This window comes from Eulemur rufifrons, chromosome 24 (genome assembly GCF_041146395.1).
Source record: "Eulemur rufifrons isolate Redbay chromosome 24, OSU_ERuf_1, whole genome shotgun sequence".
In the NCBI taxonomy this organism is placed as follows: domain Eukaryota; kingdom Metazoa; phylum Chordata; class Mammalia; order Primates; family Lemuridae; genus Eulemur; species Eulemur rufifrons.
The window spans coordinates 4709038-4825625 of NC_091006.1; the positions used below are offsets into that span (position 1 = coordinate 4709038).

The 116588-nt window shown below is 54.9% G+C and overlaps 12 protein-coding genes across 33 annotated transcripts; 6 read left to right on the forward strand and 6 right to left on the reverse strand.

Moving 5' to 3' along the window:
- The first annotated feature begins 6782 nt into the window (after positions 1–6782).
- ZBTB32 (zinc finger and BTB domain containing 32) lies at positions 6783–10217 on the forward strand. Its single transcript, XM_069457769.1, has 6 exons — positions 6783–6831; positions 7896–8884; positions 9141–9214; positions 9325–9393; positions 9518–9682; positions 9847–10217. The coding sequence occupies exons 2-6, from the start codon at positions 7995–7997 to the stop codon at positions 10125–10127; spliced, it is 1479 nt and encodes a 492-aa protein (XP_069313870.1). The 5' UTR covers positions 6783–6831; positions 7896–7994; the 3' UTR covers positions 10128–10217.
- A 1180-nt stretch (positions 10218–11397) lies between these two features.
- Positions 11398–31119, forward strand: KMT2B (lysine methyltransferase 2B). The gene is made up of 37 exons (XM_069458248.1): positions 11398–11760; positions 12856–12928; positions 13174–15233; positions 15458–15571; positions 15675–15825; positions 16124–16403; positions 16580–16635; positions 16880–17158; positions 17466–17560; positions 17836–17934; positions 18058–18171; positions 18320–18466; positions 18570–18665; positions 19103–19220; positions 19750–19863; positions 20129–20313; positions 20389–20478; positions 20568–20672; positions 20801–20874; positions 21421–21536; positions 21632–21723; positions 21804–21941; positions 22674–22832; positions 23070–23190; positions 23267–23345; positions 23446–23606; positions 24738–24965; positions 25045–26338; positions 26427–26516; positions 26594–26700; positions 29026–29163; positions 29247–29321; positions 29420–29597; positions 29896–30003; positions 30124–30207; positions 30326–30455; positions 30542–31119. The coding sequence occupies exons 1-37, from the start codon at positions 11398–11400 to the stop codon at positions 30815–30817; spliced, it is 8187 nt and encodes a 2728-aa protein (XP_069314349.1). The 3' UTR covers positions 30818–31119.
- Positions 31120–31834: 715 nt separating this feature from the next.
- IGFLR1 (IGF like family receptor 1) lies at positions 31835–33847 on the reverse strand. 4 transcript variants are annotated; one of them, XM_069457284.1, is made up of 5 exons: positions 33617–33847; positions 32969–33162; positions 32450–32669; positions 32297–32365; positions 31835–32214 (listed from the first exon to the last, which is right to left on the reverse strand). In XM_069457284.1, exons 1-5 carry the CDS (start codon positions 33771–33773, stop codon positions 31889–31891), a joined length of 966 nt encoding a protein of 321 aa, XP_069313385.1. In that variant the 5' UTR covers positions 33774–33847; the 3' UTR covers positions 31835–31888. The 4 variants fall into 4 exon arrangements, with proteins under 4 accessions (XP_069313385.1, XP_069313384.1, XP_069313386.1 ...); XM_069457283.1 differs by having other exon boundaries at positions 32297–32669; XM_069457285.1 differs by lacking the exons at positions 32450–32669; positions 32969–33162.
- U2AF1L4 (U2 small nuclear RNA auxiliary factor 1 like 4) lies at positions 33794–37141 on the reverse strand. Of its 6 annotated transcripts, XM_069457287.1 has the most exons (8): positions 37061–37141; positions 36838–36925; positions 36364–36430; positions 36233–36282; positions 36067–36165; positions 35756–35889; positions 35554–35648; positions 33794–33909 (listed from the first exon to the last, which is right to left on the reverse strand). In XM_069457287.1, the coding sequence occupies exons 1-8, from the start codon at positions 37102–37104 to the stop codon at positions 33845–33847; spliced, it is 642 nt and encodes a 213-aa protein (XP_069313388.1). In that variant the 5' UTR covers positions 37105–37141; the 3' UTR covers positions 33794–33844. The 6 variants fall into 6 exon arrangements, with proteins under 6 accessions (XP_069313388.1, XP_069313392.1, XP_069313391.1 ...); XM_069457291.1 differs by lacking the exons at positions 33794–33909; positions 37061–37141 and adding exons at positions 34974–35206; positions 36603–36707 and having other exon boundaries at positions 36067–36430; positions 36838–36900; XM_069457290.1 differs by lacking the exons at positions 33794–33909; positions 37061–37141 and adding exons at positions 34974–35206; positions 36603–36707 and having other exon boundaries at positions 36067–36479; positions 36838–36900.
- A 142-nt stretch (positions 37142–37283) lies between these two features.
- PSENEN (presenilin enhancer, gamma-secretase subunit) lies at positions 37284–38681 on the forward strand. The gene is made up of 4 exons (XM_069457293.1): positions 37284–37431; positions 37558–37714; positions 38132–38236; positions 38430–38681. Exons 2-4 carry the CDS (start codon positions 37654–37656, stop codon positions 38567–38569), a joined length of 306 nt encoding a protein of 101 aa, XP_069313394.1. The 5' UTR covers positions 37284–37431; positions 37558–37653; the 3' UTR covers positions 38570–38681.
- Positions 38682–39756: 1075 nt separating this feature from the next.
- On the forward strand, positions 39757–44737 carry LIN37 (lin-37 DREAM MuvB core complex component). Of its 4 annotated transcripts, none has more exons than XM_069457222.1 (9): positions 39757–39905; positions 42422–42497; positions 42688–42738; positions 43040–43069; positions 43150–43235; positions 43322–43488; positions 44218–44358; positions 44445–44518; positions 44611–44737. In XM_069457222.1, the coding sequence occupies exons 1-9, from the start codon at positions 39872–39874 to the stop codon at positions 44690–44692; spliced, it is 741 nt and encodes a 246-aa protein (XP_069313323.1). In that variant the 5' UTR covers positions 39757–39871; the 3' UTR covers positions 44693–44737. The 4 variants fall into 4 exon arrangements, with proteins under 4 accessions (XP_069313323.1, XP_069313321.1, XP_069313322.1 ...); XM_069457220.1 differs by having other exon boundaries at positions 39858–39905; positions 41498–42497; XM_069457221.1 differs by having other exon boundaries at positions 39858–39905; positions 42328–42497.
- Positions 44738–45640: 903 nt separating this feature from the next.
- On the reverse strand, positions 45641–47873 carry HSPB6 (heat shock protein family B (small) member 6). The gene is made up of 3 exons (XM_069457224.1): positions 47068–47873; positions 46018–46140; positions 45641–45909 (listed from the first exon to the last, which is right to left on the reverse strand). Exons 1-3 carry the CDS (start codon positions 47263–47265, stop codon positions 45742–45744), a joined length of 489 nt encoding a protein of 162 aa, XP_069313325.1. The 5' UTR covers positions 47266–47873; the 3' UTR covers positions 45641–45741.
- A 577-nt stretch (positions 47874–48450) lies between these two features.
- On the forward strand, positions 48451–52073 carry PROSER3 (proline and serine rich 3). Of its 2 annotated transcripts, XM_069457743.1 has the most exons (7): positions 48451–48479; positions 49238–49313; positions 49623–49825; positions 50653–50780; positions 50886–50989; positions 51653–51735; positions 51831–52073. In XM_069457743.1, the coding sequence occupies exons 1-7, from the start codon at positions 48469–48471 to the stop codon at positions 52060–52062; spliced, it is 837 nt and encodes a 278-aa protein (XP_069313844.1). In that variant the 5' UTR covers positions 48451–48468; the 3' UTR covers positions 52063–52073. The 2 variants fall into 2 exon arrangements, with proteins under 2 accessions (XP_069313844.1, XP_069313845.1); XM_069457744.1 differs by lacking the exons at positions 48451–48479; positions 49238–49313 and having other exon boundaries at positions 50889–50989.
- A 7900-nt stretch (positions 52074–59973) lies between these two features.
- Positions 59974–72978, forward strand: ARHGAP33 (Rho GTPase activating protein 33). Of its 3 annotated transcripts, none has more exons than XM_069457263.1 (21): positions 59974–60077; positions 62165–62262; positions 62351–62435; positions 62810–62890; positions 62996–63133; positions 63562–63654; positions 64217–64339; positions 64424–64501; positions 64587–64653; positions 64736–64795; positions 64887–65039; positions 65122–65224; positions 66328–66472; positions 66553–66635; positions 66721–66828; positions 68195–68340; positions 68976–69129; positions 69215–69360; positions 69450–69524; positions 70564–71238; positions 71328–72978. In XM_069457263.1, the coding sequence occupies exons 1-21, from the start codon at positions 60072–60074 to the stop codon at positions 72584–72586; spliced, it is 3876 nt and encodes a 1291-aa protein (XP_069313364.1). In that variant the 5' UTR covers positions 59974–60071; the 3' UTR covers positions 72587–72978. The 3 variants fall into 3 exon arrangements, with proteins under 3 accessions (XP_069313364.1, XP_069313365.1, XP_069313366.1); XM_069457264.1 differs by having other exon boundaries at positions 71047–71238; XM_069457265.1 differs by lacking the exon at positions 62165–62262 and having other exon boundaries at positions 71328–71719; positions 71804–72978.
- Positions 72979–73047: 69 nt separating this feature from the next.
- On the reverse strand, positions 73048–80134 carry LOC138374300 (inactive serine/threonine-protein kinase TEX14-like). 5 transcript variants are annotated; one of them, XM_069457013.1, is made up of 16 exons: positions 79609–79934; positions 79243–79462; positions 76996–77110; positions 76514–76679; positions 76286–76434; positions 76142–76202; positions 75943–76067; positions 75756–75848; positions 74986–75321; positions 74751–74908; positions 74481–74674; positions 74323–74395; positions 74145–74233; positions 73877–74056; positions 73318–73367; positions 73048–73228 (listed from the first exon to the last, which is right to left on the reverse strand). In XM_069457013.1, the coding sequence occupies exons 2-16, from the start codon at positions 79373–79375 to the stop codon at positions 73066–73068; spliced, it is 2085 nt and encodes a 694-aa protein (XP_069313114.1). In that variant the 5' UTR covers positions 79376–79462; positions 79609–79934; the 3' UTR covers positions 73048–73065. The 5 variants fall into 5 exon arrangements, with proteins under 5 accessions (XP_069313114.1, XP_069313115.1, XP_069313113.1 ...); XM_069457014.1 differs by lacking the exon at positions 73048–73228 and adding an exon at positions 73558–73714 and having other exon boundaries at positions 73294–73367; XM_069457012.1 differs by lacking the exons at positions 73048–73228; positions 79609–79934 and adding an exon at positions 80100–80134 and having other exon boundaries at positions 73316–73714.
- Positions 80135–81595: 1461 nt separating this feature from the next.
- PRODH2 (proline dehydrogenase 2) lies at positions 81596–91462 on the reverse strand. Of its 4 annotated transcripts, XM_069456816.1 has the most exons (11): positions 91452–91462; positions 89828–90020; positions 89556–89752; positions 89328–89466; positions 89156–89242; positions 86986–87066; positions 86745–86900; positions 86508–86674; positions 83607–83717; positions 83103–83188; positions 81596–81822 (listed from the first exon to the last, which is right to left on the reverse strand). In XM_069456816.1, exons 2-11 carry the CDS (start codon positions 90002–90004, stop codon positions 81638–81640), a joined length of 1386 nt encoding a protein of 461 aa, XP_069312917.1. In that variant the 5' UTR covers positions 90005–90020; positions 91452–91462; the 3' UTR covers positions 81596–81637. The 4 variants fall into 4 exon arrangements, with proteins under 4 accessions (XP_069312917.1, XP_069312918.1, XP_069312919.1 ...); XM_069456817.1 differs by lacking the exon at positions 86745–86900; XM_069456818.1 differs by lacking the exon at positions 83103–83188.
- Positions 91463–96185: 4723 nt separating this feature from the next.
- Positions 96186–113830, reverse strand: NPHS1 (NPHS1 adhesion molecule, nephrin). Its single transcript, XM_069457876.1, has 29 exons — positions 113773–113830; positions 113449–113664; positions 113254–113376; positions 112969–113097; positions 112512–112593; positions 112028–112131; positions 111711–111838; positions 111453–111624; positions 111099–111256; positions 110696–110840; positions 110469–110593; positions 109157–109361; positions 108818–108947; positions 108474–108646; positions 107911–108051; positions 107690–107830; positions 107049–107170; positions 105943–106114; positions 105687–105843; positions 105443–105594; positions 103910–104021; positions 103644–103825; positions 101370–101429; positions 99535–99654; positions 99373–99397; positions 99192–99267; positions 98947–99040; positions 98734–98849; positions 96186–96317 (listed from the first exon to the last, which is right to left on the reverse strand). Exons 1-29 carry the CDS (start codon positions 113828–113830, stop codon positions 96186–96188), a joined length of 3750 nt encoding a protein of 1249 aa, XP_069313977.1.
- Positions 113831–116588: the final 2758 nt, after the last annotated feature.

A 116588-nucleotide genomic window follows, 5' to 3' on the forward strand; every position in this document is an offset into this window, starting at 1 on the left:
ACACCCGGTCGAGACTGATTTTTTGTAAGTATCTTTTTCTACATGCCAATTCATTTCCCCAAAAGTTTTCAGAATTGAAAGTATGCACTGAGTGCCAAAGCCTTCAGGATCAGATTCAAGTCAAAAGAAAAACAAAACACAACACCAAAACCCCTCATTTGTAGACCTGAAGTAAACCAGGACCAACGTGACTACATCAAACTTCATCCCACATCCACAAGATCAACCCTACTTAATCATAGCGTAGCTCACATATTGGACTCTCACTAGGCCAGGGTTCGAGTCCCAGCAATGCCTGCACTCACTGTGTGACCTGATATAAATGACTTCACCTCTCTGGCCCTCGGAGGTTTACCTGACATCGTAATTGTCTCCCTCACAGGTTATTTAGAAGGATTCAATGAGAGATGCACAGTGTGCGGTGCGCAGAAAAGGCTTGATGAGCGTGAGCTGCTCTTACTTCTCTAATACAGCTCCAGTCTTTCCTCCTTTTTGAGGGTTTCGCTTCCTGTCAGGCCGGGGGCTCGCCTCAGGCTGTCTCGGCCGCCACTTACAGCTCGGGCTGCTGTCCCAGGCTCTTCCGTGGTGCTCTCTTCCCACCTGCAGCTACTCAGCAAGCCGCCAGGATGGAGTACAGAACTCTAATCGCCGCCTGAAACTGTTTGGCTGGGCTCCCGCCCCCTCTGCCCTCTGATCAATCAAAAGCGAAGAAGCAAAGCCTGAGGACCAATCAGAAGCGGCAGCGGCGAGCAATGCCCGCCTCCTTAAAGCGCCCTGGAGCCTCATTGGATGAGTCCGAGAGCGAACCCTAAGCCGCTTAGAAGAGTGGGAGCCAATCAGCGGCGCAACCGCTGCGGACCCAGTGTGAGGGGGGACCAGGCCGCCCGCCGCGGGACACTGGGGAGGTGCGAGCTCGCAGCTGGTCTGCACCTAAGTCCTGCCTGGGCGGGCAGCCCGCTGGCCGCGCTCAGACGCTCGGGCCAACTAATGCTGGGGCAGCGCAGGGGACCATTCTCTCTGTGGCGTGTGTGGGGGGGGGGGATGGCACGTGACGTGCTTGGGTGTCCGTGAGAATGTGGAGTGCGAGTGTCCCCCTGCCAGTCGCAGGTCAAGGCCCTGCCTCTCTTGTGTCTTCCCTGTCCCCGTAACTTCCAGGTGTGCAGGGTGAGTTGTGCAGCCTATCAGTGGTGATTAGGGCAAAAGGCGGGAAAAGGGAGCCGCCCACAGGCACCCGAAGCCTGGCTGGCTCCTGAGTGTGTCCCGGCCCATCAGGTGTGGCGGCAGCCTACACACCTGTACACGCTTCCCCGGATCGTAAATCTCCATATACTGTAAAGGGTTGAGACAAGAGTGAAAGGGTTTGCAAACAAGAGCTACTGGGTGTGGCAAGATGGAACCAAGAAAGGCGGTGGCATCCCCGAGCACTTGTGGACGGAGCCCGCAAGGATACTCTGGTGAAGGAGGTTCCGACCCGGTCCGCGCAAAGAGAGTGGGAAAGAGCCAACGCCGCAGCCAATCAACACTGGGGACCGGAGGGCAGTCGAACCAGATCTCCTGAGAGGCCTGAAGCCTAAGTTCCCTGACCAATCAGACTCAAGGCCTTGCCCCTCCACAGCCAATCAGCAGCGAGCCTGAGGCAGAGACTAGGAAGTGGCGCCGTCGGAGGTGCCTCCCAGGCTGCTCAGCGCGCTCAGCCAGTCGAGGAGTGCGGCCAGTGATGCAGCCAATCAGTGTCCTCCTCAAGCTCTGAGCGCGAGGAGCGAGCGGTGCTCACGCGCCTGGCCTCGCGCCACTCCCCACTTTCTAACGGCCACTGGCCACTCCCGCTTGCGCTGCCCTAAGTGTATGCGAGGCTGAATGGGGAGGAACAGGGTCTGAGCTGGTGAGTGCCATGGTTTTTATTACTTTTTTTTGGGCTTGGGCCTGGCCCAGGCCAAGCTGGGGTTTTGGGGCTTGAATGGCCGCCGTTGAGGATCGGAAAGTGCGGGTTGAGGGCTTTAGGCCCTGGGGTTTGCGTCTGCCCTGGAGAGGCTGGAAATGGAGGCTCCTGGGCACCTTTGGGCCTAGGTTGGGCAGAGGCCAAGCCAGCATGCCCTGTGAGTTGGTCAATGATTCCTGAGGCCAGCCTGAGTTGGAAGCATGTTCTGGGGCAGTTGAAGGCCCTTGACTCTGCATGGGGTCATTGGCCACGAGGTATGGCCTCTGGACAGTGAGAGGTTATCTGTGGTCTCTGGACTGAATCTGGATCTGGTGACTCAGAGGAGAGGCCTGTGGCTCTCTGGAGGTTATAGGGAGTCGTTGGCCAAGAGATGAAACTAGTGTGCATTTGGGAGGTTTTCTAGGGTATCTGAACCCAGCTTGGGCTGGAAGTGAATGTTAGTAGGGTTGAAAGCCCAGTGAGAAGCTGTCAAGGACCATTGCATCCAGGCTGTGCTGGGGACGTGCAGTTGCAAGTCTTTCTGGGGTTTCTGGGCTCTGAGTTGAGATGCTCTTGGTAGATATTCCAGTACTGAATCCAGGTTGGACAATGTGACCAGGAGGTTGGCCTCTGGAAGTTCTGGACAGGAGGTCTCTGTAGCCCAGCCAAGCTGTTTGCCCTGTGTGAGGTATTATTGCCCTGTGGCTCTAGGTAGACCTAGGATTGGGTTGTGTCTGGGCCTTTTCGGTCTCCCTGTCCCCACTCTTCCCCATACCCTTTGTGGTCATTCCCAGAAGATGTTAGGCTGTAAGCATGGGGCAGTTGCATGGGGAAGGTGAATGTTGGACTGGACCACAGGAAGAGGTGTGCAAGATATTCTGCTCTTTAGGAAATCAACCCAGGTTATCTGTACTGATGATCTATTTATACCCATAGAGCAGGGTGTTAATATCTAATTTCACTTGGCTGTTCAATGCTATTAAAGCTTTCAGAGTGCTTTCATGTACACCAAGTTCTTAAACCAGGAGTGGAGGTGCAGGGAGTGGTCTATGAGTGGACTTCAAAGGCTGTGATCTCCTGGAAATCCCAAGAACAACTGTATGCATGTGTGCATTTGTGGGGGGCAGGGAGGGGTGAAAGGATAGATACAAGGATAAGCAGGAAGGAATAACCTGTCCAGGGATGGGTGTCAGAGCAATCTGTGAATCTCTTGTCATTTACTTGTATACAAAATGGTATGAGCATCTACAGTTTTCTAATGTAAATGGTTGGTCCTATGGTTTAGATTCTCACCTGGATGGTGACCCCCTAAGAGGTTAAGAACCACTGGAATAAAGTAGGCTCTTGTGTTATTTATGGGGCCTGGGCAAGACTACAAATGGAGATTCCTTCTTTTTTTTCTCACACCCGGTGTTGGCCCACCTTTCAAGGTGTCTCACATACTGGCCTGCACAACCAAGCTCAGTCTACATGCCCCCACACACAATCAGGGCCTAGGGTATGTACATCAGTCACCCAGTCCACTCTCGTGACTATCGACCTGGGGTTGGGGCCTATGTAGGCCCTGAAAGTGGGCTTAGAGTCATTTGGTCCAGGAAATCCAGGGTTCTAGATTCTCAGAGCATGGTCTAGATGTGAGATAACAGGAGAGCTCACAAGTTCGAAGTAGGCACTTCCTAGATAACCTTTGGACTCCTCCGCCCATGGGAAGGGACATGATGACCAGAGGTCTGAATAGAGCCCTCTGCCCAGGTTTAAGTCAATCCTGGTATTCAGTATTACTCTTGCAAAAGCCCCTGTGAGGAAGTTGAGGCTCTTGGAAGAGTTAGCCCCATATGAGTGCCAAAGAAAAAGGCCATGTGATGTGAGGATGCAATGGAACCTGAGTTTTCTGACTTCTAGTCTAGTTCTTTTTCCACTTAATCTGCATATCACTTGTGCTATGATAGAGTCTCAAGAACCTAGATTCAGCTCACCTGGGTATGACTATATCTGGTTCTTGGGTTATACAGAGCATTGATTTAAGGGAAAGAAGGAACTAACTCACTCTGTGGTATCTCTTTTCTGGTATGTGTTGGATATACTTAACTAGAAAGAGTGAACATCTTTAAAGTTCATGTAAGATTTGGATAATTGGTCTTCATCTATATAAAATGCTACAGGGAATTTAACCTTAATTTGTGGAAAGAGATGTGTTCCTGGGAAGAGTGGCTGGTTAATAGATTTTTTCTAAATTGAATCTTGTTTTCAACTTGGCTTGGGAAGAGCCAATATTTAAAATAAGTGAGATAAAGGGAGAACATTTTTCATAAAACAAATAATCATCCCTCTAGTTGGCCTACCCTGATGGTTTGATTTTAATTCTAATATTTAAAGAAAATCTATATTTGTATTGCTGTGTTGACATTGTTACATCAAGCTGGATTGTGCCTGAAGGACCTTGTATATAAGCATTTCTGGAAAGTTCTGATTTTGCAGTCAGGGTGTGCACTGAGCCTCTCACACATTTTCCCCTTAGTGTCTCCTTGGTCAAGCCTATCAGTGAGAATAAAAAATATCAGATTTCAAACTTTATTCAGTAATAGGAGTATTAGAAAGGGCTGAGAGGCAGAAATCATACTTCCTTTTCCCACATACTCCTCTTCCAATTATGTTCTACCTAATCTCTCCTACCCACTCTACCCTCTGCCAGGATGCAGGCTTGAGTTCTCATAACCTGTGGTTTCCTAGGTCTTCCCCAGAGGGACAACCATGAATGATTCCTTGGGAAGTGGAAGGTGGGCAAGGTTTTGAGACTAGGGAGGGGAGGCCTTTCAAGAATAGCAACAATTAGCAGTGTCCCTACCCTTCCAAGTCCAAGTGCTGTTTGCTTCCACTTCTGCTGCACTAAGTGCAGGATGGCTTGGGTTGTACAGTCAAAAATGTAGGGAGAGGCTAGACAAGCACCTAGAGTGTCGCCAGCATGAGGGATACCCTTAGGTGGGGTAGACACCAAGTGGGAGGCAAGATGGGGTTTCCCATTCTTGGGGGCTTTTGTTCAATGGGGAGTTCCCTTGACCCTTGTCCTCCCTTTTAGGTTCCCCGAAAGCCCACTGATGCTCTCTGTCAACTACATTTGGTTGACAGAGAATGCTGCCTGTTGAGCAGTCTCCAGTTCTCTTGATCATCAACTTGCAAACCACACCATTGGGGGGGCTGAGTCACAGACACATGATGTAGGGCTGGGAGGTGAGGGGATCACACTCCACTGGGCGATGATGTAATCTTCCAGACCCCTGTACCTTTCCCTCTATACCTGGGGCTTCTCCCTCCTGGTTTTCCCCAGTTATTCCTTATCTTTAGAGACTGTATTTCTGTGTTGGAGGAAGGATGTTTCCCTCTGTGAACATATATATCAGAGGGATTGATGCTTTCTGTGTCTTTTATATGGGTATCTAATGTGTCCCTGGGTGTGGTAGTGTGAGGAATTAGAAAGCTCAGAAATGGAAAATATTTAACGCTCAGAGTAGCAGATGAATACAGCTTGCACATTTGCATTTTCCCTTTCACTCTGACTCATCTTCCCCTCTCCTTACCCAATTGCCCCTCCGCCAGCCTCACCCATTAACACACCCTGTCTGATCTAGGAAGGGTTAACACCTGCCTGCAGCCAAGCTAGAATGAGAAGGAAGATAAGTTAGGTCTAGAGGGAGAGAATAAGAAGCTGGTCTGAACATTTTGGAGCCAAAGGGAGAAATGGCAGTTTAAAGACACAATATTTGGGTCTAGGAGGTGAAGACCAGGGGAAAACAGACTATCCCTTGTCACCAAAGCAGCCTACCAGTACCTGATTTGTTTATCTTCCAATTATTTGTTGTGCCTATATGATATTCCAGGCATCTATCATAAGTACTTTATCAACATTTGTTGAATGGATGAAAAATCCGCTACAGGATCAGGCATAATAGCAAGAAACAGAAAAAGAAACTTGAGTCTTTCATCCCTTCCTCAGATCAAAGAGTACTAAAGTGTGAAAAGAGGGGAAACCTCCGGGGACCTTGACTCCTTGGGCAGGAAATGAAAGAAACCCCTGAGTCCTGATTTCAGAGAAATGTCATTTGTCATCGGCCCAAGAAAAAGAGGTTTTCTCTTCGAAGACCACCGCAGGCTGTTCCTGGGGTTGCCCCCTTCAGAGCTTGATGGGAGGATCTGAGTCATTCACACACCCTGTCCCCGATGGTGGCCCAGATGACAGGGGTCATTACCACAGAGTAAATGAGGCTTCCTAGTACCAAGTAAGGGAGAGGGAGGAGGCATGCTTTTGGTCCTCTCTTACCCTGTCTTTGGAATCCACATGTTTCAGTCCTTTTTACTGCTGAGGTATTAGAAACAGCTTCCAGCTACTGGTGCTCCACTGTCACCTCTAGGAAACAAAACTAATAGCATTTGATTGGTGCTAGGTACTTACAAACCACTTTCACATTCATCTTGTCATTTCATCTCCTCCAAATGAGAGATTATTCCTATTTCATGAAAGAGGTAACTGAGGCTCAGAGAGGTGACTTGCTTGCCCAAGGTCACTCAACTGGTAAATGGCAGAGATGGAACTCAAATGCAGGTCTGATTATTCCAAAGTCCTTGTTTCGACAGATACAGTTCTTTGACTCTGGGAGTTCACAAACGAAGTAAGAGACAGGAGGTCAGGAGGCAGAATGCCTGGGTTCTGGAAGTAGAGGGGGTGGTCTCTCCTGCAGGCATAAAGCAGAGCCTGGGTTATAAAACCACACCCCTTTGGGGGACTGGGCCAGACTGATACTTGGGACATCCAATGGAGGACTGTGAGGTCATGGGCGGGGCTAGCTCTGGGGTGAGGGGGGGCCTAGAGCCCCAACAGCAGTTCAGAACATGCGGTGTCCAGGAGGAAGCTACAACGGGTGAGTGGTTGCTTCTTCCCAGCTGAAGCTTTCTTCCCACCACAGCTCTTTCTGTCCCCTCCCTGCCAACCTGTAGCCCTCTCCCTTAGGTGTCCCAGTAGTACCCCTCCCTCTCACAAGGTCCTTGCTCACAGCGAGCCTGCACCTAGGAACACGCCTGCTGAGGGCTAAAACACTTAGGTTCTGTATCTGGGTTCCCAGTTCTCTTCTTCAAAGCCAATGTGGTGGTTTTCCATGTGTGATAAACTCCTGCCATGTTGGGTTCTGTCTTCCTATGCTTCACATTTTGTCTTATGAAAAACAAAATTGAACCACCTCCTTATCCTAATCTTGAGAGGAAATAGCCTCCCTCACTACAGTTCGCATTTCCCTTTCTCCTGCTTCCTTGGGGTCAATTCTGCAAAAGCTCTCTCTGTCACTGGGTCATTAGCCTCTCTCCTGTGGCTTCTGCACCTGCCTTCTGAATTCACTGGAGGGGAATCTTTGTCTTTTCTCTGAAGATGTGTTCTAGAAGCTTCAGTTTCAGGGCAATGATTGATCAATACCTTAGAGCCTGCCCTCCTGCAGCCACGACCCGTCTTGCTGTCTTCCTGCCTTTCAGGCATGATGGGCTTGTGGAGGGAGGATCCACTAGCTTTCAAAGCTCTCCCATGAAGCTGGGTCTTGCTCCATCCCTAAATGCTAGGGCTAACTGGGTTTCATGGTGATCCCTTTGTCTGGAATGCTCAGCCTGACCTGCTCAGAAGTCTTTCCCTGCAGACGGGCTTGGAGAAGCAGAAGTATCAGTGTCTGCCATCCTTTATATCAGAGACTGCCAGTGGGCAGGCCCTGTCTATACTTGTCTTAAACGCATTACTTGATATTTTTGTTAACTGCCCGGCCCTTGCTCTTTAAGTCCTGAATTTGGTCTAATTTCCATTCTCCTACCACCATCCCCACCTCTGGCTGCTGTTACGATTCTGGATAAGCTCAAGTCCTCTGTTGGGTTAGTTTATTTGCTCACTCAGAACAGAGGTCTCTGATCTAGAACCAGCAACTCACTCTTTCTCCCCTCACCTCCACAGGTTTGAGAATATGCTGTTCCTCCCTCGTCTTTACTTCATGGACCCCACACTGTTGCCTTTCTCTTAGAGCCTCTGAGATTGGTACCCAGGCTAGGCATAATGCCCCTGCCTCCCATAAGACTGCCCAGCCCCTACGGCTCTGATCGGCTGGTACGGCTAGCAGCCAGGCTCCGGCCCGCACTATGTGATACCCTGATCACCGTGGGGAGCCAGGAGTTCCCAGTCCACAGCCTGGTGCTAGCAGGTGTAAGCCAGCAGCTGGGCCACAGGGGCCAGTGGGCTCTGGTAGAAGGCATCAGCCCTTCCACCTTTGCCCAGCTTCTACATTTTGTTTATGGAGAGAGTGTAGAGCTGCAGCCTGGGGAGCTGGGGACCCTTGAGGCGGCGGCCAGGGCCTTGGGAGTGCAGTCCCTGGAAGAGGCATGCAGAAGGGCTCGAAGGGACAGGGCTGAAGAAGAGCTGGATCCAGGGCTGAAGAAACATCAGGAGGAGCCAGAGAAACCCACAAGGGATTCTGAGAGAGGACCGGGGAGGCTTGGACAGAAGCAGGAACCAGAGAAGTTTTTTAGAACTGGTGAGAGAGAACAGGAGATGTCGCACAAGCACAAGCCACCGAGAGAGAGCCCTGAGATGGCAGGGGCGATGAGGGAGGATCAGGGGGAGCAGATGAGATCAAAGGAGGAGAAACTGAACCAATCCCCTGTTTGCCACGGGGCAGCAGACGGGAAGCAAGGAGTGGTCATGTGGGTGAGGGAGAGTCCAGGGGGCTCTGAGGAAAGTCTGCAGGAGTTCCCTGGGCCCCTTCCCCTACCAAGTTCCTTCCAAACCAGCATCATCCCCAGGCCCTGGTGGGCTGAGGCCCCTTGGTTGGGGGAGAGCCAGCCTGCCCTGTGGAGCATCCTGCTGTTGCCGCCCAGATATGGCACGCCCTTCTCCCATAGCACCCCCACCACTGGAGCCTGGCAGGAGGTCTGGCCTCAGGACCAGAGGTGAGTGAAGGGGCTAGGAAAAGGCCTCCAGGCCGGGAGGGAGTGGCTCAGGAGAGGCAACTGTGATAGGTGGAAAGGTGCCTCATCTCTCTCTCTCTCTCTACTCTACATTCCTGAGCTGGGGATGGGGCAACGATCTCCTGCCACAGGAAGCCAAAGCCTAGCCCTTGAGGTCTCAGGACACCCCCCCTCTTCAGGAAAGGGCCAGGCTCCCAGGTTTTGCCAAGGCTATAACTCTTTCCCACCCCACCTCCAGGATCCCACTGGCCCTGAACCTCCCCAAAGGGCTCTGGAGCCAGAACCAGCTGGCCTCCTCCAGCCCCACCCCAGGTAAGCCCCTCACTGTCCTGCACACACCCTGTAACATGGTCTGTCCTCTGGGGCTGGGGTTCCAGGAGTCCAGCCTGAGCAAGGCTCCTGCTTCATTCTGCTTCCTCCAGGTTCCCTCTCCCAGGGCCCCACACAGCTCAGCCCTGGGGAGATGGAAGAGTCTGATCATGGGCACACAGGTGAGCAGGGTGGGGGCACTTTTGCCTCAGCCTCCCTGTAGCCCCTGATTTCTTGTCTGGGTGTTACAATGAGTCACCTCTGGGATTCCTGGCCTTGCCCTCCTTTAACTTCTCTGTCCCACAGGAGCACTTGCAACCTGTGTGGGTCATGAGAGCACAGCAGGCCACCCATCTCACCAACACCCTCCCCCAGCCCCTTCTGCTCGGTCTCGGCCCTATGCTTGCTCTGTCTGTGGAAAGAGGTTTTCACTCAAGCATCAGATGGAGACGCACTACCGAGTCCACACAGGTATGGGCGCCGTGCCTGGTATGAACTGCCCGCTTCCTTCCCACCTCCAGTCTGCCCAACTCCATCACCAATTCCCTCACCTGGTTGCCCAGTCTACCCCTAGCTTGGGCAGCCTTTGCTCCCTTCTTCCTTCCTTCACCGACCTCCCCCTCTGCCCTCCCTAGGAGAGAAGCCCTTCTCCTGTAGCCTTTGTCCTCAGCGCTCCCGGGACTTCTCTGCCATGAGCAAGCACCTGCGGACGCATGGGGCCGCTCCATATCGCTGCCCTCTGTGCAGGGCCGGCTGCCCCAGCCTGGCCTCCATGCAGGCCCACATGCGAGGCCACTCGCCCAGCCAGCTCCCGCCCGGATGGACCATTCGCTCCACCTTCCTCTACTCCTCCTCCTCCTCAAAGCCATCCCGGGCCTCGACCTCTCCCTGTTGTCCCTCCTCCTCCACCACCTGACGAGGTGTCGGTAGCTTCTTTGGGCTCAGCCAAGATTCCAAGTAAAGAATAAGAATCGGGCCGGCTTGGCTTCTGACCCGGCACTGCTGCTGCGGCAGCTTAGCAAACTCGGCCCCAGAAGCGCTTCAGGAAGGCGGCTGAGAGCTCTCTCCCGGACGACCGTGGGTCGCTGACGCCTGGGCCAGCGATCCCCTTTAGAGTGAGGGCACTGAAGTTTACATGAGTGAAGGTTAACTGTACGGGGACGGTCGATTTCATCACCATAATAAAGAGTTTTCTGTGCTCTCCTTCCAGGACCAGAAAGCTGAGTTTAGTCTGTGCGCGGGGGTCCCCCAGCCTTGCCCCTTGTCCTGTAGCGGCCCCTTGTGGCTATGCGTCCGCTGTCCAGCGGGGTGGACACTTCCTCTGTTCCCCTGGGCGCCCCGAACTCTCCCCGGGACAGCCTTCCGCAAGGGCTCGGTGTTCAAACTTCGCAGCAGGCCCTGGGATGGTGGGGGCTGTGAGACCCCGAGTCACTCGCCCCTTCCACAGCAATCCGCGGCGCGCGAAGTCTGAGCTGGGCGGGCCCCACCAGTGGCTGGAGGGAAAGCATGCTTCCGCCCTGTTTTCGGTCACCCGCCTCCCCTCCCGAGCACAAGGGTCCCGAGATCGCGGCCTCTCCAGCATCTTCCCTTCAAGCCGAGCAGAACAGCGGCCGGGTCGCGCTTGGAACTGAGACTACCCCTTCGCCGCTGCCCCTTCCCAGCCCACGCCTCCCGCAGTCGCGAACTGCACTTCCCATGTCTCCTGCGTTCCCAGGTCCGCAGCCCGCTGCAGCCTGGGAGTGGTAGTCGATGTGGGCCACTGGCTCCGACAGAAACAATAGCAGGAGTCTGGGACGAGGACCACACGTCCCGGAGGCCCGAGAATTGGCTTTCCCGGTCCTGGTTAGGGACCCAGGGCTCGCGCCCTGCTCCCGGCGGAAGGAGCAAGGCGTCTGGACTACATTTCCCGGGGGCCCCTGCGCCTCGCCCCTCTGTGGCCGCGACGCGGGGGTCTGTGCTCTTCAGGAGCGGTGTAAGGGTGACGGCCGACCGGCCGCGGACTCCGGTTCCCGTGGTGCCCCGCGCGCGGCCGGGCCAGCCCCCGGCTCCCGCCAGCCCCGCGGCGGCGCTGCTTGTTGTCGTGCGCCGCACCGCCTCTCCCCGCCCCGCCTCTCCCTCCCCTCCCCCCGGCCCTGCGCACGGGCCGCCCCTCCCCCCGCCTCCCCGGCCCCTCTCACGGTGCCAAGATGGCGGCGGCGGCGGGCGGCGGCAGTTGCCCCGGGCCTGGCTCCGCGCGGGGCCGCTTCCCGGGCCGGCCGCGGGGCTCCGGCGGGGGCGGGGGCCGCGGCGGACGGGGCAGCGGGGCCGAAAGAGTGCGGGTAGCTCTGCGGCGCGGGAGCGGCGCGGCGGGGCCGGGCGGAGCCGAGCCCGGGGAGGACACGGCCCTGCTCCGTTTGCTGGGGCTCCGCCGGGGCCTGCGCCGGCTCCGCCGCCTGTGGGCCGGCCCGCGCGTCCAGCGGGGCCGGGGCAGGGGCCGGGGCCGGGGCTGGGGCCCAAGCCGGGGCTGTGTGCCGGAGGAGGAGAGCAGTGACGGTGAATCCGACGATGAGGTGAGGCGGTCGGAGGCGTCCCCAACGCCAGGCGGGGCGGAGGCCAGGGACTTCCAGGGGTCTGGGTTACCCCGAGGGGTGGCGTGGGTAAGTAGGGTCCTCAGAGCTCCTGCGGTGAGAAGGGACCCTAGAAATAGGCAAGGAAGGAGGTAGGTTGCATGGAGCTTGCAGTGGAAAGGGCCTCGGAAAACGGATAGAGAAGTCCCGGCTGCAGCTAGGCACTTGGGCCCGAGGCAGGTCCTGCTGAAGTGTCCTGGGCTGATCCTTTTCTGTCGTTGGCAGAGCTAGAGCTGGGGAGGTTTGGGTGAGGAGGCAATGTGGACTGCATGCCCGACCGGTGGTGGTTGACAGCAGCAGCGTGGTTTTAGTGGACCCAGACTAGAGCTGTCTAGGCTCTTACCTGTAGGCTGCTCTCCTGGGCCTGAAACCTCCCTGGTTTCACCAGTGCCCCAATTCCTCTTCTGATCTAAGGTAGAGTGGTGGAGGGCTTCCTCTTTGGGCACTGGCTGAAGAGGAATGGAAGGAAAGCTGAGACTAGGCGCTCTGGCAGGTCTGAGTTCAGCTCAGACCAGGATTTATCCCCCAGCCGTTCAGAAAAAAGGCAGAAATGTGTGGGTTGTATTACTTAGGACAGTTAGTAACCACCTGAGAGCTCAGAGTGAATCCTGATATGATAGGCCATTTGATTCCCCACCCCACTTGGGTGTCCCTATTCCCATCTTCATTCAGGAGGAAACTATGCCAAAAGGCTGTAAATGGAGGTCCCACTTTTTTCTGAGTTGGACTATGAAGGAATCTAAATGTAGGGCCTACTGCCTGCGCTGAAGAGATCCTGTTATGTTCTCTTCTGGGCCAGCGAACCACTGATGGCTGTGCTGGTGTGGTCTGGGGTTCAAAATGCTTTGTGCCTCCATCCCTAGGGAGAGACCCTGTTTTGTACCCCTCTCTGGCTTTTGAATCTTTTTAGTTCTTTGAATGGGTAGGGGTATATTAAGGGGAAAACTGGGGATATTCCTCGATATCTGAGTCACAGGTGGAACAAGGGCTTTGGCACTGACTGCTGTTTCTCCCCTCCACCCCGGTCCCCTAAATTAGGAGTTTCAGGGTTTTCATTCAGATGAAGATGTGGCCCCCAGTTCCCTGCGCTCTGCGCTCCGATCCCAGCGAGGTGAGTGTTGGGGGAACTCTGCCTCTATAGCTTCACAGGGGAACGTTATTCTCACCCTTTGTGTTGGCTCTTCCCCATCCAACTAGTGTCCATCAGTTACCGAGTGTGTTCTGTGTTTAGAGTCCAAGCTAGGCTGGGCAGTGGGGGAAACAGACGAGTAAGATTTAGTCCTTGCCCTCCTGGAGTGCCTTCCTTAGTCTGCAGAGCCAGCTTGACCCATCTCCCCACGCCTATTCTCCTTTTAGGTCGAGCCCCCCGAGGTCGGGGCCGCAAGCATAAGACGACCCCCCTTCCTCCTCCTCGCCTAGCAGATGTGGCTCCTACCCCCCCAAAGACCCCTGCCCGGAAACGGGGTGAGGAGGGCACAGAACGAATGGTGCAGGCACTGACTGAACTTCTCCGGCGGGCCCAGGCACCCCCACCCCCCCGGAGCTGGGCATGTGAGCCCTCCACCCCCCGGCGGTCTCGGGGACGGCCCCCAGGACGGCCAGCAGGCCCCTGCAGGAAGAAGCAACAAGCAGTAGTGGTGGCAGAAGCAGCTGTGACAATCCCCAAACCTGAGCCTCCACCTCCTGTGGTTCCAGTAAAACACCGAACTGGCAGCTGGAAGTGTAAGGAGGGACCTGGCCCAGGACCTGGAACCCCCAAACGTGGAGGACAGTCTGGCCGAGGAGGTCGTGGAGGCAGGGGCCGAGGCCGAGGCGGGCTTCCCCTTGTGAACAAGGTTGTTTTAAAGGCCAAAAAAGTGAAGATGGAACAATTGTCCTTGGGACTTGAATCAGGTCAGGGTCAAGGTCGACATGGGGAAAGTTGGCAGGATGCCCCCCAAAGAAGAGTTGGATCTGGACAGGGAGGGGGCCCCTACTGGAAGAAGCAGGAGGAGAAGCTGGAGGAGGAGGGAGAGGAGAAAAAAGAAGAAGACGAAGAAGAAGAAGAGGAAGAAGAAATAAAAAAAGAAGACGAGGAGGAGGGAGAAGAGAAGGAAGAGAGAGCTGTAGCCAAGGAGGAGATGCTGCTAGCCAAGGAAAAGGAAGAGGCAAAGCTGCCGTCACCACCTCTGACTTCTCCCACCCCATCACCTCCTCCACCCTTTCTACCCCCCTCAACATCTCCTCCACCTCCACTTTGCCCTCCTCCACCCCCAGTGTCCCCCCCGCCCCTACCGTCTCCTCCGCCACCTCCTGCCCCAGAGGAGCAGGAGGAATCCCCTCCTCCTGTGATCCCAGCTACGTGCTCCAGGAAGAGAGGCCGACCTCCCCTGACTCCCAGCCAGCGGGCTGAGCGGGAAGCTGCTCGGGCAGGGCCAGAGGGCACTTCTCCCACTCCAACCCCCAGCACCACCACAGGAGGCCCTCCAGAAGATAGTCCCACCGTGGCCCCCAAAAGTACCACCTTCTTGAAGAATATCCGGCAGTTTATTATGCCTGTGGTGAGTGCCCGCTCCTCCCGTGTCATCAAGACACCCCGGCGATTTATGGATGAAGACCCCCCCAAGCCCCCAAAGGTGGAGGTCTCACCTATTCTGCGACCTCCCATCGCCACCTCCCCACTTGTCCCCCAGGAACCAGCACCAGCCCCCTCTCCACCACGTGCCCCAACTCCCCCTTCTACCCCAGTCCCACTCCCTGAGAAGAGACGGTCCATCTTAAGGGAACCCACGTTTCGTTGGACCTCACTGACGCGGGAGCTGCCCCCTCCTCCCCCTGCCCCTCCACCGGTCCCATCCCCTCCCCCTGCCCCTGCCACTGCCTCCCGGAGACCCCTGCTCCTTCGGGCCCCTCAGTTTACCCCAAGCGAAGCCCACCTGAAGATCTACGAATCGGTGCTTACTACTCCTCCTCTTGGGGCTCCTGAAGCCCCCGAGCCAGAGCCTCCTCCCGCTGATGACTCTCCAGCTGAGCCTGAGCCTCGGGCAGTGGGCCGCACCAACCACCTCAGCCTGCCTCGGTTTGCCCCTGTGGTCGCCACTCCTGTTAAGGCCGAGGTGCCCCCTCCGGGGGCTCCAGCTCTGAGCAATGGGCAGCAGCCTCAGGCTCAGCTACAGCAGCCCCTACAGGCCTTGCAAACCCAGCTGCCAGCCCAGGCACTGCCACCACAGCAGCCACAGCTACAGCCACAATTACAGCTGCAGCCACCACCATCACCACAGCAGATGCCACCACTGGAAAAAGCTCGGATTGCAGGCCTGGGTTCCTTACCGCTGTCTGGGGTAGAGGAGAAAATGTTCAGCCTCCTCAAGAGAGCCAAAGTGCAGCTATTCAAGATCGACCAGCAGCAGCAGCAGAAGGTGGCGTCTTCAATGCCGGTGAGCATGGTGCTTTGGCCAGGCCCCTGCACCCAGTCCATCCAGCCTCGGTTCTCTGCAATCCCTTTATCTGCTGCCTCCCCAGACTCTTGACAGCATTGCAGGGAGCCCTCAGAACCAGTCCTTCCCTCATCCCCCAGGTTCCTGTGTTCCTTCCCTGGCTCCTTCCCTGTCCCTGTCTTTCCTCACTTTCCAGCCCCTGATCCTGTTTATTCCTCTACCAGCCGAGCCCTGGGAGGCCAGTGGAGGAGGTCGTGGGGACTGTCAAGCAGATCTCAGACAGAGGTTCTGTGAGGTCTGAAGATGAATCGATGGAAGCTAAGAGAGAGAGACCCTCGGTATGCAGTGGCAGGAGGGCCCCGTGAAGGTGGGCTGGAGGAGCAGGGCTGCGGGAGCACGGGAGCAGCTCTCCACACATATTCCTGGTTTCTCCTTCCCCAGGGCCCTGAGTCCCCTGTGCAAGGCCCCCGCATCAAACACGTCTGCCGTCATGCTGCTGTGGCCCTGGGTCAGGCCCGGGCCATGGTGCCCGAAGATGTCCCCCGTCTCAGTGCCCTCCCTCTCCGGGATCGGCAGGATCTCGCCACAGAGGGTAGGGGGGTGCTGTGTTGTGGGGAGACTTGACAGATGTGTCAGGTTTGGGGATGAGCAAGTGGACCGAGAGGCAAGGAGAGAGGGGGCCACGTCAGGTGCTCGGGGGTAGGTGGCAAGTGGTTGGAGTACTAAGTCTGAGGCAAAGCAGGTTGATTTAGGGGCACTTGAAACCTATTCCTTTGGGAAAGAGGGAGCCAAAGGGCAAGTGAGTGAGATGTGCGGGAGAACGGGGAAATGAGGGAGAGTGCTTGGCAGCTTTGTGGCTCCATCTCCTCCCCTCGTGTCTGCTGCAATAGATACGTCATCAGCGTCTGAGACTGAGAGTGTCCCCTCACGGTCCCGGCGGGGAAAGGTGGAGTCAGCAGGGCCTGGGGGAGACTCAGAGCCTGCAGGGTCTGGAGGGACCCTGGCCCATACACCTCGGCGCTCGCTGCCCTCCCACCATGGCAAGAAGATGCGAATGGCTCGGTGTGGACAGTGTCGGGGCTGCTTACGTGTGCAGGACTGTGGGTCCTGTGTCAACTGTCTGGACAAGCCAAAGTTTGGGGGCCCCAATACCAAGAAGCAATGCTGTGTGTGAGTAGCGGGGGCGTAGCCTCCATTCCCCTCACAGTTGCCAGTCACCCAGGCCTCCTGCCCAGCTCCTCTTCTGCCCAGCCAGAGCAGTGGGATTGGCATCCTTGTGGAGAGCTTCCTCTCTTCCCCTAGACCACCAGTCCCCTACCCTGGTGACGTGCTGCTCCCCTCCCCAGATACCGGAAGTGTGACAAGATAGAGGCTCGGAAGATGGAACGCCTGGCCAAAAAAGGTAACAGGGTTTAAGGAGTGTTTTTTCACCAAACCTTACTAAGATTTTTGCTGTGGAGGAAACCATGTTTCTTTGCTCTCCTTCCTTGTCTTTGCAGTGTACCACCTTTTTTTTTTCTTTTCCATCGTGTGCTTTCGTGTCTCTTGTATTCATCCTCTTCTGCCCCACTTTTTGGCTTTTCTCCATCCCGATGCCCCATGTCCCTGGCTGAGCTCAAATCCTATTAAGTCCCCTGTTCCCACAGGCCGGACGATAGTGAAGACGCTGTTGCCCTGGGATTCCGATGAATCTCCTGAGGCCTCCCCTGGTCCTCCAGGCCCACGCCGGGGGGCGGGAGCTGGGGGGCCCCGGGAGGAGGTAGTGGCCGCCCCAGGGCCCGAGGAGCAGGACTCCCTCCTACTGCAGCGCAAGTCAGCCCGGCGCTGCGTCAAACAGCGACCCTCCTATGATATCTTCGAGGACTCGGATGACTCAGAGCCCGGGGGTCCCCCTGCTCCCAGGCGTCGGACCCCCCGAGAAAATGGTGCGAACCATTTGATGCTTTACCCTGTGTCTTTTGTGTGGAAGGGACAATGCTTCCAGACCCAGAGTTCTGTCAGCCTGATAGAGAAGGTGGCTGAGCGGAGAGGAAGAGGCAGTTTAGGTGGACAAGCGGAACTGGGGTATGAGGTTCTGAGTGAGCTTAATGAGCAAGGCCGAAGAGCCATGCTAGTGGGTCTTGGTTAGTTAAAGAAGCCTTGGGAACCCCAGTAACATTTTGGGATTGTAGAAGCAGAGGGAGGGTGGGACATGGAAGGGGAGGGACCTCACTGCTCGTGTGTCCTGCCTAGAGCTACCAGTGCCAGAACCTGAGGAGCAGAGCCGGCCCCGCAAGCCCACCCTGCAGCCTGTATTGCAGCTCAAGGCCCGAAGGCGCCTGGACAAGGTTAGCACAGCCCACTTTGAGAACCTCAAGCCCTGTGGCAGGCATGGTTCCTAGCTTCCAGGAGCTACCTGGCAAGTCAGAGTGCCCGGCACACCTGAGTATAGTGGTGTGTCTGCACCAGAGGACAGCACCTGAGGGCTGAGGCAGGCCTTGTCTGTCTGGAGAACAAAGTGGGGTCTGGGTGAAAGGCAGGGTCTGCTAGGCTGGGGGAAGGGCAGTGAGGAGAGGAGTCTGGGTGGGGCTGGCAGCCTCTGACCACCACCATCCCTCCCTAGGATGCTTTGGCCCCTGGCCCCTTTGCTTCTTTTCCCAATGGCTGGACTGGAAAACAGAAGTCCCCTGATGGTGTGCACCGAGTCCGTGTGGATTTTAAGGTAAGACATTGAGCGGGGTGGGTTGGAAAAAACTTTAATTATGTCAGAGAAGCCAGGGCTCTAAGGATGGATCTGACTTGTGTTCCTGGCTGCTCCTCAATCTTGTGTCCTCTCTTCTCCCAGGAGGATTGTGACCTGGAGAACGTGTGGCTGATGGGTGGCCTGAGTGTGCTCACTTCCGTGCCAGGGGGGCCGCCGATGGTGTGCTTGCTGTGTGCCAGCAAAGGACTGCATGAGGTTGGATCTCTGCCTTTTTTCGCAGACCCCCAAGTCTTTGTTGGCCCTTACTGCCTGCTGTCTTAGGCCCCCTCGGCTGGGTCTCATCTCCTGGCCTTCTGGCCTCACGCTGTGCCCATCGTTCACTCTCCCCCACACCCACCCTCAGCTGGTGTTCTGCCAAGTCTGCTGTGACCCTTTCCACCCATTCTGCCTGGAGGAGGCCGAGCGGCCCCTGCCCCAGCATCATGACACCTGGTGCTGCCGTCGCTGCAAGTTCTGCCATGTCTGTGGACGGAAGGGCCGGGGATCTAAGGTTTGGGACCAGGGGCCAGCCTGGGGTGGGTGGAGGCAAGGCGGAGCGGGTATCCCTATGCCAGTAGGTTTTCCCATCTCTGTCTTTCTCCCACATCCAACAGCACCTCTTGGAGTGTGAGCGCTGCCGCCATGCTTACCACCCAGCCTGCCTAGGGCCTAGCTACCCAACCCGGGCCACACGCAAACGGCGCCACTGGGTGAGATGAGGCCCATGCCCCTTGCTTTGGTGTTCTAATTAATAACACCACCACCCCCAGACTTACTCTAGGCCAGGCTTTCGGGAGGAGTGGGGGTTGGGGATACTTTTGAGAATTTGATAAACAACAATTCCTCTTCAAAAACTTCACATGGATGACATTTTATATGCAGATCTGTGCATAATGGTTTCAGGAGCTCATGGATTCTATGTTCCCAGGCTCAGAGTTTCCTGCTCCAGCCTGATACCCACTCTGCGCCATTCTTCCTCATCTACCTTCTCCATCCTCCTCCTTCCTGTCTCTCCAGCACGTCTCTCCTCTTACCTGTCCTTCCTTAACCTGTCCTGCATACCTTCCCCTCCTGCTTGCCCTTCGGCCCCCTCATATTGCTCCAGCCCAGTGTCTGACTTCCCTGTAACATGGCCCTGCTCCCCCAGATCTGTTCAGCCTGCGTGCGCTGTAAGAGCTGTGGGGCAACTCCAGGCAAGAACTGGGACGTCGAGTGGTCTGGAGATTACAGCCTCTGCCCCAGGTGCACCCAGCTCTTTGAGAAAGGTGGGGACCTGGCAGGGGAACTGGGCCCTGGGGGGCCAGAGGGGCATGGGCCAGGCTCCTAGGCAGGCAGTTAGAATGGATACTTTTCTTGTGGCTCTCCACTTTCTAGCCGCAGAACTTTTTCTTCAGGGTACTCTTTCACAGGACTCTGTCCTGTATGTGAAATGGAGGGACGCAGAGGCCCTCTGAGGGGAGTGGGAATAGAGGGCCTGGGACCCCACCATCTTAGTCTCTGAGGTACCTTCTGCAACTTCAAATCTTCACTGAGCAGTTTGAAAACCTGGGCTTTCCTCATTTATTCTGGCAGCCCATTTAGTAAAGCCTCGTGTTTTGTGAGGTGTTGGGGCTGCAGAGTTTTCAGAAAAGAGGTTTGTTTCTCAACCAGCTTTTTGGGAATGGTAGGGACCCAAGATGCATAATGGAGGCAGCCCATGGAGCAGTCCAGGTACGGTTGGCCCCTGAACAGGGACGCTGAGGGGTAGGTAGTAACCCCAGCCCCTCTGACTCTTCTTCTTCCTTTTTCCTCCAGGAAACTACTGTCCAATCTGCACACGCTGCTATGAAGACAACGACTACGAAAGCAAGATGATGCAATGCGCACAGTGTGACCACTGGGTGCACGCCAAGTGTGAGGGGCTCTCAGGTGAGCAGGCAGTGTATGTGGGCTGCAGCCTTAGCCCTGTGAGGATCCTAGCCCCACCGCAGGCCAGTAGAGCAGCAGTCCCCAACCTTTTTGGAACCAGGGACCAATTTCATGGATTGGGGTGTGGGGAGGGCCGTGGCCCAGGGGTTGGGGACCACAGCTGTGGAGGACAGGTGGCCTAAATGTCCTTGGTGGCCTAGGGACTACTGGGAGCCCTCACATCCTCCCAAACCATTTTCTCCTTTCCTGCCTTGGCTGTTCCTAGATGAAGACTATGAGATCCTTTCAGGACTGCCAGACTCGGTGCTGTACACCTGTGGACCGTGTGCCGGGACAACACAGCCCCGCTGGCGCGAGGCCCTGAGTGGGGCCCTCCAGGGGGGCTTGCGCCAGGTGCTCCAGGGCCTGCTGAGCTCCAAGGCAGCAGGCCCACTGCTGCTGTGCACCCAGGTCTGGACGGCCCGGGAGGCAGGATAGGGTGGGGCCGGGCCCAGCACTAGCCCTGCTGACTTGCCCTCTTCGCAGTGTGGGCAGGATGGGAAGCAGCTGCACCCAGGACCCTGTGGCCTACAAGCTGTGAGTCAGCGCTTCGAGGAAGGCCACTACAAGTCTGTGGTGAGTGGGACGCCAGGGGGTACAGGTGGGTGCCAGGAGGAGAGGCCTAGGGCTGAAGGGGGCTCAGACCCTGACAAACCCCCTTACAGCACAGCTTCATGGAAGACATGGTTGGCACCCTAATGAGGCACTCAGAAGAAGGAGAGACCCCAGAGCGCCGGGCTGGAGGCCAGATGAAGGGGCTCCTCCTGAAGGTGAGTTCCCTCGGGGCTGCCTGTCGGGTGGCTTGAATGGTAGTGGGGGGAGTGGGTTCTTCAGACCCTCCCCCTGCTGACTCTCCTGGGGAAGCCAGTTTTTCTCATCCTGTTAACCCGCTCCCCAGCTGCTAGAGTCTGCGTTCGGCTGGTTCGACGCCCACGACCCCAAGTACTGGCGACGGAGTACCCGGCTGCCGAAGTGAGCAAGGCTGGGTAGCAGGCGGGGCGCCAGGGAGTGAGCGCAAAGGCAAGGGCACATGGGAATCCAGGGGTCAAGCTGGGCTGAGAGTAGCTGAGAGCAGAGTTAGGGTCTGGAGCTGGAGAGGAGGTAGTGGAGGCAGCAGGAGATTTCCCAGTAGTTCTGGGCTAGCAAAGCATTGCTTCTGCCTTGTTCAAGGCAATGTTGGGGACAGAGCAGTGAGCAAGTAAGATTGGAGGGGCTGGGCAAACTTTGATGTCCCAGATGGTCAGGGCCGTGATGGGGAATCCTGGGGAACTGTGGGAGCCCAAAGGAGGCACCTGGTAGGGCCTAGGGATCAGGGAAGGCTTCCCGGAAGAGGTGACACCTGAGCTGAGATGTGGAGGAAGAGTATTCCAGGCCTGAGGAACAGCATTTTGTATGTCAAAGGTGGCATAAGAGGGCCTGGCTTTTGGGGGGGACTGAGAGACTTCCATGTGGAGAGAGGACAAAGGGTTTCTAGCCACCTTTGTTAGATGTGTCAGATGTTGACCTGCCTGTCCACAGCGGAGTCCTTCCCAATGCGGTGTTGCCCCCATCCCTGGACCACGTCTATGCTCAGTGGAGACAGCAGGAACCAGAGACCCCAGAATCAGGGCAGCCTCCAGGGGATCCCTCAGCAGGTACTGGGAAGTGGGGGCTGGAAGCCAGGGCCCCTGCATGGGTGCGCCAGGCTCAGAGCCTGATTCTTGGATCTCCCTTCTCACGTCCTGCCCAGCTTTCCAGGGCAAGGATCCAGCTGCCTTCTCACACCTGGAGGACCCCCGTCAGTGTGCGCTCTGCCTCAAATACGGGGATGCCGACTCCAAGGTGAGGGCTGCTGTGTGAAGCCCTAGGTTGGGGCCTGGTCCCTAGAGCCCCCCGTCACGCCACTCCTCTTCTGCCCCCAGGAGGCAGGGCGGCTCCTGTACATCGGGCAGAATGAGTGGACACATGTCAACTGTGCCATTTGGTCAGCTGAGGTGTTTGAGGAAAACGACGGCTCCCTCAAGAACGTGCATGCTGCCGTGGCGCGAGGGAGGCAGATGGTGAGGGCGTGGTCTGGCCCCGGGCGGCCCTCGGGTCTCGTGCAGGGCCCTTGTCCCATGGAGACAACTCTTATTTCACGTTCGCTACCAGGGCATGTCCTTTCACTGCTGATGCTAGACACCTTTTTTAGTTGTCCCAGGACTCTGGTGCTGATAGCCGCTTTTTTCTCATTTGTGCCCTCTGGCCATAATCCGGGCCTGAAAGCTGGAGGACTGGAAGTTAGAAGTCCTCTTTTCAGTTGAGCCTGTGCTGGAGCTTTCCATACAGCATGGCGTTTAGCTCTTCCTGTGTCTCTGTGAAGCGAGGTGCTGCCTGGGTTAGAATTCCTATGCTCACCGGTGTGGGACCTGGGCCAGCACTGGAGAATGCCCCAGGCCCTCTGTCGGGAATTGGGGTGACAGAGAGAACTCCTGCAGGGGCAGTCGTGTGGATTGAATACAGTAATGCAGGTTTTACATTAGAACTGTGTGAGAAAGATGGCGAGTGGCGTTCAGTGAACGTTAGCTGTTACTGTCTTTCTCCCTACTCTCTGCTTCCAAGAATCTGAAAGGCTTTTGTGTGCCCCTGGCCCTGGATGCAGTTGGGAAAGAGGTTATGTTTGGGGAGTGCTTCTGTTGTGTGAGGCTCTGGGCCAGACAGGGACCTGCGCTGGCTCTCAGAGCCAGTGGTGCTCAGCATCACACCCTGCCCTGTCACCGGCGGCCCCCCTGAGCAGCCCCTCCCCCGCACAGCGCTGCGAGCTCTGCCTGAAGCCTGGAGCCACGGTGGGCTGCTGCCTCTCCTCCTGCCTCAGCAACTTCCACTTCATGTGTGCCCGGGCCAGCTACTGCATCTTCCAGGACGACAAGAAAGTTTTTTGCCAGAAACACACGGACCTCCTTGATGGCAAGGTGGGCCAGAACTGGGGGGGATAGTCCCCATTGTTTTCTCTTCCCCTTCTACTCGGGGACCCCAGGGCCCCCGAGGCCCGGCCCCTCCTGCTTTTCAGTGTCTCCTCCTCCTCTGTTCTCCCAGAGTCCTTCAGGCCAAGCCCCTGACTGTTCAGACCTTGCCTACAGACCCTTTCCCTGGCATCTCTCTTGCCACCCCGCCAATCCGGCAACCCTCATTTGTCACCCACCTCCCAGGAGATCGTGACCCCTGATGGTTTTGATGTTCTCCGCCGAGTCTATGTGGACTTTGAGGGCATCAACTTCAAGCGCAAGTTCTTGACGGGGCTTGAACCCGATGCCATCAATGTGCTCATCGGTAAGCCACTCGCTTTCTACCTCGGCTCCCCAACCTCTCCTAGCCTGCCCCTCCTGACCTCACCTTTTCACCACAGGCTCCATCCGAATCGACTCCCTGGGCACTCTGTCTGATCTCTCGGACTGCGAGGGACGGCTCTTCCCCGTTGGCTACCAGTGAGCAGTCCAGGGGTGATCAGTAGGGTTGGGGGACTCAGGGCTGGATCTCATTTCCCAAATTGTCTTAACCCTCTTGTCCCACACATCCACCTGCCAGGTGCTCCCGTCTGTACTGGAGCACAGTAGATGCTCGGAGGCGCTGCTGGTATCGGTGCCGAATTCTGGAGTATCGACCGTGGGGGCCTCGGGAAGAGCCTGTTCACCTGGAGGCAGCAGAGGAGAACCAGACCATCGTGCACAGCCCTGCCCCTTCCTCAGGTGTGGCCTTGGTGCTGCTTTGTTTTCTTCCCGCGTGCTGCCCTCCCTAAACCTCCTTGGTTACCCACCAATGCCTGTTTCCCTCTCCCCTCAAGAAACTCCAGGATGCTTGCTGTTCTGTGGTTCATGGTACCGGTAATAACAGATAACTTTCTGGCTGTACGTTACGTGCCAGGGGCCGTGCTCGGCATTTCACAGGAAGTGAGGAGGGGAGAGCACTGCTACCTGCTTGAGGGGGTTAGTGACTTGTGGACAACTGACAGGAGCAGAGTGTTTACGGCTCCCTAACTTGGAGCTCCATGCTCACGTAATGCTCCCCAGCCCTCTGATGAAGGTACAGACTCCTGGTGCTGCCCCTCGAGGGGGGACAGATGCTGTCCATGGTAATTTAGTAGTGGAACTGGGATTTGAGCCTGGGTCTGCTCAGTTCTCAAGCTGGCGCCCTTGTAGCCACGCTGGCAGTGAGGACTGTGGCTGAGAGCTGGATGGCAAAGAGGGAAGAATGGCCTGGAGATTAGTAGCGAGGGAGAGGTCATCGTGGGCAGAACATGAGGCGGAAGAGATTTGGATTATGTTTGCAGATAAGGGCTTTATTCCAGGTTGGAGCATGACAAGGAGTGGAGAGGGGAGGAGGGTGCACCCATCCTGGCTGGAAACAAGGGAGTGTTGGGAGGAGGAGGCAGAGATCAGCTCGCAAAGATTGGGTGGGGCCAGGTAATGGAGAGCCCCGAGCGCCAGGACGGGCCGGCCGCGTTTGATGTGGTAGGGATGCACGGAGCAGGTAGGAAAGTGGTAGGACTGGCTGTGCTGGGGAGAGGGCACTGCCCTCCCAGCGTGTGGGGCCTGGAGCACAGAGAGAGCAGTAGGCACCCAGGAAGGGGGCAGAGAGCAAAGGACAGACAAGGAGAATTCCTGAAGGGACCCCGACCCAGGTGTGTGTGGAGGTGTTGCAGGTGCCACGGGTGGGGTTAGGGGCCTGGGTGGTAACTGGAAACCAGTGCATGTTGTGACCGCGTCTGGGGCCTGGGAAGGCACAGTTGGCTTAAAAGAAGGGAGAACGTGTGATGAGATGCTCTGCTGAAGAGCATCTGCACCTGCCACCCGGTGCAGCTTGCTTTCTTGCCTCTTCAGAGCCCCTAGATCATGAGGACCCCCCACCAGATTCAGATGCCCTTGTCCCCGGAGCTCCTGAGCACCATTCGCCCGTTCAGAACCTGGACCCCCCACTTCGGCCAGATTCAAGCAGTGCCCCTCCTCCAGCCCCCCGCTCCTTCTCAGGGGCTCGAATCAAAGTGCCCAACTACTCGCCATCCCGGAGGCCCTTGGGGGGTGTCTCCTTTGGCCCCCTGCCCTCCCCTGGTGAGCACCCGGGAGCATCTGGGGAGGGTGGGGCAGGGGAAGCCGGAGCTGCTGGCTGACTCTGACCCTCTCCCCACAGGAAGTCCATCTTCTCTGACCCACCACATCCCTACAGTGGGAGACCCGGACTTCCCAGCTCCCCCAAGACGCTCCCGTCGTCCCAGCCCCCTGGCCCCGAGGCTGCCACCATCACGGCGGGCCTCCCCTCCTCTCAGAACTTCCCCTCAGCTCAGGGTGCCCCCTCCTACCTCAGTCATTACAGCCCTCACACCTACCTCAGGGGAGCTGGCTCCCCCCGGCCTAGCCCCGTCTCCACCGCCCCCTGAAGACCTGGGCCCAGACTTTGAGGACATGGAGGTGGTGTCAGGACTGAGTGCTGCCGACCTGGACTTTGCAGCCAGCCTGCTGGGGACTGAGCCCTTCCAGGAAGAGATTGTGGCTGCTGGGGCAGTGGGGAGCAGCCATGGGGGCCCAGGGGACAGCTCAGAGGAGGAGGCCAGCCCCACCACCCGCTACATCCACTTCCCTGTGACTGTGGTGTCTGGCCCTGCCCTGTCCCCTGGCACTCTCCCTGGAGCCCCCCGCATCGAACAGCTGGACGGAGTGGACGATGGCACAGACAGTGAGGCTGAGGCAGTCCAGCAGCCTCGGGGCCAGGGGACTCCTCCTTCAGGGCCAGGAGCAGGCCGAGCTGGGGTCCTTGGGGCTGCAGGGGACAGGGCCCGACCTCCTGAGGACCTGCCTTCGGAAATTGTAGATTTTGTGTTGAAGAACCTAGGGGGGCCTGGGGAGGGAGGTGCTGGTCCCAGAGAGGAGTCACTCCCCCCAACACCTCCCCTGGCTAATGGCAGCCAGCCCACCCAGGGCCTACCCCCTAACCCAGCTGACCCCACCCGGACATTTGCCTGGCTCCCTGGGGCCCCAGGGGTCCGGGTATTGAGCCTGGGCCCTGCCCCTGAGCCCCCCAAACCTGCCACATCCAAAATCATCCTTGTCAACAAGCTAGGGCAAGTATTTGTGAAGATGGCTGGGGAGGGTGAACCTGTCCCACCCCCAGTAAAGCAACCACCTCTGCCCCCTACCATTCCCCCCACAGCCCCCACCTCCTGGACTCTGCCCCCAGGCCCCCTGCTTGGTGTGTTGCCAGTGGTAGGGGTGGTCCGCCCCACCCCACCCCCACCCCCCCCTCCACTGACACTGGTGTTGAGCAGTGGGCCTGCCAGCCCACCCCGACAGGCCATCCGCGTCAAGAGGGTGTCCACTTTCTCTGGCCGGTCCCCACCAGCACCTCCCCCAAACAAAACCGCCCGGCTAGACGAAGATGGAGAGTCCCTGGAAGATACCCCACAAGTTCCAGGACTTGGTAGCAGCGGGTAAGCGTGGTGTAAAGGCTGGAGAAGCAGGCAAGGGAGGTGGGTGGGTGGGAGAAAGCGGCTCAACCTTGCAGTTCCTCCCCACCAGGTTTAGCCGAGTGAGGATGAAAACGCCCACAGTGCGTGGAGTTCTCGACCTGGATCATCCTGGGGAGCCCACTGAAGAGGAGAGCCCTCGGTGAGAGGCCGGGCCCCTTTCCCTGCAGGCTCTGGGACCTCCGTCCCTTCCCCCTCCTGACAGGTCTTTCCTCACAGGTCTCTCCAGGAACGGTCACCTCTGCTGCCACTGCCAGAAGGTGGTCCTCCTCGGGCCCCGGATGGTCCCCCAGACCTGCTTGAGTCCCAGTGGCACCACTATTCAGGTAGGGACCAGCCTTTCCCTCTCACTGCTTCTGCCAGTGCTCGGCTCAGCTGGGTGACCGACAGATGTAGAATTGGTCCACTTCAGAAAAGACTCGGCACTAGAGTCACAGGGATGCTGTGTCTGCCAGGGTCAGAAGGCCAGGTGTACCTGGTGCAGCCAAAGATGAAGTTCTGGGATGGTCCAGAGAAGATGGAGCCCACCTAGGACCCCGATGAGGGGCAGGAACAGTGGAAAGCTCAGAAGAGAGTGTGTCCCAGAGGCCAGGAGAAGGGAGTAGTCAGCAGTCCCAGCTGCCACAGAGAGTGGGTAGGGAGGATATTGTGGCAGAGTCCAGAATTGAAGACAGTGGTTAAGGAAGCCAAAACAACCCCAGGCACCTCACCAAAAAGTTCAGCTTAAGGATCAGGAGGAGGTGGGGCAGCAGGTTAGAGATGTTTGGTGTGAGGACTGAGACAGCAGAGCTAAAGATGAGGGGGAAGGGTGGTCGTGGGTGGCAGCGGAGGCAGGAGGAGGCATGGTGGTGGCTGGTTTTCAATAGGTGACCCTGAGACAGAGGGAAAGAGTTGAGTTAGGTGCATATGGCAGAGACCTTAATGCACAGGGTGGGGGCGCTCGGAGTAGTTTCGGCTGATGGACTCACCGAAGCTGGGAGTGAAGTTCTCTGGGGACAGTGGGAGAGCGAGTGAGCTGCGGCCAGGTGAGTTAGTAGTCGAGCAGCCTGAGGCTCAGAATTTGTTGTGGCCCGATCCTGTCCAGATGTTTGGGGTTTCTGATTACATAGAGCTTAGCAGCTGAGTGTGGAAATGGAGTGAGGTGGACCGAGACTGCTTAACTGAGAGGCTGCTCTTGGGGTCAGAGATGGAATGAGGATGTGGCAGTGACCGTGGCAGACAGGTTGCTGCCCTGAGGGACGATGCCACACTTTAGGAGGGGAAATAGACGCGTGCGTTAGCAAGCGCACGGCAGATTAGGAGGAGCTCTGTGAGAAGGCGAGCAGCGAGTGCCTGGGCAAGGCGGCTGTCGTCAGTCCTGCTGTGTTCAGGGTGGAGGTGAGGGTGGGAAGAGGGGTAAGAGAAGAGGAAGAAGTTGTTAGAGGTGAACTCTGGGGCCCTGAGGCCTGGAGATGATGTGAGTCACACAGCAAGAGTCCAATTTTGAGGATCTCTGGGGAGGGTGTGTGGACAGGTTGACTCAGAGAAGTGATGTGGGGAAAGTGTGGCCATGTGAGTCCTGTCTGTCCTAAAGCATGTTCCACTCAGACTTTTGTGCCCCTCCCCGACCAAATACAATGGCGGTCCTCAGCCTACTGAGCCAGCAGCAGCCTTTGGTGCAGCGGATCCCTCTCTCCCTCGAAGCACTTTCTTCCCTGGCTTCCAGGACTCCACATCCTCTCACCTCTCTGGTCATGCTGCCTCATTGTCCCAGCTTGTCAATTTCGATGTGTCCCAGAGCCCTGGCCTTGACTTCTCTATCTACACTCCCTTCCAGATGCTCTCTTCTAGCTTCGTGGCTCCAAATCCCACGTGTGTTCTGATAGTCTCCGCAGTGCTCTTCCCGGCCTCCCCGTCCTGCTGCCTGCTCACCCTCTCTACCAGCATGCTGCAGCGGGGGGGGGTTTCTAAGAGTCATCTCAAAGTCAGCATGTCCAAACTGAGCCCTCGCCTTCACTCCAAACTCGTTCTTCCCTTGCCCTCGCCATCTCAGTCAGTGGCAGTGTAATCCTTCCAGTTGTTCAGGCCCCAAACCTCAGAGTTGTCTCTGACCAACCCCTCGCCTTTGTCTCGCATCTACACATACACAATAGCAAATCCTGTCTGCTATGTCTTTAAAATCTATTAACCCCTGAGAAATCCCTTAAATAGCTCATAGGGTACGATGTACTTGGCTTTGTGCATATGAGTCTGTATAATACATATGTAATACCTAACAGAAATTTGCTATATATCAAAAACCATGTATAAAATATAATTCTCCAGTATTTTTAATTTTGGATGAGAAACAGAATAATGATGGGTAGATGGGCATTTATGGTAGACTGGCTTTGAGTGAGCCATAGGTGTGTCCTGCAGAGCCAGAACACCCCAAGCCTCCATGGAGTGCTCTTCCTGCCAAGAAGTCCTGCAGAAAAGGAACTGCAGGCCCCTTAGAAAAAATAACGTCCATTCTGCTGGACTCCCTGGGCAATTGGAGCAGGAGGAGGCCATTAGATCCCAGTGCCTGTGCCTGTGCCTGTGGGGAGAGTGGTGTCTGCTGGCAGGACAATGGGGAGCAGGGGCCTTTTGAGTCCAGGAAGGGTGATCTCTTACTCTGACCTTGGGACCAGGTGAGGCTTCAAGCTCTGAGGAAGAACCTCCATCCCCGGAGGATAAAGAGAACCAGGCCCCAAAACGGGCTGGCCCACATCTGCGCTTCGAGATCAGCAGTGAGGATGGGTTCAGCGTGGAGGCAGAGAGCTTGGAAGGTAAGTTGGAAGTAGTGGAGGCAGGGAGAGAAAGTGTCCATAAAACAACATCCCGACTGTGCTCTGGCCCTGCCCTCTCCCAGGGGCGTGGAGAACGCTGATTGAGAAGGTGCAGGAGGCCCGAGGGCATGCCCGGCTCAGACACCTCTCCTTCAGTGGTAAGTGATGGGTCCACAGGGATGCTGGGGGGCTGGGATGACTCCCCAAGGGCGAGATGGGCCTTCCACGTGACTTTGTCCTCGTGTTCTCTCCTCAGGAATGAGTGGCGCAAGGCTCCTGGGCATCCACCATGATGCGGTCATCTTCCTGGCAGAGCAGCTACCTGGGGCCCAGCGCTGTCAGCACTATAAGTTCCGCTACCACCAGCAGGGAGAGGGCCAGGAGGAACCACCCCTGAATCCCCATGGGGCTGCCCGCGCCGAGGTCTATCTCCGGTGAGAGGTCTGGGTGTGATGCCTAGGTCAGGAGAGCCCCATGGCAGGTCTCAAGGATGGGAATTAAGTCTGTACAGATTGGAAGCTGAGGCTTGGGAAGGAGACACTAGGCCACTCCAAGAATTATTTCTAGAGTTTACATCAGAAGAATGAACCCCACCCATTTCCCCTTTTGCTGTGTCCTCAACAGCATATTCCTCCCACCCTCCCACAGCAGGCCCAGGTCAAAGAATGGGTAGGCAGCATCTCCTTGAAGGAATGGCAGTGAACCTCCCTCCCTTCTTCCCTGCCCCCGCAGGAAATGCACCTTTGACATGTTCAACTTCCTGGCCTCTCAGCACCGGGTGCTCCCTGAGGGGGCCACCTGTGATGAGGAAGAAGATGAGGTGCAGCTCAGGTCAACCAGGTATGATGAGGCAAGCTGGGGTGCTGGGGGTGGTCTGGAAGGGTCCTAAGGAGGGTGACCAGGGGTGGGAAGGGTCATTCTTGGGGTACTAGCCTGTGTGACACTGCTGTTCCTCACCAGACGTGCCACCAGCCTGGAGCTGCCCATGGCCATGCGCTTCCGTCACCTCAAGAAGACGTCCAAAGAGGCTGTGGGTGTCTACAGGTTAGTGGGGTTGGGGGGAGGATGCCCCTTGGGTGGATGGAGAAGTACACTGGTGGGGGGCTGCCTGGTTTCTGCCCCCCTACCCCCTGAGATCCCCCTCGTTCATCTTACCCTGCAGATCAGCCATCCATGGGCGAGGCCTGTTTTGTAAGCGCAACATCGATGCTGGCGAGATGGTCATTGAATACTCTGGTATTGTTATTCGCTCTGTGCTGACTGACAAACGGGAGAAGTTCTACGATGGGAAGGTGGGCTCGCAATGGGAATGAGGTGGGTGAAGCGGGGCCAGCCTATGGGGACAGAGCGCCTGATGCCTGCCACCCTACCCCTGTAGGGTATCGGGTGCTACATGTTTCGCATGGATGACTTTGACGTGGTGGATGCCACAATGCATGGCAATGCGGCCCGCTTCATCAACCACTCATGTGAGCCCAACTGCTTCTCTCGTGTCATCCATGTGGAGGGCCAGAAACACATTGTCATCTTTGCCCTACGCCGCATCCTGCGTGGTGAGGAGCTCACCTATGACTACAAGTTTCCCATCGAGGATGCCAGCAACAAGCTGCCCTGCAACTGTGGCGCCAAGCGCTGCCGTCGATTCCTTAACTGAGGCCGTGGCCACCCACCACGACCCCTCACACCTGCTGCCATCTTGCCCCAGCCTGGGGGTTCCCTAGTCCTTCCCAAAGCATCTCACTCCCACCCTCATGTTCAGGGTGAATGTGGGCATGCAGGTGGCAAGGGCCCTGCCTCCACCCTCTCCAGCCCACCCAGCAATCGTCCCCCCCCTGCCCTGGGGGCCCAGATGTAGATATTGTACAAAGGTTTCTAAATCCCTTCTTTTCTATGCACTTTTTTATTTAAGAGGGTGGGGTCCCAGGTGGGAACCCCCCACAATAAAGTCTGTCAATGTTTGGAGAGGTTGTCTTCCCATTTGTAGGGTGCTGGGGGCAAGTAGGAACTCTCACTTCTCCATACTCCACACCCATCCTGAACCAAGGAAGTTTGTCAGTCCCATCATTCAGAATTAGAAGTTAATTGTGGGGACTGTTAAGGCTTCAAAACAATAAAGGTTCTACATTTTCCAACTTAGAACACAGCTGAGTGCCTGTGAATGTGCTCTCCCAGGGCTAGCAGGGCTGTTTCTCAAAGCAGACTCTGGTTGCTCAGAGGCATCTAGAGCCAACTCTCCCGCACGTCAGGTGTGTATGTTGGAATGGGCCCTTCTGGGAGGAAGGAGAATGAGAATGTCTTTGGGGCCCAATTAAGATTATACTTGGTGTGGTGGCTTACACCTGTAATCCTTGCACTTTGGGAGGCCAATGTTGTAGGATTGCTTGAGGCCAGGAATTGGAGACTAGCCTGGGCAACATAGCAAGACCCCATCTCTACCAAAAAATTTAAAAATTAGCTGGGTGTGGTGGCACATGCCTGTAGTCCTAGCTTCCTGGGAAGCTGAGGTGGGAGGCTCCCTTGAGCCCAGGATTTCCAGGTTATAGTGAGCTATGATGCTATGATTGTGCTGCTGCACTCCAGTCTGGGCTACAGAGCGAGACCTTGTCTCAAAAAAAAAAAAAAAAAGAAGAAAGAAGATAACTTCAAGGCCCTTTAATGAGGACCAGAGACAGGCATTTATTTCAAAAAAAAATGTTATTGAGTACTAGGCTTAGCAAACCCCAGTTCAGCCAAGCTTGGACAGCACCTGCAGCGCATCCGCCCTCCCCAGCTGGGCTAGGTGTGCGCCAAGCTGGCCGAGAGAGGCAGAAGGCTCCCTTGCCACCACCATCTCAATCAGAGCCCGCAGCGGTGAGCGACTTGGCCGTAGTGAGTAGGTGAAGGTGGACCAGGTAGCAGGCATCCCATATCTTGCGGCCAGGTGTCGAGTAGTGCCACAGGACATGCCCCCACCTGGCCCAGGCTCAGGGTCCAGCAGTACAATCAGTTCCTCCAGCACCTCCAGCTCATCCAGGAGGCGCGACAGGGGCTGTGACGCCAGGCTGGACAGCTCTGGGAAATGGAGGGATGAGTAAACGGGGGCGAAGACGGGCTTCCAGTCCACCTCCCCCTTCTGGGTGCCTCCCTGACTAACCCTTGCTCAGGAGTGGAAGCAGAGAGACCTCCTTCCCTGCTTTCCCCGTCTCCAACGCCTCCAGGGTGCCTGGGGAAGAGTGCGAGGAGGAGAGGGTGTGGGCGTTGGGGCCTCCACAAACCAAGCCAAGAGGGGGAAAGGGGACAACTTTACCCTTGGGTCGGCAGAGGTGCGTCCGCAGAGCCAGCAGGAGGATCACTGTCACTGCCCAGCTCAGGAGCAGGACCAGGACCAAGGGCAGGACAAAACTCGGCAAGGCCTCCTGAGAGACGTCGCGGTCAGATGTCTGCGAGGAACTGGAACTCGCTGGGGAGCTAGGGGCGCTCGGTTTTCCAGGTGTCAGCGGGCAGTACCCCTTGGTAGGGACCGGCCTCTGGGAATACGAGGTCGGAGTAAGACGGGAGGCCACGCTCCACTCCTTCCCCCTCAGCGCAAACCTCTCATCCCTTATATACTTCGATGGGACCACGTCCCAGGCCTGATCCAGGCCCCCAGCCCCAACTCCTTAAGGTTCGCCACCTGATATTGCTATGGCCCACCCCTATCCTCTTAAGTGGGGTACACCCTATCCCTAGATCCAGACCCCGCCCCTCCGATCTCAAACCACGCCCTCCCATCCCCGCCCCACCTCCGGCTAACCCTCTCCCCCGCCCTTCGGAGTCCGACCGGCACCTCTCTGCAGCGCGACCGGCTTCCACCCCGGCTCAAGGCGGGAGTGGCTGGAGTGGAGGCCGTGGTTCCGCCGCCGCAGGGGCCACATAGTTCCGCGCCGTCGGGGTTGCACCGCCCAGGAGAACACTCTTGGAACGGGTGCGTTATGAGATCGCCGTAGTCACTGAACCCGCAGTTTTCCGCAAACTCGTAATCTAGTGGGAGACCTGGGCTCCAGTGTGGCCTCTGCCTATCCCAGCGGGCCCCGCCCCTCCGTGCTCGCCCCGCCTGTCAGCGTACGCCCCGCCCCTCTCCGCACAGGCCCCGCCCTTGCCACCACACTTTCCTGGTTCGCCCTTTTTATTCCCCTCGCGTTCTGCGCCACGCTCCGCCCGCGCCCGGATTTATCCACATAAAGCTCACTCTTTCCTTGCGGCCCCTACCCCGCCTCTCAGGCCACGTCCTTTCGTTATTGCCCTATCGTAACCCACGCTGTGCCCTTCCGGACAGGCTCAGCCGCCATCTGCGTCTTACCTGCATAAGGCCCACCGACCCCACCCCTGCGCCAGCCTCACTGGCGCGTCCCCCACACACCTCGCCGTTCCCTAGCTCCCTGTCACCCACTCGCTCCTCCCCGACTTAAGCGTACACCCAGTCCCGGCTTCTCACCCGGGCAGGGGGGCGGCCCGAAGCGCTGCAGGCAGCTGCTGCAGCACTTGTTATCTGGGTTCCAGTATTCAAGGCGGCCGCAGTACTCAGAGGCTTCCGGCGGCGCCTCCTGGGCGAGTAGCAGCACGGCTGTCAGGAGGAGGCGCCCGGGCCCCATGTGGCTGGGAATTGAAGCCTAGCGGACCTTGGTGGCGGGACTTCCAACCACAGCGCCTCTGTAGCACTTTTCTAGGGAGCCTGGGCAGAAGGACGCAGTGTATGTGGGGTAACAGGATTCCCAGGCCCCTCTGGCACTGTGGAGAATTAGAACCGTTATTAGAAGTTACCAGGCACAGTAGCTGGTGCCTGTAATCCTAGCTACTGAAGAGGCTGAGATGGGAAGATCGCTTGAGCCCAGGAGTTGGAGGCTGCAGTGAGCTATGATTATGCCACTACAGTCTAACCTGGGTGACATAACCAGACTCTGTCTCTAAAAAACAAAACAAAAAAAATAGTAAAGCACTTTGCTGGATGCGGTGGTGAGGATGAGACGGGAGGATGGCTTTAGCCCAGGAGTTCAAGGCCAGCCTAAGCAACATAGCGGACCTCGCATCAAAAAAAACTAAAACAGGCCAGGGGCGGTGGCTCACGCCTGTAATCCTAGCACTCTGGGAGGCAGAGGTGGCTGGATCGTTTGAGCTCAGGAGTTTGAGACCAGCCTGAGCAAGAGCGAGACCCTGTCTCTACTAAAAATAGAAAGAAATTAGCCAAACAACTAAAAATAGAAAAAAAAAATTAGCCGGGCATGGTGGCGCCTGCCTGTAGTCCCAGCTACCTGGGAGGCTGAGACAGGAGGATCGCTTGAGCCCAGGAGTTTGAGGTTGCTGTGAGCAAGGCTGACGCCATGGCACTCTAGCCCAGGTAAGAGAGTGAGACTCTATCTCAAAAAAAAAAAAGTAAAACGCTTAGTACAGTACCTGACATAAGGTAAACTCAATTTAAGTGTTCGGTACTATTATACTCACTCCCATCTCAGGGCAATGGGCATCGAAAACCTAGCCCCTTACTCCCTGGAGATTCCCTCCCAACTTCCCAGCCACCTCCCTTAGCTCGTAACCCTAATCTCTGGGCTAGGACTCCTCCAACCTGCCACAACCAGGCATCTTCCCCTTTAAGAAGCCTCAGGAAAGTACTGAGGTTTCCAGCACAAATATGTCCCGACCCAAGCGGCATTAGGGCCCGGGCCGAGGTTCCGACCCCTTCTCCCACCTGTTCGAAGTTCCTCATCGGAAGTTATGGCTGAAAGTCAGCCCACTTCCCCTTTCGTCATTGTGGGTGGAAGGAAACTCCAGCAAGTTAAAAACAAAGCTCTAAACCACCAATACAGAACTTTATTAGGGCAGGGTGGTAGGAGGTCTCTGTTCAACAGACTACATTATGGAGCCCCGGAACCTGGGGATGGTAGAGCTGGAGAGTGAAGGGGACTTTGAGGAAGGGTCCTGGCCAGAACATCTGTGCCTGTCAGGAGTGAAGGGAAAGGGGCCAGAGTATCAGAAGTGATCTGGGGAATGCCGTTGGTTCCTTTCTTGGGGTCGGTGGCCAGTACAGGACCTTGGGGGTGACTTGGCAATGGGAGTGGAAAGAGTTGGGTTAGAGCTGTGAGGAGTGGTACAAAGGGCCCCAGGCCTGCTTCTGTGCTCTGGGATGGGGCAGGATAGGTGCTTAAATCACCAGAGTTCTAGGAGGTGGTCTCAGGTAGGTACGCAGCAGCTAATATCAGGGGTTGGAGACCCAGGCTGGTTTTGGGGTTGGGACTCAGGTGATCTCCAGATGGGGCTCAGGACCATTCTTAGGGTATAAGAGTCTTGGGACACTGTTACTGTGGCTTAGGGTAGGCTCATCTCAGAGTATAGGGACCTTAGGGTATGAGGAGTCCCGGCAGGCTGGTCCTGAGGTACCTGCGGCTGGGTTCCCGCCATACAGCTGTTGCCGGAGGTTCTGGGAAATGGGTCGCAGGTGCATGAAGTTGCAGAAGGCACCGTGGGTACATTCCCTGGGTAGAGGGCAGACAGATGGAGGAGGTAATTGTCATTGGCAGCCCCCACCACCACTCAAGAGTCTGGGGCTTAAAGTGCCCATCCCATCCTTGTCCCACCATACCCCATCTCATACTGCCGACAGCATGACTCCCGGAAGTCAGTGACAGGAGACAGCCCGGCATGCACAGCCTGCCCCTTGAACCAGCGATTATTGAGTTCAGCCACTGCCCGCTCTGCATCCTCTTCCCGTTGGAACTGAAGAGAAAGTCTGTCAGGGTCAGCAGCAGAACTCGGAGATCTTCAGGGAACTAGTTTGCAGCTCTGGGGATGGACTGGATTTAGTGATGAACCTCTCAAGCTGTGAGGCTTCACCGGTGGCCATGAGGCATTAAAAGCCTCCACCTCTGGCCTCTAGGGAGGGACAGCAAGCACCTTGACATAGACATTGCCCATGAGGTGGTCCCCCAGGTTGTCGCACACATTCATGTCTTCAATCTCCCCATACTTCTCCTGCAGTTCCGTGAACACCTCCTGTGAAAGACGGGGAGGAACTCAGCTGAGCCCATAAGAAGTCCAACCGACCCCTGCCAACTCTCACCTTGAAGAAGTTATCATAGTGTTCCTGCACCTCCACGTCGCTCACGTGACCTGGAGGAGGAGAGGAGAGTGGAATGGCGGGTGGCCTGCTGGGGCTGTCTGCCCTGGCCCTAGGCCTAGTTCCTTACTCACAGTGTGATCCGTCTGCAGTTTGGTCTGTGTTCTGTGGATTCCGGTACAGGTTGGGCAGCAATATGGTCTGAACAGAATTTAAATGCAAAGGGCGGGCCTGAGCTCAGAGAGCTGGGCTGCATGCAAAAAAAGCCGGGCATGAGGCTGGGCGTGGGACCTTGCACCGGAGAAGGAGACCAGGCATCGTGAGTGCACTAGCGATGCCTGCCCCTAAGAAACCGGAAGGGGCTGGGGGATACCTCGCCATGATGTGCAGCCCAGGAGTGTCGTCAGTACAAACGGGGGCGTGGCCAAGCGCCTGGGAGAAGGGCCTGAAGGCTGGGGAGGAACCGGCAGAGAGAGGCCTGACCGGAAAAAAGCCGGGTGGTAAGGAGGGCTTTAAGAACCCGGAAAAGGCGGGACCTCGTGACGACGGACAGCAGAAGGGGAGAGCTGGCGGGGCGTTAACCCTCAGGGCTCCGTGCCGGGTCTCACCTGGCTGAAGGTCGGTTTGTTGTGAAGCCGGGGGCATCGGTCCCCGTGCCGGCAGGCCCCGATCTTAAAGTAAAAAGAGCAGTTAACCCTGGAAGAGATGCAAAGACAGAAGTGAACTGAAGGCCGGACACCCCAGAAAAACCGCCTCGAGCCGCCCACCCACGAGGGATCCAAGTGTCTCGGCCCCAGCCCCCGAGAGGACATTCCCTGCGCCCGTTCTCACTTGTCCTTCTCAGTCTCGAATATCGAAGCAAAATTTTCAGCCATTTTTACCCGAACCCTCCAAGTCTGTCTGCTTTTTACGTCACTTCCGTTGCGTAGGAGCTGTGGGAAGTGTACTTCGTTGCTGCTCTAGTCGCCCATCACGCGCTCAGACGCTCTCTAGTGCGCCTGCGTGTTGGAGGACCGCGCCCTCCCTGCAAAATTACCAACGGGCGTTCTCGAAGGCGCATGCGTGCAGCGTTGCTTCATTTAAAAAAAAAAAAAAAAAAAAACAACAAACTACAAACTCCAGAGAAACCTTGGGCATCTCGAGCAAACGTCCGTAGTTGAGAGTAGCCAAGGCATCCCAGCCGGAGGAAGTAAGCTCCACTGGTGAGTTGGGGGTCGTTTCGCGCACCCCAATAAACATAAAAAGCTTAACCCATCCAGCCGATGGGGGCGGGGGTGCCCTTGTTTCAGCAAACCCACCCTTAAATTTGTCTCGATTTGTCGTAATAGGGGCGTGGTTGTTCGTGATCCTCGCATCTGTCACTTAGTGTCAAGGCTTGGGTCTCTCCACTCAGACCCTTGGGACGACCCAGCTGCGGCGCAGCTATGAACTTGGAGCGGGTGTCCAATGAGGAGAAGTTGAACCTGTGCCGGAAATACTACCTGGGTAAAGGCCAATCCTTTAGGGTCCCTGAAGAAGAAAGGAACCTGGACTAGAGCGCCCGAGGGAAGAGGCGTAGAGTCTGGATTCTTGGGTCTACGAGATGAGGCAGCTGGGAACACTGATTCCTGGGTCTGAGCAAATGGAGGGCCCAGGTCCTGAGGAAGGAGGAAGCTGTGGCCTTAACTTCTGGGTCCCAAGAGAGGAGCAAGGTTGGGGGACGGACTCCTGGATCCTGAGAAAAAGTGGTTGAGGAAGCAGATTCCTGGATCCCAGGGAAGAGCCAGAATTCCGGAGCCCCTGACAGCAGAGATCTCCATTTTAACTTGGGTGTGGGAGAGTTTTCTCCAAATAGATCTTCTAAGTGGGAGTCGGGGAAGATCCTCATTGCCTTAGGACCCAGTGTGTTTTTTTTCTCCCTAGGTGGGTTTGCTTTCCTGCCTTTTCTCTGGTTGGTTAACATCTTTTGGTTCTTCCGAGAGGCCTTCCTTGTCCCAGCCTACACAGAGCAGAGCCAAATCAAAGGCTGTGAGTCTAGGGTGCAGATTAAGGGTGGCCAGTGGGTGGGGAGAGGGGGAAGCAGGGACCCTTGGAAGGGAGGGGTGGGGATGATGGTGGTTCCAGAATTCTGGGGCTCTATGGGAGAGAAGAGAGGGCCAGTCTGGGGGAGTCCAGAGAGCAGCTGGAGGCCACCCCTACTCACTCCTGTTCCCCATTACAGATGTCTGGCGCTCAGCTGTGGGCTTCCTCTTCTGGGTCATTGTGCTCACCACCTGGATCACCATCTTCCAGATCTACAGGCCACGCTGGGGTGCCCTAGGGGACTACCTCTCCTTCACCATACCACTGGGCGTCCCCTGACAACTTCTACACAGACTGGAGATCTTCCCATTCTCCCAGAATAGGCACCTTTGCCCTAAGACTTGTTCCCATGTTTTCTGCTGACATCCCCCAATAAAGGACCCTAACTTTCCATATTGACTTCCTGGGATCTTTTGGAGGTTGAAGCATAAAATGATTAACATTCAGAAATATTTATTGAGTGCTTACTTTGTGTTACACATTTTGTGCATTTTTTCCATTGAATGCTACTCATAATCCTCTGAAATAGAAGCTTTCCTGCTCAGGAACCCTATTTTATAAATGAGGACCCAAGCAAGGAGTAGTGCTTCCATTTCTAGGGGCTGTTGTCCTGCACTGGTAGTTGTGAATCCGGAAACATGACTTCCTACCTGGGCCTCAGTACTCTCATCAGAGATACAGATCATGATGCCACCTCCTAGGATTTATCTGGCCAGGACATATGTGGTAAATGGAAGTTTCTCCATTCTCTGAAGAAAGCATTTTCTGCAGAAATAAAAGTACTCGAGAGCTTGCTCAGAGAATCCTTCCTTGGCCATCCTATTTAAAATTCAGACCCCATCTTGACATTCCTTATGTCTCTTTCAGGCTATATTCTTTTCCTATCACATTTCACTTAAAATGTTTACTATTTATCTTTCCTTCCTCTAAAAGATAAGCTCCATTAGAGCAAAGATTTTTGTCCGTTCTGCTCCTGGCAGTGTCCCCAGTGCCTGGAAGAGTGCCTGGCACACTAATAAATATTCACTAAATGAAGGAGATTGTGCCTTAAAAGAGATTAACAGGTAGATGGCACCTAGAGAGTGCTCAGTAAGAGGAGACCCAGTCTAACTCCCGACTGGTCTCCATAGCTAAATTGGGGTTATTCAAACATCCTAACATTGCAAGTCCCGAGAAGCCTCTCGATTCCCGATTCTTCGCCGCCCACCGTCCCCCGCGCGGCGCAGGCGCCGTTGCTCCGGGTGGGTCTCGGGACACAGAACTACACCTCCCAGGAAGCGGGACGATTGTCGGTTTGTTTCCGGAAACGGAGCCCCAGGAAGGTGGGAGGTAAAGCCGAGAGCCGCCTGCGGCAGCTGTCAGTTGGTCAGAGTTTGAGATTGACGGCTGCAGTGACTAATGGGGACAAGCTACTGCCCTGGGGGCCTGTCCGCAGAAGTAGAAGGGAGGTGGCGGTGGCGGTCGCGGCCGCGGCTGGACGCTGCTCAAGGCGGAGCATCGGCCTCACGCGACAATTACCCTTGATCTCTACCCGCCCGCCTTCGGCCTTGATTGGAGCTGGCTAGACCCCGGACCCACACCATGTTCCCGGTGAAGGTGAAAGTGGAGAAATCAGGTGAGGACCCCGAGGTCGGGGACCTGTAGGGGAACACCCGGGTGTTCAGGGTTTGGGAGTCCCGAGGAACAGGATTATCGCGAAAAGGGGACTCCGGGACTGCTCCCTGCAGCCCACTGACTTCGCTGCATCAGGCACCTGGAGTTTGCTGCCACCTTCGTACGCTCCCGGTCTGTGCTCGAAGTAGCTTTGAGGTTGGACGGTGGGGGCGCGGGCAGTGTGGCACGGTAAGACGCGGGGATCCCGAGCCGGTAACTCCGAGAAGGGCTCTTGTCTTGGCTCCACGTCGGTTTCCCCATTTCCAGCAGTGGTCATGGTCAGGCGTTGTGCCGTGAGCCTGAAGTACAGGGACTCCTCTGATCTTCGTAGTCACTGTGTTTCAGTAATCTTGGCAAGTGGGAATTGTAGTAGATGGGGAACCTGAACTCAGAAGGAGGAGGTCATCTTGGGCTGGGGCAGAGCTGATGGGATGCCATGCCTGGCATGGGAAGGGCAGTGGGAAGGGCACAGAACCCAGACAGAAAAGATAATAGTAAAGCGATGTAGAATGTTTGATGGCATAGGTGTTATTAAAATAAAACAAAACAGAAGCTATGGCTATCAGGAAGGTGACAGGTGAGGGAGAGCCATGCGGATAGGTGAGGGAACAGCTTTGAAAAGTCCCCGAGGGTGGGAGCCTTGTCTGGCATGTTCAGGGAACAGCAGGGAGGCCGGTGTGGTTGGAGCAGAGTGACTGAGGTGGGGAGTGTGAGAAGACCGAGGCAAAGATGTGATACGGGTAGGGGACAGATCTTGTGGGCCCAGGTGAGGACTCTGCCAAGGGAGGGTTTTGAACTGAGGAGTGAGTTAATAAAGGTGCCCCCCCCCAAATGCCAAAAGAAATTGTGGGTAGAAAAGTGACCTGGAAAGGCCCTGATCACAATCGATGGTGGGGGGGAGAGCTAGGCCTGTGAACACCAGGCTGGGGAGTGCAGACGCTGCCCCTGGGCACTGCGGACTCACGAAGCGTTCTAGCAGGGAAAGATCAGGGTCAGATCTGGTTTTATTAGGAAGAGTCCCCTGGCCACCTGGGGAGGGTGGATCAGAAGGGGAGACTGAGGCAGGGAGCCCAGGGAGAGGAAAGGTCAGGACCAGAGTGGGCAAGGTAGGAAGGGAGTGTGTGGGAGAGGGACTCAGGAGGCCGAGGGGACAGGCCATGGGGTTGGTGGGCTGGGGTATGGGAAGGAGAGTGGTATCTATGGCAGGGTGCAGGGAGGGACTGGGGGACAGTGGAGCCACCCTGGAGAGGTGGTTAAGGAAGAGGGTTAAGTTTAGAGAGACACTGAGGCCAGCGTGGGACCCAGTGAGTAGAAAGAACCTGGGGGATGTCCAAGGAGAAGTTTCTAAGGAGCGGTGTCCAGGAGGCCATGGGATCCCCAAGTCTGGGCTTCAGGAGAGAAGCTGGGCCTGAGGACAGAACTATGGACATTATCCATACCCTTGGCACCTGCCCAAGGCTCCTTGCTACCATCTCAGTGGCCCCTATCCTCCACCTTCACCCTGTCTCTCCTCTGAGCCATGTTGGGAATCCCTGTGTCTCCTGGTCACCTCAGGAAGTCCCAGGACTGGCAAGGCATGTCCCCAAGTACCCCCCCAGGCTCTGAGCAGTGGGGCCAGAGCTCCTGCCGGTCGGAAGGAGTGAGCAAAGGTGAGAGGACAACATCCGCAACATCACCGCTTCCTTAAGTTCTGTGTTGAAGGGAGGCAAACCCACAGGCTGACAGGGCCAGTTAGAGTCTGTGACATGCAGGAAGGTGAGCCTAGACCTCATTTCTGAGAAAGAAAAATCCAAAAAAGGATATTTTAGGGAAATCTCCCAATTTCTAAATGCCGTCAGCTCATTCAGATTTAAAATAACACCACTGCCTCAGCCCAACAAAGCAGGCCCTTGGAGGGCAGATTCTGTCCCCATTTGGAGCCTCTGCCTTATAACTTCAGCTTTGGAGCCAGACAGCCAGGGTTCAAATCCTCAGCTCAGCAATTTCTTCACCCTGTCACTTTGGGCAAATAGCCTAACATCTCTGTGCGTCAGTTTCATCATCTGTAAAATGGGAATAAAAATCGTCATCTACTTCCAAGGGTTATTGTGAGACTTCAGTGGGTTAATACGTGTGGTGTGCTTAGAACAATGCCTGGCACATAGTAAGCACTTTGTACACATTACTTACTATTTCTCCATCCTGTTAAGAGGTTCATATACAACATGAGCTTATTTAAACCTTGCAGCAGTCCTAGCAGGTAGGTATCATTGGGTAGACCCATTTTCAAGATGAGGAAACAGGCTTGGTAAGGTAAGATATTTGCTTTGGTGGTCACGTGGGACAGCCCTGGAACTCAGCTTGTGCTCATCACTTCGGTGTCTCTGCCTGCTATACCCTTTCAGCGTGCCTGATCCTGGCAGTAGGATTGGCCAGGGCGGAGGATATGCATGCCCTGGGACCTGGGAACTAACTCCTGTTGGTACCCTCCTCACCTAGAGCTGGAGATGGCCAAGGCCCGGAACCAGCTGGATGCCGTTCTACAGTGTCTGCTGGAGAAGAGTCACTTGGACAGGTTGGGACCTGGTCCAGCGCCGGGTCATGGGGCTGGGGGCCCTGCAGGTTGGATTCTCTGATCCTGAGAGGATCTGGGTGGGACCTCAGAGGCTGCCCTGGGGAGGAAGGTGCCCACTGGGGAGGCCACACGATGCCTTCCCACTTTGGGCCCTGGGAGCCCTGAGCCAACAGTTCTCTTTTGCTACCAGAGAGCGTCTGGATGAAGAAGCCGGGAAAACCCCCTCAGACACCCACAATAAGTAAGTCTTTGTGATTGGATCTGGATCGGAGAGTTTGCGGGGGGAACTGCTTCCCACATCCAAGCCCTGACCCCTCTGTCCTGTGCTTCCTCTGTCACGGTCCTTACCACTCTACATATGCAAAGACCCTGTGGCAGAAGCAGCTTAGGTCTCCTCATGGTTGACACCTAGAGCCCTAGGGGTGTAGGTGGATCCATGTGAACATCTGAGGCTTGATGCCAGGATCCCCTGGGTGCCCTTTGGGGGGTTTGAGCAGGGGTTTCCGAGGGTCAGCCTGCTTACGCCCTGTCTCTGCCCACAGGGATTGCTCCATCGCAGCCACTGGCAAAAGGTAAGGCAGCAGGGGCCCTGGCCAGCGGACCAGAGGTTCCCACCCCCACCCTGGTGCTGACACTCCTCCTCCCCACACAGGCCATCTGCCCGCTTCCCCCACCAGCGGAGGAAGAAGAGAAGGGAAATGGATGATGGGCTGGCCGAGGGAGGGCCACAGAGATCCAGTGAGTAGACAGTGGCCCCAGAGGGTGAGCAAGAGCCAGGGGGTTACATGAAGATACTCACATACCTCCCACCCCCACCACCCCAGACACATATGTGATCAAGCTGTTTGACCGGAGCGTGGACTTGGCCCAGTTCAGCGAGAACACACCACTGTATCCGATCTGCCGCGCCTGGATGCGCAACAGCCCCACAGTGCGCGAGCGTGAATGCTCACCCAGCTCACCGCTGCCCCCATTGCCTGAGGATGAGGAGGTGGGATGAGTGCTGGGCCCCAGCCCAGCAGCCAGAGGGGGCAATGGGACAGGCTCAAGGGACCCTCCCCTAAGTTAGTGGGGTAGCGTAGACAGGCACAGGTCTCTGTGTCCCTCAGATGAATCCCGGATCAGAGGAAGCACACAGATGTGCACTCTTAGGCTGAGGATATGGATGGAGGTACCCAGGGCAGACATACATGGCTACCTAGCCTTGGGGGAGAGGGAGCAGGGTTGCCCTGGGCAGACAGGCTGACTTCCAAGATCAGGGGTTCTTGGTGCAGACAATTATGGCCACCTGGTTGGGGGAGCAGATGGAGACCCCCCTGGGTTGGGCAGGGGATGTGTAAGCCATCTGGCCTGAGAGGGTAGACAAGGGTCCCCAGGACAGACATATATGATTCTTTGAACTATGAAGAGTGGACAGGGGTCCCTAGGGGACACAGATGGGACCTCCTAGACAGGATTCCCTGAGACAAGCAGACATGACTCCCTGGGCAGGTGTAGATGAGGAAGCCTGGGCTGGACAGGAGAAGACAGGCTTACCAGACCTTCCCCCCGGGCTGGTTAAGGTGTCTGCCCTTTAGACTTGACTCCTCTAAACACAGGTTCCTTGGCAAGACCCTCAAGTCTTTTGTTGCTGGGAAAGGCAGGGGGGATGAAATTTGTACTATTCCCAGCCCTCTGCTCTAACTCTTTTGGGCCTGGTGTGGGGCCCTTGTGTCCCTAGGGTTCAGAGGTCACCAACAGCAAGAGTCGTGATGTGTACAAGCTGCCTCCACCCACAGCTCCCGGGCCACCTGGAGATGCCTGCAGATCCCGAATTCCATCCCCACTACAGCCTGAGACCCACGGCACCCCCGATGATGAGGTGGGTATGCAAGGCTGGCCTGGGGTTGTGGCATATGTCGTGGGGCTTGGGTGTGGGCACTCAGCCTGGCCTCTCTGTCCACGCAGCCCTCCGAGCCCGAGCCTTCACCCTCCACACTCATCTATCGAAACATGCAGCGTTGGAAACGCATCCGCCAGAGGTGAGCGTCCCCCAACCTGCTTACCGTGCACCACCCCCCTACCCCGCCCCGTGGACTCTTGAAATTGCTGATTCTTCCCTCTACCTCCCCAGGTGGAAGGAGGCATCTCATCGGAACCAGCTTCGTTACTCAGAAAGCATGAAAATTCTACGGGAGATGTACGAGCGACAGTGATGCTCCCAGGTCCCCCCATCCCAATAAACATCCCCTGACTCCACACTGGCCTCTGCTCCGGCCTCATACTTCCGGCCCAGACATAAAGCAGTTGGCACAGCTCTAGCACATTTATTGGGGGAGTGAGCCTAGGTAAGAGTGGGGGGATGTGGCGGCAGGGAATTCAGAGAGGGAGACAGGTTGTGGGGAACCAAAGAGTGGTTGCTAGGTTGGGTCTTGGAGGGTAAGAGGAGTGTGGAAGGTGGGTTGCCAAGGATGTCTGATTGGAGACTTGGTTAGGACAAAGGGACTGGGGGATTCTGCTTAGAGTTGGGGAGGGGGCCTAGGACATCTATGCAGAGTTGGGGGGTAATAGGAGGGTATCTGTACACTCTGAGGCTGGGGGTTCTGGTTGGCCTGGGATAGGTGTCCAAGGGTAGGGGGTCAGAAAAGGGTTCAAGAGTCTGGGGTGGCCAGATAGGGTTTCAAGTTGGAAAATGGGCTGGGGGAAGTGGAGTGTTTGGTTGCAGGGGAAGGACCCAGAGTCTTGGGAACCAGGCATGGATGGTCTGGAGTGGGCGGTCTGTATAGTCCAGGACATTTGGGTGTGGGGGGATTATGCCCGATTGGCCTAGGGTTGGGGCAGGGCTGTCTGCACCATAATCTGGTGTCAAAGTGGGGAAGGGATGGAAATGGTGTGTGGGGATGTCCTCATACAGAAGTCAGAAGGAAGTAGAGGAGGTAATTCTCGGGTGGGGACATATGCCAAGAAAGTAGGGTCTGCGGCGATGAGAGACTGTAGGCTGAGGGTTAGGGTAGTGCTTGTAGGGTCTGGAAGCTTGGGAGAGGTCGGGGTGGGGTCTGAAGACTGGAAGGGGTGTGCAAGAGAGGGGTGTCTGTGGAAGGGTAGGTTATCAAGGCAGGGTCTAGGGTGGAGGGGTCAGGGCACTATCCGGGATTGGGTGGGAGGAAGGCGTTGGCGCGCTCGGGAAGTCTGGCTGGGTGGAGTCAGATCGGCTCTAAAAGAGGGAGCCCAGGGCGGCTCCCAGGATTCAGGAGCTCCCAACCCCCTACTTGGCGGCAGCCGGTGGCGGCTGTGGGGCCTGGGCGGACGCTGGTGCGGCCTGGATGGACAGGACGCCTTCGGGGGACAGCGCGGACGTTACGGCAGCCGGATCCACGCCGGGCGGCAGGCGGTAGCGACGGTGGAACTCTCGCGCTATGAATCCGTGCTCATCCTGGAGGCGAGAGGCGTGAGCGGCCCCGCCCCTTTCCGTGGCGCCCCGCCCCTCCGGCCTGCCCGTCGCACGGGCCCGACCCGGCCCCGCCCCCATCTGCTGGCTCACCGGGCGCTCCTCGTGGCGCGCATGCACTTCTACGTGTTCGCCAACCACCTTGACAGCTATTTCCTCTGGGGAGAAGTGCTTCACGTCCAGCAGCACCGAGAAATGCCCGGGGTCCGTCGGCACCTGCGCACAGCCCGTGCGGGGCGGGACTGTCATCTGGCGGGTTAAGGCTCCTGGGACCCAGGAAGACCCCACCCCTGTCGGTTCCGGTACTGAGTCCTCTTTCCTACTCGATGTCACCGAAGACCTCTTCAAAATAACTGGGATCCTCCTCTCACCCAGAGTGATGAGGCTCCCTTCCCCTGCAAGGTCAGGGACCTCCGCCCCACAGGGTGAAGAGGCCTGTCCACTCCCTCCCCCAGTGTCAAGGACTCCACAGTCACTGTGCCCCTAGGACACTGAGGCATTCCCCAGCTCCATTCCCCTCTGAGCCCCTGGGGCCCTTATCCCCAGCCCCCGCCAGAAATCGCCAAGTTGCTCATCCCCCCTGTCTATAGAATCAATCCTCCTTTTGCCCTCCCACTCGTGTCCCGGGACTTCCTGCGCTCTCAGCAGTTGCCAGTACCCTGCCTCCATTTTAGAGTAGCCAGGCCGCCTTCCTCAAGTCGCAGGACCCTTCCCCCCTCTCTACCACTCCGGGAGGTTCACCACGAGTAGGCTCCTATCTCTCCTCCAAGACAAACAACGTTGCAACCTCACCACCTTTTTCAAAATTCCCTGGGTCACCAGCCTCCTTCAGAGTCACCAAGACTTACCCTTAGAGTGACCACCCCCACCCTATCAATGACTCAGCCCTTCTACCCACCCCTCCCCCAGCTAATAAGACACCCACCCAACCCAACCCACCCCCCGCCCCCGTGACAGGGACTTCCCACCCGCTTCAGTGACCCAGCCTCTGAGATTCCAAACTCAGGAATTCTGCAAGCCCCTCTACGTGGCCGAACTGTCCACCCTGCTGAAAGTCAACGGACATTCCCTCACCCCCCTCAGGCGACCCCAACCCCCAGCACTGGAAGCAGTCGAGTTAGCCCCTCCCCCCAGGCCTGGCACCTGGGCGACCGGCAGCGCCACGCTGGGTGCGCGCAGGTAGTAGGGGGCGAGAGAGGTGGGGCAGAGCGCAGCCAGCTCGGCCTCGAGCAGCCCCTCGCCGAAGCGCTGGTCAAAGAGGCGTCCGGGCGCCGAAACTCCAGGCACCGGGGCGGAGGCTCGGCGCAGCCAGGACGGCTGTACAGGCACCGGGATCTCCATCGCTCCGCCGCTGCGGTCCTGGGCGCTGCAGTGCCCCTGCCTGCGCAGACGCCGATTTATAGTGCACCCTGTGCTGGCCCCTGGGGGGGCCGCCCGGGGACACTGGGACGGTGGCCAGACCCGGCCATTAATAGAGCCTTATATAGAAACCCCAACAATGACTTGGCCATTTATTAAGCGCCTGCTGGATGCGTGGCAAAGTCTGCCAGGAAGGTGTCGTTAAGATTTCCCAGTTTCCTGAAGGGGAAACGAAGGTTGAGGGAGCAGAGTCTTGCGGGTGTGGGGAGCACAGCGCGGCAGCTGGGCCCCAGGGCCTGAGCGGCCCACTGAAGAATTTCCAGGCCCTTTAATCCACGCCCGCCCCTCTGGCAGCTCTGAGGATGACGCAGATGGAGGGCTTAGGAGCAGATTCCTGGAAAATGCAGTGGCCAGGCCAGGCTGTCAGAAGGACACAAAACAGACCCTATGCTCGTCCTCGGCCAGGCCTTGGGCCCAGGCCCCCGGCAGCCGGGCCTAATTCTGTGCCTCTGACTCAGCCTCGGGCGCGCAGCGGCCAGGGGGCGCGAGCACGAACAGTCCAGGCTGGCCCCCGTGGGCCGCACTGGAGCCCGAAATAGCTTATTTTGATCCCGCTACCTGGGCCAGGAGCCCAGGCTTGGCAACCGACGCAACCAGCTGCTCTGCAGCAAGAGGGAAGGGGCTGTTAGATGACCGTCGGGACGGCTGACTGGCCCGGCCGATGGCGGAATGGCGGCTACGGAGGGGATGGACTCCCCCGTCGTCCGCACACCAGAAAGGATGGTAGTTCGATGGAGTCGGGAAGAAACCACCGCGGCAAGAAGGAGAGTCGTTGGAAAGCGAGACTGAAGCAAAGCGACGGTGCTTCAGTCACCTCCAGACCGCGTGCCCAGCCTCGGATCCTTCCCATTGGTCCACGGTCTTGCCAATCATGGCTGCAGGTTCTCCAGTCAACACGCTCTGTCCGGCAGGCAGGCGTTACCGCCAGTCGTGAGACACCTCCTTTTGGTCACTTTCCAGTTACTTTTATTTTCCCTTCTGTCATTGGTCACCTTGGCCCGCGCCCTCTTTCGCGGGCACGCCCAGATGGGGGCGGGCCGACAGGGCATTGCTAGGCGACAAGGATGCGCGCGGGGCCTGTCCGGTGAAAGAGCGGAGAAGGCGGAAGTGCCCGGGCAGCTGCGGATGGACCCAAGGTGAGGCCGCTCCCGCTTTCAGGGACCACCGGAGGCCCGGGGAGGACCAAGGGTGAGAGCAGCACAGCCTAGGGACCAGTTTGCTCCGGTCCGGAGTCTCTCGGGCTCAACTGCTCTGGAACTACAACTCCCAAGATGCCCCACGGGCTTTGGCCGTTCCAGTCTCAAAATTCACCATCCCAGGGTACCCTGAGCGTCTTAAGTTCCTCTCTGAGTGGCTCCAAGGGATTCTTTCCTCTAAAGATGTTCAAGGGCAAGTTGGGAATTTTCCCCAGACACCCATGGGTGTTGTCTGAACTTTCTTGCTTAGGCGGAGTCCAGGGAATCATGTGGATTGTAATCCATCTGCACTTCTAGTGTCCCCAAGGGTGTATGGGAAGCGTACGGTAATAGAGTCTAGTTGCGGTTCTTGAGCTCCACTTCCGAATCACCTGGGACGCTAGGAAAGATACGGAGGTCTAGCCCCGCTTCCAGATATTCTGATTCTGTTGGTCTGCAGTGGGAGCCACGCACCTGTAACTTTAAAATGCCCCTCCTAGACTGGATTCAGGGTTGAGAACCACCGGCTACCAGTTCCTGGGTTCTCCACTGCTCCAAGAGCTCACGGGAATCACATTTCCACCATCATTGTCTTGAATGTGCAGCGGGGGCTTCATGGGGAACCACGGGAATTGTCTGATTCTGCCCTCCTTTCCTGTCCCCTTCCCCAGGGTTGTAGTGATCATGCTCTGCCTGCCCGCCCCATTTTCCCCTTGCAGCCTGCCAGTTTTCTCCATCCCAGACAGTCCCTTTGGAGATGCTCCCCTGGGTGGAAGCCACAGCTGGTGCTCCAAGGTGAGGACATCCCACAGAGAGTGCTAAGCATCAGCCGATAGCAAGGGAGTGGCCACTAAAGGGTAAGAAAACATGTGATCTGAGAGATAGGGATGAGAGATTGAGAGACAGTCCCTCCTCCCCTCTCACGGCCTTGCCCTTGTCGGATCTCTACCACCTGGCTCCCCGTCACGGCTCCACTCACTCTAGATTGTTGCCATTGTGGAATGTGTTTACGCTTCTCTGGACTGAGGCTTCACATGTGTCTTCGTTCCCCAACAGGGATGACCCTTCAGACCTCACTTTTTCTTGTGCTCTCCCCTGTCCTAGACCCTGAGCCCATCTAGGTCCCAGAGATCCAGGCTCCCACAAGCTCCCAAGGCTCTAGCTGCAGATCCTAACTCCCCTGAGCTGTTTGAGGAGTCCTGGCCATCCAGTTCAGGGACCCCTTCCCCACCCAGTACCACTGAAGAACACATGGGGGCCTCCCCACAACCCACTCTGATTGACAGCGGGGACTCCGTGGTGGCCAAGTGAGTACCAGTAGCTCTGGGGGGAAAGGAGAGTTTGGGTTAGAGGGAAGGAGAAGGCATGTCGTAATAATTATCCCAGGCAGAGCTGTTTGTGCAGCGCTCTTTTAGGACCAGGCACTTCATGTGTGTTATTAAGAGCTCTGGAGCTACACTGCCTGAGTTCAAATCCCAGCTCTGCTACCTACTCTCTGTATGCTCTTGGCCTCAGTTTCTTTATCTCTAAGTTGAGGATATTAATAGCACATATCCCCTAGGGCTGTTTTGAACTTTCACTGAATTACTATATGTAATGATCTCTAACAATGCCTCTCACATAGTGAGCCCTTGGATTTATAGGATACAGGCTCAGCTGCTGTAACCAAGAGTCCCATATTAATTACGGTTTAAACAAGATAGCATTTATTTCTCCCTCACCTATAGTCCAGGCAGAAGCAACCAGGGCTCATATGGGAGCCTCTAGTTGAGGTGTCAGGGGCACAGGTTCCTTCTGTCTTGTTGCAGTCCCATCCTTAGGTGTTGTCCTTTCCTTCATGGACCAAAATGGCTCCCAACCATGTCAGTTTTCCAGAATCACATCTCCTCACACCCTGTTTGTCAAGAACCTAGTCACATGGCCACAAGCCCCCGGGGCACCTGGTAAATATAGTCTATAGAAGAGTGGCTATGTGCCCAGCTAAAATTTACATTACTGTATAAGAAAGGAAAACAGCTTGAAGGACAGCTACAAGCTCTGCTGTGGTGCTTGATAAACATTGCGTATTGTGATTATTATTGTTATTATTTGTGTCTTCTCACTCCACTGACCTCCCATCCCCTGATGTTCACAGGTACATAAACAGGTTCCGCCAGGCTCAGCCTGCAAGCCGAGAGGAACGTCAGCCTGCAGGCCCAACTCTAGCTGACTTCTGGTGGCTGCGGCCTGAGTCTCCAGACCCCAGCAGTCAACTTGCAGCAGGTACCTCCTTCAGTCCTCACCCCACCTCCTTCCAGCCTAAAACCTTTCCTGATCAATGCCCCCAGCAGCCACTCCTGGCCCTCATAACTCAATTGGGCTTCTCAGCAGAAGCCAAGGAACCAGAAGGAAGACACCATACAGCAGTCCCAAATCCTGCCAAGATGGCCAGTGTATCTGAGGCTGTAGCTCCCCTTCAGGAAATAAAGCAGGTGACATCCCCAAAACACTCCCTCCCTTGTGGGCCTGAACTCACAGCACTAGCTCTGCAATAGAATTAGAACTGATCCCAATTCAAGGAAGCTTAAATAGAAAAGGAGTATTTGTTAGCTAATGTAACTGAGAAATCCAGAAGTGGATGCTTTCAGGCATGGCTAGATCCAGGTGTTTGAACATTGTTGAGAGAAACCCAACTCTCTCGGCTCTGTGTTCCTCTTTGCTGGGCTCAATCCAGGCAGGCTTTCCCCTCACAGTAGCCAAGATGGTCCCCAGTGGCTCTAGGCTCCCATCATACTAACTCAGCTACTCCAGAGGAAAGTGGGGGCTTTTCCAATAGCTCCATCCAAAGTCCCAGGGCTCACTCTCATTCACTCATCCTTGAGCCAGTCATTGTGAACCAGAGGATAGAACTTTTGATTAGTCAACTCTGGTCAGGAAGGTGGGATCTATCCTTCTCCAACACCAGTGAATTGCACATAAAATGTGCTCCTGAAGAGGAAAACTAGGTCTCTTCTCTGAGGAGGAGGAGCAGATTCTAAGCTGGCATGTGAGGGTACCAGGTAGGGTACAGACCTGCACTCCAGGCCCTCTGTCCAAAGCCCCGTTCCCAGCAGTCTTTGCGGTGGGGGCTGGCCTCTGACCCTCTCACCCTGCAGAAGCTCAACACGTGGAACTCATCTCTGCTGGACCTGGAGACACTGAGCCTACAGAGCAGAGCTGCCAGGCTGCTGAAACGCAGGTGCCTCCACTCCGTCATCCTGCCTGCTCCTATAGCTCTGGGTGGCCCACTGCCTCTGAGACCTCCACTGCCTCACTTCTGCCTTCTCCCTGCAGCAAGGCCTCCACCTCCTCCTCCTCCCTCAGACCCAGCGATGCCAGCACCTCCTCATTCCCAGTCAGCTCAGATGGCCTCTCTCCCTTCTCCATGAGCTTCACCCCTGACTCCGGCAAGGGCTCTGGCTCCACGGCACCTGGTAAGTGCTGGGAGGCAAGTGTTGAGGACAGCTCTGTCACCTACCAGCTGAGTGACTTTGGGCCTCTCTGGGCTTTGCTTCCCCAACTGTAATACAGAGTTAATAATTGTATTCCTCTCCTGTGGGTGTTGTGAGGATTAAATGAGTCAGTGACTACATGGACAGCACCTAGCACAGGTCTATTAACAGTAGCTGTCATGACTATGACGAGTCTCCCATCCTCTCTGCAATTCTGAACACAAAGCTTTAGACTCAAGAGGTTTTTGCAAGTTTGGCATCACCCCGATTTGACAGCAAAATCTCACCTAAAGAACATGCGGCTATTTGTAATATACACTGATCTCATTTAGGGTGAACATTCATACTTTTTGCCGTATATATATTCTGTTGAACCATATGAAATTTTTGGTTCTGTAAGTGAAAAATGGTCCAGTTTTGAAAGTTTCATATGGTTCAACTAAACATCAATATGTTTGAGTCTGGTGTGCTGCCCAGACCCATGTGGATGCTGTACATACCATGTGACTTTGCTAAAACATACAAACTATTGAATTCTCAAGATTTCAGAGACAGGGGTAAGGACCTGGGTTATTGTTACTGCTGTTGTTACTATTACTCTGTGCCCAGGTCCTGGGCTGCAGTGGCACACAAGACAGATGCTATCCAGCATCACGGGGCGCCCATGAGTGAGGACAGGCAAGCACAAGTAAACAGAGAAGTGTACATGCACATTGTGTGATCTGCCCGAGGACTCTCCTGTCTGATTCTTCACTCTTTCCAAGCTTCATCTTTATTCACCTCTTCCTCCTGAGCCTCAGTTTTCCAGTTGGTAAAGTGGTGATAAAACTAGTTCATGGGTTGTTTTGCAGTTAAATTTTGTCTTTCTTTCCCTTCTTTCTTTCTTTCTTCCTTCCCTCCTTCCTTCTCTTCCTCTCTTCCTCCCTCCTTCCCTCTCCCTTCCCCTCTTTCTTTCTTTCTTTATTTTCTTTCCTTTTTAAAATAGTGATAGTGTCTCACTCTGTCACCCAGGCTGGAGTACAGTGGCCCAATCATAGATCACTATAGCCCAAAACTCCTGGGCTCAAGTGATCCTCCAATCTCAGCCTTCTGAGTAGCTAGGACTATAGGCACTCACCACCATGCCTGGCTAATGTTTTTTTATTTTTTGTAGAAAGAGGGTCTTGCTATGTTGCCCAGACTGTTCTTGAACTCCTGGCCTCAAGCAATCCTCCTGCCTCAGCCTCCCAAAGTGCTGGGATTACAAGCATGAGCCACCACACCCAGATTTAAATTTTTTTCATTCAGGCCGGGCGCAGTGGCTCATGTCTATAATCCTAGCACTCTGGAAGGCCAAGGCGGGTGGATTGTTTGAGCCCAGGAGTTCAAGACCAGCCTGAGCAAAAACAAGACCCTGTCTCTACTAAAAATAGAAGGAAATTATATGGACAATTAAAAATATACAGAAAAAATTAGCTGGGCATGGTGGCACATGCCTGTAGTCCCAGCTACTTGGGAGGCTGAGGCAAGAGGATTGCTTGAGCCCAGGAGTTTGAGGTTGCTATGAGCTAGGCTGACACCACGGCACTCTAGCCTGGGCAACAGTGAGACTCTGTTTCAAAAAAAAAAAAAAAAAGTTTCATTCATTCATTTACCAACATTGAGTCCTACGGTTTATGAGGCCCTGTGAGCAGGACTGGGGATTCCACAGCATACCAAGCCACTCCCACTGCTTCACTTGACCAGCCTTTAAAAAAAAGAAAGAAAGAGGTAATTGCTAAGAGAAGAAGGAAACAAACAGGGAATAGTAGGACTGGGGACTGTTGCCATTTTGAGTAGGGTAGCCAGGGAAGGCCTCACTAACCAGGTGACATTTGGGCAAGTGTGAAGGATGTGAGAGAATGCACCTTGTGATACACGAGGGAAGAGCGTTCCAGGCAGAGGGGACTGCAAGTGCCTTTTGCCAAGAGGGAGGTGCAGCCAGGGAGGGACTCTCACCCCGAGGGCCCTGATCTGACTCAGTTCCCTCTGGCTGAGAGTAGGGAACAGATTGGGAGGACAGGAGAACAGGGAGACCAGGAAGGAGGCTCCGGTGGGGTGAGTGGGGCTGGAGCAGGGTGAGGGCTGTGGGGGCAGGAGTGGGCAGATTCTTGAGCCTCCATCTTGTTCATTGCTGTAAACCCAATGTCCAGAACAGTGTCTGGCACCTAGTAAGAGCTCCATAAATGTTTGTTCAGCGAATGAAGAATGGAATGACAACAGGTCGAGAAGCCCAGGAGTGCCTTCTCCTCTGACTTTGCTCCCTTCCCCACTTCCCACTCCAGACAGGAGTTGGCATGTTGTCTGAAGAGCCTGTCTGGGAAACCCTCTGGTACAGTGCAGGGGGGGTGTGTGCAGGCTGATCACCCCGCCCCTGCCTCACCCTCTCCCCTCAACTTCCCCCACAGCAGCCCCAGCCCCAGCCCCGGGCCCCACCCCTGCTCCAGCCCCAGCCTCCTCCCGGGCACCCCTTCGGCCAGAGGATGACATCCTGTACCAGTGGCGGCAGCGGCGGAAGCTTGAACAGGCTCGAGCAGGCGAGGGTGACGGAAGCTGGGTGCCGTCCCGGACCCCTGCCCCCACCACTCGGGTGAGTCAGGAGAGAGGAGCCCGGGGGGGAGTTGGAGGAAGCGGGTGTCTGAGGTGGACTGAGGACCCTCTACCCACTTTCTCTCCCTCTCAGATCTCTCCTCCTATCTGTCCACAGACTTCCTATGCCCCTGTGGAGACCCTTGGTTCTCTGGGAACTCAGCCGAACTGCGTCCCACCGTGGGGCGGTGTAGCCCGGCCTGGTCCCCCAGAGGCCTTCTACGTGGAGAGGCCTCCTTTCCCCCCAGTGTCTTCTCCATACTTCTTCTGGGCTCCCAGCCCCCACGGATTCTTCTGGACCCCACAGTCCAGTCCCTGGGTATCTCTTGGGGCTGTTCCTCCCACACAGCCAGCCTCCACCCCGGCTCCCTCGGCCTCCGCCCCGGCGCCTCCGGCCTCTACTCTGGCGCCCCCGGCCTCCACCCCGGCGCCCCCAGCCTCCACCCCGGCGCCCCCCGCCTCTGCCTCGGCTCCCTTGGCCTCTATCCTCACACCCCCTGCCGCCCTCCAGGGCCCACCCACCCCTGAGCCAAGCAGCTCTGCCCAACCCAAGAGACTGGCCCCTAAGCCTCGGAGGGCCTGGCGAGAGGCTGCTGAGCAAGTCGCCACAGCTGGCGAGAGGCCTGGCCCGAAGCTCAGGGGCGCTCTGGGCCAGGTAGTGACAGCTAGGCTGTTCCCTGACAGCCTGGAAGACATGCCCCCTCGCCTGGAGGGCCCTCTTCTACCTAAGGCTAAACCTCAGAAAGCCAAGGCCATACACCCCCAAACCAGTGTTATGCCTCCTCGATCAGAGGTCATGCCCCCTCTATCTGAATCACAGTGTCAATCTAAAGCCAAGGCTGTGTCACCCCCAGCGGTGTCAGTGCTTTGGAAGAGCAAAGGCACTCCTTCCCCTGAAGCCGGGTATCTGCAGCCCAAGGTCCCACCCCATCAAGCTGAGGAGGCGTCCACAGTGACTAAGGCCACGCCCCCTCAAGCTGAGGAGGCGTCCACGGTGGCTAAGGCCACGCCCTTGCCTGCTGCTGACCACGCCCCCTCGGAGGATTTGCTGTCCCAGGCCACCCGACTTCTGGAGGCTGCTGAAGGTGAGCCACATGCTCCAGCCTTTCCCAATCTCGGTAGCGGTCCCACTTCCAAGAGTTCGGCCCCCTTAAGCTCGTTCATTTCTCCCTAGACTCTGATGGCAGTGAGTTCCAGGACGACCCTGTGCTGCAGGTGCTAAGGGCCCAGAGGGCAGAGCTGCGTCAGGAGAAAAGGTGACCCTTCATCATGAGGATCTACCATACTGGGCCCCTGAATCCTCTGAGACACTGGTTAGGTGCCCACCCCTCCTGAGCCCCTTCCCCAGAACCCTGTCCACAGCTCTAGACCCCAATTCTGAGCACATACCTCAGCCTCTGCTCTCCGACTTTTCTCCAGGAAAGTGGATGCCCGATTATCCTTCCTGTTGAACCCTGTGGAAGACCCGGGATCTCGGTCCCCTTCAGCCAGGTCGCCCCCTAGGTTCCCAAGGAGGCTGCTGCAAAGGGAAGGAGCCTCCCTCGAGGCCAGACGACTTTCAGTTGTATAAACTCTCTTTTATCCGATGAAACATTTTTTTCAGGTTACAGGTTATCTCTGAGAAAAGGGCTGTTCTGGAAAGGCCAAGGGTCGTGCCAATTTAAGGAATTCCTCCCCTCCCCCCTATGGCTCTTTCCTGACCACTGAAGAAAAATTTCTTTTCTGATCTCATCCTCCTTGGGGGCGGGGAGAGTTAAGGGTTCCAGGCAAGACTTCAAGCAAGACTAGGACTCACCTTCTCTGACTCTGAACTCAGGAATCCTGTCTCAGATGGGACCAAAGGAACTGTCCTCTGGGCCTGAAGCTACTAGAGTCATCAGAGTGTGGGACAATGGTCAGTCCACATCCTACTTGTGCCAGCAGTAGCATTTGGTGCAGCTGATCTGTCTCTCTTTGAAGCACTTTCTTCTGCTTCCAGAACACCTCTCCCTACCTCTTTTGTGATTGCCCCAGCATGTCAACTGTCACCTGTGCCAAGGCCCTGGCTTTGACTTCTCTATCTACACACACGCCCAGGTGCTCTTGTCTGTCTTAATGACTCTGAATCTCATCTCTCTTCTGATAGAGCCCAAATTTCTATCTCTAGCCTAGTCCTGGCCATTAAACCTTGGGCTCCTACATCATCACCATCTCCACCCAAAAGTCTAAGAGATGTCCCAAATTCTATAGGTCCTAAACTGAGCTTCCCGATCTTCCCCACTAAACTTTCTCCTCCCCACTTTCTTCAGCTCCATCCTTTGGGAGGCCAAAAGGCCTTAGGGTTGTCTTTGACTTCTGTCTTCTCTCTCACCCACAGTCAGTTGACCAGCGAATCCTGCCATCTCAACCTTTACATCTGTCCAGAATTCAACCCTTTCTCCCACCTCCACTGCCCTCACCTCGGTCTAGGCTATCACCACCTCCCATCTGGAGTATTGAAAAATTTACTGTTTCTATAAATGTATCTGCATACTCTTTAATACCATCAAAAGGAAGAAGCTATGTCCTTTCCTCTCGAAACTGGGCCCCTCAGCAAACAGAATGCAGAGGAAGTGGTACAATGTAACTTCTGAAGTTCAATTAGAAAAGATGATACAGTCTACCTGGTTTCCTCTCTCTCTCTCTGACACTTGCTTTAGAGTCTATGCAAAAAAAAGAAAAGCAGTTGCCATGCTGGGGAGGGGTTTAGGTTACAAAGGTATATTCATTTATCAAACTCAGTGAAATTTGTATGTAAGGTTTACCTCAAAAGAGAAATAAATATTGAATTCTAATTAAAGATATGTACACTGAAATATTTAGAGGACAGCATATTAATAGCTGCATTTTATGTTGAAATGCACCCAAGATTAGTTGGGCTGATGGATGAATAGAGTAATAGGTATGGGTGAGATAAAGCTAATATAGTAACATGTTAATAGTAGGATCTAAGTGGTGTCTATTGTAAAATTTTTTAACTTTTCTGTAGTTAGAAACTTTTCATAATAAATGATGGCAAATATATGATCAGGATTGTTTTGATATCTGTATTTATAAAAAAGAGGGGTTAGGATAGGTTTTTAGCTTCTGTATGGTACAAATATGGTAAATATTTATTTTCAGCCTTTTTAAACAAACCATACATTTAAATGAAATGCACAAGAAGGAAATAGCTGTTTAGATATAAGGAGAAATGAAAGATGTTTGTAATAACAAAACCTGATCTAGTTGGGGCATGGGTGGGGTCTAGAAGGATTCCTGAGGACGTTACACTTAAGCTGGGACAGGAGAAATTATCTAGTTGACAAGGGGCCATCCTAATTACTATTACTGGTTAACAAACCACCTCCAAAACTTAGTGCCATAAAACAATCATTTTATTATGCTTATGAATTCTGTGAGTCAGAAATTTGGACAGGGCATAGTTGGGGACAGTTTATCTCTGCTCCATGATGTCTGGGGGTTCAAGTGGAAGACTCAAAGGTGACAACAGCTGTGAGGTAGAATCCTCTGGAACTTCTTCGCTCACATTCTGGCACCAGGGCTGAGGTGACTCAAAGGCTGGGCTTGGCAAGAACTGTGGACTATAATGCCTATACATACCTCCATTGGCTTGGGCTTCCTGGAAGCATGGGTGCCTCAACATAGTCACAGCACAGTTCTCACTTGATGCCTCATGGCTCTATAGCTAGTCATTCCAGTGGGCAAGAAGAACTTTGGATAAGAAGCTACATTGCCTTTTATCACCTGGCCTTGGAAATCGCATATTGTCAATTCTACTATTCTCTATTGATTGAATCCTGCCCAGATTCATGGGAAGCAGGCATAGACTCCACCTCTTGATGAGAGGAGTGTCAAAAAATTTGCAGCCACGTTTTAATACCACCGCAGGGGGTGACGAGGGAAATACTCCAGGCAGAGGGAGCATCCAGTGGGAAATCCCTGCGATGGGACTGGGGTCAGCAGGTTCAATAAGCTGACATAAGTAACTACATTTACCACTCCCCCAGCACTCCCTTTCCCCAATCCCTGCTTAATTTTTCTCCATAGAGCTGATCACTTTCCAATATTTTATATTTTTAAATATGCATTTTGTTCATTGTCTGTCTTCTCCCCATAGATTTTGAGCTCCATTGAAAGTGGGGCATATTTTTCCCTGTTTTGGTTATTGATGTATCCACAAATTAAGTGACCAGAGTTTTTGAATGAATGAATGAACCAAGGGCATAGGTACCCTCTGAGGTGAGGGCCTTGTTGAGGATATGACCAATGAAGAGAGTCTTTTTGGAAAGGGCGTTGTTACGGTATTTTCTGGGCATGCTCAGTCAGTGCCAGGACGATTTTTGGATTGGCTTTATGCGAAACATGGCAATGTTCTGGCATTGTGGGCTAAACCTTTCCCTAGGAAAAAAGAGTCAAGACTGGAATGGTGGGTGGCTCACGCCTGTAATCCTAGCACTCTGAGAGGCCAAGGTGAGTGGATCGTTTGAGCTCAGGAGTTCGAGACCAGCCTGAGCAAGAGCGAGACCCCGTCTCTACTAAAAATAAGAAGAAATTATATGGACAACTAAAAATATACATAGAAAAAATTAGCTGGGCATGGTGGCGCGTGCCTGTAGTCCCAGCTACTTGGGAGGCTGAGGCAGGAGGATCGCTTGTACCCAGGAGTTGGAGGTTGCAGTGAGCTATAGTGACACCACCGCACTCTAGTCAGGGCACCAGAATGAAACCCCGTCTCAAAAAAAAAAAAAAAAAGAAAGAAAGAAAAAAGAAAAGGTCCAATGGGTAGGGCCAGGCCGAGTTGCAGAGTCTAGGGCTATGTCCCAGGCAGGGTGTCTGAGGCAATGAACAAACGTCCATGGGCGGAGCGTCCTCCGGATTCTGTAGGTAGGGACAGGATCAGAAATAAGGTGAGACTAGAAGACAGGGACTTTGAAAAGCTGCTTGAGGAATAGAGCAAAGCCCCAAGGCCGTGGGAGAAACCAATTAAGAATGTCAGAGGAGCGGTCACTGAGAGTGAACTAAGGGAATGGTCCATTGCTCAGTGTTAGGAGTGTTGGAGGCAAAGCATAAAGAACCCGGGGGTGTGTCTCAGGAAGGGAATGACAGCCAATGAAAAGCAGGCATGGGCGTGGCGCTGTCAAACTTCAGGGGGCGGGACCGAAGAGACAGCCAGGGATGGGGCCCAAGGAGAAGCCAATAAAAAGCCGCCAGGTGGGCGGGGCGTCCTCCTACGGCCAAGGGTGGAGCCAATGAGAAGCGGCGCCGCGTCCCCGATACTCTCCACCCCCGTGGGGCGCGCGCCGGAGCCGCGGGCAGCCGTTAGGGGCGGGGCCTGCAGCCGCCCGCGCGCGGCTCGCGCCCTCCCCTTTGTGTCGCCATGGCGGCGGCGGCGGCGACGACGAGGATGTTGAGCGAGGGTTCGAACGCGGCCGGGGCCTGAGGAGGCTACGCGACCATGGTGGTGAGGGACCCATGCGGCCGTCAGTCCGTCTGTCCGCGTGTCAGTCTGTCCGCGCGCGGCCCCGCCCCGCGCGCCCCGCCCCCGGCCCCGCCCGAGCTCAAGGCCTGTGCAGCCCCCTCACCCTTCGTCGCGGTCCTTGTACCCTGGCCGGGTCCTGGGTCGGAGCCCATACGTCGACCCCGCCCCCTCAGCGTGCATCCCCTTCCACGCCCTGAATGGGGATGACAGTGGCCGAGGACCCGGGCTTGGGAGAAGGCGGGGCTGGTCCAGGGAAAGACCCGCGCCACCCGAGTGGCCCCCCAGGGGCCTGCTGGGGCTCCCTGAGTCCTTCACCAGCCCGCATCCCAGCGCCTTCCTCGGCATCCTTATCTCAGCCCTCACCCCTCCCTGGTCTAGCCCCCTCCTCCTCTCAACAGCCCCTTTCTTATTCCTGAGCCCCACCCCCACCTGGCTCCATCCTCAGCCTGACCCTTTTCTTCTCCTGCTCCCTCGTTTTCACCCCATCCTAGTCCCTCTCAATCCCCCCGCCCCTGAGTCAGTCTGAACCTTTACCTCAATCTCTCCAGCCACTCCCCTCCTTACTCTACCCCAACAAATCAGCACTGTATCCCGCTTGATCCTTGGGTCCTCTCCATCTTCTTGTCCTCATCCCCCTCCCCCGCCATCTCCCTCTCCCACCATACTGCTCCCGCTCATTCATCCATTCATTCCCTCATTCCCTTACTTAATAGACATTCACTGAGACCGCCTCTGTGCAGGCTCCATGCTCCAGGCACAGAGAGAGTCAGATCCCATCCTGCCTTGGGGAGCTTCATGGGCTGGAGGGGAACAGACCCTGAGGGTGAGACCTAAGAGTGAACTTGGACTTGCAGGGATATAGAGGAGGGAGAAGCTAGAGCCCAGTCTGGTGAATCCTTGTCTGGCAGCTGGTTAATTTAATCATCAGATTTTACCCAGCCCCTGCTGTGTGACGAGGCTGGCCCCGGGAATTGGGGACCCAGAGAGGAATCAGGCACAATCCTATTTAGGAAGCTCACAGACTATGTACCCAGCTCTGTGCTGGACATGCTGGGGGTCTCAGCCTGGGGCCCTGCTTATGGGGAGATCACAGTTTCATGGGGGAAATGAACTTGTCACCAGACAGTGGCATCTCAGAGTGCTCAGGCCTGTGAACGGGGAAGCTCAGGCAGAGATGAGGAGCCTGAGACTGGGGAGCCTCAGGGGGATGGAGAGAGTCCAGAAGAGATACCTGGCACAGCCTGAAGGGTCAGGGAGAACTTCCTGGAGGGGGGCGCAAGTGAGCTGAGACCCGAGAGGTGAGGATGAATGAACATAGTGAAAGGGTGGGGACGCGTGCTTCAGGCCAAGGAAGGAGCCTTTGCAAAGGCCTAGAAGGAAATGAAAAGATGGTGTTTTCTTGGACTCTTAGAAGTTCAAGAGCTCTATGTTCTGATTATCAGCTAGAAAGAAAAGGAAAAAAGAAAAAAAAAAAAGTTCAAGAGCTCTGAGAGCGGGTGTTAGGGGGAGAGATGGGACCAGGGAGGTAAACAGAAACCAGCTCAGGGAAGCCTTGATCATCAGACCAGAGAATTCAGACTTCATCTTGTAGACAACAGGGAGCCATTGAAGGTCCAGGCTCTATGGAGAAACAAGGCCAAATTTGTGTTTTGTGAAAATGATTCTGCCTCTTGTGAAGAAGCTAGTTGGTGAGAAGGGAGAGGTTGGAAGCAGGAAGCTGATGAGATGGGAGCTGTGATTGTCCAGACAGCGGCAGGAGGTAGCTGTACTCTTCAGGGGCTACAGAATGGTTTTAAACAGGGAGAGATGGCACCAGAATGCTCTCTTTCTTGTCGCCTGCCTCGCCCTTGGCCCCTGCTCTTCCAGTCTCCCACCCCAGACCACACATGAAGAAGCAGGCCTATCCTCAGCCCAGCCCTCACCTCTCCCTGACCTACTCTCCTACTCCGTGCTCAGGGCCATGTGTGGAGCAACCGGGGCCTCTAGGCCCAGGCTGGCAGATAACAATGCTCTCGTTGTCTCTTTGCTCCCATCTCTGGGGGCCTCTGATTCTTTTCTCTGCTCCACAGGCTCGAAGCACTGACAGCCTGGATGGCCCCGGAGAGGGCTCAGTGCAGCCCTTGCCCCCCACTGGGGGGCCCAATGTGAAGGGGAAGCCTGGGAAGAGGTGAATGAGGGGTGAGGGAGGGAAAGATTCAGCTTGGCAGGGGGATGGGCCTTGAGGAGCCACTGGTAATGTGTCACCTGTCTCCCAGGCTCTCAGCTCCTCGAGGTCCCTTTCCCCGGCTGGCCGACTGTGCCCATTTCCACTACGAGAATGTTGACTTCGGCCACATTCAGGTATGGGGGCTTTGTACCCAGGCGGGAAGGTGAGATCCTGCCCACTCCTGCAACACTGTCAGATGCTTTACCCCGGAAACCTATCCCTGTGCCTGGCTGTTCACCCATCTGAGCAGTCAGCAGCAGCAGTTGCAGGGGCCAGGGCAGATGGGGAGAACTCATTCATCCATTTGTTCTTTTATTCATTCAACAACTTTTAGTTAGGTGTCTGCTCTATGCCAGAGTCCTGTACTCAGACCAACATAACACCAGCCCCGTTCCTGGGGGCACTCCAGGAGGGGGACCCAAACTCATCCTTAGCTAGTGCCAGCCTAGAAAAGTGAGGACTGGGACAAAAGTGAGGCTCTTACCTAGGCCTTTGTTTCCTTCTGCAGCTCCTGCTGTCTCCAGACCGTGAAGGTCCCAGCTTCTCTGGAGAGAATGAGCTGGTATTTGGCGTACAGGTGACGTGTCAGGTGAGGCTACCCCTGCCTCTCATCTAGCCTGAGTGACTGGCCACCATAGTCCTCAGCTCACTATAATGGGACCACTGCTCCTTTCCATCTCTCCTGCTCCCTTAGGGCCGTTCCTGGCCGGTTCTCCGTAGTTATGATGACTTCCGTTCCCTGGACGCTCACCTCCACCGGTGCATCTTTGACCGGAGGTTTTCCTGCCTTCCAGAGCTCCCTCCGCCCCCAGAGGGCGCTAGGGCTGCCCAGGTAACCTGCTTGTTGTCTCAGCCTCTGCCTCAGCCATCAGAGTGTCATCAGCAATGTGTGAGACCATCAAGGCAGAGACGATAGATAAATATTTAAACACTAGTATGGCCTAAGTCCCAACCAATCCGAATGGAGAAGCCTTAGAAATATAGCAGGGTTCTGCTACATTTAGCGTCCTTTAGTTTTAGGATCATCAGGAGGTCCTGGGGGTCCCATGGGAGGGTCAGCCTGCTGCTGGGTCACTCAGGAGCTTGGCACAGACTATTTGCCAGTTGGTATGCCAGCATTTCAGTACTAACGGCTAAGCAGCACCCAGGCATTCAGGCTGAATTTCAGCCCTGCCCAGAGACAAGCTAGGGCAGTGCGGGAGGGCAGTGGGCTGTCTCAGGGTCCACTCACAGGAGCCCACCTTGACAACCTGCCCCCAGATGCTGGTACCACTGCTGCTGCAGTACCTGGAGACCCTGTCAGGACTGGTGGACAGTAACCTCAACTGTGGGCCTGTGCTCACCTGGATGGAGGTGGGCCTGGGCAGGGCGCTTGGAGTTCAGAGTGGGCGAGAACTAGCCTGGGAGTGTGTGTGGGCCCAGAAAAGAAAGGAGCCAGAGTGGAGGAGGCACTGATGTTCTAGTGTCTGTGTGGGCGCATGCCTGTGAGGGAAGGTGGCGGGGGGCGGGGGATGGCGGTGTTAGCGGGTGTCGGGCTGTGGGGACATGAGGATTTAAAGGTGCATCGGTTAGAACTGGGTTTGGCTGTAACTCACAGAACACCTGGCTATGGAGGGACTTAAGCCAGAGGGTTTTTAGACAGCAAACATGCAGCGTCTGCTGTGGAGGATGAAGGTGCAGGGTGGATGGGAAGACTTGGGGGCAGGAGAGCCCTGGGACAGGTGAGGGGAAAGAAAGGGTTTGTTTTAGAGGGGGCAGGAATTTAGGTGTCTGACCAATACTCTGAGTGACAGAGGCTCTTAGGTGAGGGACAGGCAGTAGCTTCCCTGGGCGTGGAAGAGCCTTGTCCGCCTTTATTAACACTCCCCCGCCCCCCCCCCCCCGCCTCTCTTTGCACGTCCCGCTTCCCCTCCAGCTGGACAATCATGGCCGGCGACTACTTCTCAGTGAGGAAGCCTCACTCAACATCCCTGCCGTGGCTGCTGCCCACGTCGTCAAGCGGTACACAGCCCAGGCACCAGACGAGCTGTCCTTCGAGGTGAGGCTGTGGGGGAGCAGACTCTAGTGGGCTCCCCATTTCCTCTGCCCCTCTGACCCCCTCCTCCCACCTGCCCACTCCCAGGTGGGAGACATCGTCTCAGTGATCGACATGCCACCCACGGAGGATCGGAGCTGGTGGCGGGGCAAGCGAGGCTTCCAGGTGAGCCTGGCTTGGGGTGGACAGGCGGGGCTAGGGCACTGTGCCAACTAGGGTGGCCCAGCCACTGACCATGACCCTTCCTCAGGTCGGTTTCTTCCCCAGTGAGTGTGTGGAACTCTTCACTGAGCGGCCAGGTCCAGGCCTGAAGGCTGGTAAGTGCCATGCACAGCGTGGGAGGCCCTCCTGTTCCCCCTGCCTACCATCCATCCTTTCCACCCATTGTTCACCCCACAGATGCCGATGGTCCCCTCTGTGGCATCCCGACTCCCCAGGGCATCTCATCTCTGACCTCAGGTAATGGAAACAAGGGGTAAGGTCCTCGCACACCTGCCCCACCAGGCCTATGGCTGTGCTGACCCCGTGTGGCCTGTCTTCGCCCCCACAGCTGTGCCCCGGCCACGTGGGAAGCTGGCCGGCCTCCTCCGCACCTTCATGCGCTCCCGCCCTTCTCGGCAGCGGCTGCGGCAGCGCGGAATCCTGCGGCAGAGGGTGTTCGGCTGCGACCTTGGCGAGCACCTCAGCAACTCGGGCCAGGACGGTGAGGCCCGGCCCACCTGCGCACCCCACCCGCCCACCTAGGATGCGAGCTGCCCAGCCCTGACCTTGCGGCTCTCTCCCAGTGCCCCAGGTGCTGCGCTGCTGCTCAGAGTTTATCGAGGCCCACGGGGTGGTAGATGGAATCTACCGGCTCTCAGGCGTGTCTTCCAACATCCAGAGGCTGCGGTGAGGGCCCTCCACCAACCCCTTCTTTCCACAGCATCTCCTGGGCACCGTCTATCCCAGCTGTGTGCCACATGCCAGGGACACAGTTGTCGGGAATAGGAGGGCAGAGAGTGGGGGTGGACCAAGACCGGGGTCAGGGATGGCTTCCTTGGGGGAGGTGACACCCCCGCTAAGCCTGAAAGGTGAGAGCAGAGTTAGCATTCTAAGCGGAGGGATCAGCCTTCACTGAGCACGTGCCATGTGCCAAGCACTATTCTAGGCACTGGGGACACAGCAGTGAATGGGACAACCAGAGCCCCCTGCCCTCACGGGGCTCGCGCGCTAGAGGAAGAGACAAACAAGGGATGATAGTTTACTAGAAGATGGCAAGTGCTGCGAGAAAAATAGGTGGGGGAGGGAGGATCGCAGCAGTGAGCCAGGAAGGAGCTGCAGTTCTAAGCGTGGGCAGGGGCCACGTGGGAACCCTGGGAAAAGCTGTCACAGTTGGGGGAGCAGCCAGGGCGAAGGGGAAAGTGGCAGGAGATGATATCGGAGAAGTCATCAGGGCAGCACCTGCAAGGCCTTTTCATTAGGCCTGCGGCTTTCACTGAGTGAGGGAGGACCGTGGGAGGGCTCTGAGCCGGGAGGGGCAGTCTGGAGGTGGGAGGGAAGGAGGCAAGAGCGAGGGGCTGACAGGAGAGCGCGACGCCTGGGGGAGCAGTGCAAGGCGTGAGGCTGTGGTGGGCGGGAGCTTTCTCTGCGAGCAGGGGGGCCCCACCAGAGCGCTGTGAGCAGGGGAATGCTGGGATTTTATCCACATTGTCTAGTGACCTCTTAAAGCCAGGTGAATGTTACAACTTCATGGCAGGAGCATGGTCACACTCTGGAGTCAGGGTAGCTACAGGCAGAGCCGTCTCCCACCTGAGCCTCAGTGTCCTCTTCTCGTCTGTGCCACACGGGGTTGATGGGGAGTTCAGTAAGGTTCTGCCTCTGAAGAGCCCAGCACAGGACCTGGGGAAGAGGCTGCACCCATCTGTGGGCGCTGGAGGGTGGGACAGGAGGAACGTGGCTGGGTGAGCCAGCTCTGACCTGACTCTTCCTCCTCCTTGACACGGTGGTCTCAGGCATGAGTTTGACAGTGAGAGGATCCCTGAGCTGTCCGGCCCCGCCTTCCTGCAGGACATCCACAGCGTGTCCTCCCTCTGCAAGCTCTACTTCCGAGAGCTGCCGAACCCCTTGCTCACCTACCAGCTCTATGGGAAGTTCAGCGTGAGTCAGGGAGCTGGCAAGGGGCGAGGGCGCTGGCGTGCATCTAGTGCGGTCCTCATCATGCCTGTCCACAATCTCAGGAGGCCATGTCAGTGCCTGGGGAGGAGGAACGTCTGGTGCGGGTCCACGACGTCATCCAGCAGCTGCCCCCGCCACATTACAGGTAAACCGGGAGGGGCAAGCAAGGGCTGTGGTGGGGTTCCAAGGGAGGTAAGGCTCAGGTGTCCCCCTCTGCTCCCACCGTCCAGGACCCTGGAGTACCTGCTGAGGCACCTGGCTCGCATGGCGAGACACAGTGCCAATACCAGCATGCATGCCCGCAACCTGGCCATCGTCTGGGCACCCAACCTGCTACGGTAAGCTGGCCGCTCACCAGCCTGCACCCTCAGCTCCCTCCCACCGGGTGGGCCTCAGGTCTCCCCCCAGAACCTCCCCAGGAACCTGCCCAACTTTTGTTCTCTTGTTCATTCACTTAGTACATATTTGTCAAGTACCTCCCATGTGCCCAGCACTGGGGATGCAGAGTGAGGGACACATCCTCCTGGGGCCACATTCTCGTGGAGGAAATGGACAAGGAACCATCAACAAGAAAAACACAGCACAATAATGTCTGATGGTGATGAGCACCAAGGAGGAAGATAGGAAGCAGGGAGGGAGGTGCACAGGATCGTGGAGTTTGAAGTTTTTAGCTAGAGTGGCAGGGAAGGCTTCAGTACATCTTTCTACGGCCAGCAGCAGGGTACGCCCTAGGGGACTTGATGGTGACCAAGACAGGCATGTTCTCTGTCCTGGAGGAGTTCACATTCTTTCGGGGATACAGATACGTAAATAAGCAAAATAGGTGGTATGTCAGAGGGTGGGCATAAGAAGTATGGGGGAAAATAGAAAAGAAAGACCTGGGGTACACAGAACGAGGTTCACAATTGTAAATAAGGTGGATGGGGAGGACCACTGAGAAGGTACATTTGAGTGAAGACCTGCAGGGGTCGGGGAGGAACCCACGTGCACACGTGGGGAGGCGTGGCCAGTGCACGAGAACAGGGCTGAGTCAGTGCCTGGAGTGTCGAAGGAACCTCAGGGAGGCCCGTGTGGCTGGAACTGAATGAGCAGGTGGGTGAGTCTTGGAGAGGAGATGATGAGGTCATAGAGGTGATGGGGAACCAGACAGAGCAGTGACATGGGTCAAGCTGAGGACTTTGCTGTTACCTGGAGCGAGGTGCAGCCCGGGCAGGGCTCTGAGCCAGGAGGGCCCTGACCTGACTCAGGGGTTCCCAGGCCCCCTCTGGCTGCGGATGGGGAGCAGACCGTGGGGGCAGGGACAGAGCAGGAGACCAGGGAGGAGGCTGCTGGGGTATCCTGGCGGGAGGGGATGGAGGCTGGGCCAGGGTGGGGGCAGTGGAGGGGAGAAGAGTTTAGATTCTGGAGGGATTTTGGAGCTGAATCCCACGGTGTTTACTGACAGATTGAATGTAGGTGTGAAGGAAAGAGAAGGCTCTAGGACAGCCCCAGGGTGTTTGGCCTGAGCCACAGAAGAACTGCACTGACTACAGAGGGGAAGGTGGGGAGGGAGCAGATTCAGGGAAAGGCTGAGAACCTAGTTCCAGGTGTGGTCAGCTGGAGAAAGTCAGAGGTGTTGAATAGACAGTCGTTGCCTCCATTGGCTTCCCACTTGGCCTAGCTGGCCGGGGCTCAAGGCACCTGGCCTCCCCCTTCTCCCATCAGGTCCATGGAGCTGGAGTCGGTGGGGCTGGGCGGGGCGGCAGCCTTCCGGGAAGTTCGGGTGCAGTCAGTGGTGGTAGAATTTCTGCTTACCCATGTGGACGTCCTGTTCAGTGACACCTTCACCTCTGCTGGTCTTGACCCTGCAGGTATGCCCATCACACCCCCTGGCGTCCTGGCTATTGTCCCCTCGTTGTCAGGGCTGCAGTGGGAGGGCAGGTGGGCTCCCATCCCCGTCCCAGCCCCACTGAGGCTGGACTTCCCTCCCGACTCCTTGAGGACCCCGCCCCGCCTATCCCTCCCCGCGCCCCCCTCCTTCTCATTTCAGCTCCTACGCTCAGGATTCCCACTTCTCGGCCCGGACGCCGTTCTTCCTTCACCCCTTGTAGCTCCTGGGGGCGCTTGGGGCCATGGGTCCACCTGGGAGGAGGTGGGAGGTCCCCAGACTTGACCCCGCCCCGGCCCTGCCCAGACTCCCCGCCCTGCCCCGGACCCCAGCCCAGTCAGGATCAAGCACGTCGGAGGGCCCCCTGGCCCGAGGTAACAAGCCAGAGCCTCTGCCCTCCCTGGCTGCTGGGAGCCGCCTCCTCATCAGCTCGTTCCGCCTCACCTCTCCTCACCTGCCTGCTGCCCGCCCATTCCCGCCTGATCCACTCTGGCCCCCTGCCTTGCCAGCCCGGGTGGGCACGCTGCGGGGGCCGGGGCTTGGGCTGTAGCGCTTGGCTTTGCCTGTGGCCTTTGGTGGCCCCAGAGCTGACAGCTCCCTCCTTTCCAAACTCCCCAGGCCGCTGCCTCCTCCCCAGGCCCAAGTCCCTTGCGGGCAGCAGTCCCTCCACTCGCCTGCTGACACTGGAAGAAGCCCAGGCTCGCACCCAGGGCCGGCTGGGGACACCCACTGAGCCCACAGCTCCCAAGGCCCCGGCCTCACCTTCGGAAAGGTGAGTGGGGTGCTGGGGGATGGGAGAGGGCAGGCTGCAGGCCCTGGTTCCTCAGACTGCCTCCTGTTTCTCACCCACACCCCAGGAGGAAAGGGGAGAGAGGGGAGAAACAGCGCAAGCCAGGCGGTAGCAGCTGGAGGACATTCTTTGCACTGGGCCGGGGCCCCAGTGTCCCTCGAAAGAAGCCCCTGCCCTGGCTGGGAGGCACCCGCGCCCCACCACAACCCTCAGGTCAGTGGCCCTGCAGTTGGCTTGGCAGGGTGGAGGTGGTCTGTGGCGTGTCCTCCTTCCTCTCCTACCCCTCCTATGTTTCCTCGCAGGCAGCCGACCTGACACGGTCACACTGAGATCTGCCAAGAGTGAGGAGTCCCTGTCATCGCAGGCCAGCGGGGCTGGTGAGCACAGGGCGGGCCCTACTTGTGCTCAAGCAGAGCTGGGAGGAGCTGGGGCCCTGGTTTGGCTTTCAGATGTTGTACTTCATACTTGGGGTCCTGGGGTTTTTAAAAATTTTAATCTGGACTTTAGGTACAATGAGTTAGAGTATCACCTTTGGTTCATTACATACCACACACGGTTCATGCAGGGCCCTTTAAAGCAGTCTTTTATTTATTCATTCCTTTTGAAAATAATTTTAGATAATATTTATTATGAACACCCAGGAACCCCCTAGCCAGAACCAGAGGCGCCCCAATACCTTACCTGGGAGCTCCTCCCCTCGTCCAGCTGCTGTCTCCCCACCAGCGGCATCCCTGAATTTGATGTCCTCATTCCGTTGCTGGTAGGGTTTTATCAGCTACAGGTGTACGTGTAAATAACACAGCGCTCAGTTCTAGTCATTTCTGAAACTTTATTTAAAGGATATCGTTAAGAAAGGGGGTCTCACACTGTATGTGGAACCTGACCTTTCTACTCATCACTGCGTTACAAACTCCCATCCGCCCACATTGCTGACTGTAGCTCAGGCTTGTCCTTCTCCGCGGCTTCTGGTGTTCCGTGCACGGAGACCCCATGGGAGTGCTGATCCAGCCTCCGACGGGCGGGGGCTCTTACAGGAAATCCCTGCCATCCGCACACTCCTGGAGATAGCCCTGCCACACTCCCAGGAGTGAAGGTGCTGTCCTGTGGGCTATGCACAAGTTCAGCTGTGCAGGACTAGACCCAGTTGTTTTCCAAAAGTGGCTCTCCCGTTTGCCCCGATTCTGTTGGTCTCGGGCTCACAGCCTGTGGGCTGCCAGACTGCATTCTTGCTGTTGCCTCATCACCCACACACCTGAACAGCTCTTCCCTGATTCACAGCCGGCGTGGGCTCTCCAGGAAAGTGCCTCTTCATGTGATTTCCCCAACTTTCTGTTGAGCTGTGTGCCCTGTTCTCACTGATGTGTGCGTATGTGAAGTTCTTACCCAGACCCCTAACTGCCCCCACCTCCCTTCCAGGCCTCCAGAGGCTGCATAGGCTGCGGCGACCCCACTCCAGCAGTGATGCTTTCCCCGTGGGCCCAGCACCTGCCGGCTCCTGCGAGAGCCTGTCCTCCTCCTCCTCCTCTTCCTCATCCTCATCCTCAGCCTCCTCCTCATCCTCCTCATCCTCAGCAGCTGGGCTGGGGGCACTCTCCGGGTCCCCCTCGCACCGCACCTCAGCCTGGCTAGATGATGGCGATGAGCTGGACTTCAGCCCACCCCGCTGCCTGGAGGGACTCCGGGGGCTCGACTTTGATCCCCTTACCTTTCGCTGCAGCAGCCCCACCCCAGGGGATCCCGCACCTCCTGCGAGCCCGGCACCCCCTGCCCCTGCCTCTGCCTTCCCACCCAGGGCAACCCCACAGGCCCTCTCACCCCGTGAGCCCACCAGCCCTGCTTCACCCACTGCCCTGGACATCTCAGAGCCCCTTGCTGTATCAGTGCCACCTGCTGTCCTAGAACTGCTGGGGGCTGGGGGAGCACCTGCCTCAGTCTCCCCAACACCAGCTCTCAGCCCCGGCCCGAGCCTGCGTCCTCATCTCATCCCCCTGCTGCTGCGCGGAGCCGAGGCTCAGCTGAGTGACCACTGCCAACAGGAAATCTGCAGCAAGCTGGCAGTGCCTGGTCCCCGGGGAGCCCAGAGCCAGCATGGTGAGTCCTGCTCAGCCCACCCTGCACTCTCACAGACCCTGAGGCCGCCCAAGGACCCAGCTGAGCCCTTTCCATTCCCTTCTGTGTAGGTCCTGGTATGGATTCACCGTTGCTGCCCCCACCCCTGACCCTCCTGCGCCCTGGGGGTGCCCCACCCCCACCCCCCAAGAACCCAGCACGCCTCATGGCCCTGGCCCTGGCTGAGCGGGCTCAGCAGGTGGCCGAGCGACAGAGCCAACAGGAGCATGGGGGCACCCCACCTGCTCCCCACTCCCCTTTCCGCCGCTCACTGTCCCTGGAGGTGGGTGGGGAGCCCCTGGGGACCTCAGGGAGTGGGCCACCCCCCCACTCCCTAGCCCAGCAGGGTGCCTGGGCCCTGGGTCCCCCATCCTACCTACCGAGGCAGCAAAGTGATGGGAGCCTGATGAGGGGCCAGCGGCCCATGGGGACCTCAAGGAGGGGACTCAGAGGCCCTGCCCAGGTCAGTGCCCAGCTCAGGGCAGGTGGTGGGTGCAGGGATATGCCAGAGACAGCAGCCCAGTCCCCATGTTCTGTCCCCTCACAGGTTCCTACCCCTGGTTTCTCCCCAGCCCCTAGGGAGTGCCTGCCACCCTTCCTTGGGGTCCCCAAACCAGGCTTATACCCCATGGGCCCCCCATCCTTCCAGCCTGGCTCCCCAGCCCCAGTCTGGAGGAGCTCTCTGGGCCCTCCTGCACCACTCGACAGGGGAGAGAACCTGTACTATGAGATTGGGGCAGGTGAAGGGTCTCCCTATTCTGGCCCCACCCGGTCCTGGAGTCCCTTTCGCTCTATGCCCCCTGATAGGCTCAATGCCTCATATGGCATGGTTGGCCAATCGCCACCACTCCACAGGTCCCCCAACTTCCTGCTCAACTACCCACCACCCCCCTCCTGCTTCCCCCCTGACCACCTTGGCTACTCAGCCCCCCAGCACCCTGCCCGGCGCCCCACCCAGCCTGAGCCCCTCTATGTCAACCTATCCCTAGGGCCCAGGGGTCCCTCACCTGCCTCTTCCTCCTCCTCTTCTCCTCCTGCCCACCCCCGAAGCCGTTCAGATCCCGGCCCCCCAGCCCCCCGCCTCCCTCAGAAACAGCGGGCACCCTGGGGCCCCCGCACCCCTCACAGGGTGCCTGCGCCCTGGGGGCCTCCCGAGCCACTCCTGGTCTACAGGGCAGCCCCACCAGCCTATGGGAGGGGGGGCGAGCTCCACCGAGGGTCCTTGTACAGAAATGGAGGGCAAAGAGGGGAGGGGGCTGGTCCCCCACCCCCTTACCCGACTCCCAGCTGGTCCCTCCACTCTGAGGGCCAGACCCGAAGCTACTGCTGAGCTACAGCTGGGAGGCCCTTCCTCCCTCCCCTCCACCCTCACTGGGTCTTGCCCCAAACCAATCCCTTTTTTGTATTTTCTTGCATTCCTGACCCCTACCCTAAGTTTCTAACTTTGTAACTTGCTTCTCATGTGGGTCCCTAACCAATAATCATAGCTTCCCTGCCCTGGGCTGAGGGGTACACCCATCCCCCCACCACCCTCCATCCTGGGAGCCCTCGCACAAATCTGAGGGAGGGCTAGGCTGACACCTCGTCCTCCCTTTCCCTCCAGGAGCCCCAGCATGTCCTGACCTGTGCACAGGGGCTGGGGGGACAGCTCCTGCCCTTCTCTCCCCACATACCCCACTAAACCATCTGACAAAATTAATGAATAAAAATGGTGCAAATGTGGCCACTGGTGTCGTGCTGGGCTGGACTTAGTGACTGATTAAACAGACAGAAGGTGGCTTTATCATTTTATTTCCTTTGGGGCAGGCACTAGGTGGGGAGTTGCTCCTGGAAGGCTCTGCGGGACGGCATCTGCAGAGAGGGTGCCAAGGGCACCCAAGGAATTGGGTCAGCAGTGGGGCCGAGGCTGGGCTTGCCTCTGAGCTGGCATCTACTTTGAAGCTCTGCTGTGATCTCCTCCAGCAGATCCATCCTGGGGAGTAGCGGGGAATGGGTAGACCTAGGGTTACCTCAGGGATGAGGAAGGGGCCGGGGGTCCCCCACTAGGGCCCCATTTCTCACTTCTGAAGGCTGGAAAAGAGACTTCCTCCAGTCAGCTCAGTGCTGGGGGCCTGCAGGACAAAAAGGCTGGAGCTGTCACCTGGTAGCCAGGAAGCTCCAATGGGAGCTCCAGTGGGCCTGGGATGGGGCCCAGGATGGGCTCGGGGACCTCTGCTTAGCCTGCCCTCGTGGCCTTCCCTGCCAGCAGCCTCCCAGGGTGTGGGACGCCTCCGAGGGTCAGCAGGCAGGGGGTGGGCTCACAGGGCTGGGGGTCCAGCGGGGTAACCCTGTGTGTGTGCTGCTGCAGCCCCTGCAGAGTTTGGATCTTGGCTGAAAACTTCCTCTCAAACTGCGCCACAGAGCTCTGGATCCCCAGCAGGGAGGCTGAGTCCTGAAGGCTGGAGTGCAGGGCAGGGCCCTGGGGAAGCAGGGTTGGTCAGGGGTCACAGGTCAGGGGACAGTTGGGAGTCCTTCGGGGTCCCGGTTAGAGGGGAGGCAGCCAGGAACTTGGGTTGATGACTACTGGGGGGCAGGGATCCCAGGTTAGCAATGGTCCCGCAGGGCTCTGGGGTATCCATACTGTTGATCCGGGCTGCAGACAGCAGTGCAGGCCGACCCTGGCTGTGGGGCTGTGGCTGGGGCCGGGGCAAAGGCGGGGGCTGTGACTGGGGCTGCTGCCTAGAGTCAAGCTGCTGCCTGAGCTCCAGGCTGCGCCACTCTGGACCCTGCTGTGGCCCGTGACCTCAGGAATCTTCAGGGCCTGCAGAGAGTGATGGCAGAGAGTTGACATAGGTTGCCCAGGTGCCCACAGCTCTCTTGGTCCCCTACATCCCTGCCCTGGCTCCTACCTGGGATGGGATGGGGCCACGGGACATCACAGGCGGCACAGGCCTGGGTGTAGTCTTGGCTCTGGGGGCCACTTCATAGTATAGTTTCTCTATGGGGACAGACCAATTGGTTGGACTGAGGGAGGCACAGCTCAGCTGTGCCCAGCACCCACCATCATCCCCCTCCTTGCTCTCTAACCTGGTGGGGAGCCCTGGAGTGCAGAGGACAGTGTCGTCCACTTGGTCAGGGAGCTCACCTCAGGAGCTGAGTCCTATGGAAGGGAGGCTGAATATGGCGACATGGGCCCCACCTGGGGTTCCATGGCTCCATCCACCCCCTGATGACCTGTGCTGTACCTGGGCCACGGCCTCCCGTAGCTGATACCGAGTACTCTGCAGGCTGCCCCAGCGGTCAGCAGGCCTTAGGCCCAGCCCAGCCTGAATCAGGGCCTGGTAGGGGGCTGGTACCAGGGGGTCTAGGGCCGGGCTCTCACCTGCCTCCAGCTTGGCCTTCACCTCAGGCCCCTCTCTTCCAGCCCAGGGCAGCTCTCCTGTGAGGAAGCACGATTAGGGGACCCAAACAGGTGGGGCGCCTCAGTGGGGCAGGGTATAGAATCACTCACTGACCAGTGAAGACCTCCTGGGCCAGGATGCAGAAGCTGTAGAGGTCTGAGGTGGTGGCAGGCATGTCACCGCAGATCAGCTCAAGTGGCAGCCATGGATACAGTTCAGGGGGTGGGGGCAACCCTGGGCCTGGGCCTCCCCAGGGGTAGCCCTGCTGCCGCCTGTGGAGCCCAAGGAGACTGGTGAGCCCATGGCTGCTGGGCAGGGACGAGGGGCAGGCAGGGAGGCAGGCACTCACCTGGGCCACAGCCAGCGCTGGTGCAGCGAACGCCCGTGCTCCAGGCTGCCCACCTTAGCCAGCCCCGGCCGCACAAGCTGCACAGCGTGGGAGCTGAGGCCGCCGTGGGCACGGCAGCGGGCCTGCAGGAACAGCAGGGCCTCCAGCACCTGCAGCAGCAGCTGGCCCGGCAGCAGGCCTGGCACAGTCTGGGGCCCCTCTTCACGTGGTCCCCGAAGGTGCAGCATCACATGCAGGGAGCCCAGCCACACAGGCTCGAAGAGCAGGCACAGCCCTGACAGGTCCGCTGAGGGGCTCAGTGCCATCAGCAGCAGCAGGCTGGGGTGGTGCAGGGTACTGGACAGGAGGAGAGCAGGCCACTCACAAGCAGGCCCCAAACCACATAGGGTAGGAGCTGCTCCTGGGCACAGACCACCCACCGCGTGCCGGGGGGGGCAGACGATCCATACCAGCCTCCAAAGGAAAAACTGAGAGGCCAGGTCACAGAGCCCAGCAGTGGTAGAGCCAGCACCCACTTCATATCCCATCCGTTCCACCCCTCCCATGCCACCTCCTCTCTGGGGCCTACAGGACACTGCACACAGAACTGGGTGCCCACTTTCCAGTGGGGTGGGGATCACCCCAGCGGGAGGGCTCTATGCCAGGTGCTGGCCCCGAAGTGAAGACTCTAACCGTGGCTATTGCCATACTTCCTGGTCGTCTGTTTTATGAAACACTTGAGTTGGGAGGGCAGGCAGGAGACGGGCCAGGGGACCGGGCTTGGTGACTACCTGCAGTGCCGAAGGTCAGCCAGCAGCACATCAGGCTGGGCACCAGGGGCCCTCAGCTGCCGCACGGTCACGGGGTGGCCCCTCCACAGGAGGCTGGAGAATGGGGAGGGGGAGAAAGCACCGCTCTGAGACCAGGGGGGCTTTCCTCGTGAGGGGACTCTGCAAGGGCATAAGAGAGGGCTCTCACTTGGCCATGAGGGTGTGGGAGCTGCTCTCGTAGGTGCGGTCGGGTTCACCCTGGGCTGGCAGCAGCTCCTTGGGGTCCGCGAGGGGTATGCTCGTTACTAGCCCCAGTGGCCACAGGCTGCTCAGCTGGGGTGGGGGACAGACCATGAGGCACAAAGATGACAGGGGTAGTTCCCACTCCCCCAACCTCTCCCGCTTACCTGACCGAACCCCATGGCCGGGACCCTGGGGGATCTCCCGATCTGCTCTAGCCTCTGCGCCCTGGGTAAAGGGCAAGCTGAGGGTAAGTCTGGAGTAGGTGGGCATGGTGGGGGGTGGGGGGGCTTCAGGGTGTGGACAGTTACCTGTCTGCCTGCCACAGTGAGGACAGGGAGCCAGGTAGGCTGTTCCCAGATCTGGCCTGCAACTGGCCCAAAGATGCCATGAGTGCCAGCTCACTGCCATGCACTAATGCTGATATGCGGGCACGGCAGAGCTGTATCAGCTCCAGCACCTGGATGGGGGCAGGTGGGGTGAGGCCAGGTGGGGGTGCTGGCCCTGATGCTCCCACCCCCACCTGGGCCACTGCTCACCTCCCAGCTCTGCTTGGCACCACCCTGCTCGGCCCAGTCTCGTGCTGTGCGACCCTGCTGGTCATGCAGACGCAAGTCGCCCCCTGCCTGCAGCAGGTGCAGCATCACTGGGCCGCAGCCCGAGAAGGCGGCCGCGTGCACTGGTGTGCTGCCGTCAAGGCAGCGGCTGCGGTGGAAAAACGAGGGTCGGAACTGATTAGGAAAGGGATGGAACAGGCCCCCAAAGTGGCAAGATCGGGCCCTGAGGGAAGGGAGGAATCACTGTGAACCTGGGAGGTGGGAATCAGGATGGGAGGGGTCACCTGAGGACACAATGGGGTCTTTGAAGGGGCGGCGCAGAATGGGAGTGGTCACTGGGGAATGAGAAGGGGTTAATGGAGAGGACATGCAGGGTCACCAAGAATGGGAAAGGAGTCACGAGGGAGAGGCCTCAGGGGAAGAGAACCCTGGGAGCGTGGGGGCAACACCGCCTGTCCACTCACTGGTTCGGGTTGGCACCAAAGGCCAGCAGGAGCTGCACCGCAGAGGTGTGGCCCAGCAGTGCCGAGAGGAAGAGCCCCGTCTGCCCAGCAGAGTTCTCAGCATCTACCTGCACAACTGAGGGGTGGGGAGGCTTAGGACGGTCCCAGCTCCATCCTTCAGGGACAGGGGTCCTGACGGCCACTAAGGCAAACACCCTTGCCAATTCCCAGCCTCTACACTCTCTCCTGGACTGGGTGACCCTTGACCCCAGTTTCCATCTCTGTCCTGGAACCCCTACCCTCCAGCTGCTGAGGACTCTAACTCAGACTCTGTCTCAACACAGCGCCCCAGAAGTCACCATTAAGTCCACAGAGCTAGAACAAGGGGTGACATCTACCTGCCCTGCAAACAACCGTCCCCCATTCCAAAGGTGGCAAAATCACACAAAGGTCCCCAGGGGCCAAGAGGAAGAGGATGCATAGGGACTGTGGCTTACAGGAACCTTGTGCACTGTCCAGGCTAGTCAGCCTCCACCCAGTGCTAAACTCAGTGTGGTACACACAAGTCCCACACGGCCAGCATCCAATTCTTCAAGGAAGGCAAACTCTCTGAATTTTATCAGGAAATCTCTCAAATTTATTTCTGAACACTGCATCTAAGAGCTAAATCCAGGCAGCAACCCCCTCTGCACCCCCAACTCTATGCCTGTGCCCCTCTCCGCACCATCACCCTGCTCAGATTCCCCTCCCAACCACTCACCCTCTGCCCCAACCCCTGTATCTCCCCACCCATCATTCCCAAGTTCTTCTTCCTCCAGCCCCTATCCCAGGAAGGTCAAATGCGTGATGTCCTCATCCTTGCACTCCTGCACTCCTATGTCCTTGGCAGACATGGCTAATCAATCATGTACTTCATCCAAGACAGCTTGGTCTCTGCCATGAAATCCCTCCAAATGTAGTCCCTCAGGAACCTCTGAATACCATGTTCACTGCATCACATTGTATTCAGCCAATCATCTTTTTTTTTTTCCCTCGTCCTAAAGTCCAAAGGCATCACCGTCTTTTGCAATGGCACACTAACTGGCTTTCTGCACTCATCTTGCCCCAGGGAGGTCTCTTCTTAAAACACAAATCATTTTAAGGACTACATAGTCTTGTACAAGTTGTTCCCCAAAAAGAAAAAGAGAGCAAGGCTCATTTTGAATGACCTTGATTCCAAAACCAGATGAGAGCCAGAAAATAAGATTAGATATCAATTCCATTTACAATCATATATGCAAAACCCTAAATAAAATAAAATTGATGTTTCAACATAAGAAAATCTATCAATGTAACAAAATTCATTCATGTTGGAGTAAAGGACAAAAATCACGTTTAACTCAGTAGATACAGAAAAAGTGCTTGATAAAATTCAATACTTACTTATCATTAGGAAAAAAACACCTTAGAAAACTCAGATAGGAACTCTCTCACTTGCTAAAAATTATAAACCAAAAAAACAACAGCAAGCATGATACTTAATTCGAAAACAGACTAATTCCCCTTAATATCAAGAACAAGGAAATAGATGTCCTCCGACAACGTGGTTTAGGAGTTCTGGCCAATACCTTAAGTCAAGAAAAACAAATTAGAGTTTAAATACCGAAGGGCTGAAACCAAACTGCCACCATCTGCAAATAACAAAAAAAAAAAAAAAACCCTAAAAGAATCAACAATTATAACTATTAAGCAAGTTCAGAAAGTGGCTAGATATATAATCAACTTTAAAAAAATCAATGGAAATTGTTAATGTAATGTTATTTGTCATGTTAATTTCCTGCTTACAACGCCAATGGTTTCCCATCACACACACAACAAAATCCAACAAAATTCACACCCCTTCAGCCTCAGTCCTCTCCCTGAGTCCTGCCGCTACTCACACATGCGCAGTGCATCATGACTCCAGGGCCCTTCGCACAGGCTATTCCATCTTCCAAGAGTCTGTCCCTTCCCTCCTCCTTTTGCTTGACTGGCTCTTATACTGTGGGACGCAAGTATCACCCCCACTTGAACTGCCATCCTGTCTAACGTGTCTCACCCTCATCCTCAGCCTATTACATTTCATTCACAACGATCTAGAGGTCATGTTCACCCTCAAATCCCCATCATGGACCACAGAGCCTGGCACGCAGAAGGTTCCCAGGACAAAACTGCTGACTGGCCACACCCTCCATACTGCTCCTTAATCCTGCCCCTACGGGCGGGCGGTCCCAACAGCCAGGCCCTCACCTCTCCGCAGGAGCCTGGTCAGGCCCCAACCTGGGCCCCCAGCCACAGCCAGGCGATGCAGACGGCCCACCTGGGTGTCCGGATCCCGCACGGAGCCCAGCTCCACGGGGAAGCGAGAGGACAGCGAGGGCATCCGTGGGCTGCAGACTCAGTCAGTTCCTGGGCAGGGGCCAGCTAGGGGGGGTCTCATGAGGGCAGGAGGAAGTGAAGGGCCGGGCCTCTGGCAACAATAAAGCAGTAAAAACAGAGCTTGCTGGGAGTCGGGGGGGGGGGGGCAGTCTAGACGGAGAGGGGATTCAGGAGGGGTCTGATGGGACGGGAGGCCTCCAAATGAGGATTCGGGTGGGGCCTGGGAGAGCTACATACCCGCAGGTCAGGGGTCTAAGGCAGTCCGAGGGCTGGGAGGGGGCGTGCAAGGGTAGTAAAAAGCGCGGTGAGGATAGGATCCGAGCCTGGGAAAGGAGTCCGAGGGCGCAGGAGGCGGCTCTGAAGATTACCGGTTGGAGGAAGAGGGGCCTGTGGTTTAGGATCTGAGAGGGGCCCAAGGGAGGGCGCTCTAAGGACAGGATCCGAGGACTGGGAAAGGGGTCTGAGGAGGGACGTGTGGGGTCTGAGTCCAGCAGGAGGTCGGGGGACGAAAGGCAGAATCGAGGGTCTGCGGGGGTGGAGGCGGGGACTGGGGCCTAGGGGAGTGTCTGCCTGTTGCGGTGCGGCCTGCAGGCGGGGGGCAAGGGCTGAGGGAAACGGGGGTCTGAGGGCGGAGTCTGAGGGCGGGGGGAGGAGCCTGGTGGAGATCTGAAGGCCTCGAAAGCTCTAGTTCTCAGTCCAGACCTCTATCCTGGTGGCTTTGCACCTACCGTTGGACTCCATTGTGGTCTTCATGTGACTGTCACGTGACCCCTGCGCGCTAGGCAGTATGAGCGGGAATCCCAAGCACATGCGCATCAGTGACCTCCTGCCACGCTTGCGCAGTAGCCTTAGCCTCCCAGAGAGGTGTCCCCTTGGCCCGGGAGTGACCCCAGAGAAAAGTCAGTCGTGTTCGACCCAGAGCTGTGCGCTGCACCTTCCTCACTTCTTGCCGACCCACAGGACTTCTTTGCGACGCGGGCCCTACTTGATCCCTGTCCTTGGCTGTCTTCGTCCCATGCTTCTTACCCACCCCCGAAGAGTTTCCTCTCTGTAGCTGCTCCCGCCTCTCCCCTGAGCCCCAGGACTGGAAGTCCCTCTGGATGCCTATCCCTGGACGTCCCCTAGGACCTGTCACACCAAGCGGGTCCCACACTGGCCTCAAAACTGTGTTTTCTCCCTGTCCCCATCTAGGGTTGGCCCAACTGTCCCCCTTTGCAAACCAGAGCCCTGGGCCTCACCTCTCCACCTGGCCCGTCAGCCCCATAGCCCATCCTCTCAGCCACCTGACTGTCCTTTCTACCACCCCCCACCTGCCCTCCCCGCACCCCGGCCCTGTCCCAGCCTCCCCTGGGCTCCCAGCCTGTCTCCACTCTCTGGTCCCCCCTCTGCATGGCAGCCAGGGGGATCTTTCTGACCCTGTCCCTCCCCTGCCTGAAACCCTCCTGACTCCCTAGTGCCCCTGGGACAAAGTCCAAGCCCTGCAGTCTGGCATCATCTCGCCCTGCCCACCCTCCATCCTTGTCTGTCCACTCCCCAATCTGTGTCACACGCATTGTGTCACATGCACTTGCCTTTGAATGCGCTCCTCAGTCTTCACCAGCTGATCTTATGAATTCTCTGGGATGCCCTCTTGGTCACCCCCAGTGTGCGTCAGGGGCCTCCCTGGCCTCCCACAGCCCCCTGGGCTTCCCCAACACAGCCCTGACTACTGTGCCTGGGCTTCCCCATCATAGCTGTGGCCACTCTGCAGTGTCACTGTCTGAAGATGGATCCGTCTACCCCCACTGGACTAAGAGCCCTGTGAGGCAGGGCCTGGGGTTGTCTTTGTCACTGTTGTGTCCCCAGCATTGTTCACCTCAGAACCTAGCCCAGAAGGGGCCTCATTCAGTGTCATTAACTGAGAGGGTGGTTTTGCTCTTCATTCTGTCCCTCCCTGGACATGTGGCCTCGGCCGAGCCTCATGATTTTCATGGTTTGGTGTCTGCTTTTCATCTAGGCATTCACTGGGGTGACCAAAAGTTCCTGCATGAGTCACTGACCAGGCCATCTCAGGACAGGCTGCCTCAGAGTTGAGAGGAGGCTTCCTTAGTCCTCAGTTAATGCCCTTGCTCTGCCCCAGGGTCATCTAAAGATCTCTGAGCTGCAGAGTCCCCTTGCTTGGGCTGGCTGCGGTCCAGAATCCTTCCTCAAGGTGGTGGCTTCAATGCAGGACAGCAGCCTGGGCGATAGCTTGGGACCTTTATTGACCACATGCCCCCCAGGGGTGCTAATGGCGTACCCTCAGGCCTCCCCCCAGCAGCCTCCGCCGCAGTTCTTGGCGGAGTAACGCCTCTTCCCGACGGGCACCCTGAAGCACACTCCGGTTCTCCTGGGCTCTCCGGATCAGGTAGGGGATCACCTCCTCCAGGGAGCCGTAGGGGATGGACTTATACACTGCATAGCCAGCCTGCCCTGGGGGGAGAGCGTTGGCAGCGCATGGGCTCGGATGTGGGGAGAGGCTCCCCAGTCCCCATCTGGAGCAGAGACTTCATTTCTGAGAACACGGCACACTGGGTGCGCTGGACAATATTTCTCACTGAACAAACGAAAAATCCTAGAGCAAATGTTTTTAAAAATATTCTTAAAGTTATTAAAATGCCAAGTGAGTAAGAAATTTATTACTCCAAAAATGAAGAGAAAGTGAAAACCCACAAAGGGGAGGGACACATAGGAAGCCACTTCTGCCCCGAATGCAAAATTGAGCTGCTCTCTGATGACCTTATCGAGTTGCAGGGGTCAGTTGAGGGTCAGGCTCAAAGCCTGACTGAGGTGAGAGTTATAAAGGAGGATGTCCCCAAATTAAGCTGGAACCCAGAAAAGCTATACCCTCAGAGTAAGAGTTAACAAGGGCCGGGCGTGGTGGCTCACGCCTGTAATCCTAGCACTCTGGGAGGCCGAGGTGGGCGGATCGTTTGAGCTCAGGAGTTCGAGACCAGCCTGAGCAAGAGCAAGACCCCATCTCTACTAAAAATAGGAAGAAGTTATATGGACAGCTAAAAATATATATAGAAAAAATTAGCCGGGCATGGTGGTGCATGCCTGTAGTCCCAGCTACTCGGGAGGCTGAGGCAGGAGGATCACTTGAGCCCAGGAGTTTGAGGTTGCTGTGAGCTAGGCTGACGCCATGGCACTCACTCTAGCCTGGGCAACAGAGTGAGACTCTGTCTCAAAAAAAAAAAAAAAAGAGTTAACAAGAAGCCAGCCCTCCCACCTTCCCTCACACCCAGAGAACGGCCTTGGCCGTAATAAGCACATCAGGGAAGATGTAGCCCCCTCACATATTTGCAGCCCAAATTTGCATCACTAGGATGTTTCAAGAAACATCAAGCTGGAAATTTAGGATAAAGTGGTTTTGTACCCCTTAGCACGTGGCAGAAGAAAACATAAATCATCCAGGGGCAGGCCCTGGGGAGCAATGTAGTACAGCTAACAAAGCACAAGGAAACGAGACACTACAATCCAGAACCAGCAAAGCAAGAGACAGCAGACACAGAGACACAGCCCGTACTGCCCGCAGGTGTTGGAGTAACGCATCTGTCTGGAAGGGTCTGAAGGCCAAGCCAGCTACAGGCTCCAGGTGGGAGCCTGGCCAGGCCTTGGGTGGAAAGGGTAGAAGGATCTGGCTGGGAGGGAGTGAGGCCTGGGGCTGTGGGGTGGGGAGCGGGGGGAGGGGGAATGGGCCATTCACATACCCAATGCCAGGGAGACGTGGTCACACATGCCCAGAAGTTGTCCAAAACAGACAGGCCCATCGAGAGGGATGCCCAGCTCCCACATGCTACAGAAAAGGCCACATCGTCAGTCCAGACCCTGGCTGGATCTGGAACTGCAAGTCAGCTGTTACACACATGTATGGCTGTTCTAGTAATTCAAATATTGAAGTATTTCCAAACTCGGTGATAAATAACTACCTTCTGAGTCCCTTGAAGGCCCCCCAGTGAGTTCCAGCCACTTCCCTGGAACCCTCAGACCTCCCCATGCCCAGCAAATAAGGGGCAATGCTTTGTCCATCTGGGGCCTACAGAACTTACAGGCATAGCAGGGGTTAAAGATCTGTAATATCCTCCCCAGAACACCTCATTGTTCCTCCTTTTGTCGCATATCCACTGCCCTCTGCCCGTATGTGGCACATGAGCAAGGGAGAGGAAGGGAGGGAGTCTTCTTTTGGTCCCTGTTTCCCATCCCCCACCTCATACCGCTTGGTTGCCTGGCGAACTGATTCCTCATTGTGGGAAGCCACCATGAGGTGGCACATGGGGCCGTGGCGGGACACCTGGGTCAGCATCAGCTCCAAACAGCGGCTGTAACTAAAGCGGGATGCTCCGTTCAGCTCACCTGGTCAGCGAGGGTCAGGGCTCAGGGATTTGGGGTGGGTTGCGCCTAAGTGCCTCCGTTCCATCTGCGCCCGCTGCAAGGGACATCCCTTCTCTGAGCCACTTTCCTCTCTTGTAACAGTGTGAGTTCACCAACCAGTGCTGTTGTGAGGATGGAGTGAGATGAGGGTGTGTATAAAGTCTTAGGCACAATGGCAGTCTCACGGCAAAGGGTAACATCACATGCACAGGGTGACGTGTACCCGAGGCTGTTCACTGCAGCATTGTCAACAGAACCTGATCAGCAACAATGCAAAAGTCCGTAAGTGGGAAGCTGGTTAAGTGGCACAGAGAGGAGAGTGAAGTATCACGCAGCTGTGAGAAAGGACCAGGGCGCCGTCAGGGCACTGATGTGCACAGGTCAGAAGACTGGCCAGTGCTTTCCAAGCTCGCTACAGGCCCCGTGCCACCCTGGGAACGTCTCGTGCTACGCTGGCTATTCTCAGCTGCCCCCAGATCTGCTCTCTGCCCCTCAGGAAGTCGGCTGTGATATCCTGCATCACCCGTGGAGCTGCGTGCGGGAGATCGGAAGGCGGGAGGAGAGAGAGCGGGTATTTCACCCCCGGCCCCTCCCTTGCTCTCCCTGGCTGTGTTCTCCAGGTGGCTTCAGCGCCACTAGGGTGGCCTCCCTCTCTCAGCCACAGCGCAGGGGTGGAAACAGCTTCCTGCTCTTATGAGTTCCTGGTGCCTCGCATTCCTTGTGGGGAACCACCCCCCAACCTTGTCCGCACTTCTGTAAGTGATCCCTGCACTCAGTTTGCTCTAGTGAACCCCTTCACGTGCGATGCTGGGATTCTCTTTCCTCTGGGAAAATCTAGTCGCTCATGGAATTCTCCAATCAACTCTGTGTGCTAGATGTTCTCATTATCCCCATTTTACAGAGGAGACCGAAACTGAGAAGGGTTATGTCTCTTGTCCCCAGGTCACACAGTTAGATGTGGCCAAGTGGGGACAGCACCCAGGCTCATTAGCACTGGACTGTTCCGCCTGTGAGGTACACAGTCGAGTGGAAAAGCAGGGAGCAGTGTGCAGGCGTGACGCCTTTGGTGCAAAACTAACTGAATAAATAAATAAGAAAATACTGTTGTATTTGCCTGTGTATCCATCCAGAAACTCAGGAAACACATGTAAGAAACTAAGAAAAGTGGTTCCCTGTGAGGGGCAGGGAGACTCCATGGCCAGATGGGGATGTGGGTGGAAGTGAAATATGTCAGTGTATTCATTTTCATGTCAGTTGGAGTTTTGAACCACAGGAATTTATTATGTACTCAAAATCTATACTGAAACAATAATGGTGCCATGTTGGAAACGATGTGGAGAAAGTAAAACACTCATACGTTGACGGTGTGAGTATGAAATGATGCAGCCACTTTGGAAAGTCAGCTGGAAGCTCCTCCGAAAGTTAAACGTTAGAGTTATTGTCTGATGGAACTTCCAATCCCAGGTCGACACCCAAGAGAATTGAAAATGTAGGTTAACACAAAAATGTTAAAACGTGAATGTTTCTAGCAGTATTAGCCAAAAAGTGGAAACAGTTCCAGTGTCCATCAACTGCTAAATGGATAAACAAAATGTGGTATGGCCACATAATGGGGCATTATTTGGCCATGAGAAGGGGTGACGTACTGTTGTATGCTACAACGTGCATGAGCCTTGCAAGCGTTAAATGAGAGAAGCCAAATACACAGGCCATATGTTTACGAATTCCTTTATGTGAAATGTCTAGAATAGGCAAATCCACAGAGACAGAAAGTAGATTAGTGGTTGCCAGGGGCTGAGGGGAGGAGGGAATGGAAAGTGACGGCCAATGAGTATGAGGTTTCTTTTTGGGGTGATGAAAATGTTCTGGAATCAGATAGTGGTGATAGTTGCACAGCCTTGTGAATATTGTAAATTCCACTGAATTGTACATGTTAAAATGATGAATTTTGTAGTATATGAATTATATCTGAATTTAAAAGTAGTGCAAATTATTAATTTTTTTAAAGATGAGCTCTCGCTATGTTGCCCAGGCTGGATTTGAACTCCTGGGCTCAAGCGATCCTCCCACCTCAGCCTCCCGAGTAGCTGGGACTACGGGTGTGTGCCACTGAGCTTGGGTCGGTGCCAGTTATTAAGCCTGTGGTACACACATGTGCCCAGGAGCCCTCGCAGGTCTTGGATATCAGCCTAGATTCCAACCACGGCTTGGCCACTCACCCTGTAACCTTTGTAAGTCCCTGTGGCCACCTGACAAGGTACCAAGGAGTGAAGACCTAAGGAGGTGAGGGGTTGGGCCATGCAGCTGGGCATTCTTCTGGAGGAAGAATGTTCTAGGCAGTGGGAATGGGAAGTGCAAAGGCCCTGGGCAACATCAAAGAGGCCAGGGTGGCTGGAGTGAAGTGAGAGGAAGAGTGAGAGGAGATGAAGTTAGAGAAGTGACAGGGGCCAATGATGGGGGCCTGTGGGCCACTGGGAGGATTTGGAGTTTATGGAGAGCCCGAGAGTGAGAAAGGAGTTTGAACTGCCAGGGAGCAGGATCTGACTCAGGTATGAACAGGCTCCCTCTGGCTGCAAGTGGGGAACAGACTTGGGGGGAGGGGACAAAGGAGAGGGCAGGAAGAGTGGGAAGTGTCAGGAGCAGGGAGAGGGAGTGCCGCTTAGACACCGGGGAAGCTCAGCGCAGAGCTCTGACTGCAGGGTAGGTGGTGTTATTTCGACGCAGGCCGGCTGGCCCAGGCCTACCTCCAATTGGTGGCCTCATAGTCAGGCTGAGTGGGATCTTCTGTCCCTTGGAGTTGGGCCACCGCTCTCTCCTTGTCCAGATATGCGCCTCGGACCAACTTCACCCCAAAGGCCAGGCCAGCCCTGTGTGCAGCCTCAGCATCCCGGCCCAGCCGCTCATGTGTGTCCTGCGGGCCGGTTTGGGTAGGTCAGGGCGCTGGGATCCCAGCCAGCATCCCCCTAGAGCGCACGACACACCTTCAGATAGGCCTGGTAAGTGTTCCACACCCAGGGCCCGCCTTCCCTGGGGCTGTTCCAGCGCGTGGCCAGCGCAGCCACCAGCAGAGAGAGTGCGGGGTTCAGCGAGGTGTACTCGGCGTCCACCAGGAGCCTCACGTGTTGGGCCCGGGCGTGCTGAGGGCGAGACAGCCTGCGGTCAGGGGCCCAGGGGTGTCCAGGGCGGGGGGCAGCAGAGCCAGACCGCAGCAGGAGGAGTTACCTGCGCCACCCGGTGCAAGCGGCTCAGGGTGGCCTGGAGGTGCTGGTTCTGCTCGGCATTGAGGCAGGAGACCTGGAGGTTCTGGGGGGCAGCAGGGGAGGTGAGAAGAGCTCAGGACTCCTGGACGCTTCTAGGGCCTAAGCCTCCTCTCCCCCACCACTAGGAAGGGGGAAAAAGTTTAGAAGTTACTAGAAATCTGAAAAGTAGCGATATCAGATAGATACTATTTATTGAGGTGGTTATAAGCCCACAATCAGGGTTTGAATCCTGGCTCTACCATCTACTGTGTGACCTTGGGCAAGTCATATAACCTCTCTGGGCCTCAGTTTTCTCCTCTGTAAAATGAAGATAATAGTATCTACCTCTTGGAGTTGTTGTGTGCATACAATGGGATCATATGTGGGATGTGCCTGGACATCCTTAGGACAGAACAATGCCAGCACATATTACACACACAATCCATGTTCATAACTAAAAGACGACTTCATATACTATTGTTTGTTTGTTTTTCAAGAGATGGTCTCCCTGTGTCGCCCAGGCTGGGGTGCACTGGCACAATTATAGCTCACTGCAACCTCGAACTGTTGGGTTCAAGAAATCCTCCCATCTCAGCCTCCTGAAGTAGCTGGGACTATAGGCACATGCCACCCTGCCCAGCCCCGTTTTCCCGTTTTGGAGACAGAGACTCTCTCTGTTGCCCAGGCTGGAATGCAGTGGTGTCACCATAGCTCACTGCAACCTCAAACTCCTGGGCTCAAGTGATCCTCCTGCCTCAGCCTCCCGAGTAGCTGGGACTACAGGCACGCACCACTACAACCAGCTAATTTTTCTATTTTTAGTAGACATGAGCATGATGGTTCACACCTGTAATCCTAGCACTCTGGGAGGCTGAGGCTGCAGGATCGCTTGAGCTCAGGAGTTCGAGACCAGCCTGAGCAAGAGCAAGACCCCATCTCTAATAAAAATAGAAAAATTAGCCAGGCATGGTGGCATGTGCCTGTGGTTGCAGCTGACACCACTGCACTCTACCCAGGGCAACAGAGCAAGACTCTGTCTCAAAAAAAAAAAAAAAGAAAAGAAACAAACAAACAAACATTGGCATGTCCACCATAGCATTGGAGACCTGGAGACCACCCAGGTGTCCACCCTGGAGAGGTAAATGACACAGTTAGAAGCGATGGGTTAGACATATACAGACACATGGATGGGTCTTAAAATCAGAGTGCTCAGTGGGAAAAGTGAGAAACAGAGTAAGAAAGCTGACATAATGTTGTCTGTGTAAATTTAAATCTTGCCCCCTGACCAATGGAGGGAACTCCTGAGCGATGGAAATGTTCTGCGTCCTGAGAGGGGCTTGGATTGCTCAGGTGCGTGTGTCTGTCAATGTTCACCAAGGGCACGCACCTACAATTTGTAGAGTTGCGTGTAAGTTTGACCTCAAATGAAAAAAAAATAGTACTGCAAATAATTATTGAGTTCTAATTAATAATTCACAGCCTGAAGCATTTAGGGGGAAAGTGTACTGATGTCTGCAACTTTGAAACGCTCAAACAATAAGCTGGATTGATGGAGGGAAAGAGGGATGGATATAGGGATGGCTGCGGTTTAAAGCAAATATAGTTAAATCTTAAAGCTGGCGAGCATACAGGTGTTCACTGTGCAATTCTTTTGACCTCTCTGTATGTTTGAAACTTTTTGTAAAATGTTGGGGAAAATTTGCCCTCCAAACTTAGCAAAACAAAACCACAGGAATAGAAAGATACACATTATACAAGGTGGAGTCGTAGTTGCCACTGGCAACTTTATGAAGATAAAAAGGAAGGAAGGAATTAATTAATTAAAATTCTGTTGGTCTAATCAGAACTTACATGCAGCCAGCACACATCAGTGTGACGGTGGTGACTGATAACACATCGCTGTACTTTCTTCTGGTTGATAAAGAGCTGCTGTCCCAAAGCCACCTCTGAGAGCCCCCGGCCCCAGTCCATCCCTTAGAGCCCCCAGATGACCCTATTCCATTCATTTCAACCATGCCTCTGAGCTACAGCCACATTTATGCTGATCGTTCTAAGCCTGGGAAGTAGCAGAAGTTAAACACTTTGAACATCCTGCGTGTAGAGCCTGCTACATCCCAGTGCAGGGGACCCACACGCCCCCCTGGGGTCCTTACCCGCCCAGAGTCCATGGCTTCTGCCAGCCTCTCAGGGCTCAGCTCCAAGGAGGCCCCGGGCCTTCTGACCCACGAGGTTAGCTCCTTCTGCAATGGGGTGGTGGGTGGGATGATGAGGGGACCCTGGTGGGCAGCGCACCCTCCCCCCACCCCAGTCTCGCCTGCCCCTTACACAGAGCCGAGTGCTGGTCAGCGCCGTCACCCTCAGCTGCATGAAGTTGTTCCTGGCAGGGCCAGGGGTCTCCAGGAGGCTTCGTGACAGGTCCACACACCGCAGCATAGCACTGAGGTTCCCCTCGTACCAGGCCTCACTGCTCAGCCGGCAGGCGTCAGGGCCTGGAGGCGGCAAAGCCCCTTCCTACCATCCTCCCAGCCTCCCTGGGCCCGGGGCCCTACTCACCCAGTCTTGGCAGCTGAGTCTGGCTCCTCCTCAATGGGCACTGCCAACAGGGGCCGGAGGCCCAGGGTCTGGAGCTGCTGGACGCAGCCTCTCACCTCCTCTGCCGTCTCGCCAGCCACGAACTGCCCATAGATGGATGCTCGGAGAAGCGCACCCGAGATCCGGGAGCCTAGGAGTCGCTGAGACCAGGCCTGGAGCTGGGGACAGGGAGCAAAGGCTCAGCGCTGGGCCATGGAGAGCCTCTAGGCCAGTCCTTGAGGGTCACTGCTCACCGCCAGCCCATGGGTGACCAGAGGGGGCCAGGCACATAGCCGCAGCACCAGCAAAGCCCTTGTCAGTTCTCCTGTGCCTTTGAGGTGGAAGGCACCCCCATCAAAGTTCAGGGGCTGCCAGCTGCCTGCGGAGGGGCTGGCTTGGGAGTAGAGCACTCGACAGGTCCGGAGCATCATGGATCCCTTGCCACCTCTGCGTCAGGGCAAGGGACTTTGGAGGCAGCAGGTTCACCAACTGTGCCTGGCTGAGGCAGGGGCCAGTGACTGATTAACCAGACAAATCTTTAGGGTCACAGGCTCCTTGGGGGGGGCAGTTAATTATTAACTGATGGGGACACAGTTCAGAGTAACGGTAACAGGAGAGGAGCCCCCCAGTAACAGCCCCCAACAATCCTCAGCACAACAGCTCACACTTACTAGGTGCCCAACATGTGGCAGGGGTGCCAAGTGAGAGCCTGGGCTCTGGAGCAAGGATCCCTGGGTTCAAAGCCGTTTGGCTTTGTGATCTTGGGCAAGGTACCTAACCTCTCTCGCTGCAATCGCTTCATCTTAAAATTGGAAGCAGTGCAGTCTTATTGAATAAATTTGAAAATATGGATTACCTATAGCCCAGCTGTTCCCTGCTAAGCACATATGCCAGAAACCTTGAACATGGGCTTTAGGAAACATGTATAGGAAAGGACGTTCAGAGGAGCACTGTTTGTAATCACCCCGAATAGAAACCACCCACATTTCCATCAACAGGAAAATGGAACACGTAGTATATTCATGCAACAGAATACTATACAGTAATGAAAAAGGGTGAGCTACTAATACATTCAAGCACAAGGCTAAATCTCCCAATATTAGGGAAAGAAGCTAGACACCAAGCAGGACAAGCTGTATTATTCTGTTCAATATATACAAAAGCAAGAAAGTGAAGCTAAAATAAAATGTTGGCGATACATACGTGGGTGGTCAAACTATGAAGATAAGAAAAGCAAGGAAATGATTATCACAAAAGTCAGAGAGGGTTACCTCCGGGGATGGGAGGAGTTGTAACTGGGTAGAGGCGTAGGGGTCTTCTGTGTCTTGTTTTCTTAACATGGTTGATGATTCACAGTTGTTCACATTATAAGTATTTTTTAAAGCTATGATCTATGCTTTATACATTCCCAAAGGTACAATACATTTCATAGTAAAGGAAAAGTAAAAATTAATCTTAGTATCAGCCTCCTAGGGTTGGTATGAGGATCCAATTAATGGACACACACAACCTGGTACACACGATGTGCTCCGTAGGTACTGGCTGGATTGTTGGTGCTGTGTGCACAATCTCACTGATGCCTGTCTCCATTGATAAGTTATATGCCATTAATTGCCCCTGTGTTTGGAGGTCTCCAAGACCACCACAGGTTCATCGATTCTTTAGAAGGACTCATAGAACTCAGAAAAGCCATTGTACTCATGGTTATGATTTATTACAGTGAAAGGATGCAGATTAAAGTTAGCAAACAGAAGAGGTGCACAGGGCCCAGGAAACACCAGGAGCAAGCTTCTAGTTGTCCTCTCCCAGTGGAGGCAAGAGAACAGTGCTCAATTTTCCCAGTCATGTTGTATAACAATGTGCATAGAGAGTTCCAACAACCAGGGAAGCTCACCAGAGCCTCGATGTCCAGAGTCTTTATTGGGGGTCAGTCATGTAGACATGGCTGGCCACCTGCATGACTGACCTTGTCTGGAGCCCCTCCAGTGGTCAAGCTGCTACGGCATGTCTCAAGCTCCCCAGGTCCACAAAGATGCTCTCACCATGCAGGATTGGAGCTGAGCAAGGTTCATTCTTTACTGCGCAACCACTAATTTGCAGATTTTAAAAGTAGAGGATTGGAGAGGTGGAGAAACCTGCCTGAAGTCACATAACCAGCTTTAATGCCCCTGTCCCCCATGCCCCAGGCCTCAAGATTTTAACTTCCTCTTTCTGCTGTCTTGTCTTCAGTGTGCAATTCATAGAGCTCAGTGACAAGAGACAGATTAGACATCCAGCAAAGCCTGAGCTAAAGAAAAGTATTTAAACTTTTTTATTACATGTGCAGCTTATATAAAAATTAATACAAAGGAGGGCAGAATAAAACGGTAGTCTTTCTTCCACTCCTGAATTTCAGTGCACCAATTTCCTTTCTCTAAGGCAATGAGATATCCTTGCAGAGATAGAACTACCATTTGATGCAGCAAGCCCATTACTGGGTATCTACCCAAAGGAAAAAAAGTCGTTCTATAATAAAGACATCTGCACTCGAATGTTTATACCAGCACCATTCACAATTGCAAAGATGTGGAAACAACCCAAGTGCCCATAAATACATGAATGGATTAATAAAATGTGGTATATGTATACCATGGAGTACTAGTCAGCCATAAAAATAATGGTGATCTAGCACCTCTTGTATTATCCTGGATGGAGCTGGAGCCCATCCTTCAAAGTGAAGTATCACAAGAATGGAAAAACAAGCACCACGTATACTCACCATCATATTGGTACTGAGAAACACTGACGTGCACACATGGAAGTAATATTCATCAGGTGCCAGGCAGGTGGGAGGCGGGGGGAGGGGATGGGTAAATTTACAACTAATGGGTGCGGAGCGCACTGTCTGGGAGATGGACACACTTGTGGCCCTGGCTTGGGTGGTGCAAAGGGAATATATGTAGCCAAAATGTTTGTACCCCCATAATATTCTGAAATTTAAAAATAAAGAAAAGTAAGTATGAAAAAAATAAAATGATAGATGAAATGTCTAGAGATGAAAAAATATAACCAATGTAATTTTCAAAATGAAAATGAAAACTCAGTGGATTAGACATAGCTGAAGACAGAACAATTGAACTAGAAGATGCATCAGAGCTTCATACCCCCAAATATATCAAATTATACAACAAAGAGAGACGAAGAGATTGATATATAAAAAATGATTAAGATACATCAGATATCTAATAAAAGTGTCAAAACTAGAAATTAGAGAGAATGGAGGAGATGAAATCTTTGAAGAAATAATGGCTGAGAATTTTCCAGGGCTGATAAAAAACATGAATTCACAAAAAGCAAGCATATCCTAAGCTAGAGAAATAAGAAGAGCTCCAGCCGGGCATGGTGGCATGGGCCTGTGTCCCAGCTACTCTGGAGGATGGCTTGAGCCCAGGAGTCTGAGGCTGCCATAAGTTATGATCACTACACTCCAACCTGGGTAGCACAGTGAGACCCTTTCTGTAAAAAAAAAAAAAGAAAAGAAACAAAACAAAAAGCAACCCATGCCTAAATATTGATCTATCATACTGAAATTGCAGAACATTGAAGATAATGTGATGCATTATTTATCTATGCATCCTCCAGGGTATAGCGTGAATTAGAGATGTTCTGCAAATTCTATCTGATAAAGAGGGTGGGTATCCCACGTCAAGATCACAGACACATTGAAGGCAAGGAGGTAGAAACAAATACTGCTCAGAGGGAAAAAAGCATTTTTCTGACCTACCCAAAGCACAAAACTAGGATTGGGGGAAAGTGAAGTTGAAAATGAGGGTGTGGGAGGGGAAGAGGCTAGGTGAGTAGTCTTGAGTGCCTTGCAGAACACAATGGGCTGTGCAAGGGCAGGAAGGGCCCAGATGGTCCTTGTGTGGGTGATCACCCATTCTGTGGTGACAGGGAAAGGGGTTTTATTTATTTATTTATTTTTTTGAGACAGAGTCTCACTCTGTTGCCCAGGCTAGAGTGAGTGCCGTGGAGTCAGCCTAGCTCACAGCAACCTCAAACTCCTGAGCTCAAGCGATCCTCCTGTCTCAGCCTCCCGAGTAGCTGGGACTACAGGCATGCGCCACCATGCCCGGCTAATTTTTTCTATATATATTTTTAGCTGTCCATATAATTTCTTTTCTATTTTTTTAGTAGAGGTGGGGTCTCGCTCTTGCTCAGGCTGGTCTCGAACTCCTGAGCTCAAACGATCCGCCCACCTCGGCCTCCCAGAGTGCTAGGATTACAGGCGTGAGCCACCGCGCCCGGCCGGAAAGGGGTTTTAACACTAGCACAGAGGCAGAGCCCTAAGTGGGAGAGTCCTCGCCCCATTTGTTCTGACTGGGTCACCTGATGACTCTGATACTCATCCTTGGGGTTGAAGAATAAGATACTCTGGCCCGCCCCGACTCATGTCCAGGGACATGCCTAATCCTGGAGCCTCAAGTAGAACATGCTCGTCCAATGCACAAAGCCTACCCAGAGTTGGGGACTGGGCACTCTGCTTTCTGAGAGAATACTCTGCATTGTCACCAGCAAAAAGGTGGATGAATGGACACTGGATGACGAAAACTGGACTCATGAGTGATTCTGATGGTTTCAGGAGATAATATATATAAAGAACTTAGGATATGGACTGGCATGTTGAAACAGTTCATAAATGCCATCTGTCTGTTATTTTTGTTGTTGCAGCTATTCATTGGCTTCCCATCGCCCACAGAATAAAGCACAAACCCCATAATATGACCTTCGGGTTTATCCTTGCACATCTCACTAGCCTTAATTCCTACCACTCCCTGCCTTGACCGCTTCTCTTCAGCAGCAATTTTAGGAAAATCCCTTCCCACATTGTGCTCCTGGAGTCCTCTCTGCCTCGATGGCTGCCACAGCTACTTACCCTTTAATATTGGGGTTCGGTGGCCACTTACATGCAAAGGACTCTCCCCGGCCAGTTTTAATCTCTAGCTCAGACCTTTCTCCTGAGTTCCAGAACCCAATATACACACGCTGCTTCAGATAGTAGGCTAGATTGGTTCTTCTTAAAAGGGGCAGTACCGTCCCCTGGTGGGAGTTTTGGAAATTTTCACAAACGTTTTTGGCTGAGACATTGATTGGAGGGCGCTATAGGCATTCGAGGTCTACTTTTAGGAATGAAATCGTCTTTTAATTAAAGGGAAATCATTTGAATCCTAATGTGTTTTTGTATTCAAATGTTGTGGTGTTAAAAATTTATTTTAGTCTGGGCTGATAAAAAATAATATATTGACAAACACTTGAACTAAAGTTATGATAATATGGTTAATCAAAGAGAAGTGGAGGTTTAAAGAAAGATCATACTTAACTACATATGCTCTATTCTTCTTGGAAATAGGCAGATTTCTCACTTATCCTGATATTCAATATAAAAACTAAGGATTCTCTTACTGGGTTGCTTCATTATGGAGTCGGTTTTTTTTTTTTTTTTTTGAGACAGAGTCTCGCTCTGTTGCCCGGGCTAGAGTGAGTGCCGTGGCGTCAGCCGAGCTCACAGCAACCTCAAACTCCTGGGCTTAAGCGATCCTACTGCCTCAGCCTCCCGAGTAGCTGGGACTACAGGCATGCGCCACCATGCCCGGCTAATTTTTTCTATATATATTTTTAGTTGTCCATATAATTTCTTTCTATTTTTAGTAGAGACGGGGTCTCGCTCTTGCTCAGGCTGGTCTCGAACTCCTGACCTCGAGCTATCCACCCGCCTCGGCCTTCCAGAGTGCTAGGATTACAGGCGTGAGCCACCACGCCCAGCCTGGAGTCGGTTTTTAAAATCACCTTTATTGAGGTACAATGTGTGTACAATGAAATGCACCCATCTTAAGTGTACAGTTCAATGAGTTCTGACAAATCTGTGCATCTGCGTAACCACCCCAGTCATGATATAGAATATTTCCATCAAGTTTGCTCCTGCCTTCTTGCAGTCAGTCCCCCTGCCATGGCCCCAGGCAACCACTGATCTCTGTCACCATAGATTAGTTTTGCCTGTTGTAGAGTTTCTATAAATGATAGCATACAGTATGTGTTCTTTTGCATCTAGCTCTTTCAATAGTCCGTTTATTTTATTTACTATAGAGTCTATTTATGTTTACATGTGTGTCATAGTTTACACATTCTGTTTTAGATAACTATAAAAAATCATAAAACAAGAATAGATAAGATATAACAAAGGTTCATAAATTCCACTTACTAGCTGTTTCAGATGTAATTGAACTGAAAATAATGGATTTTTTAATATGTCTTTTCCCACTTCTAAAAAATTTACTTCAAAAAGCATAAAGACCCTCAGAGTAGCTTTTCACTTTTGAGATGTCATTTACAATTCACTCTGTCTCTTTGGAGAGGTTAGTTTCTAAAGCCAACCCCAGGAAGAGCCTTGTGTATACTTTAACACCAGCTTGAATCATCTTCTGTCACTTACCCACATCTATGTCCTCTCTTGAAAAAGTCTAGCCCCTTTGCATCTTATGAAGCTCACTTGACAAGCTCAGCCCAGGCTGGCATGAAAAGGACCATTGGAGTATTATGTCCCGTGGGAGCAGGAAAAGGGTGTTGAGCCAGTTCTCACACCAGATGTCCCCTCAGTTCAAAGGGTAGAGAATCAGGTTCCATAGTTTCCAAGTCTCCTGCCACCTGATCATAGATTCCTCTTGGATCCTCATACTTCTCCTCCAGCCAGTGGAGGTCTCTGGGGCCCTAACAGGCAAAAAGTGGTGTTAGAACCATGGAGAGAAGCCCTGGGGGACATCCTCACAGATCTGGGGCATGCACAGCCCTGCTCAACTTCCCAGAAAAAAGTGTTTCAGATTTTAATTATGGAAAAAACCCAACATATACAAAGAGGAGAGCAATTATAATGAACTCCCATTATGAACCCCGACGTGCCCACTACCTAACTTCAACAACTTAACCCTTGGTCAATTGATTTATCTATGTCTCTATCTTCTTACCCCTCACCACACCAACTGTACTGTTTTGAAGCAAGTCCAAGACATCCCATGATTTCATGTCAGGGAAATCAGTTAAGTGTCTGAAATATAAAAGTCTGTGATATAAGCTATGGCAATTGTGGAATGTGAGTCATGATTCTGTTAGTCTGTGAATTTCCAAAGCATTTCTCCCATCAAAATAGAAGAGAAAAAAGACCATGAAGGGTGGTCCTTACTGGGGATGTGCTTTTTCCTAAAGCTGGGAGAAATTGGTTGTTTTAGCTCAGCAAGCTTTAGAGCAGATTGGCCCATGATCCAGATATGGCCTGCCACCTGCTTTTGTACTGCCCGAGAGCTAAGAATGGTTTTACATTTTTAAATTGCTGGTGAAAAATCAAAAGGATAATATTTATGACAAAGGAAAACTATATGAAATTCAAATTTCAGTGTCCAAAAATAAGGTTTTATTAGAACATAGCCACACTTGTTCATCTACGTGTCATCTGTGGCTGTTTTTACCCTACAATGGCGGCGTTGAGCCGTTCCTCTTTTCTTTTTTTTAATTTTCAATTTTTAATCATTATGTATACACAATAGTTGCACAGTTTTGAGGAAGACTGTATGTCCCACAAAGCCCAAAATATTTACTGTCTGGCCCTTCGCAGAAAAAGTCAGCAGACGCCATCTGTGTTTAGAGGGCGCGTCTGGGCCAGCACCATGGACAGCGTGTTGTGCACGTTCTTTCCATGCGAGCGGCGAGCTTCCATCTGAGAACAGAGTCCCATATGGGATCTTGTCACAGAGGGAAATCCTTGGCCCAGAAGTGCCAGAGCACTGGCCAAGACCACACAGAAAGTCAGGGGTTCTGCCCATCTCCCTTATTGTGCGACAGGGTGGGGCTGGGGGGCTGGTGGTCAATGTGCCTATCTGTTGTTTTGCCTGCCCAGCCACCATCTCCACTTCCCTCTGGGCTCTCTGTCCCTCTCCCACTCTCTGTCCAGTGAATTGAGTGGGGCTGGCCCCTTCTCCCTGATTCTGTGGTGGGCCCTGATCCAGGCCTGTCCAGTTAGCATATTCTATCCCCTGCCTCTGTGATCAGTTCAGCAGTGACCAATGACCCAAGCTAGACCAATAAGTGTCAGCACTGGGCATTTGAAGCTATTGAAAAACAGCTAGTCTCTTTCTCTGGAGATTTCTTTTTTTTTTTTTTTTTGAGACAGAGTCTCGCTCTGTTGCCCAGGCTAGAGTGCCGTGGCGTCAGCCTAGCTCACAGCAACCTCAAACTCCTGGGCTCAAGCAATCCTTCTGCCTCAGCCTCCCAAGTAGCTGGGACTACAGGCATGTGCCACCATGCCCGGCTAATTTTTTTCTATATATATTTTTAGCTGTCCAGATCATTTCTTTCTATTTTTAGTAGAGACGGGGGTCTCGCTCTTGCTCAGGCTGGTCTCAAACTCCTGACCTGGAGCGATCCTCCCGCTCCGGCTTCCCAGAGTGCTAGGATTACAGAGATTTCTAATCTAATAAGATACAAACCTGGACTTGCTAGGGATATTTTTAGGAAGGAAAGTCTGAGTCTGCCTGTGCCTGAAGACAATTCTGTCCCTTGACTTTTCAATAGAGTGGGCCAAAAAATTCTTTCTCTTCCTGCTTAACCAGCATAGGAGAGATGATTAATTACCCAAGGAAATGCACACCTTCCTTCTTCCACAGTAACAGAACTGCAATGAGGCTAAGCCAGACTACACTTCACAGCCTCCTTTGCAGTTAGGTGTGGCCATGTGACCATGTCCTCATCAGCAGAAGGAGAGAATAGTGTGTACCATTTCTGGGCCTGGGCCATAAGGTAGGGTTGTGCCTCCACCACACTCTCTTTGTCCCTTTCCCACTGGCTGAAACTCCAGTGAACTGGGTGAACTGGCCCACCCACGCAGACTCAGATGGGGTGCTGGGAGATGGCAGAGGAACACAGTGTGGAAAGAACTTGGGTTTCAGAATAACCATGTCCAACTGGGCCACTCACCTGTGACCATGAGAAAGAAACAAACTATCTTGTGTAGGCCACTAAATTGTGGCCAGGCCTCTTTGTCACAGCAGCTAGCTTACCCTAACTAACACAAGCAGTAGGAGGTGGGCTTCCAGCACTACCCAGGAAAGACTTCCGATGACACAAATCTCCTCACCATCTGCACTTCATCGTAGAGGGGTCCCCAGACCCCAGGCGGGGCAGACATTCTTTCCACCTCATCATACAGGTGCCCAGGAAAGGCCATACCCTCATCTTCAAACCCTGTGGAACCTGGAGTCAGAGCGGAAGGAAAGGATAATCAAGGCACCCTGCTCGGATGTCGGGGGTCTTTCTGGGTAGGGGGCGTCCCGATGTGGTCACGGCTCACCCTGGGAATAAGACGCCTCCTCCGGCATCGGGGGCAGCTGGGGGATGAAGCTCCTCACCGAGTGGTAATGTGGCTCTGCTTCTGTGGTGCTAACCTGTCACACACAGACACACAAAACAGATGCAGTCCTTTCCGTCCTCTGACACCACAGTTCCTGGACAGGGTGATGATTAGCTTGAAGCTAACATGGCATTTTAGTCACTGTCAGCGCCCTGTCAGGGGGCTGTCCCAACCACCCTACTCACGGTGGAGCTTCCAGTGTCCTGGTCCCCAGTCCACTGGCTCTCCGCATACTCATTCCTGACGCGGTCCTCCTCCGACCTTCCAAGAGGGAGATTGGAGAGCAGTTGGGCATCAACCCTCTGCCACCTGTCACCCCGAACCTCCTCCCTCTGAGTCTTCTTTACAGAAAATATCCCCACTTACCCTGCCTCTGTCTTCTCTGAGATGCCTGAGGGAATAGGAAAAAGGGGTCAGACCCCCATTCAAGCCTGCCTGGCCCTGAGAAGGCCTTCAACATACAGAAACCCCAGGGGTCCCCGTCACCCTTGCGTCTCCATCCTCGCAGGCAGGGGTGTCTCTCCTCACCCTTGGCAAGACGCTTCAGTCTCTGCTGCCAGAGGAATCCCCCAACACAGGAGGCATTGGAAAGCAGCAGAAGACCCCCGACAGCAAACAGCACAGGCAGCAGGGGCAGCCCCAAGGGTCCTGGGGACAGAAGATACCCCTTAGTGAGCCCAAAACAACTGGCTCTAGGCCCAGGGTGGGCCTCTCTGACCAAGCAGAGTTCCTCTTCCGAGGTCAGAGAAGCAGATGGGCAGGGGTCCTCCTTCCCACCCCTTCTTTCCACCCAAGGACAGGTGGTCCTTTCTCAGATCAAGCCATTAGCAGCAGGTCCTACCTTTGCCTGAACCCTATCTGTAGATTTAGGAGGGAGCTTCAGCTCCTTAGCTGGGCATTTAAGAACTTCTGTGATCTAGCCTCTTCCCATATCTCCATCCTTTGTCCACCAACCTTAGAGCCTGGTATTGGACCATCCAGCCACACAAACTAACCACTGGCTGTTTCCAGAATCACTGAAGTAAATTCACACCTCTGAACTTTGGAACAGTCAAGTGTCTGTCTTTAAATGTCTTTTCTTCTCAAGCAAACTTCTTCTTACCCTTCAAATTCTATCTCAAATGACTTCTTTCCACTCATTCCATCCCAGCCAGTATCAGGCTGACTCCTCTGCCCTATCCCTGAGGACAAGGCTGAGCCCCTCTGAGTAAACATCTCTCAGCATCCATTTCCCCATCTTCTGCTAACACTTGTTTTTCTTTCGGAGAAACAGCCACTCCCCAGCTCTCAGCCTACAGGGCTCAGGCCAGGCTCCACGGTGGGCACATGGCCCAGCCTGGACGGGAAGGGCTCCCCTACCCTTTCCACAGTCATGGGAAAGAGACATGTATTTGACCTAAGGCAGCTTTTTGCCAGAACATTTAGGACAATTCTGCTGGCCGCCAAGAAGTGGAACCAAAGCTGGAGGCAGGGGAGGGCTTCTTCACCCTCTTCATGGAAGAACCTGAACAGGAAGCCACCAAAGACACAGGTAAAGTTGAGAAAGGGTGAGATGCTGATTGCTGGTGGAATTTCTGAGCACCTGAATCCAGCCACACTTAGACTTTTCAATTTCACAAGCCAAGCAATTCATTCAGTGCCAACAACAGCTGGACTTCTGTCACTGGCAACCTTCTTCTCAGGCTCCGATGGGGACTGTCTGCCAAGAGGTTATAATCCCCCCCGTTGCACCCACACTCTTAAGCACTCCCCTTCCACGCTGACTCTGCGTGGAGCCGTATCACTGGCTCTGGCCAAGGAGACACCAGCAACTGTGACAGAATCAGAATCTTGCAAAATGCTAGTAAATGGGAACTTGCCCTCTCTTGCTGCTCTTGGGACCCCTGAGAAAAAGCCAAGCAGAGACACATGGCCCGGTTATCTCCTTGGTCCCAACCAAGAGCCAGATGACTGCCAGACACGTGAGGAGGCACCATCCTAGACCACACTGCTGGCTGGCTGCAGAGATGGTTCGAGTCTGCCCAGCCCAGAACCGTTCAGCCAGACTCGTAGAATCGAGAAATAAGTCTGTTGCCGTAAGCACTCGTGTTTGGGGTGGTTTGTTACATGGCAAAAGCAAATGGATACAGGCTCCTTACAGGACACAGAGCTAGCTAATTCTTTCAGAATTAAACTAAATCAGAAAGAGAGAAAATCTATCACTCCAGGCAGGAAGAAGGGCTAAGGAAGGACATGGTGGGAGTTTGCAGGGATGGAGCCAAGGCTTAAGGAGCTGTGACTACCAAGCAGCAGATGTGGGGTCGGAGACCAGGAAGTTCCATCTCAGGCGAGGGTGGGGAGGATTCAGGGGACGGAGGACTTGCCTGCAGGAGGCTGCTCTGTGGGCAACTGGTCATCAGATTCTCCGGAAGTCTGGTCCAGGCCTAGGGGTGGATACAGAGATTGTAAATAGACATCAAGAATCCGAGCTATAAGCCTTGAACGTTTCTCAGCCTCAAATATTTCTCAGCCTCTTTTTGAGATTTTCAGACATATGAGAACTATTATATGGCTTCTTAATATTTCAAAGAGAGCTAGAAATTGCTGTTCATAATGACAATACTATTAATAGCAATTCTAATGTTAGTAACAATAACAATTAATTATTGATGAGTGCTTTATGATGTGCAAGATCCTTTTCACCTGGATTATCAATTTGTTGAGTTAACCAAAAAAGACTCTGGGCTCTCTGTCTCTTAATAGAGGTATAAGTTCTAGAGCAAAGGAGGTGAGTGCAGCACTTTATGTTTTAGTGCTCAAAGAGAAGACTAGCATGGGGTGGGGGTGGGGGGCAGGGCAGGGCAGATTGTAGGGGCGGGAAAAGGTCCTTACTTCCATGGAGAAAAAGGCTGCTCTGTCAGCAAGGGGAAGACAGAAAGAGGGAGTTTTGTGGGACAAAATAAACAGAGAGTGAACAAGGGCCATTTCTTTAAATGAATATTTAGATAGTACTTACTTTGTACTGGGCTCTGTTCTGAGCACTTTCAATATATTAACTTATTCAGTCCTCACAACCCTGTGAGGTGGACCTTTCAGAAATTAAACACGAAGATCTGTGACGTATCTTGTTTTTGGAAACTGAACTAACCCAAGGTCACACAACCAGGAAGTGGCAGAGGGGAAACTTGAACCCAGACCTGTCTGAGCCAAGCTCTGTGGGCTTAACCACTACACAACGGTGCCTGCCAGCATCACAGTGTCTTCATCAGTCATATTCAAGGAATTTGTCCATTTCATCAAAGTTGCTGAATTTATTGACATAAAGTTACCCCTACTATTCCCTAGTTGAGCTCTGAATGTCTGTGGGATCAGCTGTAATGGCCCTTTTTCGTTTCTGACATTGGTAAGTTGTGTTTTCTCTCTTTTGTATCGAACAGCTTTATAAATATTATTGATTCTTTTCCCCAAAGAATCAGCTTTCAGTTTCATTGATTTTCTCTATTGTTTTCCTGGTTTCTGGTTCATTAATTTCTTTTCTTACCTTCATTATTTCCTTCCTTTTGTTTACTTTAGGTTTAATTTGTTCTTTTTTTCCTTTCTTAAGATGAAAATTTAGAATATGCATTTGAAACACATTTTTCTCTTTTAAACAAATCTAATATAAGCACTTAATGCTATAAATTTCGTTCTAAAGCACTGCTTTAGCTGCAACCCTAAATTTTTATGTTTCATTTCCTTTAAATTTCTTTCTTTCTTTTTTCTTTTTTTTTTTTTTTTTTTTGAGACAGGGTCTTACTCTGTCCCTGAGGCTAGAGTGCAGTAGTGACATCATAGCTCATTGCAACATCAAATTACTGGGCTCCAGTGATCCTCCTCCCTCAGCCTCCCAAGTAGCTGGGACTGCAGGTGCCTGCCACCATGCCCAGCTAATTTTCCTTTTTTTTTTTTTTTTTTTGAGACAGAGTCTCACTCTGTTGCCCAGGCTAGAGTGAGTGCCGTGGCGTCAGCCTAGCTTACAGCAACCTCAAACTCCTGAGCTCAAGCAATCCTCCTGTCTCAGCCTCCCGAGTAGCTGGGACTACAGGCATGCACCACCATGCCCGGCTAATTTTTTCTATATATATTTTTAGCTGTCCATATAATTTCTTTCTATTTTTTTAGTAGAGATGGGGTCTCGGTCTTGCTCAGGCTGGTCTCGAACTCCTGAGCTCTAACGATCCGCCCACCTCGGCCTCCCAGAAAATTTTCCTTTTTATTGTAGAGACAGTGTCTTATTCTTGCTCAGGCTGGTCTTGAACTCCTGACCTAAAGCAATCCTCCCACCTTGCCTCCCAAAGTGCTGGAATTACAGGCATGAGCCACTGAGTCCGGCCTCATTTTCACTGAATTCAAACTACTTTCTAATTTCCTTTGGTTACTAATCATATTCAGACATTATAGATCAAAGGCAAAAGGCTGGTCTCTGGTTTTCATCTGTCTGAGTTTCAATCTCATTTTTACCTCTTCCTAGCTGTGTGCCCCTGGACAATTTGCTTAACTGCTCTGGGCCTCAATTTCTTCATCTGTAAAAGGGGAATAATAACAGTATCCACTACACTATACCACCCTATAAGTCCTCTGAGGAACACTCCAACCTGCCCAAGACTGTCCCTTCCCACCTGGGGTAGTGACAGGGAGCTGGGTCCCCTTGTCAGCTAGTCCACTGTCCCCCAGGGCATTGCTGGCCAGCAGCCAGACTCTGTATCTTGTAGAAGGCTGCAGCCCAGTCAGTGTGAAGGTGGTGGCCTGGGGTGGTAGCACATCCACGTAGTGGAACCCTGGAGTCCCCAGGGCCTCATACCTGCATGACAGGGAGGATAGTCAGTTCAGGAAAGTGCCCCAGTCCCATCAGCTGCCACCCCTTCCTGCCTTGGCAGGGACCCACCTGATGCGGAACCTCTGTGGCAAGCCCCCGTCAAAGCCAGGCTTCCACTCCAGCCCCACCGAGTCTGGAGTCATGCTCACAACCTTTAATCCTGATGGAGGGTCAGGGCGGCCTATGAGGAAAAGGATGGAGGAAGTAGAGGATTCAGAAGAATTCTAGATGGTTCCTTCCAGCTTTTACCTAAGAGTGATTTTAAATATGCAGTTAATTCTCATTATTCATGGTAGTCCTGTTCTATAAAGTCACTGTAAACATTGAATTAGCAAAGACCAAACCCTTGCTTCTAGGGGAGATACAGGGCTAGGTTTCTTCGAACCTCTCATCACAGCATTTTCATCAGCCAATCAATGCGTGATCTTGTTTTATGTGTATTTCTGTTTAAAGACACCTATTTAATATATATCATTGAACTCATGGCTAACAACACTACAACTCATGCCTGAACAAAGCTTATCCAACACAAGAATTTTCTCTGTAGGGTACAACACAGCTTAGGAACGCTGAACAGCATTTCAGCACTGTGCTGGGAGCCAAGTTAAACAGCAAAATCTCTAACAAAAAGCACAAAAGATGCAAAAAATCACAGTACTAACTAAACTACAGAAAGGACACATTTACAGTATAAGAGCAGAAACAAGAAGGCAGAGTGTCGCCTTGTTCAGTCTAAGCTAAGAATATGCACATCAGGTGACTCAAATTATTTGCCTCTCTGTACATGTCTTCAAATGACCACAAAAGCACCATGAGTATTGATATTGGCATTACAAATAAATAAGCAAGTATTACTAAGTGAATTTTCAAATAATGAGGATTGACTGCAAATAATGAGGATACAGGCACACACACAGACATATACATTCCTTATAGTGGATTTTTTTGTGCCAATCTTACATCCGTTTCCCTCATTTCTTCTGGTTTCAACACCCTGAATTTCCTTTGCAGAACCACCCTCCCACATTCTCAGGCCACATGCTTCTGATGGAAGTGACTCCATTCCTAGTAGGAGGGACATGTGACCAGGTCTGGCCAATGAGAGCATTGCCTTCCCCTGGCTACATGATTGGTTCAGAGATGAGCTGGAAGCCAAGTAGAGCCAATGAAATATAACTCCAGTATTTTCATACCACTGTCAGGAAAAGAAAGAATTCTATGTCCTCTGCAAATTTTAACAGACCCTTCTGAGGAGCCTTAGAATAAAGCCAACACATAGAAAAGCAGACCTAGGAGATGGAGAGTTCTTAACGACAGCTGAACCTGGATCCAGCAATCCCTGAAAATCTACTTTTCAGTTACTTGAGCCATTAAGTACCCGCTCCCCATCGTGTGTGTGCGTGTGTGTGTGTGGTGCGCCTTTGTTGTGGGTTTCCTTGAAAATCCAGTCCCCATTAGGATTTTCAGGGCAGGCAAAAACTCCATCCTCACATAAACAGGTCTCAAGTTTCAGGAACACTGGCAGTCTGGGGCCAACCAGGGACTTGGGAATTGACCCAGGGAGCAGGCCCCTAATACCCTCACAGACCCCTCCCACCATACTGATGCTGACGAGTTGAATGTTGGTGTGGTCTGAGCCGAGGGGGTTGGTGGCTGTGCACGTGAAGAGGGCGTAATCTTGGGCTGCAGACACGTTGGCGATGGTCAGGAGACTGCTGTGGACTCCACCCTGGTGGTATGTGTGCTCCGTGTACCTGAGAGAAGGTGGGGTGGGACTCAGGGAGGCGAACTGGGGCTGAGGTGCAGAGTTGGGGCCGGAGTGCTCCCTGGCTCTGCCCGGGCTCACCTGGGATCCTGGAGATCCAGAGGGACCCCATTTTTGGTCCAAGTGAAGACAATGTTGGGGACACCTCGGGCACGGCAATGGAGGGTGGCAGAACTGGTGCTGTCTCCTGCTGCAGCCACTTTAGTTAGTGGAGTGGGATGCTCCACCTGGGGGGCAACTAGGAGGGGTTGGGGGGTCGATATGAGGTATGTAAGAGGACGTGAGAGCTGTGGGCATAGTGGCAGGCCTTGAAGTAAGATGCTTGGGTGTTACCCACATCTGACAACAAGACGGACCAGCCCTCGGGCTGGAGGTGCCACCCCATTGTCCACGATGCACTGGTAAGCTCCAGCCTGGGCCAGTTCAGCATGGTGGATCCGCAGACGCCCTGTGGCTCCCTTTGACATCTTCTCCATGCTGTCCAGGCTCTGGTCCTCCTCCTCTTCCCCCTGGAGGCCCAAGACTCAGGAGTTGGCCCCCTAGTCTAACCCCAGATCCATCACTCCCAAAACTGTGTCCCTTCAGTAGCCTCATTCTCCCAGCCACAATCACCCTCCACAGAGCTATCACAGAAAAAATTTCTCATGTCATCCATCTATCCATTTGTCCAATCCATCCCTTCATCCACCAGTCCAAGCAACCACTTACCCATCCATTTATCCAATCACTCATGTTTGGAGCCATCAATCCATCCATTGATGCATCCATTCATTTAACCATTCACCTATATGTACATTCATCCATTTATCCTTCCATCCATTCATTCATTCACCTACTCATTCAATCAACCATTTGTCTTCCTTCTATGCACCCGTCTACCCACCCTTGTAACTCTCCATCCATTCAGCCCATGTATTCACTCATGCATGTACGCACTCATAAATACATGCATCTGTTCAGCTACCTAGTTTATCCATCTCTCCATTGATATATCCAGCCACCCATCCATCCATCAATTTATCCACCATCCTTCCACAGACATCTTTCCACTGATAGTGTGTCCATCCATCCATCTACTCTCTAATCTTTCTATCCACTCATTTCTCTCATTCAATCATCTAGCCACCCACCCACCTATCCATTTATCCATTCTTTCACTCATCCATCTGCTCTTCCATCCACTCCTTCATCCATCTACCTGTTCATCCACCCACCTACCTATCGACTCATCTATCCTTCCACCCACCCACTCCCCTGGCTATCCAGCCACTCATCCACCCATTCATTGCCATTCAACAAACGGTTATTAGTTCTTGGGGCATGCCATGACAAGTATATAGCTATACAGGGTCAGATACATATTGTCCCCACTCACAAGGAGCTCACAATAAAGAAATTACACCCCACAACTCCACCTCCATTCACCACAGGCTGGGTCCTCACCAGCCTCTCCCAGCTGAACATCTCTGGGAGGATGGGATTGGCATCAACAGTGCAGACTATGTCCACAGAGTCCCCAACGTTCACCTCAGTGGGGTCCTGGATGGCACGGATGGTGGGAGCATCTGGTGGGAGGCAGAGGCTTGGGGAAGGCATTTGGGCCCAGACAAGGCATGGTGGGAGAGGGCCCCAGATGTGGGAGTGTCTTAGAGGTGTCCAGGAAAGTTATGAGTGTGAATACACCCTGCCCTCTACACAGAGCACTTGGAAGACAGTTCTCAGGGTTAATGTGGTTGTCCCCACCATCTACTATGCTTCTGTGATAATTAGGTTGGGCAAGCCTCCAGATTTGTATGGGGGTGGAGCTTCCACAGCCGGCTCAGCTTCCGGACTGGAGCAGCTCCCACCTAGGCGGACCCCTCTCTAGGCGGATTCCACACTGGGTCTCTCTAGTGGGAGCGATTCCACAGTGAGCGTGGTTACATCATGGTTGCAGCCTCCAGAATGGGTGGCTATCCCTGGGTGGGTGGAGCTCCCACACTAAGGAGACTCCACAGGGGGCAAGGTCCCTTGGGTGGACGTGGTGTCCCTGTGGGCGGGGCTCCCAGAGCTCCCGGGTTCCTAGAATGCGGAGGGGAGCTCACAGTGCACGTCCAGATGCACTAGCGCCTCGGCGGTGCCCTCGGAGTTCTGGCAGTGCAGCTGGTAGAGGCCGTCATCTGCCCGGGTCACGTTCCACAGCTGCAGAGCTCCGCCAGACAGGATGCGATGCCGGGGGCCGCCAGCTGGGGAAGGCCAGGGTAAGGGACCTGGTGGGCCCCCTCATCCCAGGGACCTGCGCCCCTCCCATACCCCCTTCCCGCACCGGGACTGAGGCGATAGCCGCGGAAGGTCCAGTTGAAGGCTTCGGGGGCGGGATTAGCCGACACCGACACCGGCAGCAGTGCCTCGCCCTGCTCCACCGCGGTCACCACCAGCACCTGCTCCCCCAGAAACTCTGGAGGGTCTTCAGGGGGGCCGCCGCAGGGAGTCAGGATTGTTGTTAAGGTCGGGGTCCGGGACAGATTTGAGATCAGGCATAGGTTCCAGTGTTAAAGTTAGGGTCACGACTGGGTTTGGGTTTATGGACAAGGTAACAGCTAAGTTCAGAGCTGAGCTCAGGGGCAAGGTTCAGGATGAAGTTAGGATCCAGTGTAGGAAAAGTGTAGACGCCAGGGTCAGGTTTAAGGATGAAGAGAGGGGACAGGATAGAGGACAAAAGCAAGATAGGGGTTGGGCAGGATAGGAGTTGGTGCAGGGCCAGGGGTCAGGATAGAACTCAGGAAAGTTTAAAGTTTCAGGATGGGTGTCAAGGACAGTGTCAAAATGACAACCGAGTAGTTTAGGGTCAGGAGAGGGTCAAGGGGGGTTCCAGGCCCAGGCACATACACAGCACGTTGAGGCGGTAGAAGGAGCTCACGGTCTCGCGGAGCTCGGCGCTGTGGGCGCTGCAGGTCACACGGTGGCCGTGGTCACGGGATGACACTCGTAAAAGGACGCTCTTGGTCGCGGCGGAGCCTTTGAACGGGGCGCTTCTGGGCGGTGCGGTGATGCCCTCCAGCCTGTGTACCCGGCAGAGGGTTCAGGAGTCAGGCCAGGGCTGGCGCAGGGGTGGGACAAGAGCCAGGGGCAGGAGAGCTCCTGGGCAGGACAGTAAGTCTGGCAGGGGTGGGACAGAGGTGCAGGGGAGTGTGGCCAGAACCAGAGAGGGACGGGCCTCCCCACACCCTCACCTCTCTCCTTCCTTGTCCCAGGACAAGTTGACCGGAGGGTTGCTGCTGATGCTGACGCAAGTCAAGTTTAAAGCGTCCCCAGGGCGCAGCGCCGACGCGTTGGCCAGGATCGTCAAGTTAGTCGGGGGAACTTAGAGGGTGGGGTGGAGGAGCGAGGCTCAGGATGGGGGTGGCCTGGTCTGCTTCCCCCCGCCTGGACCCGGGGCCTCGCCGTGGTGCTGGCTTTGCCGCACCCCTGCCCCCGCCCGGCTCTGGCTCCCGGCCCCCCCCGCCCCCACTCCCCCCCGCGCCCGCCAAGCCCTGCCACCTGCCCTGGCCACGCGCGCCCTGCGCTCTCACACTGCACCACGAGACTCGTAGAGGCGCTGAGCTGGCCCGCCTTGCACGTGAACTTGGCCCGGTTGTCCGAGGGACCTGTGACCAGCACCAGCTCTCGGGAGAAGGTGTTCCCGGACTTCTCCAGACTTCCCAGCTGCACGCGCCGTGGCTCCTGGGGCAGCCGAGACTCCTGGGGCAGCCGCGGCTCCGTCACGGTGCGCGAATCCTGGGGGCCGGGAATGACTGCGGACCGCGGGTAGCCCTGCCCTTCCCACCCGGCCCGGAGACGCCAGCCCAGACAGGGCCTTTCTGTGAAAAGGAAAAGGTACCCCCACTGGCGGGCACCCGGCTAGGGTGGACAGGTCAGGAGTGGAATTGAGGATCCCCCGTCACCCGCGTCCCGAAGTCTCTCCCACCTGACCCGCCACCTGCAGAACCTCAGCCCCACTTCCCCAAATCCATTCCTGCTGTATTTACCAAACGCCATGTGCCAGGAAACTCCCTTGAAATTCCCAAGCCTTTCCCAGAATGCCTTCATTTTTTTCCTATCCTCAGTTCTTTTCCTTAAAATGACCATTTTCCCCAAAGATTTCCTTTGACTTTTTCCTTAATTCCAGTGTCTTTCCATAGATTTCGGAATCCTTCCTGACATTCCCTTATGATCCTAGTCTTTTTCTGGATTCCTTTGTATTGTACAAATTCTCGGTGATTCCCCAGTAATCCATCCAATTAAAATGGAATCCCACTGTCATTCCTGTAATTCCTAGTCTCTCCTCAGAATTTCCCCTGGCTCCCTTAACTTCCCAGGATTTTTGCAGAATTCTGTCAGAATTCCTTTTCATTTTAATGGGATTTCATTTCCTACCTCCAAATCCCAACAATTCAATTGAATATTAATGAATTCTCAATGTTCTGTGGAATTACTAGTCTTTCTCCAAAATTTCTAGCCTTTGCTCAGAATATTATTGTCTTTTTTCCTGGAATTTCTAGTCTTTTCCTAAAATTCCCAACATATCCCCTGAATTCTGAGATTTTCACCAGAATTTCCTCTAATTTTAATGGAATTAATTACCTTACTCTAGAATTCCCAACCCTGATTCCAAATTCCAATTTTTATCGTAGAACTCTCAGTTTCCTCAGAATTCCCATAGTATTCCTAGGATTCTGTTTAATTCTCATGGCATTTGTGCCTTTTCTGGTCTTCTGCCAAAACTCAGAATCTCCAGTATTTTTAAAGAAATTCAGTTTTTTGCCAAGATTTCCCACGATTCTGAAGGAGAGAGAAGGGGCCGCATCATTTCTGGCCACCCCACAGCCCTTTCTTGGCACCAACCTTGTACCAGGTGAGGGAGGGGTCTGGGTTGCCTCCAATGGCCAAACACATCAGCCTCACCCGGGTCCCAGCCCGGTGTCTCTGCCCCTCTGGGGGTCCCTCAATCCATAGCTTCTGGGCAGGATCTGGGGGGAGAGGCAGGAAGATTGACTTTTTTCTCTGGGCTAGGTCCTGAGAGTAGTGTCTCTGAGGTCTGGGGTCATTCCTGGGCCAGGGTAGGGGCTCACATTTCACGTTCAGAGTGAGTGACTTCTTGAAGGTCTCCTTGGTGAAGGCCTCACTGAAGGCCTCACAAGTGAGGGTCAGACCGTTGTCCTCCCGCCGCACTAGGAACGTCAGATTGGACATGGTGATGTGGCCGCCATGCAGGCCCTGACAAGGAGAGAGCTTCGGACTTGGGGACTACAGCACCCTCCTTCATGCTGCCAGGGACTGGGTCCACCCCAGACCCCAGCAGAGACTCGTGCAGCATCCCCATCCACTCCTCTGTCGGTCCCAGGAGTTGGGGGTGCCAGTCCATGCTCCCCAAAGACCAAGGCCTCCAGGCTGCAGACCCCTCTCCTCCCAGCTCCACGAGCTGCGCCCTCAGCCCCCTCGTCCCTCAGCCCCAGCAGCCTGGCCCCGCCTCACGTCCGTGACTGTCTCCTCCGTAGTCAGCAGCTGCCGCCAGCCCAGCCACCATCGCAGCAGGACCCGTGGGCGACTGGACTTGGTGACACAGGAGAGCGTCACATTCTTGTTCTCAGACTGGGATGTAGATCCCAGGATAGTAATGGCACTGGGGGGAACTGCAGGGACAAATGGACAGAGGACAGACACTAGGCCTGGCTGGATTCCTCACAAACCAGCCCAGAAAGACTGACAGAGGACAGGGGACAGGGATGGATGATGAGGTCTTTGTGTCATATAGGCATAATTTGGGGGCACAAACAGATGGTTCTTGGGGCATGGACTGACAGATGGGCAGCTGGCACCAGGACTCACAGATGACCTGCAGCATGACGCTACGTTCCTGGGTCACCTTCGACACGCTGTTGTGGGCCTCACAGCTGAGCCGTGCCCCGTGGTCTTCTGGCCTCACGATCATCACCAGCACACTGCGGGCCACTGCCTGGGTGTGCTCTGTGCCCCACGCTGTGGACACAGGCTGGCCATTCTGGAGACAGACTCAGGCTTGGGCCAGCTCAGGGCCAGCTCCTGCCCCCGCCCTCCCCCGCCCCCCGTGCTTTCCTCTGCCCTCACCTTCAGCCACTGCAGCGTGGCCAAGGGATTCCCGCCTCGGGCCACGCAGGGCAGCTCCAAGCTCTGTCCTGCCCGCACATGCCCCTCCTCCAGGCCTGGCCACTCGATGACAGGGGGTCCTGGGGGGACTGGGGAGCAGCGGTCACTCAGTGGGCCTGGGGAGCCCATCCTGTCTTTCCAGACTCCATAACCTGCCTCTGAACTCCCACGTTTCTCGTTCCAGTGCCTGAATCTTCCGTAATCCCTGTGACATCCCAGGCCCCCTAATTCCTGCTCCCCATCCTCAGTGCCCATAACTGGCTCTGTTCTCCACTTACACAGAACATTCATGGTGACTGAGACCTTGATGGGGGTGTCCAAAGCTGGGCTGGATCCCTCACAGACCAGCAGATGCCCATTATCCGAGCTCTGTGGTGTCACCCTGGGATGGGAAGTTGGGATTCTAGAGTCAGAGTCATCATCTGAAATTTGGGGAGTCAGGGTGAAAATCTGGGGATCCCGGGTCCCCACACGTGGTCTAAGTCCCCATGCCGATTTCCTCTGGGCCCCAGAGTTTGATGGGAGAGATTTGGGGGATCAGTAGTGAAATTGGGGTCCCCAGAGGTCCAAACCTGGCCAAAATCTTTGTGCTTGGTACCCTGGAACTGGGGTCCCATGAAGAAGTTATGAGGGTCACGGTGAAGAATTGGGTCTTAAATAGTCATACCTGACCCAAGTTTCCATGCTTGAATCCCTGTGATATGAGGCTCTCATGGGGAAATTTGGGGGTCAGGGTGGGGAGGTGCACCCCAACTTCCAAACCTGGCTGTGGCCTCTGTGGTGAAGAGTTTCTCCTGGGACCCCTCGTTCACGTTGGCAGAGATGTCAGATACCGTTTGTCCGCCTTGGGGCAACAAGAGGGTTGGAGGTGTGCCGAGTTCCCCCCAGGGTAGATTCTGGGGAGCATGGCCTGGAAGTCCTCAGGGTAGGCGTGACGCCCCCTCCCTCCTGGGCACCAGCTCCATCTCCCGCACGTTGAGGACTCCCTGAACACTGGAGTCCTCAGGGCTGGTCATCTCCTCACCTCTTTTATGGGTCGCCTCATGCACCCGTCACCCCAACTTCTCATTTCTGCGCCGCTGCTGCAGCCCATATCTCTATCTGAGCCTCAGCCTCGTCCTTGAGTCCCAGGCCAGCAGCCCTGCTGTCTCCCGGTGGCCTCCCCAGGAATGTGCCCTCCCAGGTCCCACGCCGGCCTCACCAATTCACCCGCACTCACTCTGGAGGAAGGTGATGTCGGGTGCTGGCTTTGCATCTCCAGACACACAGGTGACTTCGTACTCTTGCCCAGCTACCCAGGTGACTGTGCTCCCTGCCTCAGGGGTCAGCTGAAGCACCTTGGGCGGGACTGAAGAGAAAGGAGGTGAGGATTTGGGCTTTGAGTCTCCTTGCTCATGAAATGAGTCCTGTACCCAGAGTCTGAGGGAGGAGCCGTTGGGGACTTGGACTCCTGGGTCCTGGTGCAGGAGAAGACTTGTGGGCGCTGGGAGTCTCTCACCCATACCCAGGATGGACAGGATCACTCTGGGAGACACGAGTTCAGGGCCCATCTCCGAGCGGCCAACCTGGCACTCATACTCCGCGTCATCACTGAGGTCACACGCTTCGATGTGCAGGTGGAATTCACCTGCAGGTGGGGCCTGAGGTCAGGGCCACAGCCTCTGCTGGTGGCTCAGGGTCTCAGGCTCTGATCACTTACCTCTAGTAGGGTCCCCTTCCAAGTGGTACCTCGGGAAGCCCGGGATCCTAGGGTCGGGGCCCAGGAGTAGCCCATCTTTGGCCCATTGCACCACACTGCCAGGGGCGCTGACCCCGCACTGCAGCTCCACTGAGGCCCCCTCCACGACCGTCAGGTTTTTGGACAGGGCCCAGAAGCCTCGAGGGGCTGAGGCAGGAATTGGCAATGGGGCCAGGCCTGGGGACACACGGGAGTCACCAGAAAAGGGCAGGGGGTCTGTCTAGGGAGCACAGGTAGGAAATGAGGCCCACTTGGCACCGAGTACAAGGCCAGGGTCCCACTCACCTGTGGTCAGCATTCCCAAGAGCAGCAGAGGAGCCCTGGTGGGGGGCCTCAGGGCCATCCCAGGTCCTCTGGAGGTGGCTCCAACAGTGCCCACTGCCTGCCACTCACGTCTGCCTCTGGCTCTCTGGTCCCTCTCTGCGGGTGTCTGCTTCCTGTTTCTCTTTCTGTCTCTCTTGTCTTATCTTTTTCACTCTTGTTCTGTTTTCCTCTCCCAATCTCACCCAAGTCTCCGTCTCTGTCTCTTTCTCTTTCTATCTTTCTCTCCCTGTCTACAGGGTGTTTCTCTCCGAGTCCCCCATCCCACCCCACACCACCCTGTTCTCTCTCTCTCTCTTATCTTTTTCCTGCCACTCCTGCCCGCGCTCCCCTGCTCCCAGCACTCACAGCCCCCAGGGAGCACCAGCTGCTCAGAGTCCTGCAGGCCCTATGAGCCCATGAGGCTGATGTGGTCAGTGGCAGAGTTGGTCCCTGTTCTCTAACCCAGCCTGAGCCCGTCCTCACACTGTTGCCTCCCCCAGGTGCCCTCCCCTGTCCCCAGCTCCGGCCCCTGGCCAGCAGGCTCCTCCCGGCCCAGCTGGGGCCCAAAATCCCCCGTCAGCACATGCCAAGAACATTCCTCAGTGCCGGGTGCCTCCCAGCCCCATGACCCCAAGGGCCTGGCTTAGGCTGGGAATACGAAAGAGGTCAGACTTGGGAAGTCTCCCAGCTCATTGTGGGGAGCAGAGAGCTGGGCCCTCCAGCTCTTCCCTGCCCTCCTACATGATGTGGGCATGTCCCTTCCTGCCCCGAGTAGACACCAGCACCTCAGTGACATCAGGGATCTCTGCTGGGGAGCTGCAAGAGTGCATGTGAACTGTGATCTGCAATAAGCATGTGGAGAGCGTGTGAGTGTGTAAAGTGTCTTAGGTGGGCATGTGTGGGGCGTGGGCAGAGCGGGTGGGAGGGGAAGCCAGGGTCGCGGTCCTCCAGCCCTTGGCGTGGGGGTAGCAGTGAGCCCCGCGTGGGTGCCCTTTGGCAAGGGCTGCATGAGCTTCCTTCTGTCCATATTTCTTACCATCTCCCCCGTCTCTTTCTTCCTTCTCCATGTTTCTCTCTCTCCCTCCCTCTACCCATCCTGATGTATCTTTCTATCGTACTCTGTCTCCTTGAAACTCCTCTCTGGCTCTCTCTCTGCATGAAGTGGTTAAATCGCAGCCACTATTTCTCTTCCTTTCTGTCTCTATTCCTCTACATGTCTCTGTTTTTCTGTCTTTCTGTCCCTGTTCTGGTCTCTGTACCCGCTACCCCACCCCGCACTCTGTCTCTCACACACTCCAGGAGTTCCATGAATATTTGTTCTCAGTCAACCTCTGGCTGTGCCTCTTTCTCCTTGTTTCATTTGTCTCTGAGTCCCCTGACTGCCACCTCCCAGTATTTTCTAAGCATGTGCTAGTTGGCCGGCCCTCGCCCCAGTGAGCATGCGCACATTCACATGGGATGAGCTCCTGCTTGCTTATCTCCTGCGGGAATGGGAACTGCTCGGCTTCTCCCCATCCCGGCAACCCCTATTTGTCCTCCTCCAAGCAGACGAGGCATCTGGCCTGCGCCCCCACAGCTCTCTCATCTGGGAAGTAGGTTGGGTGCCCTCTCTCATCTGTCTTCTTCCTCCCCATTATTGACTCCTGCCCTCCTGCCACACTGCCTCTCCCAACTGCGCCCACACCTCCTGGGAAATGGGCTGGATGCTGAGCTGGGGTGGGGGCAGGGGTGGGGTCTGTCGTAGGGGCCCTCGCCAGATGGTGTCCCTGGGCGCCAGGGCGTAGAGCTGGCAGTGGCTGGACCTTTAATTAGCACAAACCTTCCACCCTCCACCTTGGCTGTTTTCCTTCTCCACATGCTCCTGGGACCATGGGCTTGACATCTTTCCATGCCCGTGGCCCCAGAGGGCCAGGAAGGGGAAGAAACATCAGGTGTCTGAAAAAACAGGCCTCACTACCTGACTTCCTCCCCAAGACTCAGGAGTCCTGGCTCCAAGCCCAACCTATTTCCAAATCCAGGCACTGGGTCTGCAACACAGAAGCCAGGAGTTGAGGCCCCCGCAGCACGAGGGATCTGGAACCCCAGGACCCTCCCCGCTCACACCCAGGGGTCTCAGTCCCTTCTCACCAAGGACCGGGCAGTTCAGGCCTCCAATCCTCCCCCCACTACTCCACATACGCATGACTTAGGACAGATGTTCACTGTTCATTTCCAAATCCTCCTGGGCTGTGTGGGGGCGGGGAGAGATTGGGGGTTAAATCCACTGACTCTAAGACTTAAGACCAGATATCCTGACTCCCTGTCATCCTCTCCCAAGCACAGCCGGCTGCAGTCAGGGGATCTAGGAGTCGAGTCTCTAACCCCTCAAGGAACCCAGAGATCAGGCTATCAGCTTCTCAGCCACAAAGGTCTGAAACACCAGTCCCTTACAATCCTGGAAATCCAACCCCATCCCCTCACCCCTCCTGGCCATTTAGAAACGCAAGAGCCTGAGCCTGAGAGTAAGTGAGAACCTGTTTCTGGCCAATCCTGAGTGAACAACTGCGAATCTGAATGTGGACTCCCAGTTCCTACAGGCCCAGGAATGTCAGACCGAGGGTCCCAGCCCCCAGCCCTCCTTCGGGTGACTCAGGGTCCCTCCCACCTGCTGGCCAGCTGCGCAGCGTGGGAACGCCCCAGCTGGGCTGCATGGAGCCGTCATCACAAGCTGCGCGGTTCCCAGCCTCCCGCCTGCCCGAGCCCCGCGCCGCCGCCTCCCAGCCGTCGCCCAGCAACCGGGCCTAGGGGCCCGGCCGGCC

Bases quoted from the DNA above. Each gene is read 5' to 3' on its own strand.
- ZBTB32 (XM_069457769.1), top strand. From the start codon at position 7,995: ATGCCCCTGCCTCCCATAAGACTGCCCAGCCCCTACGGCTCTGATCGG. The intron at 9,394-9,517 runs GTGAGCAGGGTG...TCTGTCCCACAG, and splicing joins GTCTGATCATGGGCACACAG to GAGCACTTGCAACCTGTGTG. The intron at 9,683-9,846 runs GTATGGGCGCCG...TGCCCTCCCTAG, and splicing joins GCACTACCGAGTCCACACAG to GAGAGAAGCCCTTCTCCTGT.
- KMT2B (XM_069458248.1), top strand. From the start codon at position 11,398: ATGGCGGCGGCGGCGGGCGGCGGCAGTTGCCCCGGGCCTGGCTCCGCG. The intron at 11,761-12,855 runs GTGAGGCGGTCG...CCCCTAAATTAG, and splicing joins ACGGTGAATCCGACGATGAG to GAGTTTCAGGGTTTTCATTC. The intron at 18,467-18,569 runs GTTTGGGACCAG...CACATCCAACAG, and splicing joins GGAAGGGCCGGGGATCTAAG to CACCTCTTGGAGTGTGAGCG.
- IGFLR1 (XM_069457283.1), bottom strand. From the start codon at position 33,773: ATGGGGCCCGGGCGCCTCCTCCTGACAGCCGTGCTGCTACTCGCCCAG. The intron at 32,670-32,968 runs GTGCCGGTCGGA...TCGTATTCCCAG, and splicing joins GCCGGTCGCGCTGCAGAGAG to AGGCCGGTCCCTACCAAGGG. The intron at 32,215-32,296 runs GTTAGTCAGGGA...TCCATTTCCCAG, and splicing joins GCTTCCACTCCTGAGCAAGG to AGCTGTCCAGCCTGGCGTCA.
- U2AF1L4 (XM_069457287.1), bottom strand. From the start codon at position 37,104: ATGGCTGAAAATTTTGCTTCGATATTCGAGACTGAGAAGGACAA. The intron at 36,926-37,060 runs GTGAGAACGGGC...CATCTCTTCCAG, and splicing joins TTCGAGACTGAGAAGGACAA to GGTTAACTGCTCTTTTTACT. The intron at 36,431-36,837 runs GTGAGACCCGGC...AATTCTGTTCAG, and splicing joins ACAAACCGACCTTCAGCCAG to ACCATATTGCTGCCCAACCT.
- PSENEN (XM_069457293.1), top strand. From the start codon at position 37,654: ATGAACTTGGAGCGGGTGTCCAATGAGGAGAAGTTGAACCTGTGCCGG. The intron at 37,715-38,131 runs GTAAAGGCCAAT...TTTTCTCCCTAG, and splicing joins GTGCCGGAAATACTACCTGG to GTGGGTTTGCTTTCCTGCCT. The intron at 38,237-38,429 runs GTGAGTCTAGGG...TCCCCATTACAG, and splicing joins GCAGAGCCAAATCAAAGGCT to ATGTCTGGCGCTCAGCTGTG.
- LIN37 (XM_069457220.1), top strand. From the start codon at position 42,373: ATGCCCTGGGACCTGGGAACTAACTCCTGTTGGTACCCTCCTCACCTA. The intron at 42,739-43,039 runs GTAAGTCTTTGT...CTCTGCCCACAG, and splicing joins CCCTCAGACACCCACAATAA to GGATTGCTCCATCGCAGCCA. The intron at 44,359-44,444 runs GTGGGTATGCAA...CTGTCCACGCAG, and splicing joins ACGGCACCCCCGATGATGAG to CCCTCCGAGCCCGAGCCTTC.
- HSPB6 (XM_069457224.1), bottom strand. From the start codon at position 47,265: ATGGAGATCCCGGTGCCTGTACAGCCGTCCTGGCTGCGCCGAGCCTCC. The intron at 46,141-47,067 runs GTGCCAGGCCTG...GGCTGTGCGCAG, and splicing joins TGGCGCTGCCGGTCGCCCAG to GTGCCGACGGACCCCGGGCA. The intron at 45,910-46,017 runs GTGAGCCAGCAG...TCTCGCCTCCAG, and splicing joins CGCGCCACGAGGAGCGCCCG to GATGAGCACGGATTCATAGC.
- PROSER3 (XM_069457743.1), top strand. The intron at 49,826-50,652 runs GTGAGTACCAGT...TGATGTTCACAG, and splicing joins GGGGACTCCGTGGTGGCCAA to GTACATAAACAGGTTCCGCC. The intron at 50,990-51,652 runs GTGACATCCCCA...CTCACCCTGCAG, and splicing joins CCCTTCAGGAAATAAAGCAG to AAGCTCAACACGTGGAACTC.
- ARHGAP33 (XM_069457263.1), top strand. The intron at 68,341-68,975 runs GTATGCCCATCA...CAAACTCCCCAG, and splicing joins TGCTGGTCTTGACCCTGCAG to GCCGCTGCCTCCTCCCCAGG. The intron at 69,361-69,449 runs GTCAGTGGCCCT...GTTTCCTCGCAG, and splicing joins CGCCCCACCACAACCCTCAG to GCAGCCGACCTGACACGGTC.
- LOC138374300 (XM_069457012.1), bottom strand. From the start codon at position 79,375: ATGCCCTCGCTGTCCTCTCGCTTCCCCGTGGAGCTGGGCTCCGTGCGG. The intron at 76,068-76,141 runs GTAAGCGGGAGA...CCCCCACCCCAG, and splicing joins CGGCCATGGGGTTCGGTCAG to CTGAGCAGCCTGTGGCCACT. The intron at 75,849-75,942 runs GTGAGAGCCCTC...CCCATTCTCCAG, and splicing joins TCCCACACCCTCATGGCCAA to CCTCCTGTGGAGGGGCCACC.
- PRODH2 (XM_069456816.1), bottom strand. From the start codon at position 90,004: ATGATGCTCCGGACCTGTCGAGTGCTCTACTCCCAAGCCAGCCCCTCC. The intron at 89,467-89,555 runs GTGAGTAGGGCC...CCGGCTGAGCAG, and splicing joins GACTCAGCTGCCAAGACTGG to TGAGGCCTGGTACGAGGGGA. The intron at 86,675-86,744 runs GTGTGTCGTGCG...ACCGGCCCGCAG, and splicing joins CTTACCAGGCCTATCTGAAG to GACACACATGAGCGGCTGGG.
- NPHS1 (XM_069457876.1), bottom strand. From the start codon at position 113,830: ATGGCCCTGAGGCCCCCCACCAGGGCTCCTCTGCTGCTCTTGGGAATG. The intron at 108,052-108,473 runs GTATGTGCCTGG...GCCCCCCTGAAG, and splicing joins CTACCGCCTCAACGTGCTGT to ACCCTCCAGAGTTTCTGGGG. The intron at 101,430-103,643 runs GTGGGAAGGGAC...ATCCACCCCTAG, and splicing joins GCTCCCTGTCACTACCCCAG to GCCTGGACCAGACTTCCGGA.